The 144,179-nt window shown below is 37.3% G+C and overlaps 1 protein-coding gene and 1 long non-coding RNA gene across 2 annotated transcripts; one reads left to right on the top strand and one right to left on the bottom strand.

The window, feature by feature from the left end:
* The first annotated feature begins 68,229 nt into the window (after positions 1-68,229).
* On the top strand, positions 68,230-92,452 carry EDNRB (endothelin receptor type B). The gene is made up of 8 exons (XM_003825253.6): positions 68,230-68,550; positions 69,323-69,856; positions 84,339-84,451; positions 84,586-84,790; positions 86,736-86,885; positions 87,289-87,422; positions 87,975-88,083; positions 89,605-92,452. Exons 1-8 carry the CDS (start codon positions 68,332-68,334, stop codon positions 89,737-89,739), a joined length of 1,599 nt encoding a protein of 532 aa, XP_003825301.1. The 5' UTR covers positions 68,230-68,331; the 3' UTR covers positions 89,740-92,452.
* Positions 78,820-131,297, bottom strand: LOC134728805 (uncharacterized). The gene is made up of 2 exons (XR_010109629.1): positions 129,947-131,297; positions 78,820-80,259 (listed from the first exon to the last, which is right to left on the bottom strand). It is a non-coding gene; the product is annotated as an uncharacterized LOC134728805 (long non-coding RNA).
* Positions 131,298-144,179: the final 12,882 nt, after the last annotated feature.

The raw sequence follows: 144,179 nt of genomic DNA, 5'->3' as shown, positions 1-144,179 counted from the left end.
CCTTGGGTACCTCTTTGGGATGTGCAGATCCAGGTGAGGCACCACTCCATCCCAGGTCTGATGGATGTCCAGCCCCCACGGCCACCACCTCCTGCCCACCTGCCCTGGGAATGCCCCAAAAGGGCTGTGAAAGCCTTCTAAAAATGGGTTGAGCAGGTGTCCTGAAGCAGTAGGAGGCAGGAAATTCCTTGCCACCACACTGGGATTTATGCGAATCAGATCCAAACCTCCCTGGATGAATACCCGAGGCTGAGGGTTTGTGTCCTGGAGCATCCCTGAGAGACTTGAACTCTAGCAGTAACCCGCACAGTGTATCAGTGTGCCAGCTGTCATTGTGTGGTCTCTCAGTGGCTTTTAGCACAATTTTCTCACAATAGCATAGAGACTGAAACTCATGACACTGGACAACAATTAAAGCTCACCCTGAAGAACTAAGGTGGCACAGGGGCCAGTGCCAGTGGCTGCACAGAGCGACATCTCTGTGTTCCTCTCTCAGCTCATCTTCCCAAGGAAGAGAGATCCTGGTATCTCTCCACAAAGAACAGTTTCCATTCCTATCTGATGTGGTAACATTTGTTCCACATTTAGCATTTCAAATCTAAGTTGCTCAGTCCCATATAAGATATCCTTGATTGACAGGAAAACTCAGATATACTGTTAGCTGAAGCTCAGCCAGGAGCCACAGATTTTGAGGCCAGACTGCCAGAACTCAACCCCAGGACTCTCACGCACCGTCCCCAGAGGAACTCTGGAAGGACTTGGAGAACACAAATGACTTCTGCAGATGTACCACAACAATGCCTCTCACTTTATGTGTTAGCTCTTATCTCAGAGTCAAATTGATAACAATGGTAATAAAGGAAGCAAACACTTATCTGGTATTTACTAGGTGCCAGGCCATTGTAAAAGCTTATTTACTTTGGTTTATTGAATCCTCATGTACAAGATGACGAGGTACATTTTCTACTGTACCCACTTTACAAGTAAGAAAACTGAGGCCCATTTCTCAAAATGTTTTGGGGAAAACAGTGCTCAGAGAATATGCATTCCTCTAAGCAACTAAAGCAGATGCAGCCTCTTTTTAGAAGTTTTCTGAAGAGCCTTATTCACTGGGCAAGACATGTCATATCCTCTTGTGTAACACCCCAAATTTTAAGAGCTTTTCCCAAAGTCTATTTTTTCAGGTCACAATGTTCTTTATTGTCCCTAGAGCTTATATGATAGCAGCAGCAGTGAAAGGATTGTACTCTGGTTCATTCCCAAAATCCCAAACGAAAAGCACAACTTTTTTGTTCTGACATCATAAAGTGCCCCAGAAGGGCACTTTATGTGTCATAAATTGCCTCTGAACTGCCCCAGGCTCTCATTTTCTTTATACCCCAACCCACGCCAGTCAAATTTAAACTGTTGTCTCAGCCTTATAATTTTATTTAACATTCTATTATAGTATTTTAATATTGCAACAGAGTGATTTTATTTTATAAATAGTTATTAATAATCTATGCTGAGCCAGACAATTAGACAACACAATGAACGTGAATCAGACAGGTAAACATTCACATACTCACAAAGTTTTTTCATCTAGTCGGGGACTCAGACATTTAACAGATAATACAGCACACAAATGTGCTAGGAAAGGAGTAGTAGCAACCACGGGGAAAAGACATCTTTACAAAGATGATTTCTACATTGAAATAATACAGATGGCGAGAATATTGTCAGGTGAGGAGGCAAAGATGTGGAGGCTGGAGGTGAGAGCTGGGTGGAAGGAGGAAGCAATTAGGCAAGCAGAACATCATGTTCAGGGTCAGGAAAGTGGAGCATAAAGCCCAGGTGAGGAAAGCAGCACAGTCTGGCCGAAGATAGAATTTATTCAAGAAATGAGATTGGAAAGGAAAGCGGGAGTGTATAACAAGGATGGTAAACCACTTTAGGGAGTTGGCACTTTATCCTTGGGGCAATGTGGAATCATTCAATGATTTTAGGCAGAGAGTGATGGGATTTGAGTTATATTTTAGAAAGATCACTGTCTGAAATAATGCAATCAATTCAAAGAGAATATTCTAAAGTCAGAGACCAGTTTGAAAGGCTGCTAGAGTTGTGCAGGCCATTTTTGCGATGACTTAAACAAGGATTGTGGGAGTATGAATAGAGAGAGAAGTGGTTGCTTCCCAGAGCTATTTAGGACATAGCCCCTTTGGGAAATTGTGATCAACGGTATATTGGGCAAAGGGGTCCGTTGCTGAATGCTGTTAACTAAACTAGGGGCACAGGAGGAGAGCAAGTTGGGAAGAAGATAAAAATCAATGAGTTCATATTAGGTATGTCAATTTTTAGCTGGAGTATCCAATTGCAGATGTCCAGTTAAAAGAAAATAGATATACATACCTAGAGTTCAAGGAATGATCTGAGATGGATTTATAATTTAGGAGTCAATAGCAGAAATAAAATGTAACCCATAGGAGAATATATGATTGTTTAAAGAAAATATAGAGAGTATTAAAACTAAGAAGACCCAATAAAGACCCTCTCCCACTGATTATCTCCTATATATTCATTCATTTATCTCATATTTATTGAGTGCAACTATTAGGTGAGTTGCTATGGAAGGAAAGCAATATATTCCATACGAGAAACTGAAAACCAGAGAGGCTAAATAGCTTTAAAATGTGTAAAAACTGAGACTCTTTCCTAGTTGAAAGATATTTCTACTACATCCATTTACTTCTAATTTAAATTAGACATGCTTTTCAGAACTAGTAGAAGTTCAAAATCCTCACTTCTCAATTCCTTGCACTTACACTGCTGTATTTTCATCATTCTTACGTTTGCTTTAATATCGTGAATTTGCCACTGTCAATAGGCAGCATAACTCTCCTTAGATAATATATGTTATGGACACATATCCTAAATCAAACTATCCTTTATTCCTAACAGTCTACTTTGTTTACAAAAATTCAGTGGTATCCTTTATACAAATAAACAGAGAAGTTTGTTTATAGTTCTTCTAGAAAACAAAAGGATCCATACTTCCTAAAGCAGCCTTGTAAATAAATAATGGAGCTGGTTTCGTCTCAGTTCCCATCCCACTGCTTCCAGATAAATTCTTCCTCCTGGTGACCTAAACAGGCCCTTTCTTCTGTGGCCCCAGCCTGGAGAAGATCACTTGTTGCATTTATGTTTATGGCTCCTACTCCTCAAAAACCCATTAAATCAAGACAACACAGATCACACTGTATTCCAAGGCTCCTACTTTCTTGCTTGAGTTTAATTTAGCACCAATTTGGTGTGATATGATTCTGTAAGAAGTTTTTATAGTTTCTCTTTATGTGCTACAAGTTTAAACAGAATATTAACAAATTATTTTCTTTCACACTAACCTTCATTTTGCTCAATTATTATTGTCCCTTGTGAAGTGATTGTGCTATTTCTGTTGCTACTCCTTAATATGACTTCTGTTATTATTCTGATTATTATTCAGCATCATTCTGGGTTTCCTAATTAGTCATACCTCTTCAATTTGTCATCCTGTATTGTTATTGTTTGTTTAACCATGAACTGTTACCTCCTTTAGAATAAAGACCACCTTATTTTGTGCGCCTAGCATCTAGCACTGTGCCCAGCCAGCATACAAGAGGCATGCAATAAATGATTATTTTGTGCCTTATTTTGTGTGCCTAGCATCTAGCACTGTGCCAAGCATACAAGAAGAATGCAATAAATGATTATTCAATAAAGAAATGCGCAAAGGAATGGGTGAAGATACTGCTTGATCATTATGATTTGGCTAGATTATCTTTGGATCAATATTATTCAAAATTTAAAAACTACTCATACTTAGAGGTATGGATGGCAATAAATTAAATCACTTGGCTAAATTACAATAACTTTAAAAATCATAAAATATGTAGGAATAAATCTAGTGAAAGATGTATGAGACAACTACACAGAAAACTACAAAATGTACTGACAGAAATTGAGAAAGATTTAAATAATGAGATATACCACGTTCATGAATTGGAAGGTTCAATATTTTAAAAATATCAGTTCTTCCTAAACTCACTTATAAATTTGATGTAATCCTCCCAACCAAAATTCCAGAAGGTGTTTCTGTGGAAATTAATAAGCTAATTTTAAAACGTGTTTGAAAATGCAAAAGGCCAAGAATAGCCCTGGGCAAAGATTACTGTTAATATAAGAAGTCAAGCCAGTCACATATAAAGCTATTATATTTAAGAAAGTTTGCTATAGACTCAAGGATAAAAATATAGACCAGTGAAAAAGAAGAGCACATTCAGAAACTGACCGATTATTAGAACTGTCACCTGATTTATGACAAAGGTGACACTGCAGTGCAGCAAGGAAGGATGGGTTTTTTACATAAATGATTTGGGGTCAGCTGAATTGTACGTGGAAAAAGTGAATCATGACCCCTTCCCAAGCCTCACACAATACACAAAAATCAGTTGTAGATGTACGGGAGATCTAAATGTAAAAGTAAAATAATAAAGCTGTTGTTAAAAAATAAAAAATCTTCGTAACTTAAAGCCAAGCAAAGATTACTTAAATAAGGTTAAAAATGTACTAGCCATAAAAGAAAAAGTTATAAATTAAACATCCCTGTTAAAATCACTTATATTAATCAGAACATGACTAAGGACTGAAAAGGAAATACATCAACTAGCAGAAGATATTGGCTAGGTATCTATTCAACAAAGAATATTTTATTTCCAGGATTATGAGAACTTCCACAAATCAATCAGAAAATGGCAGACAATTAAATTTTTTAAGTAGCCAAAAGTTTTGAACAGACATTTTACAAATGAGGATATCCAAGTGACTAATAAATATATGAAAGATATTCAGTTTCAGTAATCATCAAGGAAATGCTAATTAAATCATAGTGATATGCCATGTACATACACACCAGAATGGATAAAATGAGAAAGGCAATGCCATATTTACCAATATTATGAAGTAACTGGAACCCTAGACAATGACAGTTTTCCAGATTGGTTGAACTGATTTGCATTTCCAACAACAATGCAAACCAGTTCAACCAATCTGGAAAACTTTCAGTGTCTATTAAACCTGAATGTACTCAAATGCAATGACCTAGCATTTATTACTTAAGAATATAACCCACATAAATGCCATTATAGACTGAATTGTGTCCTACCAAAATTCATATGTTGAAATCCTAACCACTAATATGACTGTATTTATTTGGTGGCAGGGGCCTCAAGAAGGTCAGCAGGATTAAATGAAGCAAAAAGGATGGAGCCCTAATTCAATAGGAATGATGTGATTATAAGAAGAGAAAGAGACACCAAAGCACAGAGGCAAGATGGTGTGAGGACACAATGGGACGGTGGCATCTGCAACTAAGGAGAGAAGCTTCTGGATAAACCAAATTTGCTGACCTCTTAACCTTGGACATCCAGTCTCTAGAACAGTGAAAAAATTAATTTCTGTGGTTTAAACTACATAGTCTTTGCAACTTTGTTATGGCAGCCCTGGCAGACTATCAGAAATGCATTAAGATGTTCACAAAAAGAAATGTACAAAATGTTCTTAGCAACATTCTTGTATTTGGTTATTCTGAGAATAACCAAAGCCTAAAAACAGTCCAGATGTCCATCAAGTGTAATTTGTATAAATTATGTTTATTTATTCCAAACAATGTAATTTGGCAATGAAAACTAACAGATTACAGCTAGACACAGCAACAGGAATAAATCACAAACATAATGTTGAGCCAAAGAACTAAGTACAGATGAGTACGTCTTGAATGATTCTATTCATATAAAGTTATGATGAATCAGTCAAAATGAATCTGCTGTGTTAGAAATCAGGAATCAGGAGACTGGTTACCCTTGGGGGTCAGTAACAAAAAGGGAGTGAAAAGGGGCTTTCTGAGATGTTGCTAATATCCTGATCCTCAATTTCAGTGAATGCTGGTTACATGCATATGTGTCTTTTGTGAAAAGCCACAGCACCATCACTTATGCAGCTTTTTGTGTGTATATTATACTTCAATAACAACAAGCAAGTGATAGATCTGGGACTCAAACCCAGGCTTTGAGGCTCCAAATCTCTTGTCCTCTCATTATATTGTTTAAATGGTTTTATATTCCAATTATATCAGATAGTTTTAGATATCTGTATCTAATTCTTTCACATAATCGATACCAACAACTCTTGTCTTAAAGATCTAGAACTTTTGCCATGACTAAATAGCTCCCAGTAATAAGGTTCTCTTTACTGAGCTACCCCTTCCTTTTCTTTTCAGAACATTTTTTGTTCTCTTTAATTCAGAGAGCTGGTGGCTTCCATATTTATTGTTTTCTCCCATGAAGCTTAGAAGCTGGCAGGGCTTTTCTGCTCACAAAATGCCCTGCATGCTTACACTGAGTGGAAGTTTCCCATGCTGAGTCATGCTGGGAATATGGAAAAGCCCCTGGCTTTAAAAGTTCCCAGAAACTATTTAATCTTCAGTTCATCTAACGCACCCAGATTCTAATTATGGCAAGACGCAGTACATGGATTTTCACTTCTTACTTTTAACTCATAATTTTTCATTTAAATCTCCCAAGTATTTACTCTTTCACCTAATTTTTTTTTAATCTAACCCATTTTTTTCCGCATGATGAAATCAACTGAGACATGTTTCTGAAGTGTGGCACAAGCCAGAGGAAGGGCCCTCATGTCCACGGATTTTCTATTTATTAATTTAAAAATAATTAAACCTAAAAAGTGTTCATGTCAAAGCCTTTAATATATTTTCATTCCTTATCAACAGTTCTAATTGGCATTTACATCCATTTCTAGGTCTACATTATCTTATGACAAAATAACTTTATTTTACTATAAAATAAATATAATTAAAGAAAGAAACATAACCAAAATTCTTGGAGAGTAAAAAATATATACATAGGTCATTTTTTCCCCTTCTCTGCTATTATAACACCTCCCGTTATCAGTTCTCTAAAAGAACAATTCCAAACCTCAGAGTGTGCTGAGTCAGTTTATCAGCTTCTCTGCCACTTGCTTACTAGTATTTTTTGGACAACAATCATACCCACCTCTCTGCCACACTCGCAGGAAAGATATTTATTTCCACATATCCCCTCCTGGCTTCTGCACATCTAGATTCCTGTTCCCCTCTCCAAAAGCTGTTGCTAGCAGTCACATTTTTTTCTGCTGATCAAAGAAGAAAAGCAAAATCCATCTCTCCTTCTCTCCCTCCCTCCTTTTCTCTCTCCCTCCCTCCTTAAATCCCTTTTTCCCACTTAACTTTTGGAAAAACAATTGCGCAAGAAATTAGAAAACCCCAAAGATAGTATTTTCAAATTTCAACAAAATTATAAAAGATACACCTTTTTATTTGTGCCTCAGGATGCACAGAAAATAATGGATTTTCATATGGAAAAAAATAAATTTCAATGTTTCAAGAAAAAAAATGTAGCTGGACCAATCCTTATCAAGCCTTGAATGTGATCCCTTTACTCTTGACAATCAAGGACTCTAATCTACAGGTCTTTTACTTCTAACTCATTCTAAAATACATTTCAACTCACAGTTCCAAAATTCAGCCTCTTGAACCACTTTTCCTGTACTTAAACCTCATTACCTATCTATTTTTCATGACTTTCTTTGCTATAAAGATCATGGATTAAATTACCATATTTCTTCCCCTTATAATTTATATCAGCAGGTATTAATTTTCTTAATGAATCATCAACTATTTATCAAGAGCCTATCATGTACCAGGCATTGTTTTAGGTGCTGGGCTACAGATATTAACAAGACAACTAATAAGAAGTTGCACTAATAAATACACAACACAATACCAAAAAGTAATGTAACTATCAACAATGACCTATATGAAAAGGAAATTAAGACAATCCCATTTGCAATATCATCAAACATAGTAAAATACTTTGGAATACATCTAACCATGGAGGTGAAAGATTTGTACACTGAAAACTATAAAACATTGATTAAAGAAGTTAAAGTAGGCACAAATAAATAGAAAGACATCCTGTGTTCATAGATTGGATGAATCAATATTGTTAAAACATCCATATGACTCAAAATAATCTATAGATTCAATGAAACCCCTGTCAAAATCTCAAAGATGTTTATTACAGAAGTAGAAAAAAAAAGCTCTAAAATTCATATGGAACTCCGAAAGACCCCAAATATCCAAAGAAATCTTGAGCAAAAAGAACAAAGCTGGAGGCATTGCACTTCCTGATTTCAATATGTATTACAAAGCTACTGTAACCAAAACAGTATGGCACGGGCATAAAAGCATAGAACAGTGAAACAAAATAGAGACCCCAGAAATAAGCCCACATATGTATGGTCAACTGATTTTCTACAGAGTGCCAAGAATATACAAGGGGGAAAGGGTAGTCTTTCAATAAATAGGGTTGGCAAAACTGGATATCCATCTGCAGAAGAATGAAATGGGATGCTTATCTTTTACCAAACACAAAAATTAACCAAAATTGATTAAAGATTTGATGTAAAATTTGGCACCATAAAACACCTAGAAGAAAATGTAAGGAAAAAACTTCTCAACATGGGTTTTGACAAAAATTGTTTCTTTGATAGGACACCAAAAGAACAGGCAACAATAGCAAAAATAGTAGTGAGACTATAACAAATTTTTTAAAACTTCTGCACAGCAAAGAAAATAATCAACAGAGTGAAAAGGCAAACTATGGAATGGGAAAAGATATTTGCAAACCATATATCTGATGAAGGGTTAATATCCAAACTATATAAAGGATTTCTGCAACTCGAGAGCAAAAAATAAGTAATTTGGTTAGAACATTGGAAAAGGAATCAAGTAGACATGTCCCCCAAAAGGACATACAAATGCCAACAGATAATATAAAAACATGCTCAATATCATTAATCACCAGGGAAATGCAAATTGAAACCACAAACAGGTATCAACTCACATTGGTTAGAATGGCTATTGTCCAGAAAACAAAAGATAACAAGTGTTGGTGAGGTTGTGGAGAAATTAGAATCCTCATATACTGTTAATAGGATGTAAAATTGTACTGCTGCTATGGAAAACAATATGGCAGTTTCTCAAAAAACTAAAAATAGAATTACCATATGATACAGCAGTCCAACTTCTGGAGATAAAGATAGATAGATAGATAGATAGATAGATAGATAGATAGATAGATAGAGATATGTGTGTGTGTGTATGTATCAACTGAAATCAGGATCTTGAAGACATATCTGCACTGTCATATTCACTGCAGCATTATTCACAATAATCAAGATATGGAGAGAACCCAAATGTCCATCACAGATGAATGGGTAAAGAAAAGATGGCACATATATATATATGTGTGTATTATATATATACATATATATATATAATATATACACACACACACACACACACACACACACATATATATATATATATATATATATATATATATAATAGAATATCATTTAGCCCTTAAAAAGAAGGAGATCCCTTTGGGAGTCTAAGGCAGGCAGATGACCTAAGGTCAGGAGTTCGAGACCAGCCTGACCAACATGGTGAAACTCCATCTCCACTAAAAATACAAAAATTAGCCAGGCGTGGTGGTGGGTGCCTGTAATCCCAGCTATTTGGGAGGCTGAGGCAGGAGAATCACTTGAACCTGGGAGCCGGAGGTTGCAGTGAGCTGAGATCATGCCATTGCACTCCAGCCTGGGTGACAAGAGTGAAACTCCATCTCAAAAAATAAAATTAAATTTAAAAATAAAATAAAATGAAGGAGATCTTACCATTTATGATAACATGGGTGGATCTGTAATACATTATGGTAAGTGGGGTAAGTCACAGAAGGACAAATACTGCATATTCCTCTTATATATAAGAGACACCTAAAATAATCAAAGGTACTGAAGTAGACAATAGAATGATAGTTACCAAGGGATTGGTGGGAGGGGGAAATAGGAAGTTGTTGTTCAATGTGTATAAATTTACAGTTATACAACATGAGTGAGTTCCAGAAATCTGCTGAACAACCCAGTGACTATAGTTAACAATAAGATTTTGTGAACTTAAAAACTTAAAGAGAGCAGATCTCATGTGAAGCGTTGTTACCATAAAAACAAAACAAAGGGACGCAAGGAAAATTTGGAGGTAATGGATATGTTTATTACCTGGCTTGTAGTAATGATAACGTGAGTGTATACATTTGTCCAAACCCACCAAACTGTGAACATTAATTACATGCAGCTTTTTGGATACTAGCTGTACCTCAATAAAGCTGAGGGGGAAAGTGATATTACTGTAAACAAATAATTTGGCCTCATGACGGGTGGAGAAACTATTTTAGAGAGTGCACTAGGGAAGACTTCTCCAAGGAGAAGACTTGAGAAGGAAGTGAGGACCCTAATAAACTGAGAGATCAATATAGGCAGACAACTAGGATAGATCATTTCAGTCTGGGAGAGGTGGGAATGGGGGAAGAAGTTCAGCAAGAGGAAGTCCCTGAGAAAAGGTTCAGCATGGAATGTTTCAGGATCTGCAAAGAGACTGGTATAGTTGGACATGAGTGGGGGCAGGGTAAGAAAGGAAGTTGGAGAGCTTACCAGAATGGATCATTTAGGGCCTTGTAGGCAATGGCAATGAGTTAGAAATGTATTTGGTGTTTATCTTCCAAATTATATTTGGAAATATATATGAACTTTATTCAGCTACTGGGAGACATTGGAAAGTCTTAAGCAGGGGAATGACTTGAATTGACTTAGACTTGCATTTGGTCTTGCTGGCTGGGGTGTGGAGAATTGACTATAGACATAGCAAGAGTGCAGGGAGACATCTCAGAACATCCTCTGTCTCTCCTGGTTATGCAGATTTGGACATTTCTCGGATATGGCACGAACATTCCATCTTAGCAGTTCACTCTCTGCCTTTTCCTCATCTATCTTGCCTAACTCAAACCTAAGACTCTGCCACCTTTCTGCTGCATCAACCTAAGCTGCTCCCTGCTAATGGAGAGCAATCCATACACCCACAGCTGACTTACATTTATTGGAGTCCATTTAAGGGAGGAGACCACCCCTCATATTGTCTTATGCCCAATTTCTGCCTCCGAAGAAAGAAGAAGTAAAAACTAAAAGGCAGAAATGAAATCCACGGGCAGACAGTCTGGTGCCACACCCTGGGTCTGGTAGTTAAAGATCGACCCCTGACCTAACCGGTTATGTTATCTATAGATTCCAGACATTGTATGGAAAAGCACTGTGAAAATTCCTGTCCTGTTCTGTTCTGATCTGATTACCGGTACATGCAGCCCCCAGTTATGTACCTGCTGCTTGCTCAATCAATCACAACCCTTTCACGCAGACCCCCTTAGAGTTGTGAGTGTGAGCCCTTAAAAGGGATAGGAATGGCTCACTCAGAGAGCTCAGCTCTTGAGACAGGAGTCTTGCCGATGCTTCCGGCCGAATAAACCTCTTCTTTCTTTAACTCGGTATCTGAGGAATTTTGTCTGCAGCTTGTCCTGCTACATTTCCTGGTTCCCTGACTGGGAAGTGAGGTGATTGGTGGATGGTCGAGGCAGCTCCTTAGGTGACTTAAGCCTGCCCTGTGGAACATCCCTGTGGGGGACTCTGGCCAGCCCGAGCAACGTGGATCCTGAGAGCACTCCCAGGTAGGCATTTGCCCCGGTGGGACGCCTTTCCAGAGCAGTGTGTGGCAGGCCCCCATGGAGGATCAACACAGTGGCTGAACACTGGGAAGGAACTGGTACTTGGAGTCCGGACATCTGAAACTTGGTAAGACTAGTCTTTGGAACTTGCCCACTCCATTTGAGTAGAAGCGTGGCTGGATCCCCCATGGTGTGCCTTTATTGGCACTTTGGTTTTGGTTTTGGTTTTGACTTGGTTTGAATTGCTTGACAGGACTGGTCTTGGGAACTTGCCTACTCCATTTGAGTGGAAGCATAGCCTGATCACCGATGGTGTGCCTGTACCGGCACTTTGGTTTCTGTTTTTGATTTGACTTGGATTGCTTGATACTTTGGTTTTACCTTTGACTTGGCTTGAATTTCTGGATACTCTGATTTTGGTTTTGATTTTTGTTTGGTGTAAACTGTAAAAGTTTTTACCGGTTCTTTGTTTTGTGGTGTGCATGTGGTGTGAGTGTGGTGTTTTGCCTCAAAGAAGCATGGGTCAGGCACAAATAAGCCCACCCTACTAGGAACTATGTTGAAAAATTTCAAAAAGGGATTTGAGGGAGACTATGACACCAGGAAAACTTAGAACTTTATGTAAAATAGACTGGCCAGCATTAGAGGTAGGTTGGCCATCAGAAGGAAGCCTGGAAAGGTCCCTTGTTTCAAAGGTAAGGCACAAGGTAACCTGTAAAGCCAGGGCACCCAGACCAGTTCCCGTACATAGATGCTTGGTTACTGCTGGTTTAGATCCCTCCACAGTGGTTGAGAGAATTGCAGCATAAGTGGCTGGCAGAGGCAGAGAGAGAGAGAGAGGAGAGAGAGACAGAGACAGAGAAAAGAGAGAGGCAGAGAGGAGAGAGAGAGAGACAGAGAAGAGAAAGACAGAGATATACAAGTAGTTAAGAAAAAAGGTGTACCCTATTCCTTTAAAAGCCAAGGTAAATTTGAAACCTATAATTGATAATTGAAGGTATTCTCCATAATCCTGTAACACTCCAATACTACTTTGTTGTCAGTGTAAACAAGGGCGTATCCCAAAAGCACTGAGGCCTTCCTATCAAAAATCCTTAACCCAGTAACCCGTGGATGGCCCAAATGCATTCAATCTGTAGCAGCAACTACTTTGCTAACAGAAAAAAAGTAAAAATAATAATAATAATAATAATAATAATAACTTTTAGAGGAAACCTCATTGTGAGCACACCTCACTAGTTCAGTTCAGAAATATCCTAAATAAAAAAAGCAAAAAAGTAGCTTACTAACTCAAAAATATTAAAGCAAGGGGCTATTCTGTTAGAAAAAAGAAAAGCCATCTATGCCAATTCTAAGTTAATTTGGACAAAACAAGGTCTTATCAATAGCAAAGGATAATTAAAACCCCAAACTTGCAAGGTTTTCAACAGAAGTAAAGTTTGCTAAAAGTTAACAGTGTAACATGTTTTATGCTAACTTCTATTCTTGTGGCCTTAGACAGTCTAGTCCACAGACACAAAAGAAGTTTGCTTTGGAAAAAAATGGTTATCATCTTCAAAAAAAAAAGGAAAAAAGGGGGGGCAGAATTTATGTAAAAAGAGTATTATATGGTAAATTCTTGTCCTGAAATAAATTAGCTGGTTGTTTAAAGAAAGAAATATTTGTAATAAGTCAGAAAGTTGAAGCATGTTGAAGAACTGCCTGCAAAAGTCATGAAAAAAAAGGTTATAAAAGGAAATTCATGCAAGAAATGTTGTATAGTTTAAAAGTAATTAGGCCTCCTAAATGTAAAACTATTAAAGAAACAGTTTATGTGCAAGGTATATAAAAAAAGTAACATATACTTTTAATAGAAGAATTATAAGGAGGCATAAGAATGTAAAGTTTTACCTACAGTAAAAGGTTAAAAATATGTGTGTTTTGTTTTAAAGGTTTAATCAAGTTTTAAAATGTTAATTGAAAAAAAATTCTGTGTGTAAACATTGGCTAAAGTTAAAGAGGTATCATCCAGTTTTTCTGTAAACTGGACATTAAAATAAAAGCATAACAGGTTTTTCTTGAAGTACCAACCTGCTCTTTAGCAAAAATTATAAAAGGTTAAAAAGTCTATAAAATCTTACCTTATAGTCAAATATTAAAAATTAGATAAATATGTCTACAAGGTATTATTAAAATTAGGTTTAACATTAATAACATATTAACATAAAGGTAAAATTTAACTTATCTGGTATAAAAATCATACAGGAAGCATTGTTAAATGTAATGGTATTTGGCTTTCTTTGGTTTAAAAACTAATAAAAATAGGTGCTAAAGGAAATTTCTCAGTAACAAGGCACTAAGGACTATAAAGTCCACTGCCAAGGTCCCCACATTTAAAACAAATGGTCAATTTCTTAAAAATTGTATACTTGGCTTATCTTCCGCTTAAAAGTCTTTTAGTACACGTACCACCCCTAGAATTTCCAGTAAACCAGTACCAGCCTGAAGATCATGTTCTCATCAAAAGGTGGAAAGAAGAAAAACTCGAGCCAGCCTGGGAAGGACCCTACTTTGTGCTGCTAACCACCAAGGCTGCTGTTCATACAGCAAAAAAGGATGGGCTCATCACACCTGAGTCAAGAAAGCACCACCCCCTCCAGAGTTGTGGGCCATAGTCCCAGGGGAAAACCCTACCAAACTAAAGCTAAGAAAAATTTAACTCTTTTCATCTATTCTATTACTCTTTCTTCTTTCCTCATTCTATTGCGGACCATCTAGTTATTAACATAACCAAGTCAATTTCACCTCAAACTATTGCATTTAATGCTTGCCTTGTTATAGCCTGTGGAGACTTGCCAAGTCAAAGACAGCTTTCTACTTCAGAAAAGTACTTCTATCCCTCTTGACTCTCCTTAGACTGGGCATTGGTAAACTAGGACCGTTTAATTGGGGGAGATTTTGATAAAGACCCCAGTGCCAACCAGGAATTTTGCTCCCCAACGTAGAGCTTTTATGCCATAGTTGGTCCAACATTCTGTGGACCACTAAAGAGCAAGGATGAACTACCTCAACTGGTTTTTATAATTTCCTAAAATCATACGTTCATTTTACTAGAGGATCATAGAAGTTAAAGACTTAAAACAAACTTTAGCAATTAAGACAGGATACCAAGATGCAAATGCCTGGTTAAAATGGATCAAATATTCCATCTGCATGTTAAACAAAAGCAATTGTTATGCTTGTGCACATGGCAGGCCAGAGGCCCAGATTTTCCCCTTTCTACTAAGGTGGTCCTCCAGTTGACCAGGCGTAGGCTGCATGGTAGCTCTTTTCCAGTATTCTACAGCCCGGAGTAATAAGTCATGCCAGGCTCTCTCTGCTATATCCCAAAGTCTGGCACCCTGTGGGTCGGCCCTCAAGGGCCATCCAGCTTCCGTCTCCCAACACTAAGTTCACTTTGTGTCTCTCACGACGGGGAGGAATCTTAGCATCCCTTGGAGACCTGAAGGGATGCAATGAACTTAAGAATTTTCAAGAGCTTATCAATTAGTCAGCCCTTGTTCATCCCCGAGCAGATGTGTGGTGGTATTGTGGTGGATCTTTACTGGGTACTCTGCTGAATAACTAGAGTGACACTTGGGCTTTAGTCCATTTGGCCATCCCTTTCACCAGGGCATTTCATCAACAAGAAGGAGAAAAAATAAGACATCGTAAAGCGAGAGAAGTCCCTATGGATCTTTCAACTCTCACATCTATTTAGATGCAATTGGAGTCCCGCAAGGAATACCAGATCAATTTAAAGCTTGAAATCAAATATCTATAGGATTTAAGTCAATATTTTAGTGGGTGACAGTTAATAAAAATGTAGATTAGATAAACTACACCTATTACAATCAACAGCAACAAGCTTTCCATGAGTTTAAAAAAAAAAAAAAACTCATGTTGGCCCTGGGGATACCTGACCTGACAAAACCCTTTACACTCTATGTATCAGAAAGAAAAAAAAAATGGCAGTTGGAGTTTTAACCCAGTCTGTAGGGCCTTGGCCAAGGCCAGTGGCCTATCTCTCAAAACAACTAGATGGAGTTTCCAAAGGCTGGCCCCCATGTCTAAGGGCCCTGGCAGCAATTGCCCTGTTAGCACAAGAAGCAGATAAGCTAACTCTTAGGCAAAACCTAAACATAAAGTCCTCCCATGCTGTGGTGACTTTAATAAATACCGAAGGACATCATTAGTTAACAAATGCTAGACTAACTAGATAACCAAAGCTTGCTCTGTGAAAATCCCCACATCACCATTGAAATTTACAACACCCTAAACCATGCCACCTTGCTCTTGGTATCAGAGAGCCCAGTTAAACATAACTGTATAGAGGTATTGGACTCAGTTTATTCTAGTGGGCCCAACCTCTGAGACCATCCTTAAACATCAGTAGACTGAGAGCTATACGTGGATGGGAGCAGCTTTGTCAGCCCCTGCAAAGTGACTCTGAAGAAGACAACAAGCCCTGCTCCAGTCACACTTGGAAGCTGACTGGTCCACACACAGCCAAAGCATGAAGAAACTCATCACAAGACTCATTTTCCTTAAAATTTGGACTTGTGCAGTAAGGACTTCAACTGACCTTCCTCAGACTGAGGGCTGTTCCCAGTGTATACATCAAGTCACTGAGGTAGGACAAAAAGTTGCTATGGTCTTATAATTTTATAGTTATTACAAGTGTACTGGAACTCTAAAAAAAAAAAATTGTTTGTATAATTTTATTCTATATAAGGTACGTAGCCCAGGAAATGACCAACCTGATGTGTGTTATGACCCATCTGAGCCTCCCATGACCACGGTTTTAAAAATAAAATTAAGAACTGAAGACTGGTGAGGGCTCATAAACAATACAAGTAAAGTGTTAGCCAAAAAATAATAATAATTATAATAATAAAGATAATAAATAGCCCCCTGAGAGAATTATACAATATTATAGGCCTGCTACTTAGGCACAAGACGGCTCATAAGGATACCAGACCCCCATTTACATGCTCAACCAAATCACACAGTTACAAACTATCTTAGAAATAACCACTGATAAGACCGGCAGAGCCTTGACTATTCTGGCCTGGCAAGAAACTCAGATGAGAAATGCTATCTATCAAAATAGATTGACTCTGAACTACTTGCTAGCAGCTAAAAGAGAAGTCTGTAGAAAATTTAATCTTACCAATTGCTGCCTGTACATAGATGATCAGGGGCAAGTAGTTAAAGATATAGTTAAAGACATGATGAAATTGGCACATGTGCCTGTACAAGTGTGGCACGGATTTGACCCTGATGCCATGTTTAAAAATGGTTCCAAGTGCTAGAAAGATTTAAAACTCTTATAATAAAAATTATAATAGTAATAGGAACCTGCTTACTGATGCCTTATTTACTACCTGTACTCATTGAAATGGTAAAAGGTTTCATCGCTACTCTAGTTCACCAGAATGCTTCAGCACAAGTGTACTACATAAATCACTATCGATCTGTCATGCAAGAAGACATAGACAGTGAAGATGAAAGTGAGAACTCCCACTAATAAAATGAGTGAGAGTCTCAAAGTGGGGGGAATAAGAGAGGAGACCACCTCTCATATTGTCTTATGCCCAATTTCTGCCTCCAAAGAAAGAAGAAGTAAAAACCAAAAGGCAGAAATGAAATCCACAGGCAGCCTGGTGCCACGCCCTGGGCCTGGTAGTTAAAGATCAACCCCTGACCTAACCAGTTATGTTATCTATAGATTCCAGGCATTGTATGGAAAAGCACTGTGAAAATCCCTGTCCTGTTCTGTTCTGATCTGATTACCGGTGCATGCAGCCCCCAGTCACATACCCCCTGCTTGCTCAATTGATCACAATCCTCTCATGCAGACCCCCTTAGAGTTGTGAGCCCTTAAAAGGGACAGGAATTGCTCACTCAGAGAGCTTGGCTCTTGAGACAGGAGTCTTGCCGATGCTCCCAGCCAAATAAACCTCTTCCTTCTTTAACTCGGTGTCTGAGGAGTTTTGTCTGTGGCTCGTCCTGCTACACGTTCTATAGCTTCCCTTTGACTCAGAAAATACCACCAGGGGTCTGGAATATTCTAAAATCTTTTGTTTCTTACATTTGACGTTTCTTATTTTATACTGGGTCTAGAATTTAAGCTCTCTAAGTTGAAAATACCCAAGCTGAATAAGTATGGGTATAAATACAATTTTGTTCAGTATTGATTTTAGAAAAGTTTTAAATGAAGCAATTGTTCTTTCCAAAGCTTCTTCATCAAGTAGAAAATGGAGACATTGGTTCCTAAAAAATCTTGGAATTTTACATTAATCTGCAGCTTGAAAGGCAAGTGGGAATGTTAAAGAAACATTCCAACCAGTTTTGCACAGGTCAAGGAAAACCAAGTTTTTTCAAACATCATGTCTCTTGTTTATTTACAAAATCAGATACGTGCAGGCTTCTGGTGTTGGTGGAATGCAGCTGACCTCGTAGAAACATTTCTGGCTGCTCATTTACACTTTGAAGTTGTTAAAATTTTCCAGAGCAAATATCCTAATTTCTAGTAACACAAGGTATGTCATGTACAGCACAACTACTAGTTTAAAGCAGAGTCAAGCTAGAATTCAGAATGGCTGTTCCCAGTCATAAGCACATTATCCCTACTGAATAAAATGAAAATGGTGGAGGCGGGTAATGTTTTGAAAGTAGGATAAGGATTCCTCATGACTTTCCTTGTGAACTGGGGCCTCAGATCAGCCTGCAGTGGACATCAGAGAGATTCACGTTACCCCAGTGTGATAAATAATGAAGCACAATGCATAATTGTCACTAAGTTCTTAGAACTTTCTCAGACCCAAACTACCATGCAGAATGCATTACCTCAGGCTCTGCAGGGTCACAAGAGATAACCCAGTGTCAGGACAAGTAAATAGACATAATTGTACCAAACTCCTGTCGTTATAACAACCCTTTAGAAAAACTGGAATTCCATTTTGCTCAGCTGCTTTCCTTACTCTATTGGAAAAAACAAATGATCTTTGCAAATAGCAATCCTGAGTGTGTAAATTAATTTCTAACTTTACAGTTCAACCATAGACCTGGTTACAGAATTAACTTTTAAAATGAACAATTTGTTTTGTATTCTCACCTGAAAATATTACTGTTTATGAAAAATGCTTAATAAAATTTAATGTTTAAAAAATAGAGGCAATGACACAAAATATCCAATTACGTTATTGCTATATAACTAATAGGAACTCTGGTGCCACAAGGCTTAAACGAAACTCAGTGCTTTTTAAGAAGCCATTTTTCAGTGCTTCTTAGAAAACTGTTTTAAAACTCTCCTACTTTAAGACCAATGGATGTCATTTTACAATACCAAATGCTGAAGTAACTCTAAGTATCTCCTAAATTGTGGAAGGGTGATGAAAGTTAGTCTCTCATTACTCCTGAACATTTGTCCAACTTCAAGAACAATCTGGGACCTGAAAAAAATTGATGTTATTTCTCAAACGGCCTAACTTATTTTTAAGGAGCAGTACACAATTTTGCCTGTGTATCAGAATAAAGTAGTTGACACAGAACCAGCTCAGGAGGCAGAAGACGTGAGTATGATTTGATTTACCTATGATCAGCTGACTCTGTGACTAAAGTCCTCAGCTAATTGCCTTATTTAAGAAAATGTTGTTACCTACCCCTCATCCCTAGCACACGCTCTCTTTGTTTCCTTCATAGCACTTAATAAAACTTATAATTATTTTTATTTTCATGTTTATTTACTCACTCATCAACTCAAATATATATGAAGGCAGAAAACGTGTCTGTCTTGTTCAAGTTAGTATTTCTTCCAATTCATAGTTGAAAAAAAATGAGCTCAAAGATTCATCCATTCATTTATCCATTCAACAGACATTTGCTAAATTTTTATTTTATGTAAGCACTAGGGCCTAGAAAAGAGAATCTACTTCACAATATTTTTAAATATTGAATGAGATCATATGCTTATTTTATGAAGTAAACATATAATTGAAGTGAACTGTTGTTATTATTTACTTAATATAAAAGGATTCTAATTCCAGAGAAAATAGCATCTCTTCCTCTACAACCAAGGAGCAAATATTCTCAATGTTGCTTAAGATAACAGAGTTGTCAAACATAGGTTTCTAACCTATGAACTAATCTTCACATTTTAAAAAAATGCATTATAGTATGTAAATATATGGGAGAAAATTCTATTTATATTTCATGATTTTCATTGATAAAAAATTGATTTCATATGGTGTAATATTACTGATAAGGAAATCTTTTGTCTGAGTTCAGTCATAATTCATGAACTTAGGGAATAAACTTAAACTGTTCATGGCACACAGTCTTTTCAGTTCACATTTATATGAACAATGCATTTGGATGCCTTTGTTGTTGGAGAATCTCAAGGAGAAGACCCAAGCAAGGCTGAGAAGAAGCATCAGAGGCAAGGCAGAGATGCAGGATGTCTTAAGGCATAGTAGCTCACTTAAAGGAAGACGTGGTTCAGACTGCAGTATCAAATAAACATCTACATAGCTCTTAGGAGGAGTAAATATCAAGGCATAATGGAAACCTGAGTGAGGACAGCAAAACAAAGTGTGTCAACTGATAATACTAAAAAATTAGCCTTTTAGAAGATAATTTAAAATACACATTTTAAAAACAGAACATTATCCATTATATTGTAACCATAATTCTCTACCAATGTAGGTTGCACTATTGAAATAGATGCATCAGTTAAGAGTGAGTTACCCTTCAAGAAACAGAGAACACAATTTGCAGTGGCTTTGCAATAAGGAAATAATATTGAGACAAGAAGTCTAGTGGTAATTGACTGTAGACAATAATGTAGTTGCTCAAAATAACCAGGCTGCTATCTGTGTGATTCTCTTGGCCTTTTATTCACTATTATAAGACAAATACTTCTTCGGGAAATTCAGGGTTTAAAGAAAGACGGATGATGGTGCTAGAGAAAGTTCGCTGTAGGGTTTGGCTCACATCTCATTGGCCAACATTGAGTCATGTGGCACTCCTGGCTGCAAAAGATGTTTATTTAGCCTCTATAGAAGAGATTAAAGAAGACAAAAAAAGGTTGGGGATGTAGGGTTGAACAAATCAACCTACAGTATCTTCCACATTTCTTTTTCCTCTTAGTGTATGTATTTTTGCTTGTGTGTCAAACTCCAAAATTATATTAACAGATCCTGAAAAGAAATATTATTATTCAGTCTTCTCTTAATTAATAGGGACTTTAGCAAATGTCATGATGATTGATTTCCACTTAGGTTACTTTGTATTTTATATGTTAAAACTTTCAGTACTTCTTTGGAAACAATTAAACTAGGATTTTTAAGCCATGGTTTTTAGTGAATGGGTTATTTAGAGGATTTCCTAAGGGTTTTGACTAATAAGACATGTCAGCCGAAAAAAATATTTGCTGTCCCTTTAGGAATTCAAACTATTTAGCGTTACATAACACTACTCCAATACATTTGTAGCTGACTGCTAATAAACTGCACAAATGTCATCATTTCACATAGTCAGTCTCAGAAGAAATCATAAATATAAGAGATAAAAAATTTTTTACTTCTGCAAAAACCCCATCCAGATCTCTGCTTATCTATGTTGAAAGAGTAACTGCGCAAAAGAAGTTCCAAATTTTATTTTTAGGAGACTGTGAAAAAGCATCCAAAAGGACATCCGTGGGATATTTCTCCCACGTTTTTATTTAAAATTGGTATTTCATTGCTTAAGAGTTTAATTATTTTGTGCATTCTGAACATCATTTTGAGAAATGCCTGTAAGAATTAAGCATGTTTTGTCATTAAAGTCAAATTCTGATCAATTCAAATTTATTCAACAGACACATTTATTTAGGATTTATTGTGTGTTAAAAACTATTGTAGACAGACAGTAGGAGGGAATACAAAGAAGTAGTGGGGGAGGAAGACATGTATTTGTTGTTAGGACGGTATAGTTTGTGTGCCACATATAAGAAGAAATAGAATGCTTTTGTGGGGGCACAGGTGAGGAGTACCACTTCAACACCACCCAAATGAGTAAGCCAAGGAATTCCTGTGGAAAAGTGTATGACCCTTGCTTCCTGAAGGGTGGATTATTACTGAGTCTTAGAAAGATAATTCTAACTGGGGCTGGGTGCTGTGGCTCACCCCTGTAATCCCAGCACTTTGGGAGGCCAAGGTATGAGAAGCACTTGAGCCCATGAATTCAAGACCAACCTGGGGAACATAGCAAGACTCTATCTCTTCAAAAAATAAAAAAATCAAAATCAAAATTAACTGGGCATGGTGACACACACCTGCAGTCTTAGCTACCTGAGGGGCTGAGGTGGAAGGATTGCTTGAGACCAAAAGGTTGAGGCTGCAGTGAGCTGTGATCACAACACTGCACTCCAGCCCGGATGACAGAGCCAGACTCTGTCTCTAAACAACAATAAAATATATAAATAAGTAAATAAAATAAAAGTTATAATTAAGAAACCCATTACTTTCTCTACTATAGGCTGCCTTACTTACATTTTAAGAACCCCTTTTCAATATCTAGAGCTTCCTATTTCCCCTTCTAGCATTTTCTTTACTTGTGTACTGATTTCAGGCACAGTATTTTCAACACATGGAATCAATAATCTGACCACTCCTTATTGCTCTTGCATTTTACAAAAGGATCTGAAGAAACATAAGATGTTTGGGAAGGAAAACTTTAATTCCTCTTTGCTCTTCTGATTGTTACTTAAGTTTCTGGAACCTCCAAGACCAATTAAAATTATCGGAGAATCTCAGAGTTTTGAACAATAACAGAATTACATTTACTAATCCTTCATCCCATTCTTCAATAATTCCCATATCTCTCTGCTCTCCACACTTTACTGTTTTCTCTTCTTGTTCTAAGATTTGATCACTCTGCCTATACCAAAATGGCAGAATTCTTGGGCATTTCTTAAACTTCTCAAGTAATAATTGATTCAAATGAAGCATGAAAAGAGTTTTTTAATCTAATGTTCACACTTATCCCTAATACTTAGCTCTCACAAAATGTAACATCAAAATTTTCTTGACTCTTGATATGTTGCACAGCTACAGCTAATAGTGGAGTAAGAATGAGAAGTAGGCAATGATTTGGGTTTGTGTAATACTGAGTTGTCTATTGATAATTCAATGAGGACTTTAAAAATATATATATGCAAACCTTTCTGTAAATGTGAACACGTGCATTTCTAGGACAGGTTCATAGCTTTTACCAGATTATCAGAAGAGGGCTAAGACAGGAGGAAAGAAATGATAAGAATATTTGACCAGTATAAATGATGCTTACATAACTAATGGTACTTACTTATGTATATGGTAATGATTTGGATCCATCTCTCATCAAGTGCTCCTTTTCCTCTCAATGCTTATTTTTCCTCACAAATGTTAGTCCTATCTCTTCTACTATTCATGAGAGCAAATGCAGGGCCAAAAATTTAGGAAATCCCCAGGCAGAGAGGATTAGCAAATCTGCTGACTTTTTTTTTTTATATATAGTTTTCTACTTTATTCTTTTTTCTCTTTTATTATACTTTAAGTTCTAGGGTACATGTGCACAACGTGCAAGTTTGTTACATATGTATACATGTGCCATGTTGGTGTGCTACACCCATTAACTCTTCATTTACATTAGGTATATCTCCTAATGCTATCCCTCCTTCTTCTCCCCACCCCATGACAGGCCCCAGTGTGTGATGTTCCCCTTCCTGTGTCCGAGTGTTCTCATTATTCAATTCCCACCTATGAGTGAGAACATGCGGTGTTTGGTTTTTTGTCCTTGTGATAGTTTGCTGAGTATGATGGTTTCCAGCTTCATCCATGTCTCAACAAAGGACATGAACTTATCCTTTTTTATGGCTGCATAATATTCCATGGTGTATATGTGCCACATTTTCTTAATCCAGTCTATCATTGATGGACATTTGGGTTGGTTCCAAGTGTTTGCTATTGTGAATAGTGCCACAATAAACATAAGTGTGCATGTGTCTTTATAGCAGCATGATTTATAATCCTTTGGGTATATACCCAGTAATGGGATGGCTGGATCAAATGGTATTTCTAGTTCTAGATCCTTGAGGAATGGCCACACTGTCTTCCACAATGGTTGAACTAGTTTACAGTCCCACCAACAATGTAAAAGTGTTCCTATTTCTCCACATCCTCTCCAGCACCTGTTGTTCCCTGACTTTTTAATGATTGCCATTCTAACTGGTGTGAGATGGTATCTCATTGTGGTTTTGATTTGCATTTCTCTGATGGCCAGTGATGAGGCGCATTTTTTCATGTGTCTGTTGGCTGCATAAATGTCTTCTTCTGAGAAGTGTCTGTTCATATCCTTCACCCACTTTTTGATGGGGTTGTTTTTTTCTTGTAAATTTGTTTGAGTTTTTTGTAGATTCTGGATATTAGCCCTTTGTCAGATGAGTAGATTGCAAAAATTTTCTCCCATTTTGTAGGTTGCCTGTTTACTCTGATGGTAGTTTCTTTTGCTGTGCAGAAGCTCTTTAGTTTAATTAGATCCCATTTGTCAATTTTGGCTTTTGTTGCCATTGCTTTTGGTGTTTTAGATGCAAATTCCTTGCCCATGCCTATGTCCTGAATGGTAATGCCTAGATTTTCTTCTAGGGTTTTTATGGTTTTGGGTCTAATGTTTAAGTCTTTAATCCATCTTGAATTAATTTTTGTATAAGGTGTAAGGAAGGGATCCAGTTTCAGCTTTCTACATATGGCTAGCCAGTTTTCCCAGCACCATTTATTAAATAGGGAATCATTTCCCCATTGCTTGTTTTTCTCAGGTTTATCAAAGATCAGATTGTTGTAGATATATGGTATTATTTCTGAGGGCTCTGTTCTGTTCCACTGGTCTATATCTCTGTTTTGGTACCAGTACCATGCTGTTTTGGTTACTGTAGCCTTGTAGTATACTTTGAAGTCAGGTAGCATAATGCCTCCAGCTTTGTTCTTTTGGCTTAGGACTGACTTGGCAATGTGAGCTCTTTTTTGGTTCCATATGAACTTTAAAGTAGTTTTTTCCAATTCTGTGAAGAAAGTCATTGGTAGCTTGATGGGGATGGCATTGACTCTATAAATTACTTGGGCAGTATGGACATTTTCACGATATTGATTATTCTTATCCATGAGCATGGAATGTTCTTCCATTTGTTTGCGTCCTCTTTTATTTCGTTGAGCAGTGGTTTGTAGTTCTCCTTGAAGAGGTCCTTCACATCCCTTGTAAGTTGGATTCCTAGGTATTTTATTCTCTTTGAAGCAATTATGAATGGGAGTTCACTCATGATTTGGCTCTGTTTGTCTGTTATTGGTGTATAAGAATGCTTGTGATTTTTGCACATTGATTTTGTATCCTGAGACTTTGCTGAAGTTGTTTATCAGCTTAAGGAGATTTTGGGTTGAGACAATGGGGTTTTCTAAATATACAATCATGTCATCTGCAAACAGGGACAATTTGACTTCCTCTTTTCTTAATTGAATACCCTTTATTTCTTTCTCCTGCCTGATTGCCCTGGCCAGAACTTCCAACACTAAGTTGAATAGGAGTGGTGAGAGAGGGCATCCCTTTCTTGTGCCAGTTTTCAAACGGAATGCTTCCAGTTTTTTGCCCATTCAGTATGATACTGGCTGTGAGTTTGTCATAAAAACTCTTATGATTTTGAGATATGGCCCATCAATACCTAATTTGTTGAGAGTTTTTAGCATGAAGGGCTGTTGAATTTTGTCAAAGGCCTTTTCTGCATCTATTGTGATAATCATGTGGTTTTTGTCTTTGGTTCTGTTTATATGCTGGATTACATTTATTGATTTGTGTGTGTTGAACCAGCAGGATGAAGCCCACTTGATCATGGTCAATAAGGTTTTTCATGTGCTGCTGGATTCACTTTGCCAGTATTTTATTGAGGATTTTTGCATCAATGTTCATCAGGGATATTGGTCTACAATACTCTTTTTTTTGTTGTGTCTCTGCCAGGCTTTGGTATCAGGATGATGCTGGCCTTATAAAATGAGTTAGGGGGGATTCCCTCTTTTTCTATTGATTGGAATATTTTCAGAAGGAATGGTACCAGCTCCTCCTTGTACCTCTGGTAGAATTCGGCTGTGAATCCATTTGGTCCTGGACGTTTTTTGGTTGGTAGGCTATTAATTATTGCCTCAATTTCAGAGCCTGTTATTGGTCTATTCAGGGATTTAACTTCTTCCTGGTTTAGTCTTAGGAGGGTGTACGTGTCCAGGAATTTATCCATTTCTTCTAGATTTTCTAGTTTATTTGCGTAGAGGTGTTTATAGTATTCTCTGATGGTAGTTTGTATTTCTGTGGGATTGGTGGTGATATCCCCTTTATCATTTTTTATTGCATCTATTTGATTCTTCTCTCTTTTCTTCTTTATTAGTCTTGATAGCAGTCTTTCAATTTTGTTGACCTTTTCAAAAAACCAGCTCCTGGATTCATTGATTTTTTGAAGGGTTTTTCATGTCTCTATCTCCTTCAGTTCTGCACTGATCTTGTTATTTCTTGCCTTCTGCTAGCTTTTGAATGTGTTTGCTCTTGTTTCTCTAGTTCTTTTAATTGTGATGTTAGGGTGTCAATTTTAGATCTTTCCTGCTTTCTCTTGTGGGCATTTAGTGCTATAAATTTCCCTCTACACACTGCTTTAAATATGTCCCAGAGATTCTGGTATGTTGTGTCTTTGTTCTCATTGGTTTCAAAGAACATCTTTATTTCTGCCTTCATTTCGTTATGTACCCAGTAGTCATTCAGGAGTGGGTTGTTCAGTTTCCATGTAGTTGAGTGGTTTTGAGTGAGTTTCTTAATCCTGAGTTCTAGTTTGATTGCACTGTAGTCTGAGAGACTGTTGGTTCTTATTTCTGTTCTTTTACATTTGCCGAGGAGTGCTTTACTTCCAACTATGTGCGACGTGGTGCTGAGAAGAAAGTATATTCTGTTGATTTGGGGTGGAGAGTTCTGTAGATGTCTATTAGGTCTGCTTGGTGCAGACCTAATAAGTTTGGAATAAGTGTGACGTGGTGCTGAGAAGAGAGTATATTCTCTTGATTTGGGGTGGAGAGTTCTGTAGATGTCTATTAGGTCTGCTTGGTGCAGAGCTGAGTTCAATTCCTGGGTATCCTTGTTAACTTTCTGTCTCGTTGATCTATCTAATGTTGACAGTGGGTTGTTAAAGTCTCCCATTATTATTGTGTGGGAGTCTAAGTCTCTTTCTAGTCTCTAAGGACTTGCTTTATGTATCTGGATGCTCCTGTACTGGGTGCATATATATTTAGGACAGTTAACTCTTCTTGTTGAATTGGTCCCTGTACCATTATGTAATGGCCTTCTTTGTCTCTTTTGATCTTTGTTGGTTTAAAGTCTGTTTTATCAGAGACTAGGATTGCAACCCCTGCTTTTTTTTTTTTTCCATTTGCTTGGTAGATTTTCCTCCATCCCTTTATTTTGAGCCTATGTGTGTCTCTGCACATGAGATGGGTCTCCTGAATACAGCACACTGATGGTTCTTGACTCTTTATCGAATTTGCCAGTCTGTGTCTTTTAACTGGAGAATTTAGCCCATTTACATTTAAGGTTAATATTGTTATGTGCGAATTTGATCATGCCAATTATGATGATAGCTGGTTATTTTGCTCATTAGTTGATGCAGTTTCTTCCTAGCATCGATGGTCTTTACAATTTGGCATGTTTTTGCAGTGGCTGGTGCTGGCTGTTCCTTTCCATGTTCAGTGCTTCCTTCAGGAACTCTTGTAGGGCAGGCCTAGTGTGACAAAATCTCTCCGAATTTGCTTGTCTGTAAAGGATTTTATTTCTCCTTCACTTATGAAGCTTAGTTTGGCTGGATATGAAATTCTGGGGTTGAAAATTCTTTTCTTTAATAATGTTGAATATTGGCCCCCACTCTCTTCTGGCTTATAGAGTTTCTGCCGAGACATCTGCTGTTAGTCTGATGGGCTTTCCTTTGTGGGTAACCTGACCTTTCTCTCTGGCTGTCCTTAACATTTTTTCCTTCATTTCAACTTTGGTGAATCTGACAATTATGTGTCTTGGAGTCGCTCTTCTTGAGGAGTATCTTTGTGGCATTCTTGTATTTCCTGAATTTGAATGTTGGCCTGCCTTGCTAGGTTGGGGAAGTTCTCCTGGATAATATTCTGCAGAGTGTTTTCCAACTTGGTTCCTTTCTCCCCATCACTTTCAGGTACACCAATCAGATGTAAATTTGGTCTTTTCACACAGTCCCATATTTCTTGGAGGATTTGTTCATTTCTTTTTACTCTTTTTTCTCTAAATTTATCTTCTCACTTCATTTCATTCATTTGATCTTCAATCACTGATACCCTTTCTTCCAGTTGATGGAATCAGCTACTGAAGCTTGTGCATTCATCACGTAGTTCTTGTGCCATGGTTTTTTGTGCCATCATGTCATTTAAGGACTTCTCTACACTGGTTATTCTAGTTAGCCATTTGTCTAATCTTTTATCAAGGTTTTTAGCTTCTGTATGATGGGTTCGAACTTCCTCCTTTAGCTCAGAGAAGTTTGATCATCTGAAGCCTTCTCTCAATTCGTCAAAGTTATTCTCCATCCAGCTTTGTTCCATTGCTGGCAAGGAGCTGAGTTCCTTTAGAGGGTGAGAGGCATTCTGATTTTTAGAATTTTCAGCTTTTCTGCTCTGTTTCTCCCCCATCTTTGTGGTTTTATCTACCTTTGGTCTTTGATGATGGTGACGTACAGATGGGGTTTTGGTGTGGATGTCCTTTCTGTTTGTTAGTCTTCCTTCTAACAGTCAGGACCTTCAGCTGCAGGTCTGTTGGAGTTTGCTGGAAGTCCACTCCCGACCCTGTTTGCCTGGGTATCAGCAGTGGTGGCTGCAGAACAGCTAATATTGCTGAACAGCAAATGTTGCTGCCTGATCCTTCCTCTGGAAGCTTCGTCTCAGAGGGGAACCCGGCATGTGAGGTGTCAGTCTGCCCCTACTGAGGGGTGCCTCCCCATTAGGTTACTCGGGGGTCAGGGACCCGCTTGAGGAGGCAGTCTGTCCATTCTCAGACCTCAAACTCCGTGCTGGGAGAATCACTACTCTCTTCAAAGCTGTCAGACAGGGACATTTAAGTCTGCAGAGGTTCAAGTAATGATGAAGGATTGCATAAAAGATATTTGAGTATAGGAGAAAATGTAATATTAATGTTATATTTTAATCGCCTATAATCTCTCAATAATTCAAGTACACTTATGAGAGATCATTCACCCCTCCTTGTCATCTCCACAATCCCTTCTCTCCCAACAACACCACCATGCCATTGTGGATATTGTCCTTCCATTGCAGGCAACAGACAACCATCTTGTAAATACATATTCTATACCACATTCCACTCAAGGTGCTCAGATCAGATAGAATGAAGTAAGAAGATGGTGATATCTTAGTAAATACACTTGAACATAAGCCTTCACATTTACATTAATTTCTTCCTTAACATCAGCCACCTGAGGCTGAGTCATTCCTCAAAATGTTAGCAGAACATCTTTAGATCTTGTTTAGTCTCATTAATATAAAGCAAAGGTTCTCAATGCTGGCTGCACATTAAAATAACCTGGCGGCTGGGGGCAGTGGCTCACGCCTGTAATCCCAGCACTTTGGGAGGCTGAGGCGGGCAGGTTCCAAGGTCAGGAGATCGAGACCATCCTGGCTAACATGGTGAAACCCCATCTCTACTGGAAAAATACAAAAAATTCGCCAGGTGTGGTGGTGGGTGCCCATAGTCCCAGCTACTCTGGAGGCTGAGGCAGGAGAATGGAGTGAACCCGGGAGGCGGAGCTTGCAGTGAGCTGATATTGCACCACTGCGCTCCAGCCTGGGAGACAGCGAGACTCCGTCTCAAAATAAATAAATAAATAAATAAAATAACCGGGAAAATTTGAAATTACTGATGCCAATATTACAACCTGAAGATTCTGCTTTAAATGTACTAAAGCCATGGTTCTTATTCCAGGCTATCCATCAGAATCACCTGTGGGTGTTTTTAATGATCTACATGCCTGTTCTCTATTTCCAGATAGCTGAATATGAATCTCTGACATGTGAACTCCCTATACAATTGTAGTTTCCAATACTTTGCAAGTGATTCTAATATAGAGTAATGGGTTGAGTCTCATTACTCCACATTCACACTTCCTCATTGGTCCAAAATAGGAAGCCCAGCTCTAGTCAATGGAATAACTTCCACATGGTGTTCAGTTTTTTGCAAAAATTAATCACTCAACATTTTAAAAAGAATTTGTCACAGACCCTAACATATAGCAAAAACAAAAATGTGGCCTTGGAGTAAATCAATTTATAATCCTTTTATGTGATTTCTTTTGAGTGGCCAACATTTTACTGTCTGCAAATAGATATTCCTAATCACTATGCCCTGGTCTGAAGTTTTCAAAATTACCCAAAGTCGTGAATGCTGTTAAATATATATGGTTTCCTTCACAAAATATATCATAGGATATGAGTGGACAAGAACAAAACCACATGAAAGTGTACGTGCAGGCAGTTCATCCAGGATTACTCACTAGCAAACAAAAATAAAAGCTGATATTTATTCAACAATTATTATCTGTTTAAAATTTTCTGACAACCTTGTAAGCATTATAAAATTTAATTCTCATGACTGCCTTCTAGGATAGGTATTATTGTTATTCCCAAATGACAGACTGGGAAAATAAAAATTAGGAAGCTTAAGTGATGCTTTTGCTTATCAGCTTCATAGAACTGTGATGCCTAAGTAAAATTACAAATTACTATATCATAGTGATTTTCACAACAACATAAAAGTAGTCAAAATTATGACCTTTATGCCTGTAAATACCAAGATTTGCCTGCTTGCATTCTAATGAATATATTAAATGAAAGTCTGTTAACGCTATCACATAAATGCATTGCCTTCCAAGCCTAAAACCCCATGGTGTGAACTTTCCCTCCCAAAATACATTAACTTTTTTGGTTCTGTTAGTGCAGCTGGTGGATAATACTTAAAATGGAGTTCTAAGAAAACAGACAGTGACTCAATTTCTACAGAACAGTAGATTCATGTTTAAACAAATACACACAAATTTATTCTGCAGTGACATAATTTATTGTTCAATGATTTATCAATATTATATTATTACAACTGAATCCATATGGACCAGAAAAAGATTATTCACACAAATCACAAAGATACTGTGGTAGATAGAATAATGGGCTCCCCCAAAATGCCCATGTCCTAGTCCTCAGTCCCTATGAATATGTTTTCTTACATGGCTAAAGGGACTTTATAAGGACCTTTTGAAGGCAGATTATACTGAATTATCTGGATAGGCCCCATCTAATTACTTAAGTCCTTAAGAGTAGAAGAAGATAGGCAGAAGACAATGTCATAGTGATGTGGCTTGGAAAGGCTTCAACCCACTTCTGTAGATTTTGAAGACAGAGAAAGAGGCCATGAGCCAAGGAATGTGGGTGGCCTCTAGAAGCTGCTAAAGGCAAGCAACTAATATTCTCTTACAGCCTCCAGAAAGGAACACAGCCTTGATTTTAGCCCAGTAAGACCTGTGTCAGAGTTCTGACCTACTGCACAGTAATAAATTTGTGCTATTTTTAGCCACAAAATTAATGGTAATTTGTTACAGCAGTAATAAAAAGCTAATACAAGGCAAGGATGCCCACTTTTGCCACTTATGTTCCGTAAAGTATTGGAACTCCAAATTAGGCAAGAAAAAGCATCCAAATTGGAAAGGAAGAAGTATAATTATCTGTGTTTGGGGATGACATGATCTTGTATGTACAAAGCTCCAAAGAATCTACAAAAAAAGCGATGGGATGCAAAAATAATTTCAGTACATTTGCAAGATACTACATTAACATAAAAAGTCAGTTCAGTTTTTGTACACTAAAAATGACACATCTGAAAATGAAACTCAGAAAACAATCCCATTTACAGTAACATCAAAAAAAAAGTTAGGAATAAATCTAACCAAGAAGGTGAACATATTCACTGAAAAGTGTAAGACACTGATAAAAGAAGTTAAAGCACACACAAATAAATGGAAAGACATCTCAGGTTTATGGATGAGAAGAATTAATATTGTTAAAACGTCCATACTATGCAAAGCAATCTTCAGATTCGATCCAATCTCTGTCAAAATCCCAATGGTATTCTTTACAGAAATAGAAAAAATCTTGAAATTCATTTGGAGCCACAAAAGACCCCAAATACACAAAACAATCTGAACAAGAAGAACAAAGCTGGAGATATCACACTCTCGATTTTAAAATATATTAAAAACTACTGTGATTAAAACAGTATGGTACTGGCATAAAAATAGATAGATAGATAGATAGATAGATAGATAGATAGATAGATAGAAAGATAGATAGATACACACACACATACACACACCCCAATGGAACAGAATAGAGAGCCCAAAAGTAATTCCACACACCTAAATTTAACTAATATTTAACAAGGATGTCAAGAATGTACAATAGGGAAAGGGTAGTCTCTTTAATAAACAGTATTGGAAAAACTGGTTATTTACAAGCAAAAGAATGAAATTGAACCGTTATCTTACATGGTACACAAAATTTAAATCAGGTTTAAGACTTAAATGTAAAACCTGAAGCCATAAAACTCTTAGAAGAAAACATAGGGAAAAATATTCTTGATGATGGACAATTGACTTGGCAATGATTCTTGAATATGACACCAAAAGCATAAGCAACAAAAGCAAAAATAGACAAGTGGGATTACATCAAACTAAATACTTTTGCATGGCAAAGGAAACAATTAAAAAATAAAATGGGAACCAACAGAATGGAAGAACATATTTGCAAATCATATATCTGATAAGGGATTACTATCCAAAGTATATAAGAAACTCCTAAGACTCAATAGCAAGAAAATGAACAATTTAATTTTTAAAAAGGCAAGGAACTGAATAGACATTTCTCCAAAGACATACAAATGTCAACAGGTATATGAAAAGATTCTCAACCTCACTAATCATTAGGGAAATGCAAATCAAAACCACAATGAGATATCATCATATATCTGTTAAAATGACTATTATCAAACAACAAATAAATAAAAGATAATGAGTATTAGAAAGGAGGTGGAGAAATTGGAACCTCCGTACATTGTAGGTGGGAATGTAAAATGGTGTAGTTGCTGTAGAAAACAGTATGGAGGTGTCTCAAAAAATTAAAAATAGAACTGCCATATGATTCAGCAATTTCACTTCTGAGTATGTATCTAAAAGAATTGGAATCAAGATTTTAGGCAGATAGCTACATTTTTATGTTCATTGCAGCATTGTTTACAATAGCCAAGATATGGAAACAACAAATATGTCCATTACAAATGAAGGATACAGAAATTTGCTATATACCTAAAACAGAACCTTAAAAAAAGAAAATCCTGGCTGGGCATGTTGGCTCACACCTGTAATCCCAGCACTTTGGGAGGCCAAGGCAGGTGGACTACCTGAGGTCAGGAGTTCGAGCCCAGCCTGGCCAACATGGTGAAAACCCATCTCTACTAAAAATACAAAAATTAGCCATGTGTCGTGGCACATGCATGTAGTCCCAGCTACAGGTTGAGGCAGGAGAATCGCTTGAACCCAGGAGGTGAAGATGGCAGTGAGCCGAGATCATGCCACTACACTCCAGCCTGGGTGACAGAGTGAGACTCCATCTCAAAAATAAATAAATAAATAAATAAATAAATAAATACATTCTTAAAAAAGAAAATCCTGCCTTTTGTGACAACTTGGATGAATCTGGAAGACATTATCCCAAGTGAGATAGGTCAATCACAGAAGGACAAACACTGCATGATTTTTCTTACACATAAGATACTTCTAAAATAGCCAATGGTATAGAAGTAGACAATAGAATGGTGTTACCAGAGAATGGGAGAAGGGGCATATAAGGAGTTTTTATAAATCTTGTATAAATTTACAGATATAGGAAATAAATGAGTTTCAGAGATCTTCTGTAAAACATAGTACCTATGACTAACAAAAGGTCTTATGTACTTAAAATTTTTTTTAACAGAGTAGAGCTCATGTTAAATGTCAACACAAGAAACAAAAGAAAAAAGGGATGCAATGTTGGAATTGCAAATTATAAATCAAAAGAAGGGGGAAGTAGATAAGGATATAGATAGGGCAGCATTGCCTGCAGGTTGGAGTTGAGTGATTGGGGTTCATCATAATATTGTATCTGTTTTTATGTACATATAAAATTCTCCAAAAAGTGAAGTTTTAAAAAATACTACAGGTTAGAAAGATTGGCCATATATTTTTTACTTGATGCCAAATTTAAAGGACAGTTGGAAACAACTAATTTTTCCCTATGAATTGATACTTCTATCTGTCCTGTCCATTTTATTTTCCCTGTCACAGCCATCCGAGTTCAGATATTCATTATATGGTCCCTGGGTTCCTGCAATCAACTCCTACCTAATGCCCTTTACTTCATTCAACATCTCCCCAAATCCATCTCTCTACCACAGTCACTCTAGCCTTTATTATTCCATTCAAACACACATATGCTATTCAAGGGTATTCTGTATGCAAATTGATTTGCTCTACTTTTAAGGTTTTCCATCCTTTAGTCCAGACTATTTATTTCACTACCCTCTAACCCAACAGATAGTAGAAAGCCCAATCTCTTTATTCGTCTAAAAAATGCCATGTTCATTCTGGTTGTAGGTGGCTAATCCTTCTCTCTTCATGCATTCCAATTCTACCAGTCTTTTAAGACTGATTCATTTCCCTGAATGATTGTTTTATTTTTCGATTTCAAATAAATGGAAAATAAAAGATATATATATATTTATATTTTAATCTTTAAAAATACAAATACAGTATACATATGTAATATATATCTTCCACCTTAGTAACTTAACTCTATGGTATTTATTTAATTGGACCAACTTAATAATGTCAGTTACTCAGGAACTGGTCATTTGAATATTCATAATGAAAGGACAGCTCTTTGTCATCTCAAAACTAGTTTTTGGCATTAAATCTAAACCAAGTTTGGTAAATGCTACCTTTCTGAGGTGTTGTTTGGGGTAGTGGTTTGATTTTTGGTTGTTTCAAAGCATTTCTAAGGATGTACAACTAAAAGATAAAGACATTGGAAAATATAAGATGGTTGTTCTTCTTTCTTTCTCTCACAGTTTGGAATCCAGTGTCTTGAGATGCATTTGCTTACTGTAGACTAAAGCTGCCTAGAAACTGGTGAGCTGGCTGGCTCCCTCAGCATTTACTCTGCAGTCATTGTCCCTTGTACAACGCTTTCCATAAAGCCCTGCTTGTGTTAACCTCAAAGGAATGCAGTTTGCCCGGGGTCAAGGCCTCCACAGCACATCCATGAAAATCAGCAATGTGATGGGGTATACAATATCAATCTACAGAGCAATACAAGGGCCCCTTGATAGGATAAACAACATCTTAGGTCCAGGGCATCATGAGATTCAGGGTAAAATTGATTTCTACTTAAAAACATATTCACATTATCTAATAGAGGGTCTCTGTTCCCATTAAATTTTTTCTTCAGCCACAGTATTTTTTACTTTAAAAACCCTAAATATTGTAGTACTTTAATTTTTCTTGGGTTAAATTAGCTTTTTATATATATGTCAGAGGCATTCAAACCAGAGCGACTCCATTTTGAATGACGGCTAGGAAAATGAGGCTGGGACTTGCTGAGCTGCATTCTTAGAAAGTTAGGCATTCCTGGCCTCCAGATGTTTGCAGTTAAGGGAACAAACTAATAATGTTTATTAAACAGACTCAGACTTAGGAGTGTCCACATATCCCAATATCTGGAGAACAGAAGCATTCCTAATTTTGCTTTAAAGATAATAACACTGATTTTTTTGCAAAATATAGTAATGAAGAAACTTAATCCTTTATCACAAACCCTTGTAGCAGAGCACATCTCCCCCACATATACAAGCACTGTAGCCAGGGTGGATGCATTCCTTCTCCTACTTTCGGCAACGTCCTCCTCTTGTCTATGAAGTAGCTGTTCTTTCACCACTTTACTTTCTTAATAAACTTGCTTTTACTTTGCGCTCCCTAAATTCTTTCTTGCATGAGATCCAAGAGCCCTCTCTTGGGATCTGGATCGGGACCTCTTCCCTGCAACATTTCTGGTGACCATGAAGGGATTGCAGTGGGGAAACCCCCGACCCAAAGGCTAATTTTGGGTAAGTAGGGTTGTCCGGTAACATATTTCTGGCAAACCACCAAATGGATGATACTGAAGAGACCCCGAACCCAAAGGAAATAGACTGCAGCACTGATTGGATGACTTTGGGTAAGTGGGGTGCATACTTGAGTAAAGAATGGGATTGGGTTAGAGGCCCAATTTAGGGGAGTTAGAGTCTCTCCTAAAGACTAAGAGGGTTAAAGCCTCCTCTCAATAAAAGGCACGGACACTTGACAGACCTTGGGTTAGAGGCCCAACTTGAGAGGTTAGAATCACTTCTAAAATTTAGGGGATTAGAAGCCCCTCTCAGTAAAGTCCCTTTTGGCTAAGAACGGGTTTGACACCACGGGCTATGCTGTTCGTGTTCATCAGCCTTGTTCTCTTTGCTGCACCAATCAATTTCTTGGTTGCTGTCTCTGTTTCACTGTCATTTTCAGGAGACTTTACTTAACTGTATTTGAACTTATTCTTCTCCTGTGCCCCTCCCAATTTCTGTCCATTAGTTTGTGAAACATTGGGAACAAAAAGCATTGAAGGCTCCATCTCTAAAATTGCTGATTGAGATTTGATATTTAACAGCTACAGCCAATAAGATTAGATAGATGTGGTTATGTTTTGTTGTCACTATGCTGACTAGGTGTGATTGAGAAGCACTAAGATGGTAATCGGGGGACTTTTCTCCTTGCTGTTTTGTTTCATTTTGCAAACTGAAAAAACAAAACAAAACGACAACAAAAAAAACACTTCTTTCCTTCTTAGATTCAGGCAGACTGGCTTTGCTTATCCAATCCACCCTACTGCTATTGCCCAAAACCTGCTTGCTCTGGTCATTCCCATCTAAATCCTTCTCATTTCCCTTGCCTTATTAAGCATTTTTGTCAAAGTCCATGTTGTGGTTTATCTAAGATTCATGGCTCAGCTCACCTATATTATTTGGGTAATGTGAATAAGAGAATTCAATTTTCGACAGGGATCCCCTCATTAATGTAGTTGGCCTTAAAAACCTCTCTTATCCTTTTTAGTGGAACTTGGCCAGTGGCAATACAATCTCGCAGGTTTGGAACTTTTCCTTCAAAAATCACCTGCCTCCTTCATGGGAACCGTGGCATCAATTCCAAAGAACTCATCAGTAGGATGTATTCTTGAACACTGGGACCAGATTAAACTGAATGGGCTTAAGATGAGAAAACTGGTGTTTCTATGTAATACTATTTGTCCTAGTTATTATTTGTAAAAACAAGAGAAAGAGCCTCCTACTGGAACTACAGTCTTTAATACTGCACTTCAACTTGATTTGTTTTGTAAGCTGGAGGGAAACTGGGATGAAATACCATATGTTCAAGCATTTTTGCTGCTCAGTCAGGATAAAACCCTGCAGCAGGTGTGTGCATGCTTGATGAGAGGTAAAGAAGAAAAAGAGCTAGACATACTAGGTGATTCTTTAATGCAACCCCCCACTGCCCCAGTTTAGGGGCACTTTTGGGTGGAGCAGAGCCTCCTTCTGTCAGCTCTGAAGGATCAGATGTGTTGGTCCTTTCTCCCTTCAGCCCACCTGAATGTTCTATTGGAAACCCATTGTCCCCTATTCCTTACCCATCTAGTCCCACACTATACCCACCACTCCCTGAGGAACTCAGCCCAGCAAGTACTACTTGTAGTGGAGCCTCCTATCAACCTCCAAAGGGAAACCTTTGTCCACTTAGAGAGGTGACAAATGGGGAAGAAGTCACTGTGAGAGTACATGTTCCCTTTTCTATGTCTGATTTGGCTGTATATAAAGAGGAGTTTGGTCATTTCTCTGAAGACCCGGGAAAATTCATAGATAAGTTTGAGAAATTAACTCTGATGTATAGTTTAACTTGGCAGGATCTGCATGTTTTATTGTCTCTGTGTTGTACAGTGGAAGAGAAACAACACATTTTGGGGGCAGCTAGGACCCATGCACACGAGGTATTGGCTTGCAACCCAAACCATGATATATATCAGGCAGGAGGTATAGCAGTTCCAGATCAAGATCCAGAGTAGAACTATCAAAGGGACAGTGAGGACTTGGGGAGGAGAGGTTATATGGTCACTCTTTGGTTGGAAGGGATGAGAAATGTATGAAAAATCCTGTTAACTATGGGAAGGTTAAGGAAGTTTCTCAGGGCAAAGAGGAAAATCTAGTTTTGTTTCAAGGGCATTTAGTTGAGGCAATCCTGTGCTTTGTGGGATTACTCACAGATCCTGTGCTCTGTATCTGCTCCTTTAACATGCTGGTCCAATTGTCTGGAACACTGTCTCCTGCCTACCTGCCAGGTAGGTTCATATTTGGCCTTCAAGACTTCAAGCATTATTTCAGTAGCTTTTTTTCTTTCATCCCCAGGCAGACTTAGATACCTTGGTTTCCGTGTTCCCATAGAACTCAGTGTGTCAATTAAGGTCTAAGGCTGAGTTGAAGTGGAAGAGATTTACTGGGGTAAAAGTTTTTGGAAGACAAAGGGCAAAAGGTGCAGGAGAAAGCAAGTAGAGGCTACAGACTGTGATGCATGTCTAAAACCTATAAGAAGATAGAGTAAAGGTGGACAAGTCTCAAACTGCAGTGCGAAGTCTTGGCCAGACAACAGGGAACCCTCATCTCAGACTGCCATAGAAGAACTTAGCATTGGGCACTACCAAGCTCTATCCATTCTGCTATGTTCAGTCATTAACAGGGGCTGTCCAGAAAGAGTGTAGCATCAGCACAAATGAATGCTACAAGAGATCCTGAATTTGCTGCAACTGGAATCTGTCACCTAAATTCCCTCCTTGTTGTAGATTTTCTCTTGAAGAGAAATCTAAGTGACATACCTGTGTGGCTGCATATTCTGTAATATCATAGACTGTATATTGTCACTCATTGTTTACTTATCTTTCTTCATCCTGAAGTGCCTTAAAAATAAACTAAATTTTAAAAATCAGTGATCAATTTAAAAGTATTTGTTAATTTTTGAGATGTGTAGACATTATCTTACAAATCTTCATATTTGCAGATAAATGTTAAGTAAGCGTTTTCCAAATAAATGTGTGAATAAATTAATACAAGAAAAAGCAGTGCAGCAATCTTTTATGTTTTACTTCCCAAGGTATTTTCTTTAGCTTTGTGAGAACATCATAAACCATTAAGAAAGTATATTTTCTACTATGACTTCCCTTTGTATTAATTTCATCTCACCAACTAATAGCTGTGGAATTTTTTGCAGTAAATGGTAGAGAAGGGACTGCTACAAGTCTTGAGTTGGAATAAAAGAAACAGAATATCAATATTCTTATAATAAGGATATCAAACTCATGTGCATGTGAGTACAATAGCTATTCTAAACCTTCATCTCATTCTTCACTCCATTCGACAGCCTTGATAAGCTCCCATTTCACTAACTAAAGCCATCTATCAGGTGTGAATTTCAGATCTCCTCAATGTCCATCTTCCATTTGCAAAGCCTCTTAAAGACCACTAGTATATGAAAACATGGAGAATTGTAGACGTATCAGATATTAAGCACCTTACCATGTGCCAGTATGGTATCAAATGTAGTACCAAGCACTGCACTGTGCAATTCTCCCCAAGCTCAAATAAAGACATGGATCTCAGGGAGGTTATGTGTTAATCCAAAGCCAGATTCTATTTTTAGAGCAAAGATTTGAAGCTGACTTTATTTTACTATCAAACTCATGCACGTTAACCCATAACATCATTAACTCTAGCTTTAAAATTCCTCTTTGAAAAAAAAAATTCCTATTTGATCCCCAAGGAAATCTAGTTCAATCAAAAGTAAATCTCTCTTCAACCTTTCTAGGAGACTTTTGTCTAGCACATCAGAGACTTTTGGGAGAATTGGACTGAATATACTTCAGAGGTCACTCTGAAGGCAAAATTGTTTGAATATGACTTGTAAGGCACCATTAAGTAATCTAATTAAGGCTTAGATATTTTAAGAATAAAAGCAGGTAACTATTTTCTCACAATAATTACCCACTCCCTTCTAATTACTATTGAGAGAGTTAAAAGTTCACCATATATATTTGATTGAGATCTATTTAGAAAGTTTCATAGAGCACAGGGCACGGTGGTTGGCACCTGTAGTCCCAGCTACTTGGGAGGCTGAGGCAGGAGGATTGCTTGAGGCCAGGAGGTTGAGACCAGCCTGAGCAACATATTGAGACCCTGTCTCTACAAAAAAAAAATAATAATAATTAGCTGGGTGTGGTGGTACGCACATATAGTCCCAGTTGCTCAGAAGGCTGAGGCAGGAGGATTGCTTGAGCCCAGGAGCTCTGCGCTGTAACATACTATGGTCATCGGGTGTCTACACTAAGTTTGGCATCAATATGGTGAGTCCCCAGGAGATTGCCTGAGAGGTGAACCAGCCCAGGTTGGAAACGGAGCAGGTCAAAACTCCCATCTTGATCGGTAGTGGGATTGTGCCTGTAAATAGCTATTGCACTCATCTCTAAAAAAAATAAAAATAAAAATAAAAAGACAAAGTTTCAGAGAGCTAAAATGAATTTGATTTATCTTTTAAGATGTTGAGGCCGGGCACGGTGGCTCATGCCTGTAATCCCAGCACTTTGGGAAGCCGAGGCAGGTGGATCACCTGGGGTTGGGAGTTCAAGACCAGCCTGCCCAACATGGCAAAACCATGTCTCTACTAAAAATAGAAAGAAAAAAAAAAAAACAGATGTTGAGGTGGTCATCCGATAGGAAATCTAATAAAAACCAACCTCTTTATGTTTAGATGATTGCAAAAACAGTGCCAATAAAATGATAATTAGTATTTTAGTGATAATGATTAGTGATCATTATTACTTTATATGTGGTCATTATAATAAAGGGCTCAAATAAGTCCCCAGTTTAAATATACATTCTTCAATCTGTTACACTTAGTGTTATGAGCAATGTCAACATTAACAGTAACTTGCTGTTTAGAAAAGCTTATTTAATTAGGCTAAGGCTTTTGAAGAACAGTCATAGATTTCATTCTTAATCCTGTACCCCCATAGGACTTGTTTGAAATTTTTCTCAAGTAAATACTTGCTTTAAAGAACCATTTCTCACCCTTGCCCCTTGCAAGTGTGGAAATAAATCATTTGTATAAACTTGAAGCTGTCTAGGGTGATTTTTATGGAAATAACAATGGCAGTTCAACAATGGAAGTGAGGGTGAGAGTACAAACTGTTATAAATACATCACTAATAACGTCAGTGTATTTCCCTTGTCTTCCACAACTATCTCTGGGGAAATAAAAACACTGTTACATGCTCACTTGAATTCCTGTCATTGTGCTTTGTGGATCAGTCTCTCTAGTCTCAAACTTGCAGCCTGTGGCTGAGGTTATCATCTAGCCTGTCACATGGAGCCACCAACATAGAGTTGAAATCACTGGAAATGGGTTTTTTTTTTTTCTCTTATAATAGAAAAGGCAAATGATTCATGAGCTCAGCCACAAATCAGAGTGAACAAAAAACAACTGGGTAGTAAGGCAAATCTTAGCTGCAAAACTAGAGATTTCCAAAGGAAACTATATTAAATATAAACCTTTTGTATAATTGTATTTGTTTCAAGCTTCTAAACCATTGAAAGTAATGACATAGCTAGCTTTACACCATGCCAAATGCATCCATTCCTTCCATATCTCCTCTGTACCCTTTTCCCCCCTTCCCTCTCATCCTCTAACATTCAAGAGAAAAGCTGAAGACAGCAAACCCCAGAATGGGATTCTATACTGTAGAATATAGGTGTAGCTTATCCTAGGAGATTTTTGGCTTTTTCTTTAGATAACTGTTCTATAGAGAAACAGGTGTGCAATTTATCTGCACTTCTGAATTTACTTTCTGTGGTGTTTCTACACGTATATCACAGTTAGGATACTTGTGACTTTTAACGGAATCTTATTTTGTAATTATTCATGCCTCAGACATGAGACAGGATTCACGGCATGGTAAATTTTTCAAGGAATACTGAACAATGCCAAACGGTGGCAAAGCCTGACTATCTTTGTGTGATAATACCCACATCTGTGTCACATCTGAGTCTGATTCAGATACCTGCTTTGTCTCTTTGGATTGTGTTTTTTTTTTTTTTTTTGGTTTTTTGCATGGCTTAGAGTATTTTCTTGAAAGCTGGATATAATGTATCAGATAATAGGAACTAAGGGAAATAGGCCTTTAGTGTGAGATTTTATATTAATCTGTTTAGGAATTTAGCTGGGCTCAATATTTGCTATAGCTGTAGGTGCCAGAGGCTTCCAATTTTTCTAGTGTCCTTATTTTTATGTCTTTTGTTGATTTAAGCCTTCCGTAAGTACAATTCCTCAGAGAGACTCTCAGTCCTGCAGCCCTCTCAGCTACAAGTCAGTGTGAAACTGGAATACAGTTTATGTGGCTTCTGCTCCAGGTAAGCAGATATTGGCTAGGACCCTGGATTTGCCTTTCGCTCCAGATTTTGTTGTGACCATTTTTCCCTGTGATCTCAGTTCTCTGATGGGTCCAAGAAAAGTTGTTAATTTTCAGTTTGTCTCACATTTTCTTGTTGTAAGAATGGGAATGACGACTTCCAGGCCATTTACAAAATATTGGTGCACACACCAGAAGTCCACATCACTGTCTTGGGAATCAGTGAACAGGTTCACTTATTTGTTCAATCAAAAAGAATCTAAGTGATTGCCCAAAATCTTCCTAGAGTTTTAGTTTAGTAATTGTCTTGGATTTTTTTTAGCAATAGCAAGAAAGTTCTGTATATTTTCACAACTAAAAACAAAATCAGCTGTACCAAAACATAAAATGTACACACGTACACCTCAGTGAAGCCATGCATCCCTGAGACTGAAATTGTCAACATAGGACACTAGTACCGCTGCCACCTGTCATAATCCAACACCTTTGTAACATAAAGGGCATTGAGTTCACAGTAACTCTAAGGTATTTACACAGTCATTCAACAGCTACACCCCCTCCAAGATTTCACACTTGGAAATTTCCCTAAAAAAACACAATTACCTACCAACCCTTCCATTTCTTTACCCCAGGCATCCATAACAAAAGTGTTTTACTACTAACCTTAAAACTTTTCTCCCATGTCTATTTGTTAGGTGAAATTCATCTTAGCTTCTGGGATTGGCTCCTACTCAACATGCAAGCACTAATCCTCTAACATGCAGGTAAACTGGACAACTTGCTGTTCACTGAAATATGCCTTGGAAGCTTTATTCATGCAGCTTCCACTGCCTGGAAACACTACTCCCTCCATTCTGCCTTTAGAAATCCTGTTCATTTTTTTAAATTAATGATAAGAACTTCACAAATTATACCTAACTCTATGTGAGAGTTTCTATCTTTGAACTATACAGCTCTTTATGTATGCCTCTATTATGCATTTACTATATTCTGATTTCCGTTGGAATTTATGTGCACCTATTTATCTCCTCTAGTAAATGATTTCTAATTTCTTTTAGGCTGTAGCTTATACATGATGCCTATACATGGTTAAAAAAAAACTTGTAAATATAATGCATGAAGGGAGGAGATCAAGTTTGTTTTGGGAGCAGTGAGTTACTAAAGTTCATTCAATTATATAAACTCAGAGTTTATAGGAATCACACACATTCAAGACAACATATTAGATAGATGCATTCAGGGTATAAATGTTACTTATAACCAGGCCCTTATGTTAGATTGGTTCAATATTCAAGACCAAGAATCTTCTAACGCACTTTGAGCAATATTCCCCATAGAGCATTATTGCTTACGCTGAGCCTCATTGGCCATCTTTATGTCTGGTCATACAACCTGGTAAAGCTTCCATGAAATCTGTATTTTATCATCCAGAAAAAAACATGGAGTTTGAGATTTTAATGATTTTACTTTGCAATTTGTCCTCCAGAATGTTTAAAGGTGAAACAAGACTTAGCACCCCCATGAACTTCTCTATGTAGATTCTGTTAAGTGGTCATTTCACTTGACTATAACTACCTCAAGTGTTGAGGCTTTACTTTCCTGGATTTTCTGAAATTTCCTTTATCTCTCCCAAATTTATTTCAATATGAAAGAAAAGGACTATATTATAGAAAGTTAGCAAAGTGCTGGTATCTGAATTTGTAGGTTAAAATTTTCTAGAAAAATCTATTTACTTATTTAAAAAAAAGAATATGGCACCTGAACTCAGAAGTGTGGGTATATTTCTGATTGCTGAAGTCAGTAAACAAAAAATGAAGGTGAAAAAGTCAATAGAAGAGAAACTAAGATAATGAAGAGGAAGTTGAAGTTTCCATGAGGAAAGGCCAAAAACAATTAGATTTCATAAGTCAAGAATGCTAAAGGCTGAAATGAGGATGACATAAAGACATATAAAACCATTAAGTTATTGAGTACAGCATACCTAGCTGAATGATTAGATTTTAAAACAATAAAACTAGGGAATATCTTTCGAAGTTTAGTTGAAATCAGAAGCAGTAGTACTTACGGGATGCTTAAACAGGCAGTTACTTCAGTTTGTAAGGCTACATGACATTTAATAGGCTAAAGCAGAGTTTCAGTAAAGCAATAGCTAAGTTCTAAGGATTATAAAGAGAGAGATGAAATGCATGAGTATATGAGAAACCTCCATCATTAATAGAGATTATCCCTAACATTTAGACTTCTTTAATGTCATGGGTTTCAACAAGAGTTGGGACTCTACGTGAGCATTTAACAGGATGAGATACATAAATTCTAATAGATTCAAGTCTGTCTGTGTACCAGAGATAATTTAGGTAAGTCAATTACTATATCCACACAGCACATATTGCTCTACAGGAAAGGGTTTTATTCATTTTCAGGCAAGTTAAATCAAATAATAGCTTTTATGGAAGGAGACAATAGACTCTGACCGGAATGTAATGACTACAATATGGAGAATTACTTAAGTCAGGAATTGATTTCTATTTTAGACTGATGTTGCCTTAAATGGCAGGCTAAATGTTTCTGTCAAAAAGAGAAATTTTATTCTAGTAAAAACAATTTATGATGTATTAGGCAGATCTTTGCAAATACATAATATTCCCTGAACTAATATTATCCATTACTATAAGTAGAGGGAAGTACTTCAAGAATAATTGAATCTGTTAAGAAAAAGCCTATATAATTTAGAAAACAAATAATAATTGCTTAAGAACAATGTTCTTGAAAATGCTTCTTTTCTCTATTTCATTTTTTTCATTGATTTGAATCAGCAGCTTATGAGTCATATTTTTTAATTAATAGAAAAATTATAAATTATGTAGTTTTATCCAGATGTTAGATATGGGTAAATACAGTTATTTCCAAGGTTGAATAAATTATTGTTTGCATATTGCCAGTTGGCCTTTATTTGGTGTAAATATTGCTATAAATGATTCAAATCGTCTCCCTTATTAATTGGGTGCAATGTGATGCAATCTAAGAAAAGATGAAATATTATGAAAAGTCTGTTTGGCATATCTGAGAAGTATGTATAATCTAGTGGCTAATGTGTGGGCTCTGGATTTAGGTTTCTTGGCTTCATCTCTGTACAGCTTCATTTCTGTGCAGGCTTAGGCAACATATTCAACCTCTTTCCCTCTAAAATGTTTCATCTGGAACTAACCATCTTTCAGCGTTGTTGTGAAGATTAAATGAGGTAATACAGAACACCAGAAACAAGGCTTGTTTGTAAACACTTTATAAATGTAAGATATTATTTTTCAAGCTTTTTCCTCTTCATAATATAATACCAAACAGTAAGGAAGCACTTTATGAAATAATGTTTAATTTTTTTTTTCCCAGACAAGGCTTTTATTTCAGGGATTGTGCTCAAGTGCAAGGGAGACAGCAGAGGGAAGGCACAAGAATTCAACAGCTGGTTCCCTGAAAAAGGTGGTAGGGATTTTATTTTTGTTTAGGCAAAGCACAAGAATTGACATCAGAGGTAAGCACATGACAGGCAGAACATGTGCAGGTCAGCATAGCTGGTTGCAGTGGTTAATAATGTTTAAATTTTATCAGACTGCTTCATAATACTGACAAAGCCTTCTATTCTTCCATCTCTCTTCACTGATGTTTATGAATGGTAACAAAATACTAAACATCTCCTATAACTCCTTACTCAAAATGGTACTGTATATAACTCGGTATTCTCGACAAGGCTTTTGCTTTATTTAAGCATTAGTTCAACAAATGTTGAGTGAATATTTATTATGTGCCAAACAGATTCCAAAATGTAAAACAACTGTCCCTGTCCTACTGTCCAACTTAGAAAACTTCCAATCACCACCACTCCGCATCCTTTTGAAAAAGTGTTAAACCATCGTTCTGTTCCACCTTTCCAATGGCCTGTGCCCCCTCATTTAACCCATTAAGAGAAACTGCCTCATCTGTAAAATAGATATGAAGCTGCTGTGAGGAAAATGAGCTAGCTAATAGAGAAGAACCTTGTGAACTTATGAAAGTGTTAGTTATTTGATAAATCACTAGAAGAATCTGGTCATTATGTAAGTTAAAGTGTAGATGATAGTGCAACACAAATAACTGTGGCTCCTTGTGAACTCTGGTCATTTACATTTATTTTCCTCAGAACAGAGAATAGACAAACCAACCATACCATCCCTTCCCTTCTAGTAAGACTTTTAGAAATAATTATGAGTGCCTATTGGTAGTTAAAAAAAATTATCCAATGACTTTCTTAATTCTTATCACACTGAACCTCTGGACTACTTCTTGAATCTCTTCCCTCCCTTGGCTTCTCTGATTCTTCTCTTTTTTATTTGATTCTTCCTTCTCAGTCTTTTAACGGGATAGTTTCTTTACTCACTCCCTGTACAAATTAATTGTGGATAATTCCCAAATATGCATCTGTGTTTAAGAACTATATTATGAGCTTCAGGCTCACATTTCCAGGTTTCAACCAGATATCACACCTAGGTATCTCCCAGGCATCATAAGTTAAACTAGACCAAAACTGAAATCATTGTAGCTTTCCAAAAATTTCTGGGATTCCTGTCTTGATCAATAGTATAAAACATGGATCCATGCCAGAATGGCATCTAGGATCCTGTTCCCATCCCTTTCAACTCGCACACAGAGACCACATCTTGTGAATTCTGAATCACAAATTATACGCTTAACCTCCTTCCATCTCCCCTTCAAATATTCCAAGCCAAAGTCTCTTTATCTTGCTCATAGACTGTGGCAATTTTAACCCAACTGCTCTTTGTGCATCATGACCTACACACACACACACACACACACATCCAATTCATCTTTTCCTTGGCTTTGAATGAGATTTTCTGACAAACTAATCTGTTCATAACACGCAGTGTGAGTACACATGCTTCTCATGCCTAAGAGGTAAACCACAGTCATCTTAAGTTGGTGTATTAGAGCTTCCTGTTTCTCCACGTCTACTTTGCCAGACTTATTGTACTAAAACTCCGTCTTCTAGTTGCCATTCCAGGCATTCTGAGATTAAATTTCCCAGGAAGATGAGAGGGTTTTATGTATTTCAAAATTTTATGAAGGTATTCCATTTTTCTGAAATCCCCTATCTCCATTTTTACCTGGAGAACATCTACTCATATTTTACAGCTGAGCCCCATTATCACCTTCTCTATGAAAAAAAAAAAAATTAAACTCTTCTCTAGGTTAAATTTAACCATTTCCTCTTTTATGTCTTCCCTCTGTCCTTTTCATATCTTTACCACACACCTCCAATGAATCTCTTATAGTGAAGCTCATATCGCATTCCTCTTTGTTCATTCAACCCCCAGTGCCTAGAATAGCACCTGGAATGCAGTGGTTAATTAATATTATTTGCTTGCACAAATGTACGAATAACTTAACAAATGAATAACTGTATTAATGGTGAATACAACCATGACATGAATTTTATAAGAACATGGGTCTGTACATAAGAATTTTTATTTTTATTTTATTTATTTATTTATTTATTTATTTATTTAGAGACAGAGTCTCACTCTGTTGCCAGGCTGGAGTGCAATGATGCCATCTCGACTCACCGCAACCTCCACCTCCCGGGTTCCAGTGATTTTCCTGCCTCAGCCTCCCAAGTAGCTGGGACTACAGGCACGTGCCACCACGCCCAGCTAATTTTTGTATTTTTAGTGGAGATGGAGTTTCACCGTGTTGGCCAAGATGGTCTTGATCTCTTGACCTCGTGATCTGCCCACCTCAGCCTCCCAAAGTGCTGGGATTACAGGCATGAGCCACTGCGCCCAGCCCATACATAAGAATTTTAAGTCCAGCATGCTACCATAATATAAAAAACATCTAGGAAAGAGAATCAGATATTTTTGTTGAGTGCTTACAATGTATGAATCCTTTAGCATCATTATCTCATTTAATTTGCAAGCAATTTTTAAGATAGGCATCATGGAACACCTACAACATGCAAAGCAGTTTTCATTCATGACTTCATTTAATCTTCCGAATGAATTTATGAAGAAGGTATTATTTTGTCAAATACACACATGACAACACTAAAACTCAAATTAGAGAATTTTCTAAAGATCAAACAAGTTTAAAGTGCCAAATTTAGGATTCCAACTATTTCTCTGTGTCAGGCCTCTGAGCTCAAGCTAAGCCATTATATCCCCTGTGACTTGCACATACACATCCAGATGGCCAGTTCCTGCCTTAACTGATGACATTCCACCACAAAAGAAATGAAAATGGCCTGTTCCTGCCTTAACTAATGACATTATCTTGTGAAATTCCTTCTCCTGGCTCATCCTGGCTCAAAAGCTCCCCTACTGAGCACCTTGTGACCCCTACTCCTGCACGCCAGAGAACAACCCCCCTTTGACTGTAATTTTCCTTTACCTACCCAAATCTTATAAAATGGCCCCACCCCTATCTCCCTTCACTGACTCTCTTTCCAGACTCAGCCCACCTGCACCCAGGTGATTAAAAGCTTTATTGCTCACACAAAGCCTGTTTGGTGGTCTCTTCACACTGACGTGCATGAAATTTGGTGCTGTGACTCGGATAGGGGGACCTCCCTTGGGAGATCAATCCCCTGTCCTCTTGCTCTTTGCTCTGTGAAAAAGATCCACCTATGACCTCCGGTCCTCAGACCCACCAGCCCAAGGAACATCTCACCAATTTTAAATCGGGTAAGCGGCCTCTTCTTACTGTCTTCTCCAACCTCTCTCACTATCCCTCAACCACTTTCTCCTTTCAATCTTGGTGCCACCCTTCAATCTCTCCCTTCTCTTAATTTCAATTCCTTTTATTTTCTAGTAGAGACAAAGGAGACACGTTTTATCTGTGGATCCAAAACTCCAGCACTGGTCACGGACTCGGGAAGGCAGCCTTCCCTTGGTGTTTAATCATTGCAGGATGCCTCTCTGATTATTCACCCATGATTCAGAGGTGTCTGACCACACGGGGACGCCTGCCTTGGTCCTTCACCCTTAGCGGCAAGTATCGCTTTTCTGGGGAGTAAGAACCCCCCAACCCCTTCTCCTTCACCCTTAGCAGCAAGTACCACTTTTCTAGGGGACAAGAACCCCCCAACTCCTTCTTTCTGTGTCTCTACCCCTTCTCTGATTTTCTGGGGGCAAGAACCCCCCAATCCCTTATTTCCATGCCCCGACCTCTTATCTCTGTGCCCCATCCCTTATTTCTGTGCCGTGACCTCTAATCTCTGCGCCCCAACCCCTTATTTCTGTGCCCCGACTCCTTTCCCACTTTTCTGGAGGGTAAGAACCCCCAGACCCCTTCCCTCTGTGTCTCTACTCTCTCTTTTCTCTGGGCTTGCCTCCTTCACTATGGGCAACCTTCCACCCTCCATTCCTCCTGCTTCTCCCTTAGCCTGTGTTCTCAAGAAATTAAAACCTCTTCAACTCACACCTGACCTAAAACCTAAATGCCTTATTTTCTTCTGCAATGCCACTTGAGCCCAATACAAACTCGACAGTTGTTCCAAATAGCCAGAAAATGGCACTTTCAATTTTTCCATCCTACAAGATCTAAATAATTCTTGTCGTAAAATGTGCAAATGGTCTGAAATGCCTGACATCCAGGCATTCTTTTACACAACAGTCCCTCCCTAGTCTCTGCTCCCGATGCAGCTTGTCCCAAATCTTCCTTCTTTCCCTCCTGCCTGTCCCCTCAGTCCCAACCTCAAGCGTCGCTGAGTCTTTCTAATCTTCCTTTTCTACAGACCCATCTGACCTCTCCCCTCCTCACCAGGCTAAGCTAGGTCCCAATTCTTCCTCAGCCTCTGCTCCTCCACCCTATAATCCTTTTATCACCTTCCCTCCTCACATTCGGTCCGGCTTACAGTTTAGTCCCACAACTAGCTCTTCCCCACCTGCCCAACAATTTCCTCTTAGAGAGGTGGCTGGAGCTGAAGGCAGAGTCAAGGTACAAGTACCTTTTTCTCTATCAGACCTTTCTCAGATCAGTCAGCATTTAGGCTCTTTCTCATCAGACCCCATTAAATATATACAGGAATTCCAATATCTAACTCTGTCCTACAGTTTAACCTGGAGTGACTTAAATGTCATCCTGACTTCTACCCTCTCCCCAGATGAAAGGGAAAGAGTTTTTTCTCTAGCCCAATCTCACGCTGATAACCGCTGGCTTCACGAGTCAGACCTCCATGAAGGCATTAGAGCAGTTCCCTGAGAGGATCCCCAATGGAACTATCAGGCAAATTCCCCAGGTATAGCTAGACAAGATTACATGATTTCCTGCCTAGTTTGAGGGCTTAAAAAGGCAGCTTACAAACCTGTTAATTATGACAAGCTTAAAGAAACTACCCAAGGTAAAGACGAAAACCAAGCCCAGTTCATGGCCCACTTAGCAGCAACCCTTAGACGCTATACCGCCCTAGACCCAGAAAGGCCAGAAAGCCACCTTATTTTTAATATGTATTTTATCACCCAATCTACTCCTGACATTAGGAAAAAACTTCAAAAATTAGAATCTGGCCCTCAAACCCCACAACAGGAATTAATCAACTGTGCCTTCAAGGTGTACAATAATAGGAAGCAGCCAGACGGCAACGCATTTCTGAGTTACAATTACTTGCCTCTGCTGTGAGACAAAACCCAGCCACACCTCCAGCATACAAGAACTTCAAAATGCCTAAGCCGCACACGCCTAAGCCGCAGCAGTCAAGCATTCCTACAAGACTTCCTCCATCAGGATCTTGCTTCAAGTGCCAGAAATCTGGCCACTGGGCCAAGGAATGCCCACAGCCCGGGATTCCTCCTAAGCCATGTCCCATCTGTGCAGGACCCCACTGAAAATAAGACTGTTCAACTCACCTGGCAGCCACTTCCACAGCCCCTGGAACTCTGGCCCAAGGCTCTCTGACTCCTTCCCAGATCTTCTCGGCTTAGCAGCTGAAGACTGACACTGCCCGATTGCCTCGGAAGCCTACAAGACCATCACAGACACTCTAAGTAACTCTCACAGTGGAAGATAAGTCCGCCCCCTTCTTAATCAATATGGAGGCTACCCACTCCACATTACCTTCTTTTCAAGGGCCTGTTTCCCTTGCCTCCATAACTGTTGTGGGTATTGACGGCCAGGCTTCTAAACCTCTTAAAACTCCCCAACTCTGGTGCCAACTTAGACAATACTCTTTTAAGCACTCCTTTTTAGTTATCCCCACCTGCCCAGTTCCCTTATTAGGCCGAGACACTTTAACTAAATTATCTGCTTCCCTGACTATTCCTGGGCTATAGCCACACCTCATTGCCACCTTTTCCCCCAGTTCAAAGCCTCCTTCACATCCTCCCCTTGTATCTCCCGACCTTAACCCACAAGTATAAGACACCTCTACTCCCTCCTTAGTGACTGATCATGCACCCCTTACCATCCCATTAAAACCTAATCACTCTTATCCCGCTCAATGCCAATATCCCATCCCACAGCATGCTTTAAAAGGATTAAAGCCTGTTATCACTCACCTGTTACAGCACGGCCTTTTAAAGCCTATAAACTCTCCTTACAATTCCCCCATTTTACCTGTCCTAAAACCAGACAAGCCTTACAGGTTAATTCAGGATCTGCGCTTTATCAATCAAATAGTTTTGCCTATCCACCCCATGGTGCCAAACCCATATACTCTCCTATCCTCAATGCCTCCCTCCACAATCCATTATTCTGTTCTGGATCTCTAACATGCTTTCTTTACTATTCCTTTGCACCCTTCGTCCCAGCCTTTCTTTGCTTTCACCTGGACTGACCCTGACATCCACCAGGCTCGGCAAATTACGTGGGCTGTACTGCCGCAAGGCTTCACAGTCAGCCCCCATTACTTCAATCAAGCCCAAATTTCTTCCTCATCTGTTACCTGTTTTGGCGTAATTCTCATAAACACACACGTGCTCTCCCTGCCAATTGTGTCTGACTGATCTCTCAAACCCCAACACCTGCTACAAAACAACTCCTTTCCTTCCTAGGCATGGTTAGATACTTTCGACTTTAGATACCTGGTTTTGCCATCCTAACAAAACCATTATATAAACTCACAAAAAGAAACCTAACTGACCCCATAGATCCTAAATCCTCTCCCCACTCTTTTCCATTCCTTGAAGACAGCTTTAGAGACTGCCCCCATCCTAGCTCCCCTGACTCATCTGAACCCTTTTCATTACCCACAGCCAAAGTGCAGGGCTGTGCAGTTGGAATTCTTACACAAGAACTGGGACTGTGCCTTGTAGCCTTTTTATCCAAACAACTTGACCTTACTGTTTTGCCTAGCCCTCAAGTCTGCGTGTGGCGGCTGCTGCTGCCCTAATACTTTTAAAGGCCCTTAAAATCACAAACTATGCTCAACTCACTCTCTACAGTTCTCATAACTTCCAAAATCTATTTTCTTCCTCACACCTGACACATATACTTTCTGCTCCCCGGCTCCTTCAGCTGTACTCTCTCTTTGTTGAGTCCCACAATTACCATTGTTTCTGGCCGAGACTTCAATCCAGCTTCCCACATTATTCCTGATACCACACCTGACCCCCATGACTGTATCTCTCTGATCCACCTGACATTCACCCCATTTCCCCATATTTCCTTCTTTCCTGTTCCTCACCCTGATCACGCTTGATTTATTGATGGCAGTTCCACCAGGCATAATCCCCACACACCAGCAAAGGCAGGCTATGCTATAGTACAAGCCACCAGCCTGCCTCTTAGAACCTCTCATTTCCTTTCCATCATGGAAATCTATCCTCAAGGAAATAACTTCTCAGTGTTCCATCTGCTATTCTGCTACTCCTCAGGGACTATTCAGGCCCCCTCCCTTTCCTACACATCAAGCTCGGGGATTTGCCCCTGCCCAGAACTGGCAAATTGACTTTACTAACATGCCCCAAGTCAGATAACTAAAATACCTCTTAGTCTGAGTAGACACTTTCACTGGATGGGTAGAGGCCTTTCCACAGGGTCTGAGAAGGTCACCGTGGTCATTTCTTCCCTTCTGTCAGACATAATTCCTCAGTTTGGCCTTCCCACCTCTATACAGTCTGATAGCAGACCGGCCTTTATTAGTCAAATCAGCCAAGCAGTTTTTCAGGCTCGTAGTATCCAGTGAAACGTTTATATCCCTTACGGTCCTCAGTCTTCAGGAAAAGTAGAACGGACTAAAGGTCTTTTAAAAACACACTTCACCAAGTTCAGCCACCGACTTAAAAAGGACTGCACAATACTTTTACCACTTTCCCTTCTCAGAATTCAGGCCTGTCCTCGGAATGCTACAAGGTACAGCCCATTTAAGCTCCTGTATGGACGCTCCTTATTCTCTCTAGTCATACTCCTATTGACCGTTCTCAACTATGCATACATGCCCTGCTCTTGATTACACTGATGGTTTACGCTGCTTCTCCAAGCCATCACAGCTGATATCTCTTGGTGCTAACCCCAAACCGCCACTCTTAACTCTTAAAGTAAATAAATAATCTTTGCTGGCAAGGCTATGCTGAACCTCCTTAGGCACTCTCTAATCAGATGTCCTGGGTCCTCCCAATTCTTAGACCTTTAATACCTGTTTTTCTCCTTCTCTTATTCTGTTTAGTTTTTCAATTCATACAAAACCATACCCAGGCCATCACCAATAATTCTAAATGACAAATGTTTCTTCTAACAGTCCCACAATATCACTCCTTACCACAAAATCTTCCTTCAGCTTAATCTCTCCCACTCTAGGTTCCCACACCGCCCCTAATCCCGCTCGAAGCAGCCCTGAGAAACATCGCCCATTATCTCTCCATACCATCCCCCAAAATTTTTGCCATCCCCACACTTTACCATTATTTCATTTTATTTTTCTTATTAATATAAGAAGACAGGAATGTCAGGCCTCTGAGCCCAAGCTAAGCTATCATATCCCCTGTGACCTGCACGTACACATCCAGATGGCCAGTTCCTGCCTTAACTGATGACATTCCACCACAAAGGAAATGAAAATGGCCTGTTCCTGCCTTAACTGATGACATTATCTTGTGAAATTCCTTCTCCTGGCTCATCCTGGCTCAAAAGCTCCCCTACTGAGCACCTTGTGACCCCTACTCCTGCCCGCCAGAGAACAACTCCCCTTTGACTGTAATTTTCCTTTACCTACCCAAATCTTATAAAACGGCCCCACCCCTGTCTCCCTTTGCTGACTCTCTTTTCGGACTCAGCCTGCCTGCACCCAGGTGATTAAAAGCTTTATTACTCACACAAAGCCTGTTTGGTGGTCTCTTCACACAGACGCGCATGAGACTCTGCTCACCAGAATAAAAGTTCCGCAAGTTAAATTTTGAAGTGTAACCTATGTGTGATATTCACAGGTGTTTTGAAATGGGCATATGAGTTGCTAGTATCTTAGAATTGCTACAGAAACAAATATTTTCTAAAAAGGATATTTGCAGAGATTTCAAAATAGCCCATGTCATCAACATATCTTAAACATATATAACACAGCACGAGGGAAATTTGCATATTTTAATGCTTGGCAAAATAGCAAAGTTTGCTTTTTTAATGTTATGTGTTCTTTAGTTGGTCATAACAGATTTATTATAAATGGACATTCTCCAAAAGTCATTATGCTTCCTGATTTATTCATTTGTTTTAATCTTAGAGAGATTTGAATTGAACTAGAAATGCATGTAATTAAAACATTAAAGTTGAGCTCTGTTTAAAATGGGATTGAAAGAAAAACGGCTTTGGCAAACACCAATTATTGAACAGATTCACTTAGTATTTTTGGTCTTGATTATTTATAGTCCTTTTCAAAAAGTATGTCAAGGAAAAGCAGGCAAAGAAGCTATGACTGGACATACACATGCAATTTCAATGTCCAAAATATACGGTTACAAGTGTGAGACTGGAGTTAGATGGACTTGGTCTAAGGTCCCAGATCTGTCTGTCTTACGCTGTAGCCATAGGCACAGGCTTCTCTGAGCCTCAGTATTATTACCATGTTTAACACTGTAAAAATAATACCTATTTCACAGGGATTTTGTAAGACTTTAATAAAGTAGACATAAATAAATAAAGGGAGTGACACATCATTGAGATCTCAATAGATGGAAGCCACTTCTACCATTATTGTTTTAAATAATAAATCGTGTTAAATTAGCCATAAAGATGGGTATTTCTCATATCTTTTCAACATGTCCCTACATAGATATGTTCTGATAAATTTGATCCAGGGAGAGACACTGAAAAGATTGAAAAAGACATAAAGCTGTCTTTGATGTCCACTTTACTCCAGAGACTTTCAGCATCTTTGGTCCCCAGTCCTGGTTTCACCCCCTCATATGTGTGCCCTCTTTCATCTTCCTCTTCCGAGGCAGCCAGTGTCTAAAAGACAAGACTTCTCTCTTCTCCAGTTTTGGGTCTATTCCTAACCTAGTCTCAACTGGCTCTTTCTTCACTTTTTTTTTTTTTAATAATTCACCAACATAATTAAGTCTATGTTGTAAAACCAGATTCAAATATTACTTTGTCTTTTCTTTATATTGTGGAAAATAGAATTAAATCTTACAGGAAACAGTTGTATAAAAACTAACTTGTGAGCTACTATCTCTTGCTAAAGAAAGCTGTAGCTAATTCGTGCAGTTCTTATTCATGATTTTTGCACAAATCATAACTGTTTTCATTGCTATGCCTATTGAAAAATGCCCTACTGAAAATAATTTGATAAAAAGAGGAGGTTTTTTTTGTTTTTTTGGTTTTTTTGCTAGTACAGTATTTCAATGCTAAGGAAAAATAGAGCTGTAGCTGAGACTCAAAAAAGGCTGGAAGAAGGAACTCAAAGTCAGCAAGAGTGCTACTCTCCCTCTCTTGGTTAGTTGATTACATTATTCTAATTGTGCACTGACGAGCCCTGGCATTTGTTAGAGGCCACTGATATCTCCTATAAAAAAGTGTTTCTCTGATCTACTTTGAAAACAAACAAACAACAACAAAACCACCTCAGAGAAGGTCCTTGAGAGGAAAGCTTGGATCAGGTAATTCCCCCACTGATCAGCTACCGCCAGTAAGGCTGGATTATGTCATACAAAAATAGTCTTTGGGAGACTATTTCCAAAGTTTTTCCAAGAATGTCATTTATAAGCAGATTTATTCAAACTTTAAAAAAAATACTTGACTTCTTATAGAAAACTTGTGAAATTTTTCAACAATGCAAGGGAAGGCAGATTTGGGGGTGTGACTTTAAATAAAAACTCTAATAAAACTGAGCCTTTCCATTAATGTCTTTATTTTTATTTTAGTCTCAACTACGCATGTAACTATTTTAGATGTATTATTAAAAAAATAGAAATCTGGCCTTACACGATGGCTTTAGTAAAACAGGCTGAAATTATCTTAGTAAACAACATGATCATGACACTGGGCAGCAACTATTTAGATGCTGCTTTTCAAAAACGGCATCTGGAGACTGAATTTCTGTTTCTCTTTGGCTTGCAAAAATCATTATTTTGCTGTTAAATATAGGCCTATGGATAATACACATTTAGAGTTTGGGTCTTTACCTTATAAGGTAAAAGTAGGTGTGGAAGTGTCATAAAATAGATAGTGCTACAAATTCCACTGGCACCATTAACGAGACCCAGCTGTGCATGTTAAACTCCTCAAAGACCAAACTTCAGCACTGCATGCATTTAGCCAAAACTCATTATTTCTGAGAACATTTCAGAGTTGCCAGAAGTTATATTTTGGCATATTGCAGATATATCAATAAATGCTGAGTTTTACAAATAGCTCGTTGTATGTACTTTTCAAAAGTTAATAAGTTACAAACTCAACATTTCTGACATGATTTCAGTTTCAGCTCTGCACTAATGTGCATGGTTTATGTCTACTGTTGTGGAAGTTCCTACCTGAAACCATCTCTCCATCACAACACTATTGTCTTCTTGAGAACAAACATCCAAATAATTAAGAAATCAGACATGCTAATTTTTGGTTCCATATCATAAATGTTTATTAATATTAAATATAAATTAAGAAGAGGTGTTCTATAGTAATAATTAAAACTGATACCATCACAGACCACTTATCTATATAACCCTCTCTGAAAGTAGCTTATTGGGAACATACTTCATGCATGTAAGTACATTTTAAGAACTTCTGGAAATAAACAAGTCATCTGAATCTATGTAGCTCTGTACATGATGCAGAATCTGCTGTCTACTAAACTATTTTTTACTGCTTTCAGTTTTCTTGGTTTATTTTCAAGTGCTTATTGTTGAATTGTCATAAAGACCTGAACCATGTTTTTGCAGACCAGTAAACCAACAACTGAGGCAGTCAGTCCTGCCCATTTCCTGGTCCTCATATAGTTGATCATCAAAAAAAAGGCAATCCAACATAACCACCAATGCCAATAATTGCATAAATTTAGCTTTCAATCAATCCATAACTACGAGAATTCCATTCCAAGCCTGCACCTTTGCTAAGAAAGTTTATCATGAGGTCTGATGGTGTTCTCTTCTTATTATCTTCCAGAAACCAGAACATATATTAATAAAAATGATCTCTGATATTTCCTAGACAGTCACTGTATTCCACGCACTGTACTGAATGATTTGCAAACATAATAGAATTTAAATCTCACAATGGAGACACTATTCTTAATCTTTCTTTTACCCAGAGGATATATCGAGGTAAAATGATTTGCATAAGGCTTCTCAGGTAGGTAAATGGCCAGGAGTCAGCGTTCCTGAAGTCCATGCTCTCCTCTTTCCCAGACTCCTTTCCTTGCAAAAGGGCATGATTCTTTCCCGTTTCTTGACCAGAGGTTTAAGTGGAAGGCTGTTAGCATGAAAGTGTTGGAATAGTCACCCGCCTTGTATAAATGGGTTTTCAGGGCGTGAACCAGCATCTAACCTTCAGAAGAACTAAGATAGCTGATATTTCATTGCTCTAACATAGACAGATCTTAGTCCCCAAATCTTAATGGCAACTATTAGTTACAGAAGGGGAAATCTATGATAATGTTCTCTTAGGAAAATAAAGGCCACCTAAAGAGGACATACGTTACATTATGAGATCAAGCTGATGCCAACAAAATATTGGAAATATCAAAGAATATTCTCACATATGTATAGATGGAAAGGTGCATCTACCATGACCAGACCTTATACATTTATCTTTCCTTCTCCCTACGTCCTATAGGTGACTGTTTGGGAAGATAAGGCCCTGTATATTTTGGTCCTCTTATTTGTATGCTATGAGGATTTCTAATAATCAAAACAATTCATGGTTTGGAGCCTAAAATATATTTGCTTATGTCACAATTGAGACCTTTGAGTGATTATTTCTGTTGTCAGTCACTTCCAGAAATGTGTCATAACAAGCAGCAGAGTGACAAGTACAGGAAATGAATCACTAACCTTTTGACCTTCGTCAACGTCTGAACCTAAAATTTATAGCTGATGCACGTTTAAATAGGACTGAGTTTCTCAACTGAAAATGCCTACTTTGGATGCCACTTCATCTTTTGTTAATGGCCTAGAACTTAAGTAAATTTAATCACTATAAAAAATAATTTAAAAGTGGGAGGTTGGAAGATGTTTTTTGTTATTTTTAAATTAAGCATTAGACATATTTTGGGAAATACTTTGGAAGTTCTTCTTAAATGATTTGGTGAAAACGTCACTAAGACAATGGCATTTTGTCTTTGCTTCTTATCCCTAGAGCAAATTCAGCTTTTCCCCAGAGTAAAGGTAAGAATAGCATTGTTCTCAGACTTGATCTTCTCTTGACTTCAGAGAAGCTGTGTTATGTCTGGAATTCCGAAGGAAAAAGGCCAGTTGTATTTTTCTGGCAAATTCATTGGCATTTATATATTTTAGATTAAATAACTTAAATGTGTTGTTAGGGCTAATTTTAAGCCAAACACATTGTTGATCCCTCCAGTGGTAAACATTTTCAGGAAAGACATTCCTCTTGAAAACGATGCTCCTTAAAATGTCATATTCTTTAGCTAATTTTACACCAAAAAAATAGTATCATGAAAAAATATGTACAAAATATTTGGTAACAATACTGAAACCACCCTGTGATAAATAAAGGGAATGAAATATTTCCTAAGTGTACCTCTTAGTGGAAAATCAAAATCACCAAATATCAGGTTACTTGCTTCTTGATATAAGACAGTGGTTAACAGTACAGCTTTAAAATATGATGATAATATAATAAAATATGAAGTAAGCCCCCACTCATATATATAATAAAAGTGATGTCTTATCCCTCCAAATTTTTATAAAAGATTAATTACTTGTCTAATTTGCTTGCATACAAATGATTAAATGTACCTGTATTAGTCTGTTCTCACACTGCTAATAAAGACATATGCGAGACTGGGTAATTTATAAAGTAAAGAGGTTTAATTGATTCACAGATCCACGTGGCTGGGGAAGCCTCACAATCATGGCAGAAGGCAAAGGAGGAGCAAAGTCACTTCTTACTTGGCAGCAGGCAAGAGAGCTTGTGTAGGTGAACTCTCATTTATAAAACCATCAGATCTCATGAGACTTATTCATTATCATGAGAACAGCATGGGAAAAACTCACCCCCATGATTCAATTACCTCACACCAGGTCCCTCCCATGCACATGGGAATTATTATAATTCATGGTGAGATTTGGCTGGGGACACAGCCAGACCTTATCAATACCTTAGTAATAAGAACACTTTTCTTACAAATATTTGACTCTATCATAAGCTATGGATTATTCCTTGTGAATATCTAGATTAATGAATGGATAAAGATACTGGAAGAACAGAAATTGTGACAGTCTAAATATGTTACAGCTCTTGCTGTGGACAGATTTCATGCAAAGCATCCCAGTAATGATAATCATTCACTCACTTTTCCAACTAATTTGGAATTGGAAAAATATGAATACACCTATATCAGGTTCCTGATTGTCAAATTCACCTAAATATCAGGTCTACTTTCTTGCCAAATTGTCAAAAAGCAGAAATTTGTCTTAAATTTATCATGAGTACCCAACTTTGTTCTAGTTCCTAGACACAGACTTCCTCAACCTCACACCCCCAGATGGGTCAACTTGTACTCTTCTTATGTAATTTCAGGCAAGCCCAGTCACTGTGTTAATCTAGAACAAGACAGGATAAAGTTCAATAGTCCAGCCCTCAAGCTACCACAACTTTGGATTCTCTGAACTTACTCAAGCATCCAGATCTAGGACCTGAGGGCTCAATGATCCCACAGTGATGCTTGAATCTCAGGCGTCTACTATGAGAAGTAGATAACTAGGTAATCAACAACAACCTCTCCAGAGAAGATAAATAGATACGGATGTATTTATCTTATATACTGATATGGTTTGCCTCTGTGACCCCACCCAAATCTCATCTTGAATTGTACTCCCACAATTCTCACATGTTGTTGGAGATACCTGGCGGGAAATAATTTGAATCATGGGGGCAGTTTCCCCCATACTGTTCTCATGGTACTCAGTAAGTCTCACAAGATCTGATGGTTTTATCACAGGTTTCTGCTTTTGCATATTCCTCATTTTCTCTTGCTGCCACCATGTAAGAAGTGTCTTTCGCCTCCTGCCCTGATTCTGAGGCTTCCCCAGCCATGTAGAACTTTAAGTCCAATTAAACCTCTTTTCCTTCCCAGTCTCAGTATATCTTTATCAGCAGCATGAAAATGGACTAATACAGTAAATTGGTAACAGCCGAGTGGGGCATTGCTGAAAAAATACCCAAAAATGTGAAGTAACTTTGGAACTGGATAACAGGCAGAGGTGGAAGAGTTCAGAGGGCTCAGAAGAAGACAGGAAAATGTGGGAAAATTTGGAACTTCCTAGAGACTTGTCGAATGGCTTTGACAAAAATGCTGATAGTGATATGAATAATAAGGTCCAGGCTGAGGTGGTCTCAGATGGAGATGAGGAACTTGTTGGGAACTGGAGCAAAGGTGACTCTCATTATATTTTAGCAAAGAGACTGGCAGCATTTTGCCCTGCCCTAGAGATAGGTGGAACTTGAACTTGAGAGAGGTGATTTAGGGTATCTGGTGGAAGAAATTTCTAAGCAGCAAAGCATTCAAAAGGTGACTTGGGTGCTGTTAAAAGCATTCCATTTTAAAAGTGAAACACAGCATAAAAGTTTAGAAAATTTGCAGCCTGACGATGCAATAGAAAAGAAAAACCCATTTTCTTTCTCCTCCATTTTTTGAGGATACATTCAAGCCGGCTACAGAAATTGACATAAGTAGCAAGGATCCTAATGTTAATCCCGAAGACCATGGGGAAAATGTCCCAGGGTCCCCATGCTGTGTGCAGCAAGCTAGTTATTTCCCAGATACAATGTGGGTAAAGGCATTGGGTAAATACAGCCATTCCAAATGGGAGAAATTGACCAAAACAAAGGGGCTTCCGGCCCCATGCAAGTCTGAAATCCAAAAGGGCAGTCAAATCTTAAAGCTCCAAAATGATCTCTTTTGATGCCATAGCTCGCATCTGGGTCATGCTGAGGCGAGAGGTGGGTTCCCATGGTCTTGGACAGCTCTGCCCCTGTGGCTTTGCAGGGTACAGCCTCGCCTCTGGCTGCTTTCGTGGGCCGGCATTGAGTGTCTGCGTCTTTTCCAGGCGCACGGTGCAAGATGTCGGTAGATCTACCACTCTGGGGTCTGGAGGACGGTGGCCGTCTTCTGACAGCTCCACTAGGCGGTGCCCCAGTAGGGACTCTGTATGGGGGCTCCGACCCTACATTTCCCTTCTACACTGCCCTAGCCGAGGTTCTCCATGAGGGCATTTCCCCTGCAGCAAACTTTTGCCTGGGCATCCAGGCGTTTCCACACGTCTTCTGAAATCTAGGCAGAGATTTCCCAAGCCTCAATTCTTGACTTCTGTGCACCTGCAGGCTCAATACCACATGGAAGGTGCCAAGGCTTAGGGCTTCCACCTTCTGAAGGCACAGCCTGAGCTGCATGTTGGCCCCTTTTAGCCATTTATTTGTGCATTCATCCATGCATAAAGTTTGGGCTGTTTCCACCTATTGGTTGTTGTGAATGGTGCTGCCATGATCATGAGTCTGCAAATACCTCTATTAAAAAATAGAACTGCCATATGATTCAGCAATCCCACTTCTGGATCTATAGAGAAAAGAATTAAAAGAGGTATTTGCAGACTTATGATAAATGTGGCATATACAAACAGTGGGATATTATTTAGCCTTAAAAATAATATAATTTAGCCTGTCATATGCTACACCATTGATGAACCTTGAGGACATTAAGCTAAATAAAACAAGCCAGTCCCAAAAGGTCAAGTACAGTATGACTTCATTTGTATGAGATTTCTAAAGTAGTCAAATTCATAGAAACAGAAATTAAAATGGTGGTTGCTAGGTATTTGGTGGAGGAAGAAATGGGGAGTTGTTCTTTGTGTTAGTCCGTTTTCAGGCTGCTGATAAACATATATCTGAGATAGGGTAATTTACAAAAGAAAGAAGTTTATTGGACTTACAGCGCCACATAGCTGGGGAGACCTCACAATCATGGTGGAAGGCAAGAAGGAGCAAGTCACATCTTAGGTGGATGGCAGCAGGCAAAAGGGAGCTTGTACAGGACAACTCCCGTTTTTAAAACCATCAGATCTCGTGAGACCCATTCACTATCATGAGAACAGCACAGGAAAGACCTGCCCCCATAACTCAATCATCTCTCACTGGGTCCCTCCCACAATACATGGGAATTATGGGAGATGAGATTTGAGTGGGGACACAGAACCAAACCATATCATTCTTTAATAGAAAATTTCAAATTTGCAAGATGAAAAAGTTACAGAGATCTGTTACACAACAATATAGATGTATTTAGCACAATTGAAGTGTACACTTAAAAAATGGTTAATATGTTAAATTTTATATTATGTGTTTTTTTTTTACCACATTAAAAGATACTCAAGGAATTAACCGCTTCTTGGATTTCCTATTTCTATATTCTGCCTACCTCTCTGCAGGGTACTTGGCACCTGTTACCTTGGCCATGTCCCCCTCAAATGCCAGCTTTGCATTATCTGCTGCCCTCATAAGAAGTAAGTCGCCTGTGCATTTCCCATGAGATTCTGTGAGTAATTTTCTTTGGATAATTCACAGCTGGTAAAGCCATTTCAGAATCACTTGCTCCACGGATAGCAATAATTGTTCTTTCTAGCAGGGCCCAAAAGAGAAGAAGCAATTTGCTATACATGCATCACTAGAAGAGATAAGCAAAAATCGCCTTATGAAATTGGCATGGCTTTGCAAGCCCCAGATGATCCCTCGCTTTGACAAAAGCATGCCATGACTCTTGGCCTGAAAGTTAAATTGTTCATCTAATGTATAGTAAATAAACACTCAGTAAAATCATTGTTTCCCTTTAAATTTTCATACAAATAGTTCTATTCCCCTACAATTAAATCTCAAAGCATAATCGGAAACTTTTTACAGATTTTGGCAGATTTTGATTAAAAGGTATTTCCATTACCAGAGCTTAATAATTAGCAGAAATGAAATTTAAAATATCTAATTGATTAAGTACAGTTGTTAAAAACAAAAGAAGAAAAAAAAAAGCCTGCTGTGGGAATTCTCCTTTTTGGCCTCTCCTAGCACATTCTGTTCTGTACTACAAATAACTTTTACTTTCTTTAAAAAAAAAAAAAGTACCTCTCTTTTATTTACCAGTAAATAGCTAAAGATCCAAGTTTCTCTTTCTTTTTGCTTTCTAACCTATTTTGACTATTTCACATCTCTTTGGACACTTCATTCAGGTATCAAAAGAATGGAAACAAGGAAAGGTAAAAATTAAAGAAAACAATTAGAGTCACAGAAAATACATAAACTCATTATAAATTATATTCCATACGAAATAACAACTCCCCAAAGAGTGCATTACACATGATAAGACTGTGCTGACATACAGTAATGGTAGTGTTTTCTCCATTACTGAGTGGCCTAAGAATAATTTAATAAATACAGTGTGCATTGACAAACCAAGATGGCACAGGTCCGACTGCCTTCTTAGACTGGAATTTCTAATATCTTTTCAAAGTTGTTACAAAAGTTCTGTGAACAGTTTTAAGAAGTTTGTAGACCAGGTTACACTCATTTTTTGTTTTACTGAGATTGGTGAAAAAAAATATGTCAAAGAAAGGAATATAAAAATTACTTAAGTTATAAGCAGGAAAGCAAATTATTGTCTAATTTTAATTAAAGTACACCATAGCCTAAAATAGCTGAACTATGTTGCTTTTCTCAGAAAAAAAGAGTGTATCCTGTCTGTTTCTCATATTTTCTATACGCAGAAAAGAATTAATGAAGTCTTATTTCTAGTTACATTAAACCTATCAAATTTTAATTACATCAGGGAATGAAGTGTAATTTGGCACCATCAAGCAATTATTGATAACGTTTCAAATGTCAGATTCTCTCATTTAATCACACCTCTAATTTATGAGTGACATTTTAGTTATAGAAGCTGATAAGATGTATCAGATAAGTTGATAAAGCAGAAATAGTGTCTTAATGAGCGTTTTAACAGGAATAGCGTCCAAATCTAAAATATTCAAATTTTACCACTTTTAAAGAATAAATGAATTTTCAAAGAGCCCCTTAGGTATGGGTCACAGAATTGCAAACGTTTGGCAAAACTCTTCAAGCTGCAGTTAAGCCCTGTCCATTTCACTGTACATACATTATACTTAATTTAAAAAAATTATTTATCATGGATCCAGATAGCTACAGTCACTTAATAGAAAAGAAAATTCAAGAAATAGAAATTCTCATGCTGTTTGCTATTGACTTTTGCAGTCACTTTAAAACTTTTTTATTCTCTTACTTCAACCACTATTTGATCATTGAATCTGGTCCCAGAGGAATATGTGGAGAACCAATTGAACCAACTCTTTCTGTGTTTTTCACACACCTTGTCTCTCAGCATTCATGATTTAGAGAGTTCAAGGTAGGTTTTGAGGGCACATTCATTTCAAGAGGATTACATGAAAGTACTAACTTTTTTGTGTGGCTAAAAGGGCTTTTCTTTGTTCTGTCACCAGGGGAAAAGGTTTATTTTGGGAATGCTCCCCATGGCAAACCTCTTTGAGAAATAAATTCCGAATCGCATTAAACCCTGTCTTCAGGAACTTCTAGATAAAGCATTTAAAGGAGATACTGGGACATTGCCTATCATCAACTTTCTAACTTTGAGAAGTGATCTTAGCCAATCTGGAATTTTGATAGATTTCCTAGACACTTCATAAACGTTTAAAATAAGCAACTTTGTAAAAGACTCCACATTTACCTAGCCAAAAAAAAAAAAAAACTCTCATAAATGCAAAATTAGTTCACAAGTTTGCAGGTAGGAATTCTTAAAATTTGATACAACTTTTTGCTCATATATAGAAGTCAAATTTACATAGTAGTTAGTTACTAGTGAATTCATAAATAAAATTTATCGATAACAGATTTTAAGTAATAAGATGAAAAAAAAAACTGTATCCATAGCAGTACTGCTCAAGGCATGAGTAATGAAAGTAACATTAAAAAAAAAATTGGCCTAGAATCTGTTTCCACTTTTCTGCACTTTAAGACACTCCTACAGAGGCAGTTTGTCAGTCGGACTGATTTATTGGAGCAAGAAGTAACTTTAATCCTTTTCTTCCATTTTACAAAAGGGGAAACTGACACCCAGTCATTCATGAAGATCAATGAACAATTCTTTACATTTCACATAGTTGTCTTTAAATGTTAAGGTGAAATATTTAAGGTTAAACTTCAATTGCATATTACTGATGTCTAGAACACTGTTTCCCCAAAATAAGAAAAAAATTTGCTTAGGCTTTCTGCAATTACAATAATAAAAAGCATAGTCTGTGTAACCAGATAGACATGCATTCAAATCCTAGCTCCAAATCCTGGTCCCACAACTAACTAGCCACATGACCTTAAGTGAATTACTGAGACTCAGTTTCACTACCTATAACATCATAGAAAATAATACCGAGCTGGAAGACAAACATCAGGGAATCAATGAGGTACTGTGAAAAGGTGCCTGTAAGGAGTAGACCCTGTAAGGAGTAGCTGATACTGTGTTTTAAATTCCAAATGAGGAATGTGTATATTTACCTTAAAATTGTTTGGCCTTATTCTTGAGCCCAATGACCAGTTAATAAAGTATAATTAAATACTTTAAAATATCATTATCAATTTATAAAAAATATTTCTTAAGCTCATTTTGTGGCAGGTAGTGGGATGGTGCAGAAAGAACATATAACTCATTCAAGTCCCTGTCCTGTAAAAGAAATTAAGTCACATGAAATCAATAGTGGCCCATAGATGTCTCTTATGTGATCAAGTGCTTGCTAAGTTGTGGTTAACAGTCCAAAAGTGCTACAAGAAAAGTAAAGAGAGAGACCTCAGTGAGGATTACAGCAGACTTCCAGGACTCAGTGGAGGAAATTTGAATGGAGATGGAGATGATGAGAAGGCCAGTGGGGAGAGAGAAAAGTCACCCCACAGGAGCCATAGGCATGAACCCAACAAAGCTTGTATAGGAAGGGCAGATCCAACACTGGGTGGAGTCAACTAAGCAAAATATTCATATTCCAAAGCTTCCATATAATTCCTTATTCAGACAACATTGTATATTGTTACTTGGCTCAGCAATTGAATGTTGACCTCGTTCTTACGAGACAGGGAGGATAAGGACTGCAATTCAAAATAGCCAGATTTGGAATTAGCACTCACAACCCTAGACCATATTTCTCATTCCTTTAGCCTTACTCCGTAGCCATGTTCCTAACCATATTTCACACTTAAAGTTCACCTTTTTAAATAGAAATTGATTTTCTACTTCCACTGTCCCAGAAAGCATTGCCTAAGAGCCAAAAATCCAAGGTTCTTGTCCCATCTATTCCACTAACTAACATGAAGCAAAAAACGAGCCTCTTGTCTCTGGGTGAAACTGCTACATGGAATGGGTGCTTCTGGGTTTGAAGTTTCACAGATCCAGTAGGGATTTTGCTGATTGGAGGACGGCACAGTACTCTCCAGTGCATCTCCAAGCCTGACTTCCTGACCTCTTTTATACAATCTCTGGGCAAAACTACCAGTCGCTGTTATTTTCCTCTCTGCTGTAAACATGGAGCTCAAGAATGGATAGAAAGATCTTATTGTATTGCTCTACCTGGTAAATAAATATCATGTTGAATTTGCATGGCAGCTTTCTGATTATTTTCGTGTCTCCGATAAGCATCAAGTCTGTCATAGGTACAGTATAAAAATGCCTGAGATTGCCTAACACCGATACTGTGGCAGGAAGAGAGGAGAAGAGCTGTACTGGGGAAAATGAGGAGTGCTTGTAATCCTCTCTCGGGGCAGTGAGAGGGCCTGGGAAGAAAAGATCGAGCTGTTCCGTGTTGGGGTTAATGTTGGCTTGAAATGAAACTTCAGGGCAAAATGAAGCAGAGCAAAGAGCAGCGCCCACAAACCAACCTTAAATATCACAGCGGCGGAACATTTACCTGAAAGAAAAGTGACACTTGGCATTAAAAGTTCAATTATCACGTTCAGTGCAGAGCCTTGTTCTAGTCTGGAGCTGCCGGGTGTCACATGGTGCGTGATAACTTGCCCTTGATTTGGGTTCATTTGAAGAGCGTAGAACTCTAACAAATAAACAGCCTTTTGGGACCTGTCCCCGGACGAGGACTGCCCCCCTCCCTCGGGTAACTACTACTGATGCTGTCCAGGCATCGCCCAAGGGGAAAGGTTGCAGCGGGGTCGGCAGGCGCGGGAGGAGTCTGGCGGTGATTGATGGGAAGGGATGAATGAATAAAAGTACTTGTCTGATGGCAGCAGAGACCCCGAGCAAACGGTGGAGGCTACACTGTCTGGCATTCTCGCAGCGTTTCGTCAGAGCCAGACCCGCCTGCAGCTCAAGGGAGGCGTGCTCCTCTCCCAGAGCAGGCTGGAACCCAGCTGGGTTCCGCGTCCCGGGAAGGTGGTCTCCATTCGTCGCTCTGCATCTGGTTTGTCAGATCCGAGAGGTAAACATTCGGGCTTGGTGTTGAATTAAAATGATTGATTGAACCTTATCCAGGGGCTTCGGTTTGGCTTACTAGTTCGGGATTTAAAAAAAATAAAAATAAAGCCTATAGAGAGGGCAAATTAAAATTAGGTTGGGTAAAGGAAGGAGCGCGAGTGTTTGAGGCCGTTTGGAGGGAACAGCGGTTTCCAAGTTCCTGCTGACTTGAGAAGTCCCTGCGGGTTTCCGAATCTCCGGCGCACTCCTGAGCGCGCTGGGGGAGCTGTAGCTCAGCCAGCCAGGGAGTAGCGGCTTTCATCCGCCGGGAGGAGTCTTTCGAGTTCAATCAGGGGTATAGAGGTTCCCCTGCGGGGCAAAATGCAGAGCTTGACACAAGCCCTTGGCCTCTAGGTGCCTTAATTCCGCGGTTCCCACGCACGCTTAACTAAGACGTGTCTGTATTCCTCCCGTTACGTGAAAGAGTTCGGAGCTTTGCCTGGGACCCCCAGCATTCCCTCCCTGGCACACCCCTTCCAGAACGCCCCGCCCCACTGCATATTATTTACTCCCTCCTGGCCACGCGGGGGAAGAAAAACAGCTGAGAGGGCATCAGGAAGGAGTTTCGACCCGCGCTGGCGAGTCATGAGCGCCAAGTTCCCCACTGGCGCGCAAACTTGAGTTACTTTTGAGCGTGGATACTGGTGAAGAGGCTGCGGGCGGTATTAGCGTTTGCAGCGACTTGGCTCGGGCAGCTGACCCAAGTGTCCTGTCTTCCTTCCCCTGCTTGTCTCTAGGCTCTGAAACTGCGGAGCGGCCACCGGACGCCTTCTGGAACAGGTAGCAGCATGCAGCCGCCTCCAAGTCTGTGCGGACGCGCCCTGGTTGCGCTGGTTCTTGCCTGCGGCCTGTCGCGGATCTGGGGAGAGGAGAGAGGCTTCCCGCCTGACAGGGCCACTCCGCTTTTGCAAACCGCAGAGATAATGACGCCACCCACTAAGACCTTATGGCCCAAGGGTTCCAACGCCAGTCTGGCGCGGTCGTTGGCACCTGCGGAGGTGCCTAAAGGAGACAGGACGGCAGGATCTCCGCCACGCACCATCTCCCCTCCCCCGTGCCAAGGACCCATCGAGATCAAGGAGACTTTCAAATACATCAACACGGTTGTGTCCTGCCTTGTGTTCGTGCTGGGGATCATCGGGAACTCCACACTTCTGAGAATTATCTACAAGAACAAGTGCATGCGAAACGGTCCCAATATCTTGATCGCCAGCTTGGCTCTGGGAGACCTGCTGCACATCGTCATTGACATCCCTATCAATGTCTACAAGGTAAAGGGCGCCTGCTGAAATCATGGTGGGCTTGAGGAAGGGGGCCTGGTTGGAGACGGGGAGATGAGAAAGCTTGTAGAGGGAGCTTCCCTTTAGCTCCCTCTTAAGGTTCTGCCCCTCATAAAAGTCAGTAATCTTTGGAACCAAATTCCATTTGGTTCTGTCCACTCATAAAAGTCAGTAACCATTGGAATAAAATTCCATTCAGATCTTCAGTAGACCTCTGCTAAGCTTAGGACAAGCGTAGTCCCCAGTCTAGCAATGTTAGTATAACTTTGGGAACCTGGTGCACACGAAGATTTTTCTGGCCTCACGCCAGACCTACTGAATCAGAAACTCTGGAGTGGAGCACAGTAATTTGTATTTTAACAAGCCCTTTATGTGATTATGATGAACTGTAAAGTTTGATAACCACTAGTCCTGAAGGATCTAGTCCCTAAGTGCACCTAATGGGGTACATCCTCTAGTCAAAAGTGTGTGGTCCATGGACAGTCAGCATCAATATTACCTGAGAGTTTGTTAGGAATGCAAGGCTACCTCAGACTTACTAAGTTAGAATCTGCATCTTAAGATCTTCATGTGATTGATACGCCCACTAACTTTGGGAAGCACTGTTTTGGAAGACTTTGAAAGTAGCAGGTACAAAGTAGGCTTTTAGGAAATAAATGGCCTGGAAAAAAGAGATCCAGACTGGTGAGTAGGAAAAACACAGTTCACCTGCTGTGACAGACTGTAGCTACTGTGTATTAAATATCTACAGTGGGCCAAGGACTGGGTGAGATGTGTTACTTCCGTTATTCCTTCCAGCAGCCCACAAGTAGATATTACAATTAGTTTACAGATGACTGGTAGGATGATCAAAGTAAATGAATTAGAGGTGGAGCTGGGGATCAGACCCAAATCTGTCAGGTTCCAAAGTGCAAGCTATATGATGGCACCCCATCAATTATTTCATGGACAAGACCAAGGAGCACTCAAAATCTGTAAGGGTTTCAGTAGTTAACATTATTGTGTGATTACCATGGGCGTCAGTAGAAACACACAAACAGCCAGGTTGCTCCAGGTTGCTTTGGAACTCCAGACACATCCCAGCACCTCTGGGCCTCAGTTTCCTCAATTCCACAATAAGGCTGCCAGTGCCCACTTACTGAGGCTTTATGGTGTTAAAAAAAAAAAAAAAAAAGAAGTCTAAATAAAACAGTTGGAAAATTTCAAAGACGTATGAAAATATTTAAAACTTTCCCAGCAGCAGCAGCAGCAGCAGCAGCAATAGAAAGTTGCACATAAAAACACAATCACAGTGTAAGGAATTGGAATTGTGCTTTGCAGATTTGCCTATAGCTAGCCCTGACTTCAGTACTTCAGTACAAGGGGAAAAAATGGAATGTAAAGTTGGGAAATGTTGTAGGGAATGCTTTGACCTATTGGTAGGAGTAGTTACCATAAGGCGTGCCTGTAAATTTCCCTTCATAAATCTCTAAAAATCCTAACCCAATAGCTATATTTTAAGGGGAATTCCAAACATTTCTGAGGTTTAGCCATGAGAGTGGATTAGGATATAGTTTTCTCTAAAGGGAATCACCCCCGGAAATGGGGGGAATCGATTGAAGAAATCCTAAAATCCTGTGTAGCAATTGATTCTGATGAACTGTGAGGATTTACTTGGTAAGAGCTGAAATTGAATCTCTAAATGCAGTCACAACTCCATGAGGGCCAGAAGTGACCCTTTTACTCCTTAAGACGTCCCACAAACTAAGTCTTCCCATTCTAATTTGGCAAAGGAATTTCAATTCAATTCATCAAAACCGAATTGAGAACTTTTCAGTATAAGGTGTTGTGATAAATTTAAAATAAATCTAACAAGATCTCTTCCCAAAGGGAGATTAAAATCTAGTTTTGCTAGGTTGGCACAGGATTTTATGAAAGTTCTGTTTAGGGGGTCAGGAAACCCCACATGTCCAGCCCAGTTAGAAGCCTTTCTAAATCAGACAGTAGCTGAAGTGCTGTGTAGAAGGTGGGATTGAGAACATTTTTTTAGTTCTGGTGTGTTGCCTCCAGGACAGATATAAATCAGCTCTTCCAGAACCATCTTATTTCCTCTGTCTGGTTAAATGAGTATTTGTGATAAACTAGAGAATTTCTGACTCCCCAAGAGGTCATACAGTTTCCCTTTCATTTCAAACTCCCGTATGATTTCCCTAGGAAGTTACATCCTTTTCCCTGAAGCCATCCAGTCTTAACATGACTGTGTTTTCACTTCTGAAATAAGCCAATGAGTCATTACAAATCTGTCCATCCATTAATCTACATGGGTCACAAACACATTCATCACATTACGTCCCATCACTAAGGTCATCATTATTGAATCCCACCTTGTGGCCTTAGGTTTAGCTTGAGACACAATATCATAATAATGGCTACCAGTTAATGATGCACTAGGCACTTGGTTTATTTCATTAAATCACTATAACAACCCTGTAGAGGAGATATCGTTATCATTCCTGCTTTAGATCTAGGCAAACTACTTGTCAGAGAGGTGAAGAAGTAACTTGCCTAATGTCATACCACTACAAAGTAATGAAACTGGGGCTTGAACCCAGATCATCCAGCCCAAGACCCTGTGGTCCACCCCATCCCACTGCACAAAGCATGCTCAGGAACTGCATGGTCATCTCCAACCTTGAGTATTGTTTTAGGATCTCACTTGGGAGCATTTGGTGGAATTATGGCAAATAATATGCTATCCCACAGTAGAATACTTGGTAAACATTTTCAGAAATTAATTTGAGTCAGGATTTCTGTCTCTTGAAACCCCCTTCAGCTGGTCTGTAGTGTGTAATATCAGTGGAAGTCATTCTAATGGCTTAATTTACCAAAATATCAAATCCAGGACTAGTTAAAAGCCATTTATTCTCTAAATAATTGTGGCAACATAGTTTTTTTAATGCATATAGAATTTCAGAGTAGTCAGGTATGATCATTCAGAAAAAAGTAATTTAAATGAGTTATGAAGGCTATATTTAATATATCCTAATATGAGAGGCTTAAATCTAAACCAGTGATTTCTAATTTTTTTGGTGGGGTTTTATAATTCTCTTTGAGAATTCAATATACACAATTTCTGGGGGTTTGTGAAATTCTCCTACTCTCCTGTTGGCACACTAATGGCCCAGAGGCCCAGAAATGTCAATGTGAATCTATTCCATTAATCTAGAGTTTAATGAATATAGAGTTCAGTAAAGTTGACAAATCACAAAATGTCATAGCTCTTATTGGAAGCTACAGTCTTCAGGCTGTGGAATTGGTGGGACTTTATCTGGAGTTGCTGCAGTGGGAAGCTGAAAAGCACTGGGAAACATGTCTGATCTGCCTGGACTTCCTCAAGGAGCTGGATCCCTGGAAACTTTTAGGAAGAATCATACCACTCTCACAGGTCTCCTGTGTTGTGGGTGAAATCCTGTGTTGAAGGCTAGGGAAGTGTCTGAGGACACTTAGCAAGTTGAGGCTGCTGAAGAACTTCAAACTCATGTAAACATGCAGAAAATAATAAGCGTTGCTTATGCTTCTCATAGGCACACACTAGGGCTATGCCTACATTACACAACACCAACCAGAAGAACAATGAAAACTTCAGGCATCCAAAGGAGATATTTATTTAAATATATATGCATGTGTACATGTACATACATTAAAATGTTAAGTTTTATAAGAATATATAAGTAAAAAGATGACTATCATTTGGCACAGGGCATGGCACATAGCAAGAAATGATAAATGTTATTAAAATGTGTGTATGTGTGTGTATGTGCGTTTTGAGCATTCTTTGTTTTCCAGCTTTTGTCGTGACAAACATGACTACAAATGACATGTTTGTACATACGGCTTTGCACACATGTGTGACTACATCTGAAGGGTAAATTTTTATAACTGGAATTATTAAATCAAAATGTGTGTGCATTGTAATTTTGAAAGATATTGTCATATTGTGCTAGAAAGTTATTCTTGTACTCTTGGTATTAATCACTATTTTATATAATATCTCAATATGGATATAAATGCATATTAATGTTTATCTGTAATATGTATATGGGCCACCATGCTTAATATTTACATAGTCTACATATACATCAGAACCAAAAGCCAGTGCTTGACTACCTGATGTTAGGATGAATTTCTCCTTATTCACAAGCTACTTATTTTGCCCTTCCTATATATCCTAAAATAAATGGGGTAATCTAGATATTTGTTCACATGAGAGCCTGGTGTTCCACTAGTAAGTTGTAGAAGCATAGATATCAAAGCTGGATAAAAAGCAAGACAGCCGGGTGTACTTGGGGATGCTATCAATGTGTTTATGTTGTTGTTTGGTTGGTTAGTTGATTTGGCTTGGTTTGCTTTGGCAATGATATTTAACAAAACTTGGTTGTAGGTTGGGAGAAGTTAAAAATTCTTGAGCAAATAGTGAGTTCTTAAATTACTTCTGAATTTTATTAACTCTCTTTGTGTTATATTTACATGGATAACTGAGTTAAAGAAGTTAGCTCTCACATATAGCTTCCTTTATGTGTAAAGAAATTGCATTTAAAAACAAATCTACTTGCAAACTGATAAGACAAATACCAATATCCACATTAACTAGTTTGGTAAGGATCCAAAGGTAATCAGGTGTCCAGTGGTGATGGAGAGCTAGAAATTAGGCTGGTGACCCACTGGAGTGCTTCTAGATGGTTTTACAGTTAAGAACTGTAGGCTACTATTAGAGGCAAAGAGGCTGCATTCATAGTTCTGAAAGGCAAAACTGCTGATCTTTAACGTTTAACTAGTTAAGGGTGGGAACATATAACATTAAAATGCTGGTGTGTCAAAATGCGGAATTGCTTCACTGAACCCACAAATGAGTTTCGAGTGAAGTGACCTTGGCAGGTAATCAGACATTTTCTGCTTGTGACACAATCAGGATTATCTTTCTGAACAAATTTACCTTTTGCACTATCCTCTTAGACTACTTCTGGTACTTAACAAGTTTATGTATAATTAACTAGTTTTGTAGTTAAAAGTAAAAGTTGATGGAACACCACCAACTTTTGAAGTTATAATTTTCCAGTCAGTAAACTGAAGTATATTCATATATTCCAATCAGTAAACTGAAGCATATGCATATATAGCAACACAAGAAGTAAGGGTATCATTGGCAGAGGAGTCTAATTTATCCCAGTTTAATAACAATGTTCTCATTTCCAGTTAAGTAACTGAAATATTTTAGTAATATTTAAAGATATTTTACCAGCATAAGCATTCTGAACCAAAAGTAGAACCTGTATTATTTATGTAAAGCAAAATAATTTTTAAGGAGCACCAATTAAGTGCATTTAAAGTATTAACTTTTAAAACGTGTTAATAAACAGCCAGGCTTTTAGCTTGAATGACCTGGAATCAGTTAACAATACAGCAAATACCCCGACACCCATCTATCATAGTGGCTGCAACTGTCAATACTACACAAATGCTTCAGACAAATGATGTTATACATAAGACATAAGAGTAGTGGGCTTTTTCCACTCATATTTTTACTGATGTCCAAATGAAAAAGAAAAAGAAAGCTTGATTCCTTCTGTATTAAAGTATTGTCATAGTCAGATAACAAGTTGATAGCAGAATTCAAATAAACCAGAAACTCAGACTTCATATTCCCAATTCACTGTTTCACGTGTTGGTCATAGATTTCTGTGACAAAATGGTCAGTAAGCACTTGGCCTTGGGCAATGAAAGGTTCCCTCGGTTCAACTTGATGGTATTTCTTGTGTTTGCCTTTGATCTGCCACTTGGTCACTCCTTAAATCCAAGCCTCTACAAATGTCAAGGTAAGGTTTTCTTTCAATATGGTAAGGCTTATCTATCAAAAGCTTTACATTTCTCAGTTTGCTCATTTAAAATGAGTCTTTCAAGATTGAAGATATTTCCATAGTTGTACAAAAGGATAACGTAGCCAAGACCCTGTTGTCTCCAGGCCAGGGAGCCATGTTCTTCAATTCACAAAGAAAACCATATAAGGGTATCTCTGCGTAGCTAATATGCTATAGTTGATTATTTTTAGAGAAACATGCCAAATGCTAATAAATGATTAAGTTCTTTAAAGGGTGTTGACAGATAAAGCCTGAGCTGAAATAAGATTCAAGATGTAATTTATGATGTGAAACATTCTCTTTCAGGACTTTGCACAGTTAAAAAGAAGTTGGTTATGTTTGGGAGATAGCTGAATGTGGTGTGTGGGTATACCTTAGCCAACAACTTCTCTAATTTTAGACTTTTTATTATTTCCAAGGCTTTTATTTTAGAGAGTTATTTATCCTTCCCTGTAGGGCCTCTGGTGAAAATGTAAAGGAACAAGAAAATGGCCAAAATGTGGTGGTGGATGGGAGAGAGGGAGAGAGAGAGGAGAAGGCGTGAAGGGAGAAGATAGAAGAGGATCATTCTTGAATCAGAAATTTATTAGCAAAATTGATTGAAGCATTTCTCAAGCAAGTCTCCCCTTTTGAGGCTCAAAACTGCACTCATGCCTGCTGACCTGTATCTTTTCCCCACTTCTGTCTTCTTCAGTTTCATTGTAGTTTCCAGAAAGGAGGAAAACTATCCTCAGAATGTTTACACTGTACGCTGTCTTCTTCCCACTCACTCAGTGTGTTCAGCCTATTTTAATGAGCTTTCAGATTCCATAGTAATCAGACATTTTCTGATCACAGCTTATTAGTCTCCCATAAGATATTCCACCGATAGAATTAGGCTTAGGTATGGCATGAAGTTACTTAATAAGGTTTGTTGAATTCATGTAGTTTGCACGTCTCGTTCGGAGCCGGGAGGCCCTCAGGTTCTCATTCTTCTGTGTCTTCAGATATCACCAGTGATCTTAGAAGATCCAGCTCAGATAAATGAACTAATAATAGGCCAGGTTTGTGAATGGGGTTTGTTATTTCCCTTAGTTGGATCTTTTCAAAATATGTAATATGTCAGTGATAGTTTTAAAGCTCAAACTATGGATATATTTTTAAATTTAGATAATAAAAGAGTACAATCAATTTCTTTTCTGGCCTGTTACAGACTTAGAAATAAATTTCTGGTAGGAAAATATATTTGAGGTAAACTTCAATTTCTCTTAAGAAATATTTTTAAAAATTGTTTTCTATCTCTATGTTTCTCTTAGAGATTTTGTTTCAAGAACTTTAATTCATTTTCATAAGCCATTGTTCTATTTCAGCAAGTTATAGGAATCTTTCCAGAGCTGTGAAAAGGCCTCTGTTTTGTGGATGTGTGTGAAATAGATTCCCATGGACAGAACCGCTGCCTTGCACAACTCTAGGGGGCACTGTACATATTGTAATCTATTGAGATGGCACCCCTGGGGGATAAGCTAACATCATTTCTGACCCACATATTTCTAACTCACATAGGCTAATCTTTAAGTGATTAAGGGCATTCTGATGGATGCAGGGTAGAACTTGTAATTTTTATTTGTCCTTCAGGGCACGGTGCACTGTATGTCAAGAAGAAAATATTTCCATGCACTTGATCAGCATATTGATTCCAAATTCAAAGCTTACTTTGAACTATTTCTTTGTGTATTAATACAGAAAGAGTTCTGGCATGGAAGTCCTTGAGTGAAGGTGCCCTATCTCATTAAAACTCTAGTTCAAACACAGAAAAACTCTTAACTACTACAGGAAACAGAGACAAAAACAGAATACACCCTTTCCTAAAGTTGTGAAATGCAGCCATTCCATTATTTTCCTTTTTTGACTCTTACTGTGAAAACATTTATATAATGCCAGTCGTTTAAAGAAACGTTCACAACTTATCACAGGATGGAATAGACTGCAGTCCGGCAAAGTAATCTTGGTTGTCCTCTTAATTACACCACTCACTCATCCTCTAAAACAATCATCTCTGACAATGCTCCTATGTTTACTGCATCTACTTCCACGAAACTTAACAATCCTCTCCACAGCTGAAGCTCTTCATAGAATCCCATTACATAGTGAGAAACAGTAGGTTCTGTTTTATATCAGTCATTGCCTTGACAAGTTTGAGTAGGAGAGAGAGGGTGGGAGAGGAATTTTTGTCGTTACCTTTTCCGCCCTGCATGGAAGAGCGGAACTCCAACAAGAGTCCAGCCCACTCTCAAGCCTCAATTCTAGAGTTTCTGACTCTGTGTGCCAAGAAGACCTGATCATCAGTACTAGAAAATATAAATAGTAAATATACAGTCATGTCAATTATCTAAAGAATATATGTAGAATATGAGAACTGAAAAGCTCATGACAAATGTTTTGTCATAGATGATTTCTGCCGTGTGATCAAATTCATTCATCCACTCATCCGTTCATCGTTACTTAACAAACATTGAATGAGTGACCACTGTGTGCCAATCACTGTACTAGGCATTATAAATGTTGTAGAATATTCTGAAACAAATAAACAGTTAAAGCTCAATGTACACTTGTAATTTAATAAAGTAGAAAAAGAAAATGCTATCTATGTTTAATGAGGTGAGTGAACATTTGCTTGTACAAGACAGTTAACTTTGGCATTTCCTGACTTTATGGGGCTTGACTCCTTTTGGCATTAACAGGGGTGTGTGTTAACAGGACTTTTTTTCTTCATTTATTATCTCAAGTATGTGATTTTTAATTAAAAAGAGAAATGAAAAATGTAAATCCCCTGGTTAGAGAGATTTTGTAGGATTCACTTCACAAAACCCTCAAATAAGTAAAGAATATTTGTTTCTTATTCATGCTATTTATCCTTTTAGAAAAATTTTAAACTATAATATCAAAATGACTTTATAATGTAATAGAATAATTTATTTGGATTCTCTTGCCTTGTTTCTTTCTCAAGCAGCTGTTCCAAGGTAAAGTTATAAAATCACGGTCTTTCTTGAGTAGAAATCTTTTAGCCAGTATGGCCACACCTTTTTTCAATCTAGTGTTTATTTATTTGTGTTTATCATCCAAAAGAAATGTTCTAGAGAAGCAGTATAAGCCTTAGGGTAAAATGGGTCAGCACAAACATAGGCTATCATTTTGTCAAATGGATACCATATTGCCAGCAGGACTTAACACTAACAACAGCTATTCAGTTAGATGAGACATCATGATATGAAAACCAGTGCCAGTTATGTGAGTATTGCCAACTGGCTCATATTTGATCAATGTTAGGTAACATATATTCAACTGAATTTTAAACAGGATTTAAAATTTTAATTTATGTGGAAGCGACATAGTGTCAATATTGAACTCTAAACACCCTCTTTGCAATCAGAGAGACTGCCTTTTGATTACATGTTTGAATTGTCTTCACTGTTCAGACCTTGCCCTTAAGTTATCTAATTTAATGGGGTAAAGTCCAAAGAAAAAACTAAAAATAGGGAATAAGGAATGTGTTATTGCTGGGTTTAAAGTTAGAGTTGCTTCCTCTTGCAATAAAGTGAATCCATTTCCTCTTCAGTGGGGAAAGCTGTATCCTTAGACTTCAAATTATTGATGTTAGATGTTGTTATTTTTCCCAAAGAATGATGAAGAAATGAATGTCTAAGAATCATACCCATCTATAAGAACAATCTCTCACCAAATTTTAAAGATGGCATCTTGGTTGAGAGTGATTTTTTTTTTTTTTTGGCAAAACTTCATAGTTTTTCCCCACCAGGGATACCTTTATATTTTAGGTAAGTTTCAAGCACTAGCTTGCCTAAAGACTTTCTTGCTAGAGGCCATTAAGATGACAGAGATGAGCATCAATAGTGGGCATGGTTTCTGTCACAGAGTATCAGGCTTTGCTGGGTCTCCACAAAGCCTTCTGATCAGTGAGGCAGAGGTTAAGATTTTTAAAGGAAGAGCGTTTAGAGTCTTGCCAAAGCCATCCTTCTCACTACAAAATAATGGAAGCAACAGTGCATGCTCTTCCCACATCTTCTATGGCCATCCAGAGCCAATAGCATCCAGTTCTAAATTGAAAGCATGAAATGCTGAAAGCTGATAAAGGTTAATGCTCTCTCTCTCTCTCTCTTTTTTTTTTTTTTTTTTGCAGTCTCTTTCCCTTCAAAAGTGTAGACTAGAAAACTGTAATCTCTCCGTGGTGATTATGTGTCTGACTATCTCTCTGTTGAGCTTGAAGAGCATTGTTACAATTTTCAGTTTGTGTTTCCCTGTTTTCTGTGATAGCTTGGGTCAGAGGTTGGGCTGCAGGCCTCCAGTGGTATGAAGAGCAATAATCCAATTTCTAGGCTGAGCCAAAAACAATGGAAACCTCAAAACATGGCCTGGATTCAGTGCAGAGCTCATTTTCATCAGCCAGACTTCTTTCCCTTCAATGGTCTGGACGCTCATTCATCTTGATTCTTCTGATAGCGGTACCTACAAGACAACAATATTAACATATTTGGAAATAATTTAAGACAGAATAAAATATTTTAAAATATCCAAATGTTTGTACATTATTTGAATAAAATAACTAGGGGGATTAGTCAGGGTTCTCCAGAGAAACAGAACCAGTGGGTTAGATAGATGGATGGATAGGTAGATAGGTAGGTAAGTAGACAGACAGATAAATAGATAATGAGGAATTGGTTTATGAGATTATAGAGGCTAAGAAGTCCCATAATTGGCCATCTGCAAGCTGCAAATATAGGAAAGCCAGTGGTGTAATTCAGTCCAAGTCCAAAGGCCTGAGAAACCAGTCTGAGGGCCAGGGGAGATGAAATGAGACATTCCAGATAGACAGGAAGAAAAAGGGGCAAATTCCTTCTGCCTCTGCCTTTTGTTCTATTCAGGCCCTCAAGAGATTGGATAATGCCCACCCACCTAGAGTAAGGCAATCTGCTGTTCTGAGTCCACAAATTCATATACTAATTTCTTCCAGACACATCCTCACAGACACACCCAGAAATAGAGAATGTTTAATTGAGCAACCAGTGGCTGGTCAAGTTAACACATAAAGTTAACCATCGCACTAGGTGAGCGGAAGATTTTGCTCTGCATCTAGATATTTTACTATTATTTGACACATAGCTATAGGTTTAAAAAAAATTTGATTTAATTCTAAACTTTTTTTTGTACAATCACCTCCTTCAAACCACTGTCGGGCAGGTATTATACTGGTTGTAAGCATAGGCTCTAGACCATCTGGGTTCAAATGTGGATCTATTACTCACTTAAATGAGCAAACAAATGCAAGCATGTTGGTTTCCTAATGAAGAGTAACAAATTACCCTACAATTTAGTGGCTTAAAACAGTAAATATTTTTTAAATCACATTGTGTCTTTGGTTTGGCAATTAAGGAGTGGCTTAGCTGGGTGGCCCTGGCTCAGTGTCTCTCAAGAAGGTACATTTAAAATACTGGCTGGGGATGCAGTTGTCCAAAGGTTTGTCTAAAGCTGGAGGATCCTCTTATTCACAGACGTGGCAAATTAGTGCTTGATGTTTTCAAGAGGCCTCAGTTCTTTGCCATCTGGCTTCTCCACAGAGGTGCTTGAGTGTCCTCATGACATGGCAGCTGGCCTCCCGGAGAATAAGTGATCCAAGAGAGAGGAAGCCAGTTCTTTAGGAATAGTGTCAGACATCACACATCATCACTTTTGTCACATTGTATTCATTGAAAACAAATCACTAAGTCCAATCCACATTCAAAGGCAAGGAAATTAGGCTTCATGTTTTGAAGGGAGGAGTAATCAATAGCAGAATATTATCTGAATAAGTTGTACCAGGCTGGGTCTAGCACAATCCTTGAAACCAGTTGGATAATTTTTATTCTTATTTCTAAGGGTAATTGGCAGTTCTTTTAAAGCTACATGGGTTCAAAGCTGGTTCAGACCTGTGGTACACCGAGTCTCCCCCATTTCAGTAAATGGCTTCACCATGCACATGGTAAACCTCTGTGAGTGTCCTGACTTCCCACATCATGTGTCCAACCCATCAGCAAGTCCTGCTAGCTACCTCTACCCTTAAAATATATGCAGCCTATAACCCTCTCTTCACAGCCTCAGGGCACACAGGGTCCAGCTCACCACTAGTTCTCATCAGTGCTTCCTTTCTTGGCCCTACATTTTATCCTACACTGGGCAGCAATAGTGATCTCTTGAAAAATATGTTAGATCATGCCATTTCCCTTCTTCAAAACTTGCAATGAATTCCCTCAAAAAAAAGCCTTCAAATTCTTCCCTCTACAACTTCATTTTCCATGAATTTGGGCTGGGTCAGTCTTCTCCAGCTTTAGTAGCTAGTAGCCTCATTGCTGTACCTCCAGTTCACCAGGCTTGTTTTGACCTCAGGGCATTTGCACACGCTCTTGCCTCTGCCTAGAATGCTCTTCGCATGGCTTACTGTCTTATTTCAGTCAAGTCTCTCCTCAAATGTTGTCTCTTCAGGGTGACCTTACTGAGAAGCTTATCAAGAAAACACCTCAAATCCCACCCTCACTCAATATGATCACAGCCTCTGTTTAACACCATTTTAAGTATGTATGTGTTTTTTGTCTGCCTCCCTCACTATGGTGTAAACTCCATGAGAGCAGGAGTGCTCAGAATGGTGTCTGGCACATAGTGAATGCTCAATAAATATTCATTGAATGAATGAATGAATGAACAAGCAGAATTAATGAGTCAGTTGATTAACCCAGAAGTCACAAGATAGAGGCTATGATGGCTCACAGATGTATTTTGATAATACAATGTTATATGAGAGTTTTTAAAAAATATATATGAATTGAACTTTAATAAATTGTGAGATTCATATAAAAATTCCAATCTGGGTTCTTTTGAAAAATCAAGAGATTTTTGTATTTGGGGTCCCTTAGCAAAAAGTATGTGATGTCTACTAGCAGCTGCTCCTTTCAGACAAAGTTTACCCCAGACCCCACCCCACTCCCTGTCATCTTCCTGACACCAATGACTTTCTGAGACCTGGCACCCTCCACTTCTCTGTGTTACCTGCCTGGCCCTGTAGGTCTTCAGGATCCTACATTAAGCATATATACGATAAGTCTGCCAACTTTTGTCCCACATGTCTGTGTAAGTTTTGATATCTAACTTAGAAATGAAGTTGGTCCTATGTTGAATCTCCAAGTCAAATTCATTATGAGACAAACATTTTAGGCTTTGACGTCATTCTAGTTATAGAACAATCAACTCAGCTTGACAAACTCGGTAGAGTCTTCACTACTAGTGAAAGGATGGAAAGACTCCATTGTGTCTCAAAATAATTTTCACTTTTGGAAGGTTGTTTTTCAAACTATTTTTAAGACCCATGGATTTGAAATACTTTTATTTTCAAAACCTCATGAACATTTGATCCAGATGTTTACCTAAAGTGATTCATTTACCAGTGTGGGACACACCACATTGTCCTAAGAAAGAAAATAACCACATTTAATAATAGATGGCTGCATAGTCTGCAGTCAGATAAAGAGAAATATATACATGTACATATATACACACTATATATATATTACATACTATGTGTGTGTATATATATATATATAATAGCAATAACTATGTCTTCTTGCTCCTTATACAGCCAGTCACTGTTATATTTTAGAGTCTATGAATCAAGCACTGTTCATCTGCTATGTGTCAGGCACTGTTCTAAGCAGTTGTGGAGCTCATAGTCTGTCTTACACTCCAGGGATCCAGACAGAAAAAAAACTAAGCGAACAAATAAGTTAATGTGATATGCCACAGGAATTGATAGACTATGGATAAAAAGGGAAAGAGAGTAGGGAGATAGGGATGTCTGACCGGTTACGGTATCTAATAGTGTGATCAAGGTAAGTCATGTTGAAAAGATGAAATTTGAGTAAGACCTGAAGGAGATAAGGGAGTTAACCTGGTGAATCTGTGGGGAAAGAGCCTTCTAGGATAAGGAAGGACCTACGGTGAAAGCCCTAAGTAGGAATGTGCCTGGTGTGTTCGAGCAACTGTGTAGCTACTCCTACTGAACGATTGTTCAGTTAGGTAAACTGACTGCAATGAAGAACAAGTGCCTGAATGCACATGCTGTTCTGCATGGAGTACTACTTCAGTAGGGAAGTCTGGTCTCCTCAGCTAAGGACTATTTACCATTCAATTTTAATTAACCCATATTTTGCTTTGGCCATGACCTGGGCATTTCAGACTCCATGACAGTATACAGGTTCAATTTTCAGGAGGAACTTAAGCGACTGGCTCAAGTTTGCTCTGATGAGGTGAGCTGAACTCTAAGCTACTGTATACACATGATGACTTCTTATAAGCTGGCTGCATTTTCATCAATCCCAACACACTTTTCTGTCCCATACATATATCGAACAATGGTGCTTTTCAAAGAAGTAGTCCATGAGAAAAAGAATGACAACCAGAAATTATCCTACTCTGCATGTTAATTACTCTTCACTAAGTGATACAATTCAGAGGGTATCTTATGAAACCCCCTAACAGAGCTTCATGTCTTCTCAATGCAGCTGCTGGCAGAGGACTGGCCATTTGGAGCTGAGATGTGTAAGCTGGTGCCTTTCATACAGAAAGCCTCCGTGGGAATCACTGTGCTGAGTCTATGTGCTCTGAGTATTGACAGGTAGAAGCTTCTATTTAATCCAAGTATATTCTGAATATATACTATTGTTTTCCATGTTACTTAGAAAATAAACTGTGTAATTCAATAAAACTAAGGTATGCCAGCTTAAAATACAATTCTATTTTTATCTTCAGATATCGAGCTGTTGCATCTTGGAGTAGAATTAAAGGAATTGGGGTTCCAAAATGGACAGCAGTAGAAATTGTTTTGATTTGGGTGGTCTCTGTGGTTCTGGCTGTCCCTGAAGCCATAGGTTTTGATATAATTACGATGGACTACAAAGGAAGTTATCTACGAATCTGCTTGCTTCATCCCGTTCAGAAGACAGCTTTCATGCAGGTAAATTTTACTTTTTTTATTTTCCTTTCTGCTCTTGTCTTATAAATATTTAGCTATATTTCCCCTGTTCCCCACTCCTTGGGAAACTGTTGATTTATGACTGTCCTTGGCATAAATTAAGAGTATAGATCCAAGGACTGTGGAGTTAATGGTGATCAATGACTCAAGCTGCAAGAAGCTAGATCACTACTTCTCTAAGAATCCCCTTGATCTCAGTGGCATAGATAAACCAGGTCCACATGAAAGAATTGATGTGAATTTATAGCTTTTCTACCCAAAGCCATGTTAGAAGTAAAATGCTTGGTGCCACAAAGTGAAAATAGCACTCAGGCAAAAGTTTTCTCAGCAAGGCAATTTACTTCTATAGAAGGTTTTGTCTCACAATGGAGCAATGGCGAGAGCATACCAGACAAGGGAGGGGAAGGGGTTGTTATCCCTGATGCAGCTAGTTCCCACTGCTGCATCTTTCCCCTATTGGGTAGGGTTGAACTGCACAGTCTAAGTTAATTCCAATTGGCTATTTTAAAGAGAGCAGGGGTACAAGCTGGAGTGGTGGGGTGAGTAGTTTCAGTGGGAAGGACAGTTACAGAGCAGGTGACTAAGGATGACTAAGGACAGAGCAGGTGACTAAGGATGACTAAGGACAGAGCAGGTGACTAAGGATGACTAAGGACAAAGCAGGTGATGAAGGATAACTAAGGAAAGAGCAGGTTGTAGAGGCTAGGAGCGGGTTGTTTACTGAAACTAGGGGCAAGGAGATGTAAAGAATGAGGGAGTTAAACTTTAAAATGGAGAACAAAGAACAGGGAAGCTGAACACACTGACATATTGGTTCTTTGAAGAGGAATTTACTGTATCCTACAGCCCCATAAGGACTGACTACTACGTAATCTGCACAAGATGGCTCAGTAGTTGTCAGAGGAATGGATGGTCCAGCAAACATTCAGATAGAAGTCACCCTGATATGGATGGAGTCTGAATGGCAAGACTCCCCTCTCTCTGTCTTTGATGCCAAAGAGAAAGCTGCCATTGCAAGAAACTTTTCATCCTGGTCATTTATTAAAGAACATTTGATTAGGGAATAGAAAAAGAATGATGATGCTCGTTTCCAGAAGATAGATCCTGAGTGTAAAAGGCTCTTCCCAACAGAATGAGTTAAGAGACATTAATGCAAAGGGGGCTGGCTTAACTATTCCCAATGATTATTTTCTATTGTATAAGTAAGGAGACTAAATAAAACTTTATGAACTGTATATATCATGCTAAGTAAAAGAATCAAGGACATAATGTGAAATTGAAAATGAAATTGCTATTTCCTTGTTTCCTATTAGTAAAAAGAAAAAAAAAGTGCTGCCTAGGTTACATAATTTCCTCTCCAACACAGATATATCTAAAGCAATATGAAAAAGATAACAGAGAAGAAAAAGAATAAGAGATATGACATAAGTCAAAAGCAGATTTTATCTTTTTGCGAGGTTAGATTTATATGTTACTGAGCTAAATGGTTAACCTAGACCTTTTCGTATCTGTTGTTCCCATTAAACAAACTTGCTAAAAAGTGAGAACTTCATCTAAACACTAAGTTATCTTTACATATTTAGGTGTTATATTTCACACAAAAAATACCCTAAGGGTAAGTTTCTTATGTGAAGACAAAGCATTGAATTACCAAATATTTCAAATTTTGCCTAACTACTTAAGTTTTGTGCATGCTTATAACACATTGTCTTAGAGAACTGAAATATTTTTGGGAAAATTTGTTTTATTTAACATAACTATTTATTTGTTCAGTTACTGTGGCCTGAAAGATTCTGTATGATATATATAAACTGGATCTAATTTAGAAGATAATCATTCCCTGATGAATTTTTTTAAGTTTAACATTTATTATATAAGATTTTCTTACAGAGGAGTATTAATCATAAAAATTCTCTCATCCCCATAGTTTTACAAGACAGCAAAAGATTGGTGGCTATTCAGTTTCTATTTCTGCTTGCCATTGGCCATCACTGCATTTTTTTATACGCTAATGACCTGTGAAATGTTGAGAAAGAAAAGTGGCATGCAGATTGCTTTAAATGATCACCTAAAGCAGGTAAGAAAATACAAATATTTGATAACTCATGGTTGAATTTATAATTATGAATATGAAAACTATGATGATGATGATGATAAACTAACATTATTATATACCAGAGCATATTTCCTTTTTCTTGCTTCTGGTAGTTTTAAATAGATAAAGAATATTTTTATATTATTTATTTGGAGATATTCTATATAATCTAAAAGGATCTAGGGAGAATCAGAATTTTTTAAAGATGAATCTCTAGTCACTTCGGTTCCACTTCACATTAACTATTCCATATAAAGCTCAGTGTCCTGAGTTTTTACATATGCCACTGACTTTTTGTAGACAATATTAAATGTCGTTTTAGAAGATAGAATGCTATGAGTAAAATGAGCCATCTTTTAAGGGTCAAACTATGGATTTATTTCAGAGACGGGAAGTGGCCAAAACTGTCTTTTGCCTGGTCCTTGTCTTTGCCCTCTGCTGGCTTCCCCTTCACCTCAGCAGGATTCTGAAGCTCACTCTTTATAATCAGAATGATCCCAATAGATGTGAACTTTTGAGGTAAGAAAGGCAAACTAGAAATGATTTTGTAAATAAATGCCACTCAGAAGTGTTTCCATCGATCTTTTTTATAGGCAGAAAGACAGACTACCATTTTTCTAAGCCTTAGGAAGTCATGGAGACTCCCAATTTTTATCTGAGGTCCTGTTGAGAGGGACAGGGAAGGGGGGTATGAAGAACACTGGGGACAGAGAGTCAGAGTTGTCAAGATGATGAGTGAGTGCCAAGGCGGAAAATGTCAGGTCCGATTCTCCAACGCGTTTTCTAAATTTCTTCTTTTCAGCCAGCTTCAGTACTTCCGAATGAGATTTTATTTTAAAAGAGAAGAATTGGGCCTGGGAAGGGGAAATGGAGGAAAGTCAGTAGAAATGCTAGAGTCAGAGGGAGACACAGATAGAGACAGGCAGAGAATCATTGTTAGCAAAGACAAGTGATAAATTTAGAACCATTGTATATTGGCATTTTTTTTCCTTACAAAAGCACAGAAGCTACAATGACTACATGTTCAGAATAGCATATTTTTCAGACACATTTTGGGTTATTTTGTTGCAGCTTTCTGTTGGTATTGGACTATATTGGTATCAACATGGCTTCACTGAATTCCTGCATTAACCCAATTGCTCTGTATTTGGTGAGCAAAAGATTCAAAAACTGCTTTAAGGTAAGAGACTATCCCAAAATAAAAAGCTCTTTGTAATATGGCTCAAATATAAGCTTTCAAAACTGCTAATATATCTATCCAGACAGATTTAGTAAGTTATCTTATAGTTTCCCTTTTATTACATCATGGATGATTTTTTTAAATACAACTTTTGCTTGTAAATCACTATAATTGTTTTTGCCTATAAATCCTAGTCAGCCACTCCCTACTGCCTCAGCCAATCAGTTACACTCATGGAATTGTTGACCAAAAAGTAATAAAAATTACATGCATTGATGTCTGATAGGCATCACATAATAAAATAAGGGCTAAACATGAATTAAAGGCCCTGTTCCCTGTTTTTGGTAGATTCTGAACTTCGCAGCTGCAATTATTATTATAACTAAATTAGTTCCTTTTTCACATGGACTGTGAGAATAGCAAGGTAAACAAAAAAAAATAGTTTAGGTTTTACCTCTTTCTTCCTTTTTTGTATAACAGTGATGTGCTGTTCAATGTGAAATACATATAATTCCTTCTTCAGCTGCTTGCATTTTATCATCCTTCTATTCATTCACTCCTTCAACAATCTAACATGAAATAAAATATCCCCTCCCCTAATGTGAAAATCATCCATTTGTCCATGGTATTTCACTACTGGAAAGCTAAGAACGTAGCTCCCGCGTAAACAATAAGGCAGCCTATAACATTCTTCGCCCACTCATAACTCAAATTTTAGAGTTGGAAGAGAACTTCCATCAGGATCAACACCCTCATTTTATAAGACATAAAACAGTGGACTTCTCATTTTCTTTTACAAATAGAATGAACAGAAGACAAGCAGAATGAAAAAATTTTTATATTTAAAAAACTTCAAGAAAAAAATTGAAGAAAATTGAGATGCTTTTGTACTATATAACATTATTGTTTACCAATATTGAAAAGAGATATGAGAATACATGGCTGAAAAAATAGGAAAGCAGTATTAAATTCATTGACATGAGAAGATATTTATGTCACTGTCAAGTGAGAAAAAGCAGGTTAAATCTTCTCAGCAAAGTGGCTTAGAATAACTTGGGATGAGGTGTTTGTGAAAGTATCTACAAGGTTATGGAGTATACATACAGTACAGTCTCAGTAAAATAATTATACTCACATTCTCCAGCACATGCACATATACATGTGTATAATTTATTTATTTCATGTATGTGCAAATATTTCTGTTTTCATGGGGAAAAGTCTTGAATTATATGTTTATCAAATATTATCAAATAACCAAGAGTAAATATCAATTAAAAGTGGCTTTCTCTTGTTGAGAAATTTTAACTATGTAGGTTTTTTTCTTCTCTGCATTTTTTAGTTAAAAAATTATCATATGCTACTACTGTGATTATATTCTTTTAAGAGGGAAAATAAAAGAGCACTGAAAGAAAGGGCCCAAGAACTCCTAATCATACAAAGAAAGTCAGAACCCTGGAGAGGAGGAAGAGTTGGGAAAGGTGACTGATGTTAACATATAATGAGTTACTTTGTTTTGTACAGTCATGCTTATGCTGCTGGTGCCAGTCATTTGAAGAAAAACAGTCCTTGGAGGAAAAGCAGTCGTGCTTAAAGTTCAAAGCTAATGATCACGGATATGACAACTTCCGTTCCAGTAATAAATACAGCTCATCTTGAAAGAAGAACTATTCACTGTATCTCATTTTCTTTATATTGGACCGAAGTCATTAAAACAAAATGAAACATTTGCCAAAACAAAACAAAAACTATGTATTTGCACAGCACACTATTAAAATATTAAGTGTAATTATTTTAACACTCATAGCTACATATGACATTTTATGAGCTGTTTACGGCATGGAAAGAAAATCAGTGGGAATTAAGAAAGCCTCATCGTGAAAGCACTTAATTTTTTACAGTTAGCACTTCAACATAGCTCTTAACAACTTCCAGGATATTCACACAACACTTAGGCTTAAAAATGAGCTCACTCAGAATTTTAATTCTTTCTAAAAAGAGATTTATTTTTAAATCAATGGGACTCTGATATAAAGGAAGAATAAGTCACTGTAAAACAGAACTTTTAAATGAAGCTTAAATTACTCAATTTAAAATTTTAAAATCCTTTAAAACAACTTTTCAATTAATATTATCACACTATTATCAGACTGTAATTAGATGCAAATGAGAGAGCAGTTTAGTTGTTGCATTTTTCGGACACTAGAAACATTTAAATGATCAGGAGGGAGTAACAGAAAGAGCAAGGCTGTTTTTGAAAATCATTACACTCCTTTCACTAGAAGCCCAAACCTCAGCATTCTGCAATATGTAACCAACATGTCACAAACAAGCAGCATGTAACAGACTGGCACATGTGCCAGCTGAATTTAAAATATAATACTTTTAAAAAAAATTATTACATCCTTTACATTCAGTTAAGATCAAACCTCACAACGAGAAATAGAATGTTTGAAAGGCTATCCCAAAAGACTTCTTTGAATCTGTCATTCACATACCCTGTGAAGACAATACTATCTACAATTTTTTCAGGATTATTAAAATCTTCTTCTTTCACTATCGTAGCTTAAACTCTGTTTGGTTTTGTCATCTGTAAATACTTACCTACATACACTGCATGTAGATGATTAAATGAGGGCAGGCCCTGTGCTCATAGCTTTACGATGGAGAGATGCCAGTGACCTCATAATAAAGACTGTGAACTGCCTGGTGCAGTGTCCACATGACAAAGGGGCAGGTAGCACCCTCTCTCACCCATGCTGTGGTTAAAATGGTTTCTAGCATATGTATAATGCTATAGTTAAAATACTATTTTTCAAAATCATACAGATTAGTACATTTAACAGCTACCTGTAAAGCTTATTACTAATTTTTGTATTATTTTTGTAAATAGCCAATAGAAAAGTTTGCTTGACATGGTGCTTTTCTTTCATCTAGAGGCAAAACTGCTTTTTGAGACCGTAAGAACCTCTTAGCTTTGTGCGTTCCTGCCTAATTTTTATATCTTCTAAGCAAAGTGCCTTAGGATAGCTTGGGATGAGATGTGTGTGAAAGTATGTACAAGAGAAAACGGAAGAGAGAGGAAATGAGGTGGGGTTGGAGGAAACCCATGGGGACAGATTCCCATTCTTAGCCTAACGTTCGTCATTGCCTCGTCACATCAATGCAAAAGGTCCTGATTTTGTTCCAGCAAAACACAGTGCAATGTTCTCAGAGTGACTTTCGAAATAAATTGGGCCCAAGAGCTTTAACTCGGTCTTAAAATATGCCCAAATTTTTACTTTGTTTTTCTTTTAATAGGCTGCGCCACATGTTGGAAATAAGCTAGTAATGTTGTTTTCTGTCAATATTGAATGTGATGGTACAGTAAACCAAAACCCAACAATGTGGCCAGAAAGAAAGAGCAATAATAATTAATTCACACACCATATGGATTCTATTTATAAATCACCCACAAACTTGTTTTTTAATTTCATCCCAATCACTTTTTCAGAGGCCTGTTATCATAGAAGACATTTTAGACTCTCAATTTTAAATTAATTTTGAATCACTAATATTTTCACAGTTTATTAATATATTTTATTTCTATTTAAATTTTAGATTATTTTTATTACCATGTACTGAATTTTTACATCCTGATACCCTTTCCTTCTCCATGTCAGTATCATGTTCTCTAATTATCTTGCCAAATTTTGAAACTACACACAAAAAGCATACTTGCATTATTTATAATAAAATTGCATTCAGTGGCTTTTTAAAAAAATGTTTGATTCAAAACTTTAACATACTGATAAGTAAGAAACAATTATAATTTCTTTACATACTCAAAACCAAGATAGAAAAAGGTGCTATCGTTCAACTTCAAAACATGTTTCCTAGTATTAAGGACTTTAATATAGCAACAGACAAAATTATTGTTAACATGGATGTTACAGCTCAAAAGATTTATAAAAGATTTTAACCTATTTTCTCCCTTATTATCCACTGCTAATGTGGATGTATGTTCAAACACCTTTTAGTATTGATAGCTTACATATGGCCAAAGGAATACAGTTTATAGCAAAACATGGGTATGCTGTAGCTAACTTTATAAAACTGTAATATAACAATGTAAAAAATTATATATCTGGGAGGATTTTTTGGTTGCCTAAAGTGGCTATAGTTACTGATTTTTTATTATGTAAGCAAAACCAATAAAAATTTAAGTTTTTTTAACAACTACCTTATTTTTCACTGTACAGACACTAATTCATTAAATACTAATTGATTGTTTAAAAGAAATATAAATGTGACAAGTGGACATTATTTATGTTAAATATACAATTATCAAGCAAGTATGAAGTTATTCAATTAAAATGCCACATTTCTGGTCTCTGGGCTGGACTGTGTGTTTCATTGTTGTGAAGAAACAGATATACAGACATTCAACTTCCCAAGGTTGATTTTCTGGGTAATAGTTTCCAATGGCCTCTTTGGTCTTCCTTTCTTTGGTTCCCTGCCTTTGGAGCACTTCATTGTTTCATCATTATTGTACCTTAGCAAAGGTGAAAGTTTGAAATGAGGTTTAGGGATTGCTCATTGCATTTCACAAGCTTCTTTTGAGTGTTTTCTATGTGAAAGATGAGATGAAATTCACAAAATGCAAGGTCCCTACTTGATAAGAGACAGTGATGATAAACTTTAATATGAGGCAAAATGAAATGAGCACTAAATAACTGCATACTGATTGCTGCAGAAGTTCACCTGTCTGTGTCTCTCAGCATGTAATCCCTTTCTTCACCCAACAAAAATAATCCAGAATTAGCAATTGCTTTTTTCCCAGACAGTAAGGTCAAACCCAGCCGAGTATTCCAGAGGTTGCTATCATTTACCCCTGACCTTTCCTGGATTTCAGCTGCCTAATTTTAGCTGGCACTTCAAAATACAAGTGTTCTGAATCCCAAGGGCCATATGAGAAGTACAGAAAAGGATAACATAGGAAATACTCTCGTAGAGCAGTTGCCAAAAAGAGCCTTTGTTTTCTTGAACAGTTAGTTGTTAAGCAATAATAATAATAATGCCATCACAATTTATTATAGTAAAAGTACGCAGAAAAAATATAATTTACATAAGCCAAAGAAAACCAAGAGATGTGCAGCTCTAAGATGTAGAGGTCCAGAAATTCAAAAATTGTACAGGCCAAGCTTATAGAAAGCAGTGACTCTGGCATGACTGACTGACTAGCAAACATTATTAGTCAGCCTTTGAAATGACACACATTTAAAAATCAAAAGATTGAATAAGTATAATCAATTTAGAAGTCCTGTTGAACACTTCCCGGATTCAAGACTCACTTGAGCAGAGGGAATAACCCTATCATGTTAGAAAGGAAGTATGTATGATCAGAAAAACACCGAAAGTCCAAAAAATGTGATATCCTTGATTGTGTCTGCAATTTAGTTGACCTCAAACAAGTCAGTTAACATATCAGAGCTTCAGTTTAATTATCTATAAAATATAAATATTAATATATTTACTAATTCTTACATCCAATCAATACATGTTAGTATATGTACTATATAAAATACCCACCAATGTATAAGTATACAAAAATGCAAAAGGCATAGCTACTGCCATCTGGAAACTCACAATCTAATAGAGAACACAGACACATAAACAAATAAAGGCAGTTAATACATTTTAGGTACCCAAATATAGATATGTGCATAGTAAGAATCCCGGAGTTTAGGAGAACTCATCCAAGAAGATGGTACTCAAGTTGAGCCTTAAAGGAAGTTTGCTAAGCTAACAAGGGTTTAATGGCATTACTGGAAAAATTACTATCATCCAAGAAATGTGAAAGGGGTAAAGGAACATGGCCAGTTCAGGTGAAGGGTTGACACGTAGCATGCTGGGGAGGGGTTGTGAGAGGCAGGGCTGGAGATGCAGGCAGGTCAGGAAGAACTCACATTCTTGGATGAGTTCTCCTCAACTCCAGGATTCTTACCATCTACATATCTATATTTGAATATCTAAAATAAATTAACTCCCTTTATTTGTTTATGTGTCTATCTTCTCTATTAGATTGTGAGTTCCCAGATGGCAAGAGCTATGCCTTTTACATTTTTGTATGCTTACACATTCGTGGGTAAACTATAATCATATAGCTGTTTGCTCTTTACCATGGGCTAGTGTTTCTCAAGTATCTGAAGACCATATATCACAGAGTCATTTTGGATGATTTATTAAAAATGCGAATTCCTGGCTCCCAACTCTGAACTATACAATCAGAACTCCCAGGATGGGACCCAGAAATATTTACTTTAATGAATACTTCAAGTAGCCCTTATGCACCTAAAATTGGAGAAGCGCTACCATATAGATATTTGCAAAACATTGAGTATTTTCAACAAACAGTCACAGGATTAAGTTCTGCTTGCCTAAGACTGCTTTGAAAACAGCGTAGAACATGGGCTAAAGGACTACAAGACAGAAAGCGGACAGACTGGATAAACAGCTACCACAATTAACAGGTGAAAAGATGCAGCTCTGAGAGAGGAAAGTGTGCAGGCCGGGCTGTAGAAACAGGGCAGATCTGGAAGGGCGGAGTCAGCAGGGCATACTGGCCAGATGTGAGAGAGGAAGCTCAGTTAAGAGGTTTCTGGTTAGAATGGCCATTAACCTAGACCAGGGGTCAACAAACTATGGCCAGAGGGCCAAATCCAGCCTGCTGGTCTGTTTTTGTAAGTAAAATCCTATTGGAATGCAGTCAGACCCATTTGCTTATGTATCGTAACAGCATAGTTGAATAGTTAACAGCATAGTTGAATAGTTAACAGAAACATACAAATGGCCTAAAATATTTACTATCTGGCCTTTCCAGAAAAATATTTCTGACCCCTGATTTAAATAAGAAATATTAAAGAAAAAGAGAGGCAGCAATTGAGTTGAAAGAGAAAAGAGTTCTGGAGATGTAATGAATTCCATTTGGAAAATAATGACTTAAGGTATCATGGAGCATTCACAGAGAAAATTAGGAGGCATCTCTGGGTTAAAGACACAGACTTGTTTATTATGGTTTCGAGATGCTAATTAAAGAAGGGGGTGAATAGCAATACTAGAGGAGAAGTCAAAGAGTAGAAAAAAAGGAAACAAGAGATGGAGAGTAAACTGGCAGAGGTCCCAAATCCAAGAAGACTGGGCAGAGAAGAGAAATTCAGAAAAGACTGCAAGGAACAAAGAAAACTGGTGTCATGAAAGTCTAGAGGAAGGGGATGCCAAGGCAAAGGAGTAGGCTGAGAATCTGAGCAAAATGAACAGAAAAGAGATCTTTGTAACTGACAATCTGAAAAACATCAGAGACCTCATCTAAAGCAGTTTGTGTGTCTGCATGTTGTGTGTGTGTGTGTGTGTTTGCGTGTGAAAGAGAGAGACAGAAAGAGGACAATATATCTCTGTTTTCTTATTTCCTGTACATATATATATATACATACACATATATATATTTTACATATATATATCATATATAATGTAACTTTAGTAGTAGAGAAGGATTAATGGTTAAATATAGTGGATTAAACATATATGTGTTTTTCCTCATCCTTCTAAAATTCCACTAAAATGACCAAAAAAAAAATTAAATATATAAACCCACAAGGACAGAGATGAAAGAAATGACACCAGCCAACTAGAAATGTTAACAAAATTGTGTAAGATGGAAACCAGGTAGATGGACAACTTATTCAGATTTTTGCTTTCTCTACTAAATGTCTATCCAAGAAGCAAGGAGGCTGACATGGTTCACAACCCAGACCTGCCTCAGGAAGGGAGGCAGCAGCTTCCCTGGAAGGGAAGACAAGGGACTGAAGTAAGGCCAAAAATGAAAGAATTGATTCTAAGTCTAACAGATCCTGGCGTCCATAATTTCCCTATATAATCAGTATTGTTGAAAGTCAGATGACTTATTTTCTGAAGAGGTTGTGTCAGATTTTCTCTGGACTTTGGACTTCATCACAGCAAGAACAGCTGAAGGTAGAAATGTGGCCCCTGTCTGCAATAAAAAAGATTTAGCAAAGACTTGCCCCATAAACAGTGAGATCTTTAGCCCACATCCCTTTTAGCAGTGACTAGCAGCCTTATATGTCCCAGCAAGAGAATGGAGATTCTGTTCTGAAAAAAAAAACCTGCCCCAGGGAAAAAAATACCCGCAAATATCAACATCAGAGTAAGAAGGGTTCTCACTGAAATGGGCTATGTTCTTGCTCCTTTCTGCCCACGTACATAGAATTTCCCAGTGGCCTCTGTGCCACATTTTGAAACATGAATGAGTAGGCAAAAGCCAGTAGACCTTTTAGGAAACACAGAGCAATAAGAAACAAGAAGCAAAGCCAGTGTGATATATGAGAAAAAGGAACATTCAGAGATCGAGAAAGTGCTCTTGGAAACTGAAAATATGCTAGGAGAAATAAAACACAGTAAAAGAGTTTCAACAGTCAAAGTTGAGAAAAGTAGAATATGAAGTTACTCTGCCAAAGTGTGTTTCCACAAAACTAAGGAAGAAAATGAAGGAATCCAGGAAACAGGTGACTCCAACACAGGAAATACTCAAAAGCTATTCCCAAGATGATAGAGGGGAAAAAAAAACCTAGCCTGTCTATGAAGCAATCAGTCAATCTGTCTTGTTAAAAGCAGAAGAGCAGAGGAAGAGTATCTCCAAGGAAACATACAACATATGGGAGTTTGTAGTCCCATGAGAGCATCCGAGGATAAATGAATGACAGCTACATAGAACAGCAAGCAAACAAGAAGAAATTAGACAATTGTCAGTCTCCCCCAAAATTCTTGCTTATATAGAAAAAATATATATAATCATAGCTATATAGCTTGGATATGAGCAAATTCACCTTGTCTAAATAAACACTAAAATTGTTTTAAACAAAACTGTGACATGAATAAATTGAAAGAAAAAGTAGAAGGAAAGTGTGCTTGATAGTTATGGCTTAAGAAAGTCACATCTTAATTTTCAATAGTAAAAATCCAACATTCACTTTGGGAAACAATTGAGGAGCATCTAGGAAAGTTGAAGATGCTAATCCTATGATTAAAAACATTCCACTTATAGAGAAACCACTTGTATGACCAGGATATAGACAGCAAAATATTCACAGAAGCATTGTTTCATCCAAAAATGAAAACAATTCAAGCTCCATCAGCTATAGTTTAAATAACTAAATTTTGTGGTATATCCATACAATGGAACCCTCTTCAACAGGTTTCTCGACCTCAGCACTATTGACATTTTGGCCCAGAAAACTGCTTGTTATGGGGGTTATCCTGTATTTGGTAGGATGCTAGGAACATCCCTAGCCCCAACCAGTAGACACCAGTATTGTTCCCCCCTCCCCAGGTGTGACAACCACAATGTTTCCAGACATTGTCAAATGCCTCCTAGGGGAGAGCTGCTCCCATTGAGAACTGCAGCACTACTGTATGAGCCCATTAATATAAAGTTCAAAATCTGGGAAAACCAAGCTCTATTTTACAGAGATGCATACATAGTTGATTTAAAAAATAAGCAAAGGAAGGCAAGGAAATTTATTATACAAATAAGGACAATTGCTATTCTTGAGAGACAGAGGACAGTTGTGATTTGGAAGAGATGTATGGGGATCTTTTGGCCTTGGAGCAGTAATTATGATGATGATGATGAGGTTATTAATTTATAAGTTTATTCTTCATGTAAATGTACTTGTTAATGTGTAATACAGTTATATGTGTAATGTGTAATTCAGTTATAATATGTGTAATATGTGTAATGTGTAATAATATACGTATAATATGTGTAATGTTATCTGTGTAATGTGTAATATAGTTATATGTGTAATGTTAATGTGTAGTACAGTTATAATACATGTTTTATAAATAATAAAATTTTATAATTATTTTTAAGTATACATGTCTTATGTCCTTTTCTGTATGTGTTACGTTTAAAAATTGTGAAAGTAAAAAAATAAGCATATAAGTAAGATCTAATTGAAAAACAAAAAGTAGCAGTATAAACATATTATTTAGAAATGTGATGAGATATGCCTGCAAAAGCTGGGGGGAAGAAGAAGAAGAAAGTATTGTTTTAGGAGTTTACAATTCACAAGAGCTAAAGGGGAGGTACAGTGAGCTGTTATTATTCCATACGAGCATTGTTGCAGTCCATGAAGTACATATATTAGTTTAATAAATGAAATAAATTATTTTTTAAAATGGAATAGTGGTCGAGTGGGGTATGTGGACACATTTCATGGATCATGAGCTCTGTGGCTATTTAAGCTAGATAGTTTATGTGCTTATCAATCACAATGGTGTTGATTATATTCTGCATGTCTGGATTCTTTTGGGTTGGCAAAAGTATCCATAGGTTATTTTACTAAATGACCAATATAGAAGCATGTTGCGGTGATTACTAAAGACATTGTGCAAACAAATCTCAAAAAGGATTTTAAAACTATATTACTTTCAATACAATAGGCAAATTTAAATGCCTCACTAAATTAATTATTGAAAGCTTAAACTTTTGGCAAAATCAAAAGAAACAGAGAAAAAGAAAACACTGATGGGTAATTGAAAGTGAGTTTAATTTCATCACATAGCAGGTGGTACTAGAAAAATTATTTTTTCTAAAAGGGTGAAACGTAAGTGTAATCAATAATAATTAGGCATCATCATCCTAGTACACTTTCAGGCCAGGATATTTTTAATTATTCCAGTTGCTTAACCTGACATTTTGGTCATGTTTGGAAACTCATTGTATAAGTATATATTAAAAGATGGTAGAGAAAACCAAGTTACAAATCTGGGATTAAGTAACACTTCATTTTTTTCCTTTCAACAGATCTAAAATAATCACTCACACAACATGGAGTTTGGTGAACCATGATAGAAAAAGCACAGAGTCACCTGGAATCTGTGGCACTTAAGAAAGTCTTCTTAGGGTAAGTGACATTTCAACTGGAGTCTAGAGTGAGTAAGTTGGCCAGTGGGGAGCACAAGAACAGAGAAATATTTCCCAGGAGAGGGGACAGCATGCACACAACCCAGAGATGAGAAAGAATATGACTTCTGAAAGGTGTGTGTGTGTGTGTGTGTGTGTGTGTGTGTGTGTGTTCAACATAAGCAAAGTCAGAAAGGGTCTTATATACTGAGGTAAGAGGTTCAGATTTGACCCACGTAGTGATGGGGAGACACTAAAGTCTTTTAATCTAGGGATGTGCATTTAGAAAGATCACCATGCGTGCACTGGAGAAAACGGAGGAGAACAAATTCCAAGGAGTTCTAGAAATCCATTAAAAGGCCATAGGCGATTTAAGTGAGAGACACTGTCCAATAGATTAGGGTAATATCCTAGTCATGGAAAGATGTAGCTGGATTAAAAAGATGTTAGAAGGTAAATCAATAGGACCTAGTGATAAATTAAAAGTGGGGGTAAAACAAAGGAAAGAGTCAACGATGTATTCGAGATTTCTAGCACAGGTGATGCTATTCACTGAGGGGGAAAATCACAAGGAAAAGCCAACCTGTAATTACTGTGAAAGGTATGTGTGTCAGGGGTGAGGGAAAAACATGTATTTCACTTGGCATATCTTACACTTCTGGGACTTGGAAAACATTTGTCTTTTTTTAATACATATGAATCTTGAGAGAGTTTATCTACTGATGGAGATAAACTACCAGAAAGAGAGGTTGAACATGCAAAAGAAAGGAGACATTTGAGAGATATTTCAGAGAAGGAAGCCCTGACAAAGTTTGAGGAAGTGGGATTGTAGTCATAGAAGGAGAGATTGGGTTTAAATAGGAGGGGAGACAGAGATAACTCTATCCTCATATAAACAACTGCCTAGATTAATCTTGGTTTTAGACTCCATTTTCTAGCTTGCAGCTTCTAAAAATTTATTGATACAAGTAATCATATATTTCCAAAATACATTTTGAAGTACTAAAATAAATAATATTTAAGTTATTAATTTTATATAATGGCTTTCTTACACATAATAAATTATATTACGAACAACAAAGACTATACTGAGATTATTGTAAAAGAAAGTTACTTAATTGCTTTCTATACACATTGGTTGGCAGCTTGAGTTTAGATTGTAAATTCCCTGGAAGTTTGAGATTATGCTTCTACCTCTTTTGTAACTCTCAGTGGTACCTTACCATGATATTTTGCACAGCTGTTGTTGACCTTCAGCATATGGTCATTTAAATGCAGATTTTTTAAATTATGGCTTGAGTAAGCAAGAAAATTTAAAAATTAGTGACTGATGACAAATATTAAATTCTAGGTCAGATAGCATAATAAATATTGATAGCTAAGCAATCCATTCAGCATTCCAGATATATCAGGAGCTGTGTAGCTTTAAAAGGTTTTCAGAGAGTGAGACTACATTTCATTTAAAAAGGAAATTGATTTTGGCTGTCATAAAATTATTCCTAGATTGTCAGTATTAGATATGTGGTCTAGCCTTGAGAGTACAGGACTGAAGCTTCTCCTTCATGTCCTTACTTCACATGTAATTTTTCAACCTAATACAGATAGTCTTTCAGCCCTACTGTTTCACTAAAACAATTGTGTCAAGATCACCCAAAGCTCAGTGTTGTCAAAGTCACTAGGTGTTACTCTGTCCTTGAGACCTCTAAAAAACAATCAACACAGTTTATCACAATCTCCTGCTTAAAATGCTCTTATCATGATTCCATAACATGTGTCTGGTTTTCCTCTTGCTTCATTGCCCAACCCTCAGTAGACTCCTCTGTTTCCTTTCACAGACTCTATCATCCTCATGGAGGCTTGGTCCTGGACAGGTTCTTTTCTCTCCCTACCCTCTCTTCATAGCTGGTCACATCCATTCCATTGAATCACATCCATTCCATTGAATTCCATTGAATCCACAGCATTGAATTATCTGCTGACCTCCTCCACATTTATATCACTAACCCAACCCTCTCCTGGAGCTCCAGATTCATCTTCACAACAGCCTATTTGGCATCTCCACTTGGGTGTCTCATGGATATATTATAACTACATATCTAAAATATAACTCTGATTTTCTGACTAAACTTGTTTTCCACCTCACCATTCTCAGTGTATCCCTATTCAGCAAAGGATGCATATTCTAGTTCTCTATGTTAAATCACTGGGGTCCTACCAGCCACTCAGTGATTCAACATAGAAAACTAGAATATTGTCTTTGATTCCTTCCTTTTTCCTCATTTTTTTCTTACAAAGCAATAGGAAGTTCTACTTCTCAATTCTATATCAATATGTCTTTCAAATCCATGCGCTTCTTGCCTTCTCTCCCCCGCCTACATGGATAAAGCCATCATCATTTTGATATTGTGACTGTCTACTGATTTATCTATTTCCACATGGATAAAATAGTAACATCTTAAAATGTGTTTTGGATCATGTCACTATCCTCAGTTAAACCCCTTAATAAACTCTTGTTGTAATTGGAATAAAATCCCAAATCTTTAACATAACCTATAAAGTCTGCAGATGTGGACTTTTTCTATCTCTTCAACAATATCTTGAGTCACTTTCCTTTTTTCTTCCCATTATATAGGCACAGTGGTCTTCTTGTGGATCCTCAAAGCCAACCACTTTCCTGCCTCAGGGCTTTTGCACATACAGAATGTTTAGGACACTCTCTGTCTTTCCACTGCTCGCATGGCTAGATACTGTTGTTTATTTTTACTTTCATGTCTCAGCTTAAATGCCATCTCCTCTAAAGGTGACTCCTCCTCTAAAGGGGACATTTAAGCTAAGAGTCAAAGAAAAAACCCTCCTACTGAAAGATTTTTATTTTTTCTGTCTGAGCCTTTAGCAGGTTTCCTTCGTAACTCTTACCACAATTTGTGATTTCTTTATTCTTTGTTTGCTTACTCGATTTGGAGGATGGAGGTCATGTTCTCCTGGGCAAAACATTTTAAAGGCAGGGACCATGGTTACCTTGTTGACCATTACACACTTGGTACAAGTGCTCAAAAAAAATTATTGACTGAATGAAACACTCCATATAAAAATTACTCTCTGAAATAATTGCAAGACAATTGTTTATTCAGCCTTAAACTTTCTCTTGTTCTGTATAAACAATTCAGCTACTTAAAAACTTCCAAAAAAATTTTTTTCCCTCTAAATTGCTTGGCTTTGTATTCCTTCCTTGACTTGCTTGAACTGCTTTATTTTATTCATTTACTCTAGTCGATGAGAGAGCAGTGAGCAGAGATAATCCAGTACTGTGCTTTTTCACCTTTCCTCAAGCCTAGAGCCCATTCTAGACACAGTACGGAATATTCTAGGAAAATACCACATTTTACCTGCCATAAATATAATGACACTAATTCAAATCACCTGCAAGAGCAAATAGCCTTTCTTTTATGGAAAAGAATGATGATGGATGTTATAGTAAAATGAGATTTATTTTTCAACTGTCTTCTGTAAAACAATTGCTTGCCTAAATTCATACATACACACCCACAAGATACCTAATATAACAAACACTCTGTCTAACAAAACGTTTTAAGTTTACCATTACCAAGAAAAGTAGGAACCAGGAAAACATCTTAGATAATAGAATTAGATAACTTGTTTCCAGGACTCTTGCTTGAGAAATTATTTTTTGAATGTCAACTTTAAGTTTTCAGTCAGAGTTAAACCAATGTCCATAGGTCAAGGCACAACAAATAGAATAATAAATTGAGATAAACTCCAACATATCAATAACAAATTATAGGCCATTCAGCACACAACAGCAAATGGGAAGAAATAAATCAGGGCAGTGTCAGTCCAGAGAACCCAGCCACTGTGTGTTCACAATAAGCTCCCTCTAATACAAATGACCAATTAGGGGTAGCAAGGGGAATAGCCTGCTTTTGTTATCTCTAATGTTCACCCCCAAAATGTAGCATCTCTTAAAAAATACTTCCACAAAATTATCTAGATACAACCTTTAGCTCTGTTACTGAGGAAAAGGAGGAATTGGTCAAAATGATTTCTAGTGTGTCATTTTCCAAATATTGTGTTTCCTAAGACATTGACTGTACCAAAAGTGGGAGAAGGCAATAAGACCACATGTAGCATAAAATCAAAAGGAGAAAACAAAATCCGTATATTGTGTGTTTTTTTGCCTATGCAGAGATTTCTAATAATTATGTGGTGTGAAAATGTAGATGAGAAAAAGTGATGTGAAGAAATCTGTCCCTTTTGTCCCACGTGCAAATATTAATAAGCTGACCTCATGTTGCTATTAACTACTACTTACAACCAGAGTCTACACATAATCATGCCTTTTAAATTGTGGTATTTATAAGTTTAGCAATGAGAGAAATTCTTCTAACTACCAACCCACCCCACCTCTACCGCAACACATGCATTCAACTATAAACAGACTCCCCACCTCAAACTTGGTGAAGTGTTTTTAAAGCCCAACGCTAGATTAGGAAATAAAGCCCCTTTCTTTCTCTGAGCAGCAGCCTCCTTTATCTAACAAGTTGTAGCATGATTTTCAATCTGCTTTTCTCAAATAAAAATACCTCCCTGAAAGTCCTGTAAAACCCCTAAGATGTAAGTAGCAAATTTTCCCTTCTTTCCATTCATTCAAATGGAAGCCTTTCCTTTTGAGATAATCTATGAAATTTTAGAATCATACTTGCATAAGAACATATGTGCATCCAAATCCCATAAACAATATCACAATAACCTGAAAGTGTATGATTTAAAATTTTTGTTCTTATTGGCCACACTGGAAGTGTTGTCTCATTTGGCATGCCAAACAGTGCTGAATGCCCAAGTGTCCTCAAATCACCTAAGTCTTACAATTGTCTGTGGATACCAGGGCACACAGCACTGTTTGGCATGACAAATGAGACAATTCTCCCAGTGTGGCCATCTACTTAAAAGTCAACTCTTCCAGACTACCCTATATGAAATAGCAACCACTCCCTGCTTGGTATTTTCTACCTGCCTTTCCTGGTTTTATTTTTCTCTGTAACAATGTTTATCAGATCTGCTACATAATTGATTTGCTTATTTTGTTGTCTATCTTCTTCAGCTAGAATCTCAGCTTTATGAAGGCAAGGACTATGAATCTTTGGTTCACTGCTCTAACCCTAGATCCTAGAACAGTGCCTGAAACAGAGTAGATACACAATAAATATTGATTGAGTTAATCCATTCATTCACCGAGTGTTTATTATGTACTTATTGTGTTCCAGGCCAAGAGTTGTTGAGTGTTGTTACCAAAGATTACATGAGCGATTGGCCACAGAGCCAGAATGAGTGCACAGGTCTCTCCAATGCCTCTCCTATGTTCTCTCCAGTAGGTTCTACTGTCTCCTGCTTGGGAACTACTATTTCTGGTAATTTCCTAGATGAATAAACAGATTTTTTCACAACCTATTTAACTGAAAAGTTGCAACATGACACCCACATGGCATATCATATTCTTCTACATTCTTTAAATCAAAAAGCAAGAAGACAATAGACTACATAGTGAAAAAAAATCTGCATTTTCAAGTGCATCAAAGAAATGTAAAATGATGAAACTAAATTTTCCTGTTTCTTTGCATTTTGACATTGGAATATGGATAAGTGACCTGGTCCCTTTGAAAGGTATGAGACAGCAAAGACTCGGAAACAGGAAAAGTTATTTTATTTTTTCCTGGTAATGTTTTTCAACTGAACAAGTAAACATGAGTATATCTGCTTCCTGAACATTGCATAATAACAACTTTAAAACTGCCAACTGAAAAAAAAAAAAAAAAAAAACCATTGATCCCTGAACAACATGGGTTTGAACTGCACAGGTCTACTTGTATGCAGATTAATTTTTGTCCTCTGTCATCCCAGAAACAGTAAGACCAAGCCCCCTCTTCCTCCTCTCCTAAGCCTATTCTATATGAAGATGATGAGAATGAAGATCTTTATGATGATCCACTTCCACTTATTGAATAGTAAATATATTTTCTCTTTCTTATGATTTTCTTAATAACATTTTCTTTTTTCTAGCTTACTTTATTGTAAGAATACAGTATATAATACATATAACATACAAAACATGGTTTCAACAACTGTTTATCAGTAAGGCTTCTGGTCAACAGTGGGCTATTATTGGCTAAGTTTTGGAGAAGTCAAAAGTTACATGTGGATTTTCAACTGAGCGAGAGGTCTGTGCCTCTAACCCAGGGTTGTTCAAGGATAAACTCTCTATCCTTTTATTGCTATTTTAAGCCTCTGAACAACTTCAGATCTAAGAAGTAAGTTGTCTCAGTAATAAAAAACATCATTTAAAAACAATTTATATAATATTAAGCTCTACTTAAATCAATCTTTTCTGTAATTCAAAGAATAAATGGCATCTTCATAAGGTATGTGAGGTATAAAAAATTTATTACAAATTTTTAAGACAGAAACAGAGACACACACTTTTTTTATATATCATTGGACACAATGTACATTTTGAATGCAATTTGAATTCTCTACTTCTTTTAGGTACCTGCCAAAATCCTAGGAATATAAGAGTAAAAATATAAGAAAGAGTTAAAAAGTATTATATCTCTTCTCCAGAATTTACTTCTCTCCATTTTTCTTTAAAAGAAAATAGAAATGTATGTTTAGGGTAAAAATGCCATTCTACCATTCTTTAGAGTTTAACTGGTGTTCTATAGATAATCAAAGTGTACTAATAGGCAGGAAGGTTAAATTTCAACTTTTGAGACTACAAAAGTTACTTCAAGTCATTTCTGGGCTAATTTCTCAACACTTATAAAATCCTTTGATCATATTCTGCTTGTTCACCTTTTATCCTAATCCTAACAGCTTTTTGTTTATTTATACCAATTTCCCTATGGGAAAGCATGGATACCTTTACATTCTTATTTTACCCATGATATTATCAGATGCTCTAGGTTATTCAAAGTATGTCCCAGGGTAACCGACTGTTAACAGACAGAGCTCATTTCATCACAAAAAATAAAGAAGAATCATCAGAGTTCTGAAAAATCTCACCTTGACATCTATTGAGTCTTTCCCAGCTAATCTCACTAGAGTATTCTAAGACAATTATTCCTATATATATAAAAAAATATGTATTTGACAGACTCCACAGTATCTGGTTCAGTGATAGGTATATACTATATGTCACAAAGGTTGGTGAATATATAAAAGAAGTCCACTCATAATGAGAATATGATAAGAATGGCTCCTCCTGAAAGATTTTATTATAAAACCTATAGGCATTTTTATCTTAAATTGAGTTAAAAAAAAAAAAAAAGAAAAAAATCTCAATTCTGGCCGGGCGCAGTGGCTCATGCCTGTAATCCCAGCACTTTGGAAGGCCGAGGCGGGTGGATCACGAGGTCAGGAGATCGAGACCATCCTGGCTAACATGGCGAAACCCCATCTCTACTAAAAATACAAAAAATTAGCTGGGCGTGGTGGCGGGTGCCTATAATCCCAGCTACTTGGGAGGCTGAGGCAGGATAATGGCATGAACCCAGAAGGCAGAGCTTGCAGTGAGCGAGATCAGGCCATTGCACTCCAGCCTGGGCGACAGAGCAAGACTCCGCCTCAAAGAAATAAACACACAAACAAAAAAACTCTCAATTCTTTATGGTATAATCTCTGACTTACAAAAATCCTTGGATTATTAGTAACACTTAGGTTCTTTATAAATTTTATTTAAAATACTATTCATTTGTTTTGAGTTTTCCTAATGCCAACTGTTTAATAACAATGGCAAAATCCACGCAATGAAAAAGAAGAAAACCTTCCTAGTTTGAACAAAACTATTTACCGGCTAGCCATATGTAGAAAGCTGAAACTGGATCCCTTCCTTACACCTTATACAAAAATTAATTCAAGATGGATTAAAGACTTAAACGTTAGACCTAAAACCATAAAAACCCTAGAAGAAAACTTAGGCATTACCATTCAGGACATAGGGATGGGCAAGGACTTCATGTCTAAAACACCAAAAGCAATGGCAACAAAAGCCAAAATTGACAAATGGGATCTAATTAAACTAAAGAGCTTCTGCACAGCAAAAGAAACTACCATCAGAGTGAACAGGCAACCTACAACATGGGAGAAAATTTTCGCAACCTACTCATCTGACAAAGGGCTAATATCCAGAATCTACAATGAACTCAAACAAATTTACAAGAAAAAAACAAACAACCTCATCAAAAAGTGGGTGAAGGACATGAACAGACACTTCTCAAAAGAAGACATTTATGCAGCCAAAAAACACATGAAAAAATGCTCACCATCACTGGCCATCAGAGAAATGCAAATCAAAACCACAATGAGATACCATCTCACACCAGTTAGAATGGCAATCATTAAAAAGTCAGGAAACAACAGGTGCTGGAGAGGATGTGGAGAAATTGGAACACTTTTACACTGTTGGTGGTATTGTAAACTAGTTCAACCATTGTGGAAGTCAGTGTGGTGATTCCTCAGGGATCTAGAACTAGAAATACCATTTGACCCAGCCATCCCATTACTGGGTATATACCCAAAGGACTATAAATCATGCTGCTATAAAGACACATGCACACGTATGTTCATTGCGGCACTATTCACAATAGCAAAGACTTGGAACCAACCCAAATGTCCAACAATGATAGACTGGATTAAGAAAATGTGGCACATATACACCATGGAATACTATGCAGCCATAAAAAATGATGAGTTCATGTCCTTTGTAGGGACATGGATGAAATTGGAAATCATCATTCTCAGTAAACTGTCGCAAGAACAAAAAACCAAACACCGCATATTCTCACTCATAGGTGGGAATTGAACAATGAGAACACATGGACACAGGAAGGGGAACATCACACTCTGGGGACTGTTGTGGGGTGAGGGGAGCGGGGAGGGATAGCATTAGGAGATATACCTAATGCTAAATGACGAGTTAATGGGTGCAGCACACCAGCATGGCACATGTATACATATGTAACTAACCTGCACATTGTGCACATGTACCCTAAAACTTAAAGTATAATAATAATAAAATAAAAAAAATTAAAAAACTATTTACTGATAGATTCTCTGTTGCTGAATGGGGATTTTGGAGGTAATACAGTCAGTGATTTCCTTAATACAGATTCTGAGGAATGTGTAACTGTATTAACCACAAAAGAGGGAAATCACCATCAGGAGAAAACAAAACCTTAGGAGCTTGGCTTCCATCCCATTTCAATCAGAGCATATCCTCTTATTTCTGATCATTTTATTGGGGTTCTAGGTAAAATATTTCTTCTACTAAACAAAGTATGAAATTATTCGGTTATTTTACCATTCCCATTTTATTCTATGGATAAGGCAACTAAGTCCCAGACCTGGTCAAGATCTTGCGATTAGTGATTGAATATGCACAATAACCCAAGCATTCTGACTTCCAACCCCAAATTCATTTCATTACAACAACCTGCTTTCCCATTTAAAAAAAATTCATTTGAAACACAAACAATATGGACTAGGTGTACCATCGACATTTCCAAAGTATTTTGGCTATGTACTGACAACTAAGGGCAGCAGGGCAAACATGACCAACTCTCAGTTAGTTATCACCATGGAATCATTTACCAAAGATGAAGCTTGAAAAAAGCACCCACTTTCCCTCTAGCATATGACCTATTGATGACCTTCTAGCTAGACCCAAGGAATCAATAGGAAAATGCCCCTCAGTTGTCCTGGGACACTAAATGGAAAGAGCATAGGCACAATCTCATTTCCCAGATCCCTGAATCCTAAGGGACAAAATGGCTTCTTGTGAGGTTGGGAAACAAGATAAGTGGTAATATTTTTATTTCAGGAAATAGAAAAGACTTCTGGAGTAAAGATACATTGCAAACACACTCTCAAGTTAATACTTGTGAGTAAATGCTCATGCACACCCACTAGAATGGCTATAATAAAAAATTAGACAATAACAAATGTGGATGAAGATGTGAAGAAGTTAGAACCTTCATATATTGCTGGTGGGAGTGTAAAATGGTGTAAACACTTGGGAAAAGAGTTTGACAGTTTCTTTAAAAGTTGCACATAAATGTATATCATGACCAAGTAATTCTACTCCTAGGTATCTACTCAAGAGAAATGAATACATATGCTCACATAAATAATTGTACACAAGCTTTGTTTATGGCAACCTTGCTCATAATACCCCAAAACTAGAAACACCCCATATTTCTACCAGTTGGTGAATGGATAAACAAAATATGATATATCCATACAACAAAATTTTATTCATCAACAGAAGAGAATAAGTTACTGATAAATCGAATACCATAAATGAAGCTCAAAAACATTATGCTACATCAAAGCCAGATACAAAATTCAGATACAAAGCCAGATATGAAATCTACAAAAGGCAAATCAGTTCAGACAAGGAGTGAGTCAGTGGTTGGTCACCTAAGGTTGATGTCAAATGGACACAGAATTCTTTCTGGGGTGATGAGAATGTTCTAAAAATGGATCATGACAATGATTGCAAAATTTTGTAAATTTACTAAAAGTAATTAAATTGTATATTTAAGTCAGATAAATTTTATGCTATGTAAATTAGACCACAATAAACCTGCTTTTAAACAAAGAAGTAAACATTGACAGAGAATGAGTAAAGTCTGCAGATAGGTACAGCATGCAGAAACTCCAGAATGTCACCAGTGATCCAAGTCAGGCTTAAATCAACTTTAAGGTAACAGGCTAGAAAAAGCAGATATTTTGCTATCAAAAGATTCTTCATGCAGAATTTTTCATGCAGAGTCCAAGGTAAGATCGATACCTTACTTTCTCTTTATTGAGCACCCTGCATAACGGTTGTGTGTAAATGGGAATTTTGTCCTGCCAGAAATCAGACCTGTTCTGAAGCTTCTTGAATAGTAGTGAGTCTTCTCACACATCTATACACTATAAACCCTGCCAAGCCCCATCACAATGCTGGGCACAGTGTAAAATCGTATTTTTGTTTGTTTGTTCATTCTGTGTTGGCCTAGTTTTCCGGCCCTAAGTAAAAGCCAATTAAGTCCATACCCCAACCACGTCCCTTGTCCAGCTGTCACACAAGAGCCCTAATCACCCCAGGGCCAAGTACCACACAAATAGGAATGGTCCCTATGTATTAGTCTGTTCTCAGGCTGCTAATAAAGGCATACCCGAGACTGGGTAATTTATTAAGGAAAGAGGTTTAATTGACTCACAGTTGGGGAGGCATCACAGTCATGGCTGAAGGTGAATGAGGAGCAAAGTCACGTCTTTGGTGGCAGGCAAAAGAGCTTGTGCAGGGAAACTCCCCTTTACAAAACCATTAGATCTCGTGAGACTTGTTCACAACCACAAGAACAGTATGGGGGAAACTGCCCCCATGATTCAAATATCTCCACCTGGCCCTGCTCTTGACATGTGGGGATAATTACAATCCAAGGTGAGATTCAAGTGGGGACACAGCCAAACCATATCACCCTATATGCCTCACAGCCTAAAATTACTCAAATTAGCCAAACCACAGGGAGCCCAGAAACCTAGATAATCCCACCCCTTTGCCATACATAAGCTGTCCCCAACAGCTCCAGCTTGCCTGTCCCCTAGAGCAATACACGTATGGCCCCATCTAGCAGCCTTCTCTCCTTCAGAGTTGTATGTAGCAAAAAGTTCTGCTTTTTATCTATCTACATGTCATTATGTTATGTTCTGCCATCAAAAGTTTCTCTAAATCATATAAAACAACAGAGCCGATGCCTTATGACTAAGGAAGGAGATATCTACATAGACCCTTTTATCATCAGGACTTTGGAATACACTTTTTCCAAAACTTTTCATGTGCTAAGGACTTTCATTAAGTCAGTCTAACTGGTCTGGAAGTATCTGCCCTTAATTTTCTCTCCAATATCTTATCTAACAACTCTCTCTAAAATATTTTTAATTATTTATTCTCAAACAAAAGGGCAAGTAATCAGAACTGATTTTGACAAAGAGCCTATTAATATGCTTTTATTCTTTTTTATTTTTCTTTAAACACAGTAACTATTTTCCCAGGATTTTTCTTTTATCCTAGGAGACTTTTAACAAAAATGAGAAATCTCTAATATTGAGGCAGTCCACCTAACCTCTTTTCTAATAAAACTAGACACATGGCATTTTCGTGCTTATAAAATTTGAAACTCAGTTTTTAAAACCTGAGTTATACACTTACAAACTGACAAAAAATCATTCATTTCCTTCAGGACTGACTGGTGTACCTGCTCTTTAGAGAGACTTTGGAAAATTTAAAGTATTTGTATCCTGGCTTCTGTCTTTCTTCCAAAAAGCTGAATGTTATGGTTACAAGGTATTGGTTGAGTAAGTAGCCTTTAGTGGCTCCAGATTTTCTTTGGTAAACTCTTACATGCAAAAAGTCAGCAGTGTGACGTACTTTAATGAAGAGGAATGTGCTGTTTATTCTCTTTTCAAGTTTGCCTGGCAGATAATATCACTCTCCTCTCTCACAAGGCTGACTTTTCAGATTGTTCACTTTTACAGGAGATTCAACAAACAAAGCATATAGGCAATAAGATGTCTATCAGAAGAAGTTTGTCTGATCCTCCATCTGCTCCAATCTCTACTTGTTGATTTACAATTGTTCTCAACTACTTTCAGACTAGCTTTCCAAACATTCACAGTAATTCTAGGAGCTAGGGGTTGAGATTGAATGTGAGGTATCTCACATAGCAAAGAATACCCAGTAGGAGTTAAAGATGTTAAAACCCATTCAAATAAGAATTAGACTTACAGAGATTTATTCTTTCCACCAGACAAAATTCATTCGCATTGTCATAAACAGGAATCATCTGCATTGCTATGGACCTCCGAAGACTCATTTAATTAAGTCATCAAATAAACTATCTGAGAGAAAACTGCTGATAGAGATAACTTTAGACTTAAGGCCCCATAAGTCCTAAAATATCCCATTTACTAGTCTGCAAAGTGCTAGAGATTTTTATACTGAAATTATGTTTTTTAATATAGTTATTATTAATATCTCCAGAATGTTCTTGCTAAAAAGCACCACTGTCAGGAAGAATAGAATATATTATTAGCATAGATGAGTTTATGGAATTTTTATAGAGAATAAATTCTGACAGAGCGTGACCTGGCCAGACTAATTATCCAAAAAACTTTTTTGACAAGAGCAAATATTAAAAAGCCTTATTCCTGTCTATACTCATTTATTTGCACAAACACTAGAGCTTTACTGTGACTAGCACAGCTGTAGTCAAAAATTTGGTATAAACCAGCCACGCCTGGCATAGACCCTGAAATAGTTATGGATATTATACTTAGACCAACTTTATTTCCACATGAGATTTGAGGTAGTCCACACACACACACACACATACACACACAAATGTAAGCTAAAGAAGTCCATAATTTAGAAATAAAAAGCTATCAAAAACCTTAAGAAAATAAAAAAATCCAGAGCTATATCTTTTCTATGAATGATGTAATTAGTTACAAGCTGCCTAACTTATATGTTGTTGGTATGTCATTTTTTAGTACTAAAAAAACAAACAAAATCTTAAGATTTCATCAGGAAAGAAAGTCTTCATGGGTTCTATGTTATGGAAAATTTTTCAAACGGAATATACTCAGGAGACATTGACTAATATAAGGGCCAAATCCTAAACAAGCTAAAAGCAACTGCAGAATGATAGCTTATATGACGGCATTATATATAGATCCCTGAAATTATGTTTTTCCAATATTTGTAAAAGAACAATTCCCACGAACAACTATCAACATTCTGAATGAAGAGATAAATCGGATAACCATATACATGTACCTACTCCACCCCCTAAAAAAAGATAAGTGTGTACACTCTCATGGAAATTTTTTAAATCATACTTTTAAAATGAAAAACATTTTGAAGTACATTTTGAGTAAGTGCAAATTTTATCTGAGTCCTCTTTTGCAACAGCTTGACTTCAAGTTCATCCTCCACTCCGTAATCAATGTATGTTTTTCGACTTGGTATATGCAATGATAAATATCAATGTCATTGGTTTAAGAATTCATATCCTATTACTTAGCATGACTAAGTTGTCAGAACAGCTTTCATTTAAAGAAAGAAAACTGTAATCTGTTTGACTAGCCTGCATTAAATATAAAATATAAAAAGAAGAATGATACCAGAGGAAAGAGTTGGCAGGCTGCTCATGGCAGTGACTCACTAGGCAATGCTGCTGAAAACGAGGTAAACACACATTTCCTTGCAATATCCACTTCACAATAAAATGATATTTGCTCTTTTCCTCTCAAGTTCGTATGTATTCTGATTTTGGATAAAATTATTAGATTTATGTATTTCATATTAGGAGACTCACACTTTCGGCTTTAGGCTACAGAGGTTCATATTTTGTCCAGTCACCTTAAGTAGACTTGAACCAACGTCATTTACCTATCTCCTTATAGACATTCATTGCAATCCTTGGTTATAACAGGATATTATTCAAATTCTTTTGAGCTAAAACAGAAAAGTTCAATGAAAATCAGAATTTGTCTTCATGGTATTTTATGGACTTTAATTTCCTTTCAATTCAGGTTTTTAAAAATCATAAAACTTTAATCCAGTTCATGTAACTGTGTTCATTGCTATAAAACATGGTTTTAGCCTCTTCATTACTAGACTCTTTATTGCAAATATAAGTGGAAAAATGCAACTTAAATGCTTATATATGTTCATATAACAGGTATTCATATAATTCATATAATCATGCCCTTGAACAACTAAAATGTAAACTGGTTAAAATCATAGGGTTCAAAGAGGGGACACAAGTCCTATGGGCAGATGTCTGCTACTTCAGTGCTTCAAAAGACTATATCAAATGTGAGTTAGTGCCTGAGAAGTGCAAACCTCTGAGGAAAATCCTGGCTCCACCTGTAGGCTCCACTTCTACTCAAGCACAGCAGAAATCGATTCTCCTGTGGATCACAACTAAAAGTTTAAATTTGGCATCCACTCAATACAGCTGTCCTTGAAATCAACACAGAATACCTGCTCTACCAAAATCAGAAAAAGACTTCAATTCCATCTAGCATTAGGTAAAGGTTCCAAATACTTGAGTTGAGAGTTGAGAAAGAATCTAGGAGACAGCTAAGTCTGGCATGTTCTTCCTTAGGAGCCCTCTTGCCTTCAACACCAACACTCTGGTTGCCTACTTACTGCTGGGTCTCTTTAATTTGATTCAAGCATCCACCCTAAATTCCAGGCATCCAGTCTCACTGGAATGCACCACAAGCAATGTCAGTCTCTGTCCTCAGTGTTGATGAAGGAAAAACATCACTTCCCACAAATCCCAATCTAATTTTAAATTTTCCCTAGTCCCCTGTTTTGAACATGCGTGCGCGTGCACACACACACACACACACACACACACATACTCATTTCTTCCTTCAGGTGACTCATACTGAGGCAATAGAGAGGTGTGGAGAACCCTGGAAGGACCATCTCTCAGCATTAACCCCATCGGCAGGATTAACCCCATCGTGCTTCCACTGGCAGCTCTGGTCAGCAGGTCGGCAGCTGCAGCCCTTGAGGTTAGCACCAGGGCTTGGTGGTTTCTTCCAGCTGTTCTGAGGAAGAGTGTCAGTAGTCGTCTCGCTGCAGCAGTTCTTGTTAATACACAGGGTTTTCCATGCGTGCCCTGGTTCCTCAGCTGTCTCCTCAAGTACTACATCAACATAATTATTACTGAGAACTCACAGTGCAGTATCTGTCCCAGTGGGAATTACAGTGGTGCATGTCTCTTCTGGTGAAAGAATCTATTTAAGATGCAATTTATACTCGGGTTGCTGTATCAGGACACTTCCCAAAATTTCCAGAAAAATTCCACTGATGGCAGAGGAAAGAGGATGTGTGACCTCCAAGCTTTTGAGGTTTAACGTGAAGTTGCATAGATTTAGGAAATTTTGCAAGCACAATTTTTTTGATGTCTCATATTTCAGCTTAAAAATCCAAGTAATTTTTGAAATTTATTTTCTAATATATTTATATTTATCTTAGTAAAAAATGCTTTTCTCCTCAACCCAACCCTTCAGTCTTTTAGTCCAAAAATAGGTGTCCTATTTATCTTTTGTCTTGCCTACCCATTGTTGTATTTCACTCCAGGATGATGATGATGATGATGATGATATGATGGCAGTGATGAAGACAATTATCATGATCACAAAATATTTAATAGCCAGTTTTTATTGAGTGATTACTTCATGTCAGGAATTATGCAAAGCCCTTGGCAAGCATTATCTTATTTAATTTTTAAAACAACCTTATCAGCTTTTACAAGTATTATTCTCACTTTGTAGATGAGCTAAATGAGGCACAAAGGAGTTAAGTAACTTGCCATTGACAAAGTTTTAACTAAAAATCTGAGGATTCACAATACCAACCCCCACAGAAAAGAAAATCATTGATTAATTTTTCTAATTTTTCATTAAGAGAATCTAACAGTTTCTTACCATAAATTCCAGTGGGACAAGGTACTCAGAAATTTAAAAGGGCTCTTGAACCAATTAACAGAGACACAACAGTAACCAGGTAACCAGAGTTACACCAAGAAAACTATGTAAAGACAGAATTTGAGGAATTAAATAATGCCAAAGTAAATTTGTTTGATAAATTCTTTCTCAACCCTCAGATATTTGGTATCTTTATCACATGCGGATGGAAGTTATTCCATGAATGAATTCTCTTTCTGGTACCTATAGAGCAGATACTCTATATTGGTTACAACGAGAGCCATATGTCCTGAGGCACATGTCTCCCAGTATGTATCACACTTGTGGAAGTCCATTCAGCTCCTTTTTCTTTGTGCCCTAAAGCAGGACTCAGGTCCTTATTTCTTTTGTCTCAGAGGTAGCCTTTTCCCTTAAAGTTGCTTGCTCCACTTTCAACAGCATTCCCCAGGCAGTGGATGAATTTCAAGTAATTGAGAAACTTGGCCAAAGTTCAGATAGATCTTTATAATGATCTCTTCATGGAACACTGGAGTACCTGTGCAAATCAGGTCTCAGGAGTATACTTGGCCTCTCTGTTACGTGAGCTGGACATGGAAACTAATTCTATTGGGGTAACTGAGTTATACCTAAAATTGGTTAATAATAAGAGATCTTCTCTCAGGTCTCTTCATTTCTTTAGCTGACTAAAAATGTCTTCTCTGACCCATTTTAAGGATATAGCCTCTGTCTTCATAATAGGTCTCTACAAGAAGTATTCATTTGAATAGTGTGCTGGAGTCTTTTGCAAGGCTTTGGCTAAAGCCATGAGTCACTACTCATGCCCTTACATTACTGTCAACCTAGAAAAGTTTCATTGAAAATTTCATTCCAGAAATACATAATCTCTAAAGAAGAGCTTGGTATGCTTCTTCATTCATCAATTGGAAGCTATGTAACTTTTCTTTTCTTTTTTTTTTTTTTTTTTTTTTTTGCATTAGTGGCCAGGAATTTTGAACTCAATTTAACGTCCTAATGAGGTAATACATTTATTTCAGGTGCTTGCTAGCATCTATTTCAATACCGCAGCTTGCTTCAACAGTTATAACCCTATCTGCAAGTTAGAAACTTCTGTTTAAAAATACCTGATGTCTGAGATAGTGTCCAGCCCAGATCTAAGGGTGGGGCCAAGGAACTGGAATATTTCAAATGATCTCCAAGGTGATGCAAATGTAGAGGGAGATTTCAGAACCATTTCTATGGATGTTGTAAATTTGTTTTGTTTTAATTTTAGTTGTCTTATTTGTACACTAATTTATTTACATGAACTCAAGTTCTTTTGAAAGAAAAGAATCGCAATATACAAATGCATAAACCATCAATCTTATACTATTGAGCAGATCTACATCTCACCAGTATGTGTCAATTTTGGCTGTCCATCAGCATCACTTGGTGAGCTGATAAAATCTTAATGCCTAGACCATATCCAAACCAATTAAACCATAATCTCTGAAGGTGAGACTGAGGCACTGATCATTTTTAAATCTCCTCAGATGATTTCACATGCAGCCGAGGCTGAAAACTAATGATCCATATTCTCTCCCCACTTCTTAGCAATGTCTTGAAATAAGCATGTTCATGGGAAAAAATGTTAAACAAGTCAAGTTTATATTTTGTTTTAACCTAATCTTTTTATGGCACTTTTCTTCCTCAGCTGCTTAGCATCTGCATCTTGTTTCAAGCCAAGGGGCACTTACCCATCTTACTTCCCTTCTCACGGAATATGTTGCAAACCCACAGAAACTGCTCATTATTCCAGTCTCTCAAAGTCTGACTGGCCAAGTCCAAGGACATTCACATGCAGAAAAAGCCTGCTTGTTCTCATAAATTTTCTAAATGGTAATACAATCTTCATTCATTTTTTCCATATTTGTTACCCCTCCTGATACCTTCTGGAGTAGGTTCTAGAATATCTAATCTAGCCGACTAAGCTTTAATTGGCTGATCAGTTTTGCTATTCGGTTCATTTGTTGACTTCTTTATCAGTTGTTTGCTCAAAATTTCTAATTTTCTCATAGCTGAATATCAATATTATTGACATTCTAATACTAGTATTGATCCAATTACATAAGACTTCTTTGAATTTCCTAACTACAGCAATACATCTACCATGAACAATTAATTGCTCTTCAAACTATACCATTTCACCATGCAATGACTTGCCTTTGCTTTTATAGAAATAGAGCATAAATTGGTGTTTGCCTGGGGGTAAGAAAGAGATGGGAACAAGAAAAAAGTGGGTGTGGCTATAAAAGGGCAATATGAGGAATCTTTCTGGTGACAAAAATGTTCTGTATCTTTTTGTTTTCTTTTTTTGAGTTGGGGTCTCATTCTGTCACCTAAACTGGAGTGCAGTGGTGCAATCATAACTCACTTTAGCCTCAAACTCATGAGGTCAACCAATCAACCCTCCTCAGCCTCCTGAGTCTCTGGGACTACACGTGAGAGCAACCACACTCACCTAATTTTTAAAAATTTTTTGTAGAGAGGGAATTTCACAATGTTGCCCATGTTGGTCTCAAACTCCTGCCCTTAAGTGATCTTCCCCCAGTCAGGCTCCCAAAGCGTTGGGATTACAGTTATGAGCCACCATGCCTGGCCAAAAAATGTTCTTTATCTTGAATAAATCAATGTTAATATCTGATTGCAAAATTGTAGTTTTGCAAGATGTTACCATTGGGGTAAACTGGGAAAAGGATACATAGCTTCTCTCTGTATTGTTTCTCACAAATGCACATGAATCTACAATTATCTCAAAGTGAAAAGGCTTTGTAAAATTTATTTTTATTTTTATTTTTTTGAGACAAGATCTCACTCTGTCACTCAGACTGGAGTGCAACAGTGTGACCACAGCTCACTGCAACCTCAACCTCCCAGGCTCAGGTGATCCTCCCACCCCAGCCTCCCAAGTAGCTGGGACCACAGGCATGACCCACCAAGCCCAACTAATTTTTGTATTTTTTGTAGAGACAAGGTTTCGCCATATTGCCCAGGCTGGTCTCAAACACCTGGGTTCAAGTGGTCCACCCACCTTGGCCTCCAAAAGTGTTGGGATTATAGGCATGAGCCACTGCATCTGGCCTCAAAATGAAAAGTTTTTCAAAGTAAGTCCCATGGCTTACAATGCCTGCATGGAGTCACCCCAGCTTAACCCCTGCCTCACTTGGTTCTCTCTCGCCCTTTACTTTCTACACTTAAGCAATGCACCATTTTGTCTCAAATAAATTATACACATTCTCTCTGTCCTTAATGGAGGCACAAATGCACCAGCCTTCCCCACTTTCTTCCCCACTTCCCCACAATCATTCACCTCTCTTTTTCATGTCATTTCTCTAGAAGTGAGTCAGTCACTACCATTGGTAGCTAAGTCAGAAGGATTGCCTGCATCAATTACACTGGACCTAGGGCTAGTCTTCCCAAGACCACACAGGGCTTGGTTTTGAGTTCAGAATGTCAGTCCAGGTCTGTGACTCCCTCATGGTAACTTTTCCCTCAGGAGTCCATGTGTTCACTCCTTACATTTCAGCCATTCTTTCTTTTTGACTATTTTCTGCTTTTTCTGTCCATTATTTCTATTACATGTGTGTTGGTGTGCTTAACAGTGCCTCACATTTCTCTAAGACTCTGTTCATATTTCTTATTATTTTTATCTGTTATTTAGATTAAATAATTTCGATTGATCTGTCTTCAAGGTAGATGATTCTTTCTTTTGCCAGTTCAAATCTACCATGAAGCCACTCTAATGACGTTTTCATTTTAGTTATTGTACTTTTCAACTCCAAAGTTTCCATTTGGTTCTTTAAAAAAATTTCCTTTTATTGATATTCTCCATTTGATGAGACATTGCCACCATATCTTCCTTTACATTTTTAAGCATGATTTCCTTTAGTTTTTGACCATTTTTATAATAACTGCTTTGAAGTTTTTGTCTGTTAAGTTCAACATCTGAACCTTCTCACAGACAGTTGCTGTTGCTTACTTTTTTCCTATGTATGGGCATTTCAGGTAACACAGTATAGCAAATCTGGGTCCTGATCTCCCCAGGGCTTATTATTGTTGTTGTTGTTTGCTTATTTATTTGTTTATTAATGTGACTATACTATTTTAGTGAAGTCTATTTTCCCTACAACATGAAGCCTCAGACACTGATCCTCAGAGGGCAGTGCCTTGGGCATGGCACAGTCACCTTGAGATGACAGTAGTTTTAGCCAGGCTCTTTTTGACTGTCTTTCCCTCTGATTCCTTTGTTAAGATGTTTGCCTCTGTTGGTATCAAACTCAACTGTTAGGCTCCACTAAGTGCTGACTGTTGCTTTGTTGTTTAGACTACATGCTGGGGCATACATGTCTCCACAGTCTGATCCAATTAAATTCAAGCCGTTTTGTAAAGGCAGTATTGAGGCCAGACTTTGAGGTTCGTTCTCACCTCAGGAAAGCTCTTCTTATTTGTCTTTTTCTCTGATTCCTTCTGATAAAGTAGCTAACCTATAGTTTATCTTGTTGCTTTCATAAAGCTATCAGCTTCTTCTTAATTGCTTACTACCAAAATCTTCAAAATCTTCATTGTTTTTAAGAACTCCTGTAGACCTGAACTTTCTCATACTCTGTCATAAATAAATCAGTTCCATTGGGAAGATTGTTAGTGTTCTCAGTTCCTATAACCTGCTTCTCTACCTAGGCAAAATCTCTGAACCACCAGAGCTGAAGGTAGGGTTAGTGCCTGCTGCTCCAAAATGATACCCATGCTTTGTGATCAGGGAATTAAGCAAGGACTATAGTCTCTGGTCTTCTCAGCTTGACTCTCCTCTCCCCTAGTGTAGATCCTCTACCCTATGAATAAGCTGAGCCAAGGACAAAGGAGCCCCACCTTGCCATGCCTGGTTTAGAACTTCTACCCCATGAGCTGGATTGGGGAATGTTAGCCTCCAACCTCTCAGCCACATGAAAATGCTAATGGCCTGACCCTCCTGGAGAAGACACTAAGTCCTTGACTGGGAGCTGGGGAAGGAGAGACATCAAGAAAGTCTGTCTTTTTGACTACACTCACCACACTCACCCAGAGGGGACCTTCTGACACAGTGAGCTGGGAGAGAGGAAGAAAAGGGAACAGGTCATATCTCAAGTGCCACAGACTCTCACTGTGACTTCTAAGATAGTAAATTTTCTTGAACAAATGTATCTTCATTTTCTGTATGAAGACACATTTGTATCTTCTTTATACCATTTCCAGTTACTTTAATTATTTTTGCAATTATTTTGACCAGTTGTGGTTGTATCCCAGGGGAGCAGGACTGTGGTTCTCCCAACACTGCTGTTACACAAGCCATTCAAGTTAGAGCTATCTTGATTCCTTTGAGAGGCTCCAGGATTGTGATTCTCAGAAGAGAAAGCCTGTGGTTCCCGATTCTTTTCCTTCCCTGAAGCTTTTTAGACCTGTATGCAAATTCCCAGTAACTTTGGTACTATATACCAAGATATGAGAGGTGGCCTTTCAAACCAAAAGTGAGTATATTTTTCTACCTTTCTCACAGAACGATAAGTATCTACTCTCATTATTTTTTTATAACCAAAAATTTACATTTTCTCCATAACAAAAACCTTGGGAAGGAACTTGAGATTGCCACTGCTAGATATAAACTGGCAGGCAACCATCAAACTGCAGTCTTTCTTGCTAATTTTTTTCAGATTCCACATTATCAGTTGTGGAAGCATGTCAGCCCTATTACATGAGTTCAGTATCATTTTTCCCATCAAGAATATAACACCATGGGGTTAAGAATCATTTTGTCCCTAGCACCTGATACATGATGTGTGTCCGATAAATACTAGCTGAATGAACAGACATTGATTATAAGAATTCATGTCAGGACACTGCTACACTTGATACTTGGGGAAAAATTGACAATCCTGTTGGTGAACATCTGATTTGAAAGTAGCTTAAAGACTAGGCCATTCCTAGAAATGAATGCCATCTAAAACAGCTGTTGGGAGTCTGATATGTTATGTCCCTATGTTTTCCCCCCCGTGCATTCTCCATCACTGTCTCCCTCTTTTCCCCTCCAAGTGAAATCATACTACCTTGATATAAGGTTAATTCAAAGGTTAGCCTTGAAAAGAAAAACATTGCCTTATAACAGAAGCCTGGAAAGAACACGGAAAAACGCACCCATTTGCCTTGGTGATAGAATGGCCCTTATGGATTGATCATGCCTTTGGCAAATTCAAACCATGTGATGGCTGAATCCATTTCTTTGCATAGTGAGCTCCCTTCTTGACCCATATCCCACGACCCTGGACTTTAGGTTGATCTGAGGTTCCAGGGCCAAGATTATTACTAGATTTGCTGCATCTGAATTCTGCAGGCAGTTCATTCCCAGAGGTATCTATGTACTTTAGATTTTATTGCACCTGATTGCTTTGGGAACAAATAGTCCCATCCTGAGGTGACTGACACATAAGGTTATCAACACCCAGCCGAGGTTTCATAATCATTGCACTGTGTCTTCAGAGAATGTAACATGGAATTTTGCTTAGGAATTATTCCACTGCTTTCTCAACACTGAGACTCAGCTCAAGTCCCCAGAAAGCTTCTGATATATACCCGAAACAATATATATAATCCCTAGGGTTATTTTTATGCCATTATAATTCCTAGCATCTGAAAGGTAGAAATAGGAAACCATAAAAGAAAGTAGTGAATATTAAAATATTAAACAAGCAGCATAACATGCAGTATATATTTTTATTATTAAATTTGGTCACCTCTAAAAATGTCAATTTTTCCCACTTAAAAAAGAAAGAAAGTGCAGTGAAGATCTAGGTTCTTGTGCTGCCCACTAAATAAAATGAGAGGAAAGGAACGAGAACTTTCATGTCAAATTGTAAAAAGAAATTCTTGTCTTTTTGGCTACAAGAGACAGCGAACACATGCCAGACACAACTACTGTGAAATTCCTAGTGTAATGCTCAAAATCATGCTAAAGTTATTCTATTGGCAAATCTTTCCCAAAGGATCACAAATTCCGTTTCATTTATCTCAGATATTTAATGTTTTTTAATTTCTACTCTTATGCCAAAGCTACCTAAATGATGCTGAAATAGTAAGTTATTGTAATAATTTTAGAGAAATTAATCAATGGGTATTATGGAACTAGCTGATGCATTTCCAAAAACAAATGGCTTGCCAAAATGCTAATTCTGAATTTACAGAAGCACTAATAATGTCACCAGTTAATGTTAACGTCTAATAATAAAACTAAAAAAAAAAAAAAAAACAACAACAACATGAATTAAGTTTACTGCCTATAAAGATTTTTGCTATTGAGGGAGTTACAATAAAAGTGACTTACCTTTTCTGGAAACATCACAAACCATAGACTGAACTACAAATTACTTCAAAGTAAAATAACTAGCAAAATAATTCTGTTTTTCTAAAAATAAAGTCTATTTCATCTTTTTAGGATTATTCTGGCTTATTTAATAAGTTCAATTTTTTCATTACTTCCATTTATTTCAGCCATGAAATTTGAACAATATTTTCTAAGTTGACCCTCCCTTATAAATGTTGGTTATTTATATCTTGAAAAGCCAACAAATGACCCCAAAATATTAAATGTTACTGAAAATTACATTGAAAAAACTTGCTATACAGAACCTAAATTATCTGCCATTACATAGCACATTGTTTACATTAAAATGACTTTACAATTCAACTGCCTGCACTAACAAGACTACTAGTTGAGTAAACTCTTGCCCAGGAAGACAGTGCAAATAACTTCATTGCTTTTTAAAGAAACTTTCCAAAAATTCATTTGCTCCAATAATAGACTACTCAACAATCTCTTGTCAGAGTAAATACCCATCTCAGGACATTGGATTGCTTGACTAGGCTCATCAATCTACTCTTCAAGACCACTTCGCAAGCCCCACCTCACTATGTCCACCAATTTGAAACTATTTTGTTACAAATTTTCCTCAGTCCTAATTAGCTCTCTACCCTGTATTGAAAGATGCATCCTAAATCAGAACCCTCAAATCTCAGAAACATTCTACCTTATTCTGAGAAATAAGGTAGAAAGAGAAGCTTCTCAGAAGCTTCTGAGAAGCTACAAAGACTCCCAAAGACAGATCATCCCTTACTGAGGTAATAAATAACTCTGCTTTGCTTTGTCAATAGGTTATTTTGGTAGTCTTTTCAGAGATTCATGGACTCAATAATTAACACTGCAAATTTTCAAATAAATTTACTTTGTTATAAAATCAGTGATATTAAGTACATCCAATATTCTTATTTATGCAGTAGTTTTAAATATAACAACTCCCTACTAAACGTTTTATTGAACTAAGTAGGCGAGTCTCACGTAAAATCTTAAAAAAAAAAAAAACTACATGAAAAAAATCATCTAATTACTTTTTACAAGTTGTACTGTCATAAAACCATTGGAACATCTTCATAGCTTCAGTCTGGGGTCTTTTTAATCTTCTTCTATTACAACTACATTAAAAAAAACCTGCAACTTTCCTAATTTTATTAACTTATAAAGTGAGCCAAAGTCTCTTTGCTTACAGAAGGTACACAAGGACATTGGATTCACCCATAACATAATTCACAGACTAGTAAAAACTTAGAAATGTCTGATGTAATATAAATTTAAAATCCTTTTTGCTTCTAAAATTGAATGCTGAAAGAGTTAGCCAGATATTTCTATTCCACAAGTTTGCTCTGTCCTGTAACTTTATTCTAAAATCATTTCAATTTCTACTAAGGCATTTCCGGAACATATCTCATTAATTAGTGTTAAAGTATTCAAAGTGTAATTTAAGTATTCATGTATGGAAGATTGATGGAGTAGTTCCTTTTCTTGGGTTTGAGGGACTAATAAATAACTTCCCCTTTTCTTGCCCAACTTCCAAACCATTTGATAAATAGATGCAACAATGGAACTCAAAAATATCAGCTCTATGACTCATAAAGCTCTCGGAGGACAGGGCTTGGAGTCTATTAGTGCAGTGAACTTTGCTGACAATGCAGATAAATGTAAACCCCTCAGTTTTAGGTTTCAAGATGAAAGTAACTGATTCTAAAGAGCACCAGGATAAAGAGATTGCTCTACCTTCCTTCTGAATTTTGCCCATTTTCTCCCAATATCCTCAATCAGATAAGTTATTTTGTCTCCCTTAGTGAAGACTGAGTGAGGGAATGGAGAAGACAGTTTACCCACAGAAAACCTCTATATGTAAATATAAAGCCAAGGGAAAGGAGCTTGTCCCTAAACACACAATACCTATATATTATGATCTGAGGAGTGGCGATAGGTAACTACCACTTGTTGTTCTACAAACTATTTCCTCTGCTGTTTGGGGTAGATGTCTAAAATATTCATCATAATAGATAGATTTTAAAATCAGTTAATAAATCTCCAGAAATTTCCCATTCACTTAAAAAATAACAGACATTACAAGATAATTTTTAAGGGTAAAATCATTAATCTTAGACTAATATAAAATTAGCATGTGCCAACAAATTTATTTAACTCATTAATTAATGAGAGAACCAGTAAGATGTTACAACTGGTTCAAAAAACATTTCAAAAAGCTCACACATATAGGCAATCAAAAAAACTGAAATGAATGTATGAATAGATTCAAAATTGGTTCATATTGACAGAACAATAAAAACTGATCAAAGCAGCCAGGCACGGTGGCTCACGCCTGTAATCCCAGCACTTTGGGAGGCTGAGGCAGGCGGATCACCTGAGGTCAGGAGTTTGAGACCAGCCTGGCCAACATGTCAAAACCCATCTTTACTAAAAAAAGTAAAAATATTAGCCAGGTGTGGTGGTGCGCACCTGTAATCCCAGCTACTCAAGAGGCTGAGGCAGGAGAATTGCTTGAACCTGGGAGATGGAGGTTTCAGTGAGCCGAGATCACACCACTGCACTCCAGCCTGGGCAACAAGAGCAAGATTGAGTCTCAAAAAAAAAAAATTGATCAAAGCTATGTGCATTTCTACAGACAAAAGTTACTTACATTAATATCATTTTTCTATAACTTACAGTTGTAAATGCACTTAAAGACAAGGAAAACAGATAATCTAGAAGGATACACTAGACAGGATATCCAGCAATTTTGAGTACCTTTCAAAGCAAAGTCTTCCACAGTATTTCCTGACATCCTATTAATGAGAAAAACTAGTAAACAGTTATCTCTACATATACATTAACACATTAGCATACACTATTTCACCATCAAAAATATGAGATGTGAAAAAAACTTTCATAATTTTTTTATAAACCACCATGATTTCCACATTTCGTCTGCATTCAGGTTGTCACTGTCAGTTAGCCTACTAGCATCAGCTGACGTTTATCATTTGGCCAAGGGGAAAGGAAAAGGGCAAGGGCTGAATGTGGGATTCCTTCCGAGTTCTTATCTTCCTATAAGCAATCCTAGGAAGAATTATCTGGCTCCTCATCTTCTCTCTTCCAAAAATATTCCTGAACCTGTTGATTTTATTTCCTGATTCCTCCAGGGATTTTCTCTTGACACTGGAAAACAAACTTTTACTGCTGAGAGATCTCATGTCTATCAAAAAGCCTACTTCTTACAAATCAAGTGTCTTGGGATTCAAGATTGTTTTCTTTGTTTTCAGTTCAAATCACTGTTTTAAAACTGAAGTTATGAGCCTATCACTTCTTCTTGTCATCTCTGCTACAATATTTGTAATACCCCCAAAGCAATGAATACTTCTGTCAGAAAAGGAAGAGGTTTATTTACAAGGAAGTATAAGACCTGTCCTAAGTGCAAGATTCGATTTAAATTATATATCACGCTTCTAAATTTTCAAAAAATTACATTTTACGACTTTTTAACTCTAAGCCAAAAATATTTAGCACACGACCAGACCAATAAGTATATAAAACATTGAAACGACTACAAGGAGAATAAATACTATGCTAACAATTTTTAAAAACTGAAATAAAGTCTATGCAACTGTTAACTCTTAAGATGACACAAATTAGGTCTGCTAACATAAAAGGGAAATTTTATCGATTCAGATCCATGCCAGCTATCTTAATCTGCTGCATTGCCCACAGAACAGAAAATCCTTGGATTTCTCCCCGAAAATCATGATTTCTAGGCTAGGCTCATTTTCCTTTTTCTAAATGTTTCATGTTTGGAAACACCACCTGAACTAACTGCACTGATGTTAGCAGACCCAGCTTTGATTCCTAATATCATCTAGCAGTTATTACTGACAATAACTGCTATGACTTACAAAAACTTCTGATTTTCAACTGCCATTATGTCTAAGGCAGTTTGGGCAAAACAGCTGAGGTAAAACAGGAAGATGAAGTTTACAGCTTGAGGGAAGCAACAGCTGTTGGCTGTCTTGAGAAAGGAATTGAGTACAAAACACAAACTTCTGTTGATTATGCATGCAAGCATAAAAGATAAATGACTCAGTGAAATGACTCACTTCATTTTCAAGTAAACTTTGTAGTTGTTACTCCTCTTCTACTATGTTAAATATTTAAGTTTACCTTTAATTATAGGCTAAGTCTGGACATCAAAATTTAAATTCTTTCAGCCTGCTACAAGAAGATATTAAATGCTTACTTCCAAAAATAACTTTGTTAATTGCTGTAGTAAGACATAAATCTGGCAGCGAATCCTTTGAAAATGAATACCACATGGATCAAATCATCTAATTAGTTTAGACAAGCCATAAATATGTTTTAATGGGCCAAAACTGTAAAATTGTTGGAGGCACTGCATAATTTCTTGGGGGCATTAAGTTGCTTTGCTTATTATTTTTGCTATTAATAATAGTATTTATTTGTACTCAGATAAGACTTGGAACTGTACACAATATATAGTCAAGAAACCCTCCATTTTAATTTGAAAAGAGAAGTAGTTGTGATTAAATACGCTTAAAATATTTTCATTTTACCATTTTTTTAACTTTTTAATTTTTCATTATTAAAAGCCTCCAAAAAAGAGGAAGAAAAACATGAGAATAGTAAGAAAGGGGGAGGAAAGGCTGATAGAGAAGGAAAAAGGAAGAGAAGTAAAACAGGAAGGAAGTAGATGAGAAGTTGACCAGTTGGGGTCATTGACTGGAAGAAATAGTAACTGACTCCGACTAGCTTAAGCAAAAAGGCAACTTATTGGAAGCATATAGGTAGTTCGTAGATTAGTGAGGAAAGCTTAGAATCTTGACACACAAAACCAAACTTTTACTGCTCAAAGACCTTGTGTGTATCAAAAAGCCTAGTACTTTTTGAGAATTACTCACAGATTAGCGAGTAAAGCTTAGAATCCAAGGTTTGAAAAAAAACAGGAATGAGGGCAAAAACTAACAGATGCCTTCTTCCAGGTGGGATAAATCAGTTCCAGTGATTTTCTATTTATCCATCACTGTGTCTGGATACAAATGTTAAAAGAGAATTTTAGACAAATTAAATTTAACAGAGTTTAATTGAGCAAGGAAAAAAATGATTCACAAATCGGGCAGCCTCCAGAATCACAGCAGATTGAGCAAGACTCCAGGGATGCCTCACGGTCAGAGCAAATTTGTAGACAAACAAAATAAGTGACGTGCAGAAAAACGGAAGTGAGGTACAGAAACAGCTGGATTGGTTACAGGTTGGCATTTGCCTTCTTTGAACACAGTTTGAACAGTCAGCAGTGTACGCGTGGTTGAAGTATGGCTGCTGGGATTGGCTGAGACTCAGCTATTGTTACAGAAGCACACGCCTAAGTTAGGTTTTCAGTCTTGTCTACCTATTAACTTAGGTTACGGTTCGTCCAAAAGGACTCAAATATGGAAGTACAGAGGCTTTCTCAGGCCATATTTAGTTCACTTTAACATAAACACTAAAGATAGAGAGTAGCACTGACCTAATTTGATTTAATGCTTACCCCTTAACTAAAGGGGATCCAGGGATGCTACACCCATGGGGAGACTGGAGAAATGGAAGAAGGCAAAACTAGCAAAGACATGAGAGTGAGGAACATGCAAAGAAGGAGAGGAAAAATCTGAGCAAAAGCAATGTGAATGCTTTGAACACATTCTTTGTACACATTCAATGAATTCAAGCATGCTTTTTGAGACTTTCATTTGCTTTGGGGCGGTGAGAAGGGGAGGGAGTTGATGAGGATGACTGAAGGATAAGTAGAGGCTGATGTTTTTAAGGAAACAGATCAGTAAATGATTTTTTTCAGAATAATTTCTGAATAGTGACCTGAATAAAAGATGCACTTCGTCATTTAAAACTCCATCTTGAAATTGATTTATATATGACTAATTCAGAACATTGTGTATAGAAAATCAATCTGAATTATAAATTATGTTTCAAAAATGCCCTTCTGTTTTGTTCATTTAAACACAGTAATTGAATTAAATGTTAACAAATTTGCAGTTTATAGAATTCTGCCAGGAATAATTTTATTAATAGGTCATTTAATAACATACAAATAAATTACATTGAATATATAGAGTTTACTCTAAAATAGTTTAATCCTAAAATAGTTTAATATCTTTAAAAGAGTCTATTAGCATTTTTCATTGCATTACTTATTTATTCATTTTTTTAGGTATTATGCAAAGGTAAACTCCAATACAACCTGGATAAAATTTTCATGCAATCAGAATTAGTAGAATCCTCCAAATTAAAAAGGTTTTACATTATTTTAATATATTAAAAATTCTACTGAAAGATGATAGTAACATAAGCAAACTCTACTAAAATTACATTGAAACCTTTGTTTTAATATAAGTTTAAAACATTCTAGAAGCAATTCCAAATACTTGTTTCTTTTCTAAAATTCAGCTTCAAGCATTTGAATCTTAGAAAAGAAAGTATAAGGAAGACAGGACAAGGATAATAGTAAGACAAGAATGAAAGAGAAAATTACTTTGAAGGAGCTCAAATAATCAACATTACTCAGGAGTTACTTCAACGAAAGATGTATGGGAATTATAGGCAGGCCAAAGACATAGAAATTGCAGATCTATAGTCTGAACAAGAAGAACAGAAAAGAAACATCATAAATAAAAAGTAAAGGTATTTTAAACTGTACAATTTGCTTCTTATGACTAGTTAATTAATATGTGTCACCAAGCTTTTTTAAAATACAGCCTAAGCACACCAAAGCATCAGTGTAAACTTCTCATCCACTTCTCCTAATCTTGAACCTAGCAGATGGTGCTAAAATAAACAATGATGCAGGGACAGGCCTTTCACTGTACAGCCTAACTATTTTCATTTAATCATCCAAATGTGGTTAGGTGACTTACTTTCTGATGGGAACCAAAAACCCCTGGATCTCCGTCCTGTTCATTCTATCCATGCTCTGAAAATGCTGTTCTTCTCTGACAGTGAAATCTGTTTTCATTCTCATTCCTAATTGCTCCCTTTGAAAACTTTCAGCCTCAGAGGCACTGCAGTGAGAAGCCTACACCAAATGCTTTACTCAAAAGCAGTAACCCCCCATGAATTCTGTGCCTTGGTGGGCAGCTATTTGGCTACTTGGATGTTAGCTATTTGTTGAGCCCTACGCTGCAGGCCTGCTCTATTCATTAAGCATCTTGGGCTCAATGCCTAGTGGCAATGAACATTTCAAGGGCCTACAAAAGAGTTTGAGACCTGAAAAAAAATTATAAACTCCAAAATACAAAAAGAAAAACAATAGTTGAAGTAATAAGTAAATGCCTACACAACCTATTCAATTTAGTCAGTCATTCAAGTAAATTGATATGCATAAAATTTTTACCACATTTGCAAAAACTTGCAGATTAGATTTTGGGGCTTTCCCTGGTCATACCACTTCCTGACAATGCACACTGATTGGTCAAGAAATATTGGCCAATTATCAAGTAAATGTGTTATATATAGCCAAGTAATTTTAAGCTCTTTAAAATTTTTTACAACAAAAATAATTAATTTGGTATGAGTACACTGAAATGCATTTGCAATAATATGACAAGGTGACTCCAAAAGTACAATGCTTATGAATCACTCAAGCCTGTTCAATCAGAGCTGGAGACTTTGGAAGTAAAAGATGAAGGAGACATCTCCCAGCCTCCCAAGCTACTACCAAGCCTAAGAAGATACCGACAAAAAACAAAACAAAACAAAACAAAAAACAGCAAAAAGGATTCACAGGTGAGAGAGGAGAGAGGGGATCAGGAAAAATAATAATGGGTACTAGTCTTAATACCTGGGTAGTGAAATAATCTGTACAGCAAACCCCCATGACACAAGTTTACCTATATAAAAAACCTGCATGTGTATCCCTGAACTTAAAATAAAAGATAAATTTTTAAAAAACGATTCACAATGCAGAGGTAGGCACAGATCCTGTGGCTGTGCATAAGAACCACCCCCCGCCCCACCACCACCCCTGAACATCACACTGGGGGTGATGGGGACAGAAGACATTATCCTCCTCAAAGAACATCTGCCCTGAACTATCAATCCCACTTTTAAAAATCTATTTTGGAACTTTAATCTGGCTTTGAAAATATTAAATTGGTATTAATATGAATATGAGTCAAGTATGATCATAAAACTTGCAGGATACAGTAGCGGTTCTTCATGTTTGTTTCATGCCCCAAAACACATGAATGATGACTTCTTGTATTTCATTCTTTCATCAATTCATATGTATTGACCACTTACTATGTGAAGTAAACCTATTCTGGAAACCCTTTTTGACACTCTCCTGTGATTTTGAGGATGTTACTGAAAATATTGAAGAATAAAGCTAATAGACCTGCAGATTTCTTTTTTAAATATGATATTCACAAACCAATATTGCTCTTTAAAGGATCCAAACATAGGTAAAACCGATGGAATTATTTTGAAGCTCTAGTTCTTTCTCCCCATTCAGAAAAAGAAGGAAAGCTAGTGACTGACATCACATTCATAATTCTTTAATTTAAATAATTTCCAAACATGTGTATTCAATTTTTATTAGCAACATATCACTTAACACTTTTTCCTGCTGCTCTCAATTCCAAGAATGATTAGCTGTTAGGTCAGAAGGTGAGGTTGACAGTTTATTAGACTGAGAGGAAGGAGGGCAAGAATCTGTCTAGTCCCTATGACCAGTAGCAGGCTGAGCCTTAAGTGTTCCTAAGAACTAAGCCATACTCACTACTCACAGGCAACCTGGGAGGCAGGGAGAGTCCCATTGAAAAGAAAAGAAGTGAGGGTCAGGCATGGTGGCTCACAACTGTAATCCCAGCACTTTGGGAGTCCAAGGCAGAAGATCACTTGAGCCCAACAATTCAAGAGCAGTCCGGGCAATATAGCGAGACTCTGTCTCTACAAAAACTAAAAAAAAAAAAAAAAAAAAAAAAAATTAGCTGGGCACTGTGGTGCGTATCTGTACTCCCAGCTATTATGGAGGCTTGGGCAAGAGGATTGCTTGAGCCCAGGAGGCCCAGTCTGCACTGAGCTATGATCATGCACTGCACTCCAGCCCTGGCAACAGAAGGAGACCCCACTCAAAGAAAAATAAAGAAAGAAAGGAAGTGGGAAAGCCAGAAAGGAATAGAATAAATGAAATAGGGAAAATAAGAATATTCGTTGCTTTGTGAATATCATATTTTAAAAAGAAGTCTGCAGGTCTATTAGCTTTACTTTTCAATTTTTTTCAGGAAAATCCTCCAAATCGCAAGATACCATCAAATAGAGGTAGGAGAATAAAAGAGAAGGAGAGAAATGAAAGGAGACAAAGAAAGAGATGCAGATTATTTGAACATTTCCAGGAACTCCATGGTTCTGGAGTTTTCCATTCTCCACTATCCCCCACCTTTTCCCTCCACTGCTAATGCATTTTGTAACCAAAGGCAAGAGGTAATAAATGCTACCTCTCCCCTCCAAATTCTTGCAGATAGTGTGAGAATAAACAAGGTAATAGATATCTAAGTGCACTGAATCCCTTGCCTGAGGTAAATCTAAAGCCTTTCTCCCCATCACCCTTCCTTTTCAATTTATTTAAAAGAGGGATAAAACTACTTATCGTCTTTGATTTTGGGGAGTGAGTGCTATCTGATATGGTGATTCCTATTTTTGAGCCCAGCAACTATCATGAATAATCCGGTTAGTGTGGTTTTTTACAGCAATGCTTGGCGGTCATAAAGCAAATGCATTAAGTCAGAACAATAGGTACACTGATCCCCTGAATATATTAGTTTTAGATTCAGTATTCTAGATGGTGTTGGGGCTCAGAAAATGATACCCCAAAACAAAGGCCTCAGAAACAAAAGTCTCTCTCTGAACTCCTGCCCTCTTCTCCCTTGCCCCTTATTCTCCCTCAAGGCAAGCCATAGAAATTAGAATCCCTTTTCCCCAAGGTGGGAAATATTTTAGGCCATAAGGCCTAAAAATATTACTCACTTCCCCTCCTCCCCTACCCACCACCTTTGTGTGTAATAGCTGGCCATAAAGAAGTTGAGACCCTCCTTCCAGAGGAGTCCTACTCCATAGATGGAATCTGCACAGAGAGTCCAAGAAGAGTCTGAACAGAGACTTTGCCCAATTTCCCCCTTCAGTCTATAAGCATTAGATCATACCACTTGCCCAATCGTGTCTCTACACAACTGTCCATTCTTCATTGAACCTAGGCATAAAAATGAATAATTTCCCCTGTATCTTTGAGTCTTCAAAGGTTCCATGTTACCTAAAACTACAATCAAATATCAAATTTCAAAAATCAAATTTCTTATGCTCTTCTCTTGTTAACCTGTCTTTGTTATTAGAGTGTCTGCCTTGATTCTTATGATAGGGAGGAAAGAGATCACCCGCTTTCCAGTCCTACAATGAGGAGGAAATAGCGGGATATTTACTGTATTGAGCTTGAAAAAAAGTGATTGAAAATGAACCTTCAACTAGCAAGAGAAAGAGAGATTCTATCTGGCTTTCTTTTACAATGTTCCAATATCATTTTGAGATTATAACAAGACATGTTTGTCATTGTGACTTTATTAGCCTTCCAAAAGAAGTTCAAGATTAACCAGAAAATACATTATTTAAAATCAGACATTAATAATATATTCTACAAAGAAACAGATGCAAAATATGCTAATAAATCTGGCCAAAACTAATTATCAAAACTGAGTCACAAGATGTGTACCACACATACATTTGCATTTGTGCCTGAGCACTGCAGCCCGAAAGGCTCATCCCATGGCTCTACTGGCAGATGTAACCGAAGAACTGGCAATGTTGAGTCTTGTCATGACAATGCTTCTTTCTGTTAAATGGTTTAAAATGTTTGACAAATGCATTGCAAAGCTATGCAAGGAAATGCTTCCCTTCCAGGGATTAGATTCTTGAAGCAGACCATTGACACTGGTCTTTGTCAGTAATTCAGCCCACATTAGCAAAAGAAAAGCTTCTTACAGACAGACTAGGCTCTTAAGGATCCTCTAAAGGGAACACTGAGGGCTTTGTTTTTGCTTCTTCACACGCTGTTAATGAGGGTTTAACTGAGGGAAAGAGCGTAGTTCTTTGTCCTCAGAGATTTGGCTTTCTTTTTCTTTCCTTCTTCTTTTAAATAACAATTATTTCCAATCTTTACCATGTTAAGACTGTAGTCTAATCAGATCACAAGGAGACTAATGACTTGATTTCTAATTAAATGGAAATAAATCATCTAAGAGAATGGTCTTTTTCTCAAGTGTGTACAGCTACCAAGAAGCCTTTGGTCAAATTACTGCCAGAAAAAAACAAAAAAAAAAACAAAAAAAAAAAACTCAAAGCTACAGAAATTGGGAATTTGGCTACAGATGAATATTTTTCCACATAATAGGACAATGCTACAGAACGAATTCTTAGACCAATTTTTCCTTTATTTGAGTATATTTATTACCATGAGGTAGCTTGACTCTTTCATTTGGTTTCCCATTTACTTTTATGAAGTCTTGTTTCTAATTAAAAACTAACCTTACCTCTCATTATTTGTTTACACTCTCAAATGTCTTCATTTTCTTATTTTATTCTTTATTTCACTTGCCAGAAACCATTGACTGCACAAAGTAAGTTGAATAACTCATCATGGTACTCAAAAACTCTTCCCTCTTGAGAGGGACAAAGTTGCATCTAAGCCAAAAGTTGATTATGTGTCCTAACATATTTTTCCTCACATTCAAATATGGAAGCAGAGTAAAATAGCACAGTTTACTCTCTCTGAATCCCATGTCTTATTATTTCCCCTCATTCTAATATGAAGGCATATTATGTACTTAATATGATACAAGACGTGAAATGATTAAATACCCCCAACCTCCAAACCACGGGGATTTGGGGATGTTTAGTACAAGACCTCTTATCTGACACAATGACACAATCAGGATTTATATATGGTCATTAATTGAAAAAGTCATTTAGTGTAGGAAATATATATGTACATACACACAAACACATTGTATTTTAACTTACCATTGTTGAATAATCATTTTCCAGTCTTCTGACATAGAACAAGTCTTTTGAATTTTTGAATTTGGGTTTGTTGGTTGAACCTATTACCACCTACCTAGATTACCAAAGTAAATCTCTTTCTTTACACATTTAATCAGCTTGAATATTTAATTGTTACCTGTACTGGGCCATTCTTGCACTGCTACAAAGAAATACCTGAGACTGAGTAATTTATAAAGAAAAGAGTGGCCGGGCACGGTGGCTCACGCCTGTAATCCCAGCACTTTGGGAGGCAGAGGCGGGCGGATCACAAGGTCAGGAGATCGAGACCATCCTGGCTAACACAGTGAAAGCCCGTCTCTACTAAAAATACAAAAAATTAGCCGGGCTTGGTGGTGGGCGCCTACAGTCCCAGCTACTTGGGAGGCTGAGGCAGGAGAATGGCATGAACCTGGGAGGCGGAGCTTGCAGTGAGCCGAGATGGCGCCACTGCACTCCAGCCTGGGCGACAAACAGAGCGAGACTCCGTCTCAAAAAACAAACAAACAAACAAAATTAGCTGGGCGTGGTGGCGGGCACCTGTAGTCCCAGCTACTCGGGAGGCTGAGGCAGGAGAATGGCGTAAACCTGGGGGGTGGAGCTTGCAGTGAGCCGAGATCGCGCCACTGCACTCCAGCCTGGGAGACAGAGCAAGACTCCGTTTCAAAAAAAAAAAAAACAGAAAAGAGGTTTAGTTGGCTTAGTTCTGCAGGCTTTACAGGAAGCATGGTGCTGACATCCACTTGGCCTCCAGGGAGCCTCAGGAAGCTTACAATCATGGCAGAAGGCAAAGGAGGAGCAGGCAAGTCACACGGTGAAAACAGAAGTAAGTTACAGAGAGTGAGGTGGGGAGGTGCCACAGTCTTTTAAATGACCAGATCTCATGAGAAATCACTGTCATGAAGACAGCACCAAGCCATGAGGAATCTGCCTCCATGATCCAAACACCTACCACCAGGCCCCACCTCCAGCATTAGGGTTTACAATTCAGCATGAGATTTGGGTGGGGACAACTATCCAAACTACATTATTATCAAATTATAATAACAAGTACATCTGGAATAAACAGTTTAAGCAACTTGCACAACTTACTCTTGCTAGCTTATAATTCAACTGGTGAGAACAGAAATGTGTGAGTATACCAGAGATAGCCTATTCACTACAAGTGCTGAAGATGCCATGAGTACTAGTCAGCATGTTTGCAAAGGTAATGGAGAGTGCAGCTAAACTACAAAGTCATATAAGTGGAAATTAGTTAAGCAGTTATGACATTTTTAATGTATTACACAAAACATTGGGGTTAAAACTGCTAATAGAAAGGTTTTTGGTGTTTTGTTTTGTTTTGTTTTGGAGAAGAATGCTTAAAATTCCCTTCTGCTTCTACCATATGCAGAAGAATCTTCACTGAGAAACAGGTAAGAACAGATAACTACAGAGCAAAGACATTTGGGTTTGAGGGGGGCACAGGGCATTACATCAGTGAGCAGCCATTCCTGGTACTCAAAAATCTTCCAACTAAAATGATTTAGAATATGCTGGATATAAGTAATCATTCACAGGAACCAATTATTAAATATTCTACTTACTTAGAAGGGATTTTGCACAATTATGATTCCAAAGCATAAAAATAAGCAGCAACATATATTTAAAAAAAAAAAAAGAAAGAAAACTCTACAACATGACCAACTAGATTTATCCCAGTTATGCAAGCCTTAAAATCTGAAAGTCAATTAATATACACAATTTTAATAGGATAAAGGACAAAACCACATGATTCTCTTCTCAATAGATATAAGCAGCATGTAACAAATTTCAGTATCTATTCATGATAAAATCTCTCAACAAGCTAGAAGAAAATAGAAAGGAACTTGATAAAGGGCATCTGCCAAATACTTACAGTTATCATCAAACTTACTGGTAGAAGATAAAAGCTTTCCCCCTAAGATTGGAAATAAAGCTAAGATGTTCCCTCACCATTTCTATTCAACATTGTACTGGTGGCTCTAACTACAGCAATGGGCAAGAAGCAAACCTTAAAGGTGTATATACTAGAAAAATAAATAATCTGTCTTTATTTGAGGATGACATCATCCTTTACATACAAAATTCTAATACATTTATATTTTTTTTAAAAACTACTGGTTTATATTTATAAACAAGTTTAGGAAAATCACAAGCTACAATGTCAACATACAAAAATCACTTGCATTCTTTAAACATTAGCAACAAGCAATCCAGAAATAAAATTAAGAAAATAGCTTCATTGGCAGGAGAATCAAAAAGAATAAACTAGGAATAAATCTAAAAGGTATTAGAGTTGTATACTAAACTACAAAACATTACTGAAATGAATTTTAAAATATCCAATCAAAAAGACATTTCATGTTCAGTGATGGAATAACTCAATATTGTTTAAATGACATTTTTTCCCAAATTAATATATAAGTTCAAGGTAATCCTGATCAAAATTTCAGCAGAATTTTTTATAAGTTGTTAAACTGATCAAAAATACATATGACAATGCAAAGGAACAAAATAGCCAAAACAACTTTGAAAATTGGAGAAAATTAGAATTACCTGATTTCAAAACTTGCTAGAATGCTACCGTAATAAGGCAGGATTGTATTGGTATAAGGAAAGACATATAAATCAAGGGAATAAAATACAAAGTCCAGAAATAGGCCAGGCACGGTGGCTTATGCCTGTAATCCCAGCACTTTGGGAGGCCAAGGTGGGCAGATCATGAGGTCAGGAGATCAAGACCATCCTGGCTAACATGGTGAATCCCCATCTCTACTAAAAATACAAAAAAATTAGCCAGGCATGGTGGTGGGCACCTATAGTCTCAGCTACTCAGGAGGCTGAGGTGGAGAATGGCATGAACCTGGGAGGCAGAGCTTGCAGTGAGCCAAGATCACACCACTGCACTCCAGCCTGGGTGACAGAGTGAGACTCTGTCTCAAAAAAAAAAAAAAAAAAAGAAAGTCCAGAAATAAACATTTATATTTATGGTCAACTTATTTTCAACAAAGATGTCAAAGCAGCTCAATGGGAGGAAGGATAATATTTTCCAGAAATGTTGCTGAGACAACAGACTGTCCATAAGTTAAAAAAAAAAAAAAAAGAAAGAAAAAGAGAAAAAGCATTTATATCCTTACCTCACACCATACACAAAAATTAACTCAGACTATAGATCTAAATGTAAGAACTAAAACTATATAGCCTCTAGAAAAATAGAGAAACTTTTTTTTTCTTTTGAGACAGAGTCTCACTCTGCCACCCAGGCTGGAGTCCAGTGGCGCGATCTCAGCTCACTGCAACCTCCACCTCCCATATTAAAGCAATTCTCCTGCCTCAGCCTCCCAAGTAGCTGGGATTACAGGCACACACCACCACACCTGGCTTATTTTTGTATTTTTAGTAGAGACGGGGTTTCACCATGTTGGCCAGGCTGGTTGTGAATTCCTGACCTCGTGATCCACCCACCTCAGCCTCCCAAAGTGCTGGGATTACAGGCACGAGCCACCGCACCCAGCCAAAATTTTCTAAAGGAAAATTCTTTGTGACTTTAGACAAAAACTTCTTAGATGTGACAACAAAAGTACAATCCATTAAAAAGCTGATTAATTTAATTTCATCTAAATTAAAATATTTTGCTCATCAAACCATATAAATAAAAAGACAAGCCACACACTGGGAGAAAATATTTACAAACCATGCATTTCACAATGGACTTGTATCCAAAATATATAAAGATCACTTATAACTTAACAAAAACAAAGCCAAATTTAAAAATGGGCAACCTTTGTGAATTGATGTTTTACAAAAAAAAGAAAAAAGGCATATGGTTAATAAGCATGTGAAAAAAATAGTGAACATCATTAATCTTTAAAGAAATTTAAGTTAAAACTACAATGCAATACCATTTTACACAAGATGGCTATAATTAAAAAGACTGACAATAGTAAGTGGTGGTGAGGATGTGGAGAAATTGCAGCCCTTATACATTGCTGATGGAAACATAAAATGATGCACCACTTTGGAAAATAATTTGGCAGTTTCTTAAAAAGTTAAACATCAACTTACCATTCAACCTAGCAATTCCTGAGGAACACATATGTCCATGTAAAATTTGTAATCATTTATAGCAGCCTTATTTATAATATTTCCAAATGGGAAATAACCCAAATGTGCAAATGTCAACTGGTGAATAGAATTTCAAAATGCAGTATGTAATACAATGTAATAAAAAGGGACTACTTATTGATACATTTTATAACATTGTTGAACTTCAAAAATATTAAGCCAAGTAAAAGGAGCCAGAAACAAAAGACCACATATTGTTTGATTCAAGTTATATGCATTTTTGAGAAAAATGCAAATCTGTAAAGACATAAAGCAGATCAGAGTTTGTCTGGGACTGAGAATGGAAGCAGAAATTAACTGCAAACAAGCAAAATGAACATATTCTAATACTAAATTATGGTGATTATTTTATTTATTTATTTATTTATTTATTTATTTATTTTTTGGGATGGAGTCTCGCTCAGTCACCAGGCTAGAGTGCAATGGGGTGATCTCAGCTCACTGCAAGCTCTGCCTCCAGGGTTCATGCCATTCTCCTGCCTCAGCCTCCCTAGTAGCTGGGACTACAGGCGCCCGCCACCACGCCTGGCTAAATTTTTTTGTATTTTTAGTAGAGACGGGCTTTCACCGTGTTAGCCAGGATGGTCTCGATTTCCTGACCTCATGATCTGCCCATCTCCGCCTCCCAAAGTGCTGGGATTACAGGCGTGAGCCACCACGCCCAGCCTGGTGATTATTGACAACTCTTTAAATTTATGAAAAATTATTGAATTGTACACCTACAATGGAAAAATTTTATGGCATAAATTATACTTCAATAAAACTGTTTAGTTTTTAAAAACCGACATTTACTGAGCACTTACTAAGTGCCAGGCACTTTCTTAATCATTTTGCATAAATTATCTCATATAATCTTCCTCAAAATACTATGAATGATGTTCATTCTGATATAGAGCCAAGGCCTTTTGAATTTTTGAATTTAGATTTCCTAATGAGACCCATTCTTTGCACAACTCCCATAAAAGTGTATCTATAATTTGAAGGTTATTTTCCTCAAATTTCTTTACCAAAACATTATGAACGGTGTTCACTCATAATTTTAGGGGGAAGATTAAATAAGATCATTTATTAATACCTCCATTTTATGGACAAAATCCCACTTTATAGAAGATTAAATAATCCTATGGAATTAAGTAATCTCATTTTAAAATCCCATTTTATGAAAGATTTTTAAATCCCATTTTTGAAAGATTAAGATAATTTATTAATATCTCTATTTTCTGAATAAATAAATTGAATCCGATAAACGTTAAATGATTTGCCCAACAGCATGTGACAAATAACTAGGGAGCCAGGACCCTGGCAACCTGACTTCAAATTTTCGGTTCTAAAGCAATGCCCAGATTGTCTCCCAGTAAAATAGCCAGCCTGATAGCTCCATCAGAATTGTTTGGATTAATGAGATTCGAAGCATTTTCTAAATTTTCCTGTATTCATAATAACATAGTGTTTTCAACACCTGATACTTTTAAGCCTATATGAAATTGCTGATCTTGAGCCATTTGTGATCTCAAAAGCAGTAATTTCACAATTCAATCCAAAATAACTTTATTAAATTAAAGTTCCTGAAACTAGAGCCCATAGTCAGATATGTGCTATTCTAGATTCTAAAGCTTTCCCATAAACAAATTCAGGCATTATCTCTCTGTTGGTAACAATTCATAAAGCCTTCAGGGTTTTAAACAATAACTGCAAATGATCAGTCTATTCGAATCTATTACCTTCACTATTGCTACCTGCGTGAACTGCTATTTTTCATGTATTGGCAAGTTTCTCTTTTCAGATATCTTCACTAGTATTTCTGAAGACATCTGCTTTGCCTTTCATCCTTTTTAACAGAAGCAGATGAGTAATTACCAACTAGATGGTAATAAAGACCATGGTAGTCCCTCTTATCCACAGAGGACACATTCCAAGACCCCAGTGGGTGACTGAAACCTTGGAGAGTACCAAACGCTATATAAATATACTATGTTTTTTTCCTATACATACATAAATACTTATGATAAAGTTTAATTTATAAACTAGGCACTGTAAGAGATTCACAACAGTAACATAATAAAATAGAACAGTTACATCAATACTCAGAATGGCACATAATTTAAAACTTATGAATTGTTTATTTTTAAAATTTCATCTAATATTTTCAGACTGCAGTTGACAATGGATAACTAAAACCACAGAAAGTGAAACTGCAGATAAGGGGAAGCTACTGCACAACATGAAGAGTCTTCACTTCTGATGACTTTAGATGGCATATTTGATCACCATTGTTTCTTGAAAACATTGAATGTTACTTTCTTTATAGCATAGAGCTATACATTTATTCTCTTAGTTCTGGACTTGTTTTTGTGAACTTCTGGACCCACCGTAAGTAAACAAGCCTTCTATTTTGCTATGCTTCTCCACAGATATACAATTCTATTATTAATAAACAGTTCGATCTCCTTCCCTAAATAAACAAAAAAGAAGGTGAGTTTTTCTCTCAAATACCCTCACGTTTTTGGAACAAGCTTTTCAAACTTTTCATTTTATATTCCCATGACACTGAAAAACCATCTGAGTATATACAAAATAAAAAGTCCACCTTAAAAATATGCTAGCTTTTTTCCTCTAGTTGTAAATGTTCTGTTATTTGTTCACTCCAGGATTATGCAATATAAAGGCAGATTAAATATCATTGTCTAAACTGGACCAGCATCCTGTTAGCACCACTACTCACTGAGAGCTTAAGATGTAGACTCTGAAAGAAGGTCTAGTTTTAGATTGCCTCTCTGAGCAACTCTCAAATTCACCCTCTATTTGCCCTATGGAACAGCTGGTTTTATCTTGTGAAATTTTTCTCTGGCCTAGCCTACCTTTTCCTCCCTGCTGTTCTAAGATTGGAGGCTTTCTCTAAATCTGTGCTGTGCAATACCATAGCCACCAACCACCTGAAGCTACTGAGCACTCCTAATGTGGTTGATCCCGGTTGATCCATGCTGTATGTGTACAATGTTCACGCCATTTCAAATATGAGTAGAAAAAATGTAAAATATTCCGTTCATAATTTATATAAGGATAACTTTTTGAAAATATTTGGGATAGCTTGGGTTAAATGAAATATATTATTAGAATAATTTAACCTTTTTTATCTTGTTTGTCTACTAGAAAGTTGTTCAAAATTACACATGTAATTTTGTATGATGTACTTTTTATTGTATTTCTATTGAACAGCACTGCACTATACTGTCTGTTCATTTTCAAGTCTCCCTCTCCCCTTGCTCTGCAGTGGTGGGGAGGCTCCTAATATGCCCTTGTCCAGTCCCTGCTCCCAACATCCCAGGCTGAGCCAGCCCTACTGCACTCATCCAGAAGAAAATTTTGGCAATATTTGTAAAAATATTAAGTGATTTTTTTATATTTAAGGAAAAAATACAGAACTTCTCAAAATAATTCTAGAGTTCATCTGAGGGGCAGGAATACCTAAGGATAATTTGTAAAAGAAGAGTAATGAAGAAGAACCTCTTAGAAATTCATAAGTTTTTGACAAGCTTAAAAATTATAATAAATGGAAATTATTTAGGGCAATGTCTGGTGCATAGTAAGCAAGCACTCAATATGTGATAGCTATAACTATTGTCACTTCTTATCAAAGTATATACAAATAAAACAATTAAAACCTTATAGAATGGGAAAGAAGGATACATTTGTAGATGGTTGGTATAGATCTATGAACAACCATTTTTACATATATAAAATATTTCATATATTGTGTTTTAGATCTTATTATAGATCAATAGGTGAGAGAAGAGATTAATCAATAATTAGTTTTCAGAATGGCTAATTATTTTGGAGAAAATGAATCCCACATTGATGACAGATGAAATTTTTTAAATATTTATTTTAAGAAAGGTAAAATATAGGTGAATATCTGATATTTAACATAGAAGGATATTCTAAGCTTAATAGTAATTGGGGGGGAAAGGAAGACTAATATATTTAGTAGCATTAAAATATAAATCTTTGTTATATAAAAAAGTAACCAAAAGCTAAAGCAAACTATAAAACAAAGGGAAAAAAATAACACAAATATTATAAAAAGTTAATTGTATTTAAAAAACATATATACATCAATAAGAAGTGCATTAGCAATCAAATGATAGAAAAATAGACACAAGATAAACATGAGAGGAAATTTTGAACTCTACTAGTACAAATGATCAAAATATTTTAAACTATGAATAATCAGTGCTTGAAATGGTGCAATGAAACAGTGTGTTTGGACAGTACAGATGGGATTCCAGGGGCTACAACCTTCCTAAAAACAATTTGGCAATATATATCAAAAGCTTTCCACCCGTTGATTTTAAGATTCTGTCTTAAGAAAATTATCTAAATTTACCTTATTAGCGGAAAAGTTAAATAAAGTTTTAATATAGCTATATGATGAATATTACATGGTCATTAAAAGTAATGTGCATGAAGGGCACTTAAAACATAAAGATGGCTTATAATGTTATAATATAATAATATTAGAATAAAACAGCAGGCTCCACCTTGTCTTCTGTAACAATCATTAACATACCAAAATTTTTCTGTGTTATTTGACACATCACAAGTGAGAGAAGCCCAATTGAAATGGAACATGCTACCAAGAGAATTTCATGGAGGTGTCAAGTAGCCAAATGAAGGACAGAGTACAGCTTGGTCAAAGAAGTGGCTAGAACCAGAGACCAGATGATATCAGAACATCCTGGCCCCAATCTCTATAATTCTGAAGTCGTGTTCAGATTGACTTGTTTTACACTGCAGGGAATATGGTCATCTTGTGTCCTGGGGTCTAATAACTCACAGCTTTGCCTGCAGGAACTGACTCAAGTTAACATTCTAAGAAAAACAACTCACTGGTCTACTTTGGGTTAGCTATTTCCACCC

Source organism: Pan paniscus, chromosome 14 (assembly GCF_029289425.2).
Source record: "Pan paniscus chromosome 14, NHGRI_mPanPan1-v2.0_pri, whole genome shotgun sequence".
Lineage (NCBI taxonomy): Eukaryota > Metazoa > Chordata > Mammalia > Primates > Hominidae > Pan > Pan paniscus.
This window is presented reverse-complemented; position numbering and strand designations above follow the sequence as displayed.

What these genes read in the sequence shown, in the direction of transcription:
- EDNRB (XM_003825253.6), top strand. Translation starts at nt 68,332, where the DNA reads ATGAATAAAAGTACTTGTCTGATGGCAGCAGAGACCCCGAGCAAACGG. An exon ending in TGGTTTGTCAGATCCGAGAG is followed by an intron (nt 68,551 to 69,322) that starts GTAAACATTCGG and finishes GCTTGTCTCTAG; the next exon opens with GCTCTGAAACTGCGGAGCGG. An exon ending in AGAAGACAGCTTTCATGCAG is followed by an intron (nt 84,791 to 86,735) that starts GTAAATTTTACT and finishes TCATCCCCATAG; the next exon opens with TTTTACAAGACAGCAAAAGA.